This window comes from Podarcis filfolensis (genome assembly GCF_964270895.1).
Source record: "Podarcis filfolensis genome assembly, chromosome: 3".
NCBI lineage: Eukaryota > Metazoa > Chordata > Lepidosauria > Squamata > Lacertidae > Podarcis > Podarcis filfolensis.
In genome coordinates, this window is record NC_139606.1 from 84354431 (window position 1) to 84490157 (window position 135727).

Consider the following 135727-nt stretch of genomic DNA (forward strand, 5'->3'; position numbering starts at 1 on the left):
CTGTTCATTATTTTTTTCCAGAATCACACCATGGCTCTGTGTGTGTGTGTGTGTGTGTGTGTGTGTGTGTGTGTGTGTGTGTGTGAAACACATGGGAGCTAGGAGGTTCAAATACATGTTTGAAAACCCAGTTTGCCAGGGTTAGCAAAAGGCAGTTTGTTGCAAGAGGTGAAGGACAAGATCTGTCCATATAAGCCAACCAGCCTGGCAATTTAATACTGATTTCAACATTGGCAGTGAGTCTGTGTCCTTGACTGCCCTTGGTGGCAGTAGGCCAGTTTAGAGGGTGCAGGGCAGGCTCTGTCCTCCAGTACCACTTGCCTGAGGCACCCACCTCACTCTTACCTAATGATAGGGCTGGCCTGTTTCAAACAACATCAATAGGCTGCAACTATACATGCCTGCATGGAAAATTCCAGAGGGATTAGGTGTGTGAGACTGTTGTAGCAAAAGCAATCTCAGGACTACACATTTATGTAGCAGATGTTTACCGCCCCCCCCCCCAGAGTTGTGCACTCCAGGAATGCATCAGTCTAGAAGTAGAGAACATACATGATGCATCACATATGTGAAGTCTGGGATTCACTGCTAGTATCACTAGTTTAAAAGTATTTCTGTTTACCGGAGCAAAGACAGATCTCTTCTTGAGACTCTGGAGTGCTGCTTCTAATCATGGGTGATAACTCTAGAGTGGTGGCTGCAGCATCATCATGGGCAGGACTCTAGTTCCATAGTATAGTTTTGCAGAGCCATCATTGTGTGGCCAGTCAGTGGCTTGTGTTAGGTTTATAGAACACTAACTTCCCAGCTCTCTTGTTACCATTGTATTGCTATCCATGCTGCTTTTGGGGATTTGGGGTGGCTTTTTAAAGGATTAGACAGATTCATGGAGGATAAGGCTCTCAGTGACTACGAAGCATGCTAGCTATGCTCTCTGGTCTGGTGCACTCTGGTCCTGCTTGCAGGTTTCCCCATCAGCATGTGGTTAGCCAGTGTGAGAAGAGGATGCTGGCCTGCATTGGCCATTGACCTGATCCAGCAGGCACTTCTTTCTTTCTTTTAAAAATAGGCTTTTTCTGTTAATTTTCCAAACCTTAACAAGTGAATACAGTGACACGTAACTTGGTGGTTGTTACCACTAAGAGAGTACAAGGTGCATCAAAGGGGTATGAAAGTTTGTGCAAAAGCACAGACCATGGCAAATCATAATGGCTTCAATCTACTAAGTCTTTCCAAAGTCCTCTGTTTGATTGAGGCGGTCTCCATATCTGGCCATCCCACTGCTTCTATGTGAGGTGAATGGTTGCCAAGCTGCATAGAGGGATAATGGGTCTGATTTCCCCTTAGCATGTATTTGACGTGTCATTTTCCTCTGTTAGCACCACTGTCCAAACATAAGTATACCAAGAGTCAGCAGATAATCTATCTGCAGAACGCAAACACCTGGCAAATTCTAAACACACCACCACTATCGGAGCTATCAGCAATTCTTTATAACATGTTATCCCTAACAGCACTAATGACGTGGTCATGTTTTGTGTTTTACATTAATTCCATTTCCGCAAAGACACTGGTCCAAAAGGTGTGCGCGTTCTGAAAGTGCCACTAGAGGTGCGGAAATGCCATAGTAACACCGTAGCCGCTTCTTATGTTCTTACTGTTTAATTTAGGCCCAGGGCCTGCTTAGCAAGTGATGGTGCATTTAGGCTAGGAATCACCAAAATTTTGGAGCCCGATGACAAATTTGCAGGCACCACACACCCATCACATCCTGTTTCCTTGGCTACAACAGAATGTTTCTTTCAATCCTAATTTCAGCAGGTGGAGGGGAACTGATGGACACCAAGAAAAGGCAGGTACCATACTGACAACCCCTAATGTAAAGCCTCTGAACCAATTCTTCATGGCTGTCCATAGTATTGATTAACCTTGGAAACAAAGGGAGCCTGGCTCAGTGCTCAAGCACATGTTTCACATGCAGAAGGTACCAAGCCCATCCCCTGCCTCACAGATTAAGGAGATTAGGAGCAGGTGAGGTGAAAGAACTGGAGCCTGATACCCTTGAGAGCTGCCATTGGTCCAAGGATGAACAAACAGGCCTATACCTTTCCTTCTCTGCTGGCAGCCCTCCTAGTTTTTGCATTAAGGATATAGGAGCTTCCAGGTGAGATTCTGGCACCTCTCTTTTGAAATTCAATTGTGCTCACACCTCTTCCCTTCAGAAGCAGGGCCTCCTGCATCAGGATTTCCAGAGTGTAAGAGAGGGCAAGAGGCTACAAGCTATCTGCACCCAAACAGGAAATGAAGGTCATGAGATGGCAAGAGGAGACTCTGCACTTTGTTAACACTTTGCTGCTAGGGTTTCTCCTGCTCCGTTGACTCAGGCTGCCTCAGCCCATGCTGCTCCCCATTCAGCATCGGAGTCTCTGTTGAAGCCACTGCGTTCCAATGTACAGAGCTGGCTTCAACTAAAGCAGGCCCTTGGTCCAGCTCTAGCCTGATATCGTCCACTCCAGGTGTGGAGATCCTCTAGTTATCCTGATGTTACTACAACTGCTGTGTTTATTCTGCGTGGAAGGGAAACCATTTAAAAAAGTGTGTGGCAACATTTATCTATAAGGAGGTACAGGAAAGCTTCACCTATTGCATTTCTGCCTGCAATGCAGAGCTGTCATCAACGCCTAGGATACCCTGCCCTAGGGTGGGGGAGGCACTCTGCACCTGCTCAAGGGCACTGCTTTGATTACTGATTCACACGTGCCAGAGCAGAGTCCTGCTTTCAAATTAAAGCCTCATCTAAGAAAGGTTCGCCAAGGGCGCCAGAGGATAAAAGCAAGCACTGGGCGCGCTAGGACCTGGGGATGCTCAGCAGGCGCCCGAGCAGAAAAGTCTCGCCGGGACGAGCAAGCGAGCGAGCAGTCTGGTGGAAGGCGGCGAGTTTTCCGCGGGAGAGGCGGAGAAAGCGCTGGAGCCGGCGGCGAGGTGGCCGAGCCCTGGGCAACATGTAAGCGTGCGCGGTGGTGCCTCGGGGCTCCAGCTTGTGCTTCCTGCTTGCGTTTGGCTGAGCCGAGTTCCCCGCAGAGGGAACCTACAGGTTGTAAACACCCGGGGGTGGGGGGAGAGAGAAAGAAGCCGAGGCGGGCGCCCTTCGTCCGGGGCTCGTCCGCAGGGCCACCCGCTTCTCCCCGCGGGGCTCATTTCTGAACTGCGTCTGGGGGTGGCGGCGCCCTTTTTCCGACTCCGGCGCGCAAGGACGGATCTCGTTGGCGCACAGCCGCTGCTTCCAAAGTGGAGCCTGCTCGCGAGCCTTGGGCGCACGCCTGCTTGGCCGCGTCTGTCCCGGCACATGTCGTTCTTCTGAAAAGCAAGTCGGGCCGAGTGCTTTGGCGGGTGTGCCCGGAGGTACAGTTCCTCAGCAGCATGGAGAGGAGATTAGCTCGCCCTTTACGCACGCCCTGCTGTGTACTCGATCGCGGTGGATTTCCTACCCTTGTCACTGCTTCGGGACATCCAGGGAGAAATAAATCTCTTATGTTAGCCGGTGCAAGGTGCGCGTGTCCTCCAAAGTGTAATGGTGCGAAATCGCCCAGAGGGCATAAAGCGCTTGCTAAATTCTTAACTGGATTTGGCTGCAGAAAGCTTAGAAATTGCCCTTTGAAGCCTCCCAAAGATAAACTAGCAGATTCTCAGGAAGCTACCGGTTGACCTGATGCCGTTTGCTTGCCCGTTTGATGCAGCAGCAACAGTGCTTGATTTTACCCCTTGGGTTGGGTGGAGTGGAATAAGACTGAGCTCCAGATACAATTGTGGTGTTAGGCGTAGCAGGTCTGTGGCAGGGAACCAGAGAGCTTGCCTGGAAGTTGCATGTAAGTTGTTGACTGTGCTTCCTGCATGCAGGCTTTAATGCTGACTAAGTAGTAGGACTTTGCCACTAATGTCTAGGCTAGGCTGCTTCTTTTTCTTTTTAAAGCCTGGAGGCGTGCCTAATGTTTGCTTTATCTTAGTCTAAACAAGGTTAAGGGTGTTGGGATATTCCATCAAGCAGGTGTAGAGCAGGCATCGGTCATCGTTTTGCTATGTCCTTGGTGCTAAGTCTCCAGGGCTGGCTATGTGTACAGATCTCCAGGTTTTCAAGGTCACAGCTTTGAATACAAATCTGTGAAACACACTGCCATTTCTGTTGCACGCTAGCAGAATGTCTTCATCCATTCTAATATCCCCACCCCAATTTCCTTCTGTTGTTCTCTTTCCCCACTAGCCAGAGCTGTCCTAGGTCAATTGTGTAGGCATCTCAATGATGGAGCTGTGCCAGGTTTGGCCAATCGGCACAGGTGTTCAGAAGGGTTCCCAGGTTGCAATCCAGAGGTTGTGTAGATGATTTGTACTGTTTTTACAGGAGCAAAAGAGGAATCCGTTGTGGTTTCCCTTCTTCTGTTGCTCTCCTGATGCCTTTTGCCCATATGTTTCTGAACACCATTGCTGGAAATCACAGGAGGGGAGAGCGCTGCTTCCATCAGGTCCTTCTTATAGGCACTTGGTGGTCCACTGTGAGACCAGGATGCTGGACTGGGTGGGCCACTGGCCTGATCCAGCAGGACTCTTCTTATGTTCATATTCTTCTTCCACAAAGTTGGCAAGGTTTCCTTTTGCCCACGTGCCCCTCTTGCTCTAAAAACTGGATCCTCCCTTTGCATTTGACACCATTTTAAACAGAATGGGTCTGTCACCATCACACTGAGCTCAGCCCAGAGTTCAATATGTAAATACATGTGGGTCGCCAGCGGTAACAAGGCAAAGGGAACTGCAGTTGCCGATGTACTGTGTGACCTTGGGAGGTGGCTGATGCTCTTTGCTGAAATTTCCCTCCTTGTACCACTAGGGAGGCTACTGCCTTGCTATGCAGGCTATGAGGCTGTGTTCAGGAAATGCAGAAGGGTGATTGCTGATAGGAGTCCTGTTCCTCCTGAGCTTCCTGCCCTTCCAACTGCTATGCAGCTAATGTTGTGGGAGACCTGCCGTCCTCTCAAGCTTAAGCTTGATTTCCAACAACTGTTCAACAAATGATTGGCGGGGAGAAGAACCATGACAACAATCTCTTGTGCAAACGATGGCTGTTTTCACTCATGCAGTTTAAAGTGGCCAAAATGCCCATTTGCAGGACAAATGCCTTTCCTGTTTTTCTCTTCCGCATGAAGAGTAACGTGAAGCGTGAGCTTCTCTCATTCTCTTTTAAGCAACACGTGTGAGATGCTGCTTATTTAACTATCTAGACAGATATAGCTTAATACTGTCTGTACAAGTGGATTCAAAGTTTCTGAATTAGCTGGGAGAAATACAGTGGTGCCTCGCAAGACGAAATTAATTTGTTCTGCGAGTTTTTTCGTCTTGCGAATTTTTCGTCTTGCGAAGCATGGTCAAGTCGCAACTGCACCTCTTCAAGCGGTTTTAAGAAAAAGGAAACAAACTTGCAAGACGTTTTCGTCTTGCTAAGCAAGCCCATAGGGAAATTCGTCTTGCGAAGCAACTCAAAAACCGAAAAACTCTTTCGTCTTGCGAGTTTTTCGTCTTCCGAGGCATTCGTCTTGCGAGGTACCACTGTATAGGTGGTTTTGCTGCGTTTTGGTAGGTTGTGATGATTTGCTCAAGTGTGGAAGGCCAGATTCTCGTTAAAAGATGAAGGCTCCTTTATTTCAAGCATATTCCAGGGGACTAGTCTTGAATCCTGCGGTCAATGCACAAGCAGGAAATTCCATTTTATGGGTGGCTTTTGGAGCAAGGCATCACTGAACGGGTGAATTTGTACAAGGGTAGGCAGTCCTTCAGAGCCTCTCATGCACTGGGGCTCAGGCACAGTTGCTGTGCTCATGCAATCGTCATGGTAACGTACAGCTGTAATCTGCCCCCCCCCCCCCGCAAGTCCTTCCTCTATGAGCTTGTTCTAGCCTGGATAAAATAGCTTTTTGCATGAATACCGCAGCAAGGCAGTTCCTTGTGCTTCCAGCCCTGATCTGCTGATGATTGTGCTGGACAGCACCAGACACCTGTGGAGAAGTTAATGTTTCTTTATTGTCTAAAGCCAAATACCAAATACTGCAAATGCTGTAGCTTTGGTAGTTGTGGAAAGATCAAGCTGTCTTAATTCTCACTCTTTTAGCTACTGTTTTCTCTGTGAAATCACAGGACCCTGAGGTGTTTTTTAAAAAACACACACACACACAGGTAATGTGATTTAGAGAGAGAGAGACAAGATGACTTGGTATTGAAGCCATAATGCCTGCATTAGTCAAAAGTTTGTTTTTGTTGTACGTATAGTCTTAGACGAGGTCTGGGAACCTGACATGGGGAAGCGCCTGCACTTCAGAATTTACTACTACACACTGTTTAACTTTTACCCTTTCTTTCAGCTCTTGCCTTTCTTAACACGTCCAATAGCAGGGATGTTTCTTATCAGCCTTATCCCCTTTTTGCTTTGCTAAAGTCGCTGAAGTTCTTCTCTGTTTAATTCTCCCCATGCATCTTTCAGTGTAATTTCACTATCGTAGTAGCTTTCTGCTTTAATGTTCTCACCACATCAGTGCATCCATAACTCTGAGAACTGCCTTCAGGCATGTGACTCAGCGTGATTTTTGGCTGCTCAATCAGCTGCTATTTGAACTAGTCAAGTGATCCTTCCTTGAGGGGAGATCCCTACAGCTGAGGGTGAACAATTCCTGCCTGAGGAGAACACTACACGGCAATTAACATCTCTTCCGAATTTAAAACTCTCCCAATGAGCATGACAAACAATTATAACCTAACACTGGAAAAGTTTTGCTGTTTTGCGAGTTGTGAGAGAGATTTCTGCTGTTCCCATTTTACAGAACTCTGGCTGAGGAATCATATAGTGAACTCATGCCTGGGCTGGGATCAGAATTCAAAGAATTTACTCACAAGGCCACAAAGAATTATTGTCATGGGCCTGCAGTTATGTCAAAAGGGTCTATAGCTCTCACCCCATGCTTTTTGGAAAGAAAATGCCATCTCTAGAAATCCCTCCCACCAAAGGTTTTTCAGGGGCTTATATTGTTTTCTTTTCAGTGCCAAGCGCAAGACATTTTAAAATACATTCTTTCTGCCTTTTAAAGTTCAGATGTTAACTTGCACTATTTAAAAAAGGGTTTTATTTATATTCAAGTGAAATTCAGCAACAAATGTCAACGCAAGGTAAATAGAAAAGAAAGAGAGATGTAAAAACAATTCAAAAACACAAAGTTCCCAGGGAACAGGCACAGTGCCTTATTCATCATATTGTCTACACTGGTGTGAATAACATTTAAACCAACTTCTGCAATATCTGTTCTCTTATTGCTGTATGGCTGATTATTTAGCTTTTGTATTTTTGAAAACCATGTCTAAAGGAAAAGAAATCCACCCATGGAAACATTTTGGCAATGATACATAGAACAGCAGCAGAAATGGAAAGTGCAGAGGCCAAAGCTGGCATAAAAGCAGTTATAAAATAAATGTTTGTCCCAGTCACATTTCTCTAAAAGTGGTTGCTTTTTCTTTACTCTTTTAAGGGTCCAGTCTTCAAGTTATGTCTGGTGCAGAAGGTATGCTTTGGTCAATGGGATTACTTGGGAGATAAACTTGATTCATAATTTCTTTTTTAAAATGCTTGCCAGGACCTAAAATTACCAGCCAGTAGCAAAATCACATGCCCTCATTCTCTCCCTGGATCTGCTCTTTAAAATCCTATAGCTGTGACCCCATATGAACAGACTCCATAACCCAGCTTTGGTTATCTACATTCTGGTAGCCTCTAGGCTGAATAACTTTGATGTATTATATGTGGGGCTACCTTTGATGACGATTTGGAAACTACCGCTAGTGAAGAATTACCTAAGTGACCAGATTGCTGACTGGATGTACATAACGCCAATACTGGCCCAACTGCATTGGCTGCCAATTAGTTTCTAGGCTCAATTCAAGGTGCTGGTTTTGATAAAAGCCACTGGAGTGGGGTAGCATGTGTCTTTTTTATGCTATTCCAGGATGGACAGTTTTTGTTGTTGTTTAGTCGTTTAGTCGTGTCCAATTCTTCGTGACCCCATGGACCAGAGCACGCCAGGCACTCCTGTCTTCCACCGTCTCCCGCAGTTTGGTCAAACTCATGTTCGTAGCTTCGAGAACACCGTCCAACCATCTCGTCCTCTGTCGTCCCCTTCTCCTTGTGCCCTCCATCTTTCCCAACATCAGGGTCTTTTCCAGGGAGTCTTCTCTTCTCATGAGGTGGCCAAAGTATTGGAGCCTCAGATTCAGGATCTGTCCTTCCAATGGGCACTCAGGGCTGATTTCCTTAAGAATGGATACGTTTGATCTTCTTGCAGTCCATGGGACTCTCAAGAGTCTCCTCCAGCACCATAATTCAAAAGCATCAATTCTTCGGCCATCAGCCTTCTTTATGGTCCAGCTCTCACTTCCATACATCACTACTGGGAAAAACATAGCTTTAACCATACAGACCTTTGCCAGCAAGGTGATGTCTCTGCTTTTAAAGATGCTGTCTAGGTTTGTCATCGCTTTTCTCCCAAGAAGCAGGTGTCTTTTAATTTCATGACTGCTGTCACCATCTGCAGTGATCATGGAGCCCAAGAAAGTAAAATCTCTTGGACACTTTTAGTTAACAAATTTCTTCTATTTTCTGATATGTTTTTAATTTGGTAGTGTATGGTTCCCTCCCCTCCAAAAAAGTAAGTTACTTTGAGACAAACTTTTTTTTGTAGTAAACAGATAAATATAATAAATAACAATGATGACACAGTTGACGCTGATGTGGAAAGTACAGGCATATGGGCACTTCCCTGCGTATTTCCTCTGACAGGCCTTGCTCGTAGTTTCTCCTTGTGTGGGAGGACAAATCTGCTAAGTCATGCAAAAGGGAAATACAATGCTGTCACGTGCTGCTCCCGGGGCCATGCCAGGATTTGGCTTTGGGCACATTGTGGCAGACTCTTGGGGGGGGGGAAAGCACTGGCATGTCGATGCATGCCAGAAGTTGAATCCTGTGGGCAGCAGCAGCAGCACACGTACGTGACAAGTGTGTGGCCAGCAGAAGCAGCTTGGACATTAGGTATAGGGAATGCTTCTCTTTACGTGCAGCATGTTCAGATGAGCCACCCTAAATGGGAGCCAAAGAGAACAGGGACAACAGGCCTGTGCTGTAACGTGGATGCCGTTGCCACGAGCAGATCTTGGGAGGTTTACCTTGGTGTTTTAAAAGTTTCTCCATTCTTTCGTCAGGCTATCGGAAGCACTTAATTCTATAAGCCATTTAATCCAGCTCCTCATGTGCCTCATGTGACGCCTTGATCCTTGCTAGGGAAATAGCACAGTTCCTTTCCTTCTCCTCCATCCGCCTGTAACACCCCTTAGCAACAGAGAGTCCTGCTCTCCCATTTTAAAGGGTGGCAGAGCTTCCTAGGCTGCTCCAGCTAAGGTCAAAAAGTACTTTGTCTCTTTAACACCACCTCTCTGCTTTCCCTATGGATCAGATGTATAAACATTGCACTGCCCTCCATAAAGCTATTACACCCACTGCCTGTTTTTTGTTTTTTGTTTGGAAATGGGAAGCAACCGCAGTTTAAAGTTTCACGTATCTATCAGTTTACTTAAGCGCTGTGGCACAGCACATTTAGGATGCATGCAAAGCAGGCAAAGCGAGCTGGAGCAAAACGCTTCTCCTGTGGAAAGCATGAGTGGCTCCTGAGACAGTAAAATGACCAGATCTCTGCTCCCAGCAGTAAAGAATTAAGATGGATCTGGAAACCACTTTACTATTAAACTGAGGATGGTCACCTGTAGCCCCCTGTATGTTGGGGGCCTACAGTTCCCACCACCTCTGACCATTAGTCATGCTGGCTGGGTTTGAGGGGAGTTGGGAGTCAGATTGCATGAGAGCCAAAGGTTCTCCATTACTGGTCTTCCTCCTTGTTTTGGCACTCTGAATGTCTCAATTACTGCATCAGTTTTTCCAGCAGTAGTCCCTAGACTCTCCTTTTCATACCCATTTTTAAAGAAGATGGTAAAGGATTGTTGTTGTTTAGCCATTTAGTCGTGTCCGACTCTTCATGACCCCATAGACCAGAGCATGCCAGGCACTCCTGTCTTCTGGTAAAGTAAAAAATGGGTGGATTTTGTTTTCCCCATTACTCCACATGTGATACAAAATACAAATTTTGCTATAATCTGTCCAGCATCGACTAGCAGATGCCTTACATTTAATCCTAATTGGAGTCAAGTGCCAGCATACTAAAAAATAAACTATTGAATTTGTGCACAAAATGATTTCATCAACTGTTTCATCAAAGGCTTTCTCTTTTACTAAGAGCTTACAGAGAACCTTAAGTTCTGATTTTCCATGAGTACTGGCTTTTAACTTGCACTTGATGGAATACTGTGTAGACTTCACTCATGCACCCATTGCTAGCTCTCATGTAATATGATCAAATCAGAGGGTGGGAAATGAGCAGGGGGGGCGGATGTGTAGGTCAGAGTTCTGGAAAATCTGCAAGATCTCCATCTAGAAGATAAGCTTGTCACAAGCCATTTTACAGTTAATCAATGCTGATGTTTTGGTTGGTGGGCTGGGAACAGTGACACTGCAAGAGATTAAAACAGACCAATCAGGGAAGGCAGAGAGGCTCAAGATGTTTTGGTGCTTGTGGCAGAAGATCCAAATGATACCCACAATGGAGGTGAAAAACGCACCAGTAAATTACATAATGGATAGATTACTGTACAGTGATCTGTTGTTGTTTAGTCGTTTAGTCGTGTCCGACTCTTCGTGACCCCATGGACCAGTGATCTACTGTGCTGCAAATAATAATGTGGAAAAGGATCTCTTAATTATATTATGCTACTCTACTAGGAAGATGCATCTTGGGCCTGTTCATACCACTGACTGCTAAAGAAGGAATTACATACAGCTTGTGTGAAGGACTATGCCAGGCTTCCTCAACCTTGGCCCTCCAGATGTTTTGAGACTACAATTCCCATTATCCCTGACCACTGCTAGCTAGGGATCATGGGAGTTGTAGGCCAAAAACATCTGGAGGGCCGAGGTTGAGGAAGCCTGGACTATTCAATTCCCTACTGAGCCAACTATTTATGGTTTTACTTTACTTTTTCTTTTTTTTAAGCAGTCCTGGAAAATTACCAGGCCTGCCCAAACCTGAGGCTTAACAGCCAAAGTTTAGCTTATTGCGCCACATTTCTCCTCTCCCTGAAGAAACGGAACACTTTGTGTTAGGCAATCTGATGAAATGCAGAGTACATATTCTTAAGGACCACTTGAAATAAGAGAAGCTAATTGGTTTCTAACTTTAATGAGATAAAGAAAATGAAATGGTGCCATTTCTTAGAGGCCTGGACTTTGCTTCTTGGCTCCTTGCACATCCTATGAACAAAAGCAGGGCCAGCGTCTTTATTTCTTTATTAGTTATGTGGCTAGTTACATTTTAAAATATAAATGTAAATGCCAGCATCAACAGTTGGCACCACTGGGCTTCTGCCATTGGTCCACAGCCCAGCAGGGGACCCAATGGCAACAGCCCACCCCCTGGGGGGGGACCTCTTCCAGTTTGTTCCCTCCAGGGCTGGCCCAGGACATTTTGCAGCTACAGGCAATTCGGAAGATGCTGCCCGCAGGCGCCCCTCCCCTGTGCTGAAGGTGACTGAGAAGCAAAAGGAAGTTGAAGAGGAATGGGCAGCAGGCAGGTACAGAGGAGGTGGTGTCAGGGCTTGAGTCAGGTGTAGGTCAGCAACAAAAAAACCCATAAATCACCCGAGACCAGTGAAGTTAAATCTTCAATCAAGGAAACAAAACCACAGCTCAGGCCTAGGGGTCTCGGCAACTCTACTTGGAGGTCTTGCCCCGACAACACAGTTGTGAGGACTGAAGGTCCCTGTCTTACCACCCCTCCTTAAGGCTCTTCCTTTCCTGGGTCCCCCCCCCCCAGTCTCAAACTGCATCTGCACACAAGTAATCTGTGTTCTGGTCATTTCATTTCTCTGCCCGTTCTCAGACACCAGTGGGGAGGGGAGCTGGTTGCAGCAGGAGGGGGAGACTCCCTGGATTCTTCAGCAGCCTCTTGACCCCCACCCTCTTCAGCCTCTGCTTCTGCCTCAGAGTCTGGACTGCACTTTGCCACAGACTCTTCCTGCTCATGAAACCCTGTTGCCACGCCAGCTGCCGACACTTCCCCCCACAGTCTTTTCTTTCTCTGACCACTCATTGTCATAGAATCATAGAATCTTAGAGTTGGAAAAGACCCAAACGTCATCTAGTCCAACCCCCCAAGATGCTGGAATCTCAGATAAAGCACCCACCACCAATCCCCTGGCTCTGAGTCTTCTTCCCCTGGGGGGTTCGCTAGGGGGTTCCCCGGCTGGTGTCTCCCACCACTCCTCTGCAACCAGCCAGTCCATGACAGGTGGGTGGACATGGGAGACGAGACGAGATCCTTGGAGGCCAGATCTGCCACCTAAGGCAACTGCTTCACCTTGTCTCTGTCAGGAGCTCGTCCTACTCACGAGTAGGACCCTGGCAGGGACACATGCCCAATTGGCATGTTCCCACCCTCCTGGTCGATCGTTCGGGAGCTTCAAAAGCTTTCTTCTGCCTGAACATCACAGCGAACGATGCCAAGAGACATTGGCACACTTAGGGATCTGCAGAGTCATCGCAGCTCGCATAACAGACCTCAGCAACTCAGCGTTTTGGCTAATCTACTTTATTTACATATAAACACACACGGAACACTGCAACATAGCTCCCTCTCTCTCTAGCATCAGACAGCAAAGAGAAAGGACAAAGGACAATAGTTCCACTTCACGGAACACAGTAACACAAACATCCTGTCTCCGTCACTTCCTACTTTGTGGAGTCAAAACATACACCGTCATGTGATAGACAACAATCCCATGACTGCAATCATGGAGCAGGAATTCTAACAGTCTCATGGGCTGGCTAGCTCTGGTTCACTGCCTCTCAAGCTGACCCAGACCACAGAGGTGGTGGCAAGGAGCAATAGATGCCGCTGCCTGCTTGCTCACTGGCTCTCTGCCTGGAAAAGAAGAGTGTGGTCATGGCAATGGGGAGGAGAAGGAGCAGGTGGTGAGGATGGTAGTGAGAAGGGATTCTCACTGAGAGGGGTGGAGATGGCCTTGCCCTAGGTGGATCTCAGTAATCTGGAGCGGAGGCTGAATTAAGACAAGCCTTGCAGTGAGCCAAGTACTAGGTTGTGCTATAGTAATACTTTTCACTTGTGAGCTGCTAAGGAGCGCTCTGCAGAGGCCTGCCATGGGCACAGCTTGTCCTTTCATACCATTTCACACAGCTGCCACTGACATCTGCCAGCTGGTCCTGCAAAATCCTGGCAGCCGAGGAGAGTTTATAGAGCAGGAGGACAAATCCCTGAATCCCCATCATCGTATCCTTCCCTGGATCATCTGGTCTAAGGATATATAGTACAGACTGCATACCTGCTCCTGAAATCTCCCAGTAGAATTGGACTACCCTGTAATAGGAGCATGTGGCGGGAGTTTTTTCCCCTGTTTCTGGAAAGCTACTAATCTATTTTCAGCTGTTTTTAATTGCACCTTAATTGAAAGTGAGCTGGCTGCTTTATGTTTGACTTTAACATATTGTTGGCTGGCCTCGAGAAAGGTCAGTCTTTGAAGTGAGAGATCTGGCTTAATGCACAACTAGAGGTGAGGCTGAGTGAAGGCAGGGAGGTCAACACTAGGGGGAGCAACAGCCAATAAATACTAGTCTTCACCCCACCCCTCCATTCTGAGTTCTATACAGACAAAACTGTAACACAGGTGGAGGAAGTTGGCAGCCAGCCCTGCCCCTTGGACTAGAACACAGGCAGGTGGGGTCTGGCTGAGGTTGTGGGGGCAATGCCCCATTCACCCTCTAACTGGTGAGGGTGGCTCTGCGGCACAAGACCCTTATCCTAAGCCCAGGACTCTACATTGGCTCTTTTGCTCCCTGCTGGTCTTTGGCCTCCACTTCATTTTATGGCCTAAGAGCTTGGCTAAAGTCCAACAGTGCTCCTTCGCTGGAGTCTGGCTCCACTTGCCAGCCAAGGAGCTGCTGCTCCTGTACAACAGCTTAATAGACCCGATGACCTTGGAGCCAGGACATGCCGTTTTCCTTGTTGAGCAGGTCTGTCGGCTCCCTGCTTTGCCAACACCTCAGGGCAGGGGGCAGTAATGTAACCGGCCAAGTCTTTGATGGGCTCAAGGTGATCTAGGCTGGGGTGTCAAACTCAAATTGTTCAGAAGGCCACACTTCTATTTTTGATACCTCAAGAGAATCACATTGCTATCTTTACAATTTTAAGCCTGTATTATTATTATTATTATTATTATTATTATTATTATTATTAAAGAAAAAAGATTTTAAAATCATAATACAAGCTATAATACAAGAAAGAAAACAGAGAAGAAAATACATTATCTTATCTGTAAGTTGGAACATACCGTAAATGATATCTACTCTTCCATAGATCTCTCAATCTACATTCATAAGACAAAAGTCACACACACACACACACACACACACACACACACACACACACACACACTATAAATAAGAGGAATAGTAATATGGCTTTTGTTAATATGTAATAGAATTTGCAGTCTTCAAGCCCTCTCTGTTTGCTCTCTTAGTGATGTTTGCATTACTTTGCTTTAACTCCGTTTACTTTGTAAAACTCTCTTCTTTCTCTCTATGACTCACAGCAATGCTCCCTCTGTACCATCTTTGACTTCTCTCTGTTAGATGTCTCTTTTCCTCTCCACTCCTTAGCAGGCCCTCTCTCCTCTCTCTTTGCAGTCTATGGTGTGTGTGTCTTCTTGCGCTGCCAGAGTCTGCAGCCCTATCCCATGTTATCTCCTGTCTATCTCTGTTACCCCCTTTTCCTAGGACCACAAAGATATAGAAAGCTGCCTTTTGCAGAGTCCATCTAGCTCAGTACTGACCACACTGACTGGCAGCAGCTCTCAGGCAGATGCTCTATAATTGAACTACATCCCTTCCCGTTCTCCACCCCATTCCGTAGTTGAGTTTCCTGCATTTCAGGGGGCTGAACAAGGCAATCCTTGGGATCCCTTCTGATACTACAGTTCCATTATTAGGTATCATAACAGTTTGTTCCAGAATGGTGTAGAATGGCTCTCGCCTCATCACAGCAATTCAAAAGAACATATTCATTATGCAAAATCAATGCAGGGGGAAAAACCACCCTCCCAATGGGCTTGGGAGGTGTAGTTTCTTTCATTATGATTACAACTTGCTTGTCTTCCACATGGAATTCAAGGCAGTTGGTGCCCAAGGAGGTTCACAGGGAGTCTCCCATCCAGGCACTGGCCGGATCCAGACCAGCTTAGTGTCACGTGATGTCAGATCATGCCCTGTGCAGTCGAGCCATCCTCATCTTTGAAGGTGGCTGGTGGAGATGGTCTTGCATGCTTAAGAGAGGCATTTTGATTTCAATGGCTAGGAGGAACAGGGAAATTCCAAGGCTGAAAATGTATGTTAAATTTGAATTAATTGGAGGTTCGTTTGTTTTATAAAAAATTGAAAATCAATAAAAAAATTCATAGGCATAAAAGAGAGAAATTCTGCAGCCTCCAGAGTGGAATTCCTGCCATGGGGCTCTTTTGGAGGGTACTTGAGATGGGACATCAACCAGTTTGCCTCTTCTGTGTCATGAGAATTCAGAGGTGAGAGACAAGGTCTACTCTTTCTGCAGTAGAGATGACAAACTACATTTTGCTGCCTGTGCCAAAGGAACACAGGAAACCCAGAAATGTAGGCATCTGCCTCTTACTGAGTCAGACCACTGGTCCGTCAAACTCAGTATTGCCCATCCTGACTGACAGTGGCTCTTCAGAATTTCAGGCCATGAGTCTTTCCCAGCCCTACTTGGAAGATGCTGAGGATTGCGTCTGGGACTTCCTTCATGCATAGCAGACAGCTACAGAGCTATGGCCCTTCCTCAAAAGTGTTCCCCATCCCATATGCAAAAGCCAGCTGACCTGGCAACTGAATCTTATTTCAGCACTGATGATGGGACATTGTCCTTTATTGTAGCAGCAGGTGAGCTTATGGGGCAAGTGACATGGTGCCCAGAGCTCTCTCCTCCAACACCCCACCCCAGCATCCTTTGCCACCTTTGCCACCTTGTTCTTCCTACTGGTAGGACCGGCACCCATACTAATATTTTAGTTGTGATAACTTGTGAGTTTTCAGTTTGAAAAACTGGAACCACGATCTCGTGTCAGATTGAGGCTCCAGTATCGCACTGTTCCTACAAGCAGACTGTGAATGTGAGCAAGATTTTGTGGGAGTTCAGCTGGCAGGCAAATATCACTAAAGACACAACCTCATTGTATTGGGAAAGTGTGGAAACAACTTTTGAATCCATACAAGCTATTTATTAATCCTAGGAGGTGAACTGAAACTGTTTTAAGTGTCAGTCATCTTGGTAGTTTGAGCTCCCAGGCTATTAACTTCTGGGAAATAACGTCAGCCGTGAGAAGGAGCTGCCATGAGATCCATTTTGGCTTAATATTTACCTCATGTCTGAATATATACCACACCCCATATCCATGGTTTATGAGATTCTGGTGAGTCAGAATCTTGCAACGCAATTGTGTGGAATGTGCACAGCTGAGAGTCTGCATGCGTGATGGTGGTGCCCCCGACAGAGCTGAAGCCTGAGCTACGGACAATGCAGGTTTGTTTCTGCTTATTGAGCCAGAAAGGCAATGCTCAAATTCCTGCTTGTTCCAATATAGAGAAATGACAGCTCCCACTGGAAGCCTGCAAGACCCCATAGAGCCTCCACAGACAACAATCTCAAGATTCTATCAGCTAGAAGGTTGAAAATATCAGTAGCTTAGGGAGGGTTGAGCGTGAACTGTTATTGTCACCCCAAATGACGGGCATGCATTTGCTGAGCCAGAAAGGCTCATTTTGTGATGGTGCCACAGGATACAATTGACACCATGTCTCCTGGACTGCCTTATCTGTTGAGTAGCGAACCTGTTTTCTCCAGCAGAGGGCAGTCATTTCATGCATGTACTGTATTGGATTGGCATTTTGATAGCACCCAGGATTAAGTGGAACTTTGTGATACTGTATATGATCTCACTATCCACTATACAATTTCAGCCTGTAGCTTTCTTAATTTTACTTATGCATATACATGAAGCACAGGGATCACTCAAAATTAATTTGCCACCCAGTAACATGGCAAACTAATGACCCATTCAACATTTTAGAAACACAAAATGAGTAAGAAATTATTGCAACTGCAATATAATAATAATTGTTAACTATAATTAACTTCATTATTAACTATTGAAGAATTGCCCTTATTTAGTAGCATTCATTACTATCATCTTTTGTGTTATTTCAGTGCAGATTGCACTGCATTGGCAGAGAACAAATCAATTTTAATTCAGTCTCTCGAGGTCTGGATACATACGGTAATTCATGCCAAAATTAGGGTTATTCACTGTGATTTTATTATGAGAAATAATCCATGGGAATAAAATAAAACAAATGGATAAACTGCATCCATAAGAAGTGTACTATTTATTAAGAGCCAGGCTCCGATATATAAAATTAGGCATGGGTAGCAGCTTGATTCAAAGTATACCGGTACATAATATGGTGACAGACCACCTAATGCCATTTCCGTCCTACAATCACTTAGAGCTCACAATGAGCAAAAAAACCCACCCATCATGCATGTGATATATGTTGTATAACACATCTTTTATAATGGCAAATTATATCAGTACTCCCCTTATCCTTCTACAATATCTCACTTATGTTTTTTGGTATCACATGTGTATCACAGAGCTTAGCTTGCCTGCAATGACTGTGGATTAGAGTTGAAGTGTGCGTGTATATAGTAGTACAATCCTATTCATCTTTAAGTAAGTCTCATGGGTCTCATTTGAGCTTACTCCCAGCTGTGTATAGAGGACTGCAGCCAATTGCATCTTTGTACAATGGTGGTACTTAGGCTTTAATAACCTGGCACCTATTATTGTGTCATTTTGACAAATACATAACCTCCCAGGCTTTTTCAAATATTGGATGAGCTGATTTTTAACACTCTTTCCATTCTGTTGCTTTTGATGTGTGTGTGTCCATCGGCCTGTTGCAACGATTGTTTTTTATATTATTTTTCTTTAACAGTTTAACACTGAATATGTAACTTTATTTAAAGTTTAATATTATTAACTAAGACTTGTATATATGGCAGCCATAGGTGACAAAGAATTGCCGGAAGGCAAGCGCATAGCATGCCTTGGGGGGGGGGAACTGTCATTATACAGGAGCCTTGGATTTTGGGGAAATGTGTGCTAGGAAGGAGAAGGGGAACAGAGGGAGAACCCCATGTGGTGCTGGCAAGAGGAGGCTGCACTAGGAGCCATGATGATGGGTGCTACTTTGCACCCAAGCTTGTTGAAGAGAGGGGCAACGAGATACATTATTGAGGTACAATGTTCTGTACCTCCTCCGCTGCAGACTCCCAGGTGTAAAAATGTGGTAATAAACCATAGATCTTAAAGATACTAGCCTCCACTGCACCTCAATCTCTCCAATCCTGCGTAGCATCTAGAATTCCTGGAATCTGTAACCACTCATGGAGACTGGGGTAGTGTGCAACCATTGCAGATCTACTGGCCTGTCTCCTATAGGTCTTCTCGGTATATCCCAGTTCACTGTTGGTATGTTTTACGCTGACACTGCTGCTTCTCTTTATTTTTGCAGACAAATGAGTCATCAACAGGAGGTCATGGCCTTGTTTCTTCAGGCTTTTCCTGATGCTCCCCCGCCCCTTTGTGGATATATTGGCTCATAAGGAGCTTCTTAAAAGCAATGTTGGATGAATTAAAAACAACATTCTCCTTCTGCTTCACTTTCGCAAACCAATAAAATAACGTTTCCAACCTCTGTGTCTTCTCTCCCCAGCACTGGCCAATTGTTAAGTGAATACTTTTACAACCCATGCACCAAATTGGCCCTCATATAAGTCAAAGCGAGAGTATTTGCTGGAATTTTTGGAGTGGGGGAGAGGAGGGTATTTGCCCTTAAAGAGCAGCAGATAGTCAGTTTCTATAGTTACCACCACAGCAGTGCCTTTTTCTGCACCCTTCAATAAACCCCAAATCATGGTGCACCTCTTTTTCTCCCCTCCTCCTTCATTTCCCTTGGACAAGAGAAGGAATATAAGGATTTGCTACAATTTCAAATTTAATTTTTAAAAAACATGCTACCCAAGCCCTAGGTTCCAAGTCCTCAAGGTTGCAGGGACAATGCTGACAATATTGTCAAATGTTGTTGCAGCTACATTATCTGTGGAATAATTTTTTCTTTCCATTTAACCCTTTTCCCTCTCCACCCCTGAGCATGCACTCTCTTCTTTCTGCAAGCTCCTCTTTTACTGCTCCCTCCTTTTCACTCTCTACCATCTCAGAGATTGGGGTGGCGTGCAACAATATACAGATACATTTATAAGTATGTGTGGGGAAAGAGTTAATCACCTTGGCCCCGACTCTTTGCTGCAGCATGTATCTAACCCTCCCCAGGCTGTTTGCTGAAATTTAAGGATACATGATTGGGCCTCCAAAGTTTCAAGTCATTTGGGCCACGGATTCAGACGAGCCGTGACAGCAATCGACTAGCATCCTGATAATGCACCCAGTAGCCATTGGTGCCAAGAAGCTTAGCTTGGCCTTGCTTCCTGGATAATGGGACCCTAATGACCAGAGGGTTTGTACCTTTTTCCCTGTTCTCATAGTTGTTTAGCAGCCATGGCAGAATGAACCCTTGGCAGCAATCTAGGATTGAGGATTTTACGGGAGCAGCAGAGAAACTGGGGCAAATAGCCCTGCATGAATTGGGGCTTAACATTGCTAATGGATCTCTGCAATAGGAGCAGTTTGTTTGTGAGTGAGCCTTGAATTTTGCTTAGTATATGTGTATATTTCCCTCCTAACAATGCTAATAGCTGCTTTGGCAGATGGCATATAGGTCTGGGAAATGGTGTGTGAGACAGGCTAAACACTATGACCTCTGCTCCCCCTGTTTAATTAGGTGTTTGCAGACAACAAAGGCTGAGTCCTGAAATAATTTTCAGCAGTTAAACTCATAATCCATTTATGTTCATTTTCATTTTATTTCTATATTTGGATACTGCTTTAAAGTCGTCGTTTGCAGGAAGATGTTTATAGAGCATTTTGCACTTATTTCCTAAATCCACTGTCCTTGAAGTAAGTCCTGTTGACTTTCAAAAGGATTAACTTACAAAATGAGTGATTTAGAATTGCAGCTGTGGACAATATTGCTGCTTTGGGTTTTCATTTTACAGGATGTTGCTACAAGAACTCTGGTGTATCTCTAGAGAAAATGAATTACTTCCAAATTCTGGCACCAGCCTTTCCTCGGGATTGGGGGTGTGCTGAGTAATTACATTCGTTTCATATGATGATTCCTAGTTAGAATGAGTGAGAATTCACTTTGTGTTTATTATTTGATATTATATGCAGAACTGCATTTAACCCCCAATCCTCAGCTTTCACTGTGAGCAGGCACTAATGGAGGCAAAACTCTCCATAGAGTAGTTCCTTTTCTTGGAACTTCTTTTCTCTTGAAAGTGAAAGGACGATTTATCATGCTTTTGAGGATTAAAAGATCTTTTACGTATGCCTAAAATGATCATAATCTTCATAACCTTTTTGAGCAAATAGTGTGTTTCCTTCCCTTTGCATTCTTGATATAAAGGCTAAATAAAAGCCAGTGTGGTGTAATCGTCAGAGTTCAAATCCGGCAGTGTTCAAATCCCCCACTCAGCCATGAAGGTCACAAGGATGATCTCAGGCCACTCACTGCCTATGAGCCCAACCTTGTTATCCTGTTGTTAGGATAAAAGAGGGGTGGGGAGAACGATCTCCACTTTGAGGGTTTTTTCCCCTACATTCAAGTAGTATGTAAATTTTATGAAATAATAAATAACTATGTAGTCACCTTGAACTCCTTGGAGGAAAGGTAAGATATAAATGCAACAACAACTTTTAAAGTAAAAAAACAAGTCTTGTGGCCCCTAGTACTTAAGGCAGGCATAAGCAAACTCTGGCCCTCCAGATGTTTTGAGACTACAATTCCCATCATCCCTGACCATTGGTCCTTTTCTCTAGGGATAAAATACATGCTTTGCATGCAGAATGTCCCAGGTTCAATTCCCATCATCTCCAGTTAAGATTGGGATACTCCTGTCTGAAACCCTGGAGAGCTGCTGCTAATGAGTATAGATTGGAATCCATGGATGACCAAGATGAAGATTACATTTGCAAGCCTATCTGTGAGCTGCCCTGAGTCCCTGTCAAGCAAAAAAGGTGGGGTATCACTTAATAAATGAAAATAATAAAATTTAAATAGGTCTTGTTTCCATCCATAACCAAGGTTGAAAGGAGGACTCATAGGACCTTGATTGGTATGGTAACTACAATAACTACGTTCAGTGTAAAGACAGCGAAGAGTCTACTAACACAGCTACTTCTCTGGAAATCGCTCACTATTGATCATTAACATGGGTGGATCAATTACCCTGATAGCTGACTCTGTGACTCCATTTGGTGTCATGACCTCTGTTTTGAGAACACTACCTGTGTGATGACATTTTGAGGTTCTGTTCTGCTTAGCCTTTCCTTGTATTCCTCTTCTCATGAGGCCTCATCAGAGCATGCTAAGTGCCATCAAGCCTCTTTGTGAATTCCAGTCTGCTAACAGACTACTGTATACTGCCTTGCTACCATGGCTTGCCAGATATTATTAAAACAGTAAGTTAAGCTGGTTCTTGGCATTCAGGGAAGTCCTGGTTGCAGTAATTATCTATTTTACCAGCTTCATGATGGGCCTTGTTTTCCCATTGAAAGAAGAGGTTGACAAACTCCGGACTGCTCCCTTATTTTCTTTTTTTTCAGTGGAAACCCAGATTCATATATGGGAGGTGCATTTTGCACAGATGCAACCCTTCACCCTGTGAACAGGATTGCTGAGGCCAGTGTCTTTGGGTCTGCCTTTCTGAGCCTATCTCAGAGTAAGCCCTGACAGCCAGGGTGAACCCTGAAAGGGGAGAAAATAGTCTGTTCTGCATCTGGATTGCTCATTATAGAAGTGAGTGTTTCCTCTGAAATATGCAGTTGAACACCACCCCAATCTCTGAGCAGTGCAAGATTTCAGGGGTTCCAGGTGCTCATCCAGGGTCCGTGTTTCCTTTTGCAAATGAGGCACAGCAGAGACTGTGGTGTCTTTGTGGTATATGGTTTATTTACACTTATATGCGACCTGATCCTATGTTGAAGGGGTTCACACCATTAACACCCCCAAAAGCTCTTCTCTCATAGCCACAGCCTTGGATTCAAATACACAGCAAACACTGTGCTCTCTCCCTTCCTTTTCCAGTCTGCAACACACACACACATACCCACCACTAGGTTTCATCACAACCAACTCTCAATCCTGACTTTAGTCCTTCCCACTATCTAAGAGCTGGAGGGGGCCCCCCACTCATTTGCCATCTGGTACAGAGCCCCTCTCAATTTTCATAATGGGGTATCACTCTTCCTTTGTTTTCTTAATGGCTTATCACCCCAGGTGATTACCTCAACAGGAAACTAGCCTGGGTTATATTTTACCACTTGCTGAATGAATGTTCAGTGTCTGGCACCCAGTTTAACACTCCAAACCTTGATTAAATTCTAATACTTACTAGATCCAGGAATTATATGTGCCTGACACACACACACACACCCGAACTCAAAACAATACTGATGCCCTGAAAATCTCTGGAAAAGCACATAAACCCTGGCATCTCCTCCTACCAAGGATGCAAGGCAGAAAGTGGTTCCTTAAGCAGGGAAGAGGCTTTCTGTGTGTGGCATAAGGCTCTGGAAACTTATTCACATTCAGACCCTGTCCTGGGTGTTTGGAAATAGCAATGACCCACTTTGTCGTCTGGGCTCCTGAATGGAGAGGCTTGAAGAGAGCAAAAGACATGGAGGGTGGGTGGGAGGAAGCAGAACATTAGGGGCAGCGGCAGTGGGTGAGGGGTGGCACAGCTGCCAGCCAGAGTGAAATGTGTGCCAATTAGAAGAAAGGAAGGGGAGGTCACAAAGACCCGTTGCCAGCCAAATGATGATTGGAGAGGAGCTGGCTGGAGGCAGTGCCACGGCAAGAGAAGGGTGCTAGGGAGGAGTGTGCAGAGAGGCAATCAATTTCAACTAAGGCTGCCCTATTCAGAAACTTAGGTAAAGGGACCCCTGACCATTAGGTCCAGTCGCAGACGACTCTGGGGTTGCAGCACTCATCTCACTTTACTGGCCAAGGAAGCCGGTGTACAGCTTCTGGGTCATGTGGCCAGTGTGACTAAGCCGCTTCTGGTGAACCAGAGCAGCGCACGGAAACGCCATTTACTTTCCCACCAGAGCGGTACCTATTTATCTAATTGCACTTTGTGCTTTCAAACTGCTAGGTTGGCAGGAGCAGGGACCGAGCAACGGGAGCTCACCCCGTTGCGTGGATTCAAACCGCCAACCTTCTGATCAGCAAGTCCTAGGCTCTGTGGTTTAACGCACAGCGCCACCCGCATCCCTTTCAGAAACTTACAGTGCACTGAAATGAATGGGAGTTAAATTCCAAGAAAACATGCTTAGGATTGGGGCCATAGTCCAGGCATGGTACTAGACATGTTTACTTGAAGGCAGTAACTTACTCCAAGTGGCTGTCTTGCATTTATAACCTGCCATACCTCACAACAATCTTGTAAAGGGGGAACAGCTAAAAAGAGTGGCTGTCCCAAAGTCTCCAAGTGAGATCTATGGCCCAGTGGGGATTTCAAACCCACACCTCCCTGCTCCTATTCCAATGCTCTTTATCACTGGGGCTCTCTCCTACCCCCAAAATTAACACACATAGGAGAACTATGTCCCCACTTTCCGCCAGGCCTCAGACACTTCTTCATGCAGTACATAGTTAAAACTATGGAACTTGCCCCCACAGGAGGCAGTGATGGCCACCGAGCTAGCTGCGTTTAAAAGAAAATTAGACAAATTTATGGAGGAGAGTGCTACTGATGGCTATGCTTTGCCTCCACAGTTGGAGGCAACCATGCTTCTGAAAAACGTTGCTGGAAACGACAGGAGGGCGGGCAGAGTGCTCCTGTGCTTGGGTGCCGCTTGCTGGCATTCCGCAGGCAGCTGGTTGGCCATTGCGAGAACAGGATGCTGGCCTGATCCGGCACAGCAGTTCTGAATACGTGATACTCGGAAGATGGGCAGGCCCCTTCCTCTCCTCACGCCCCGCTTCGCACTCATACCTCATGGCGAATCTCGAACGAAGGGCTTCCAGCCGCCTCCCTCGTTTGGGAAGCGCCCTGCCAACTGGTCCAGGCCCAGGGCACAGTCACCAGGCACGGTGCCCAGCAAAGGCGGGAAAGGAGGCGGCTGCTGCAAGCCAACAGAGTCCCTGCAGCGGCGAAGCGGCGCGCGAGGAGAGGAGGAGGCGGGCCGCGGGAGAGCCTATCTTTACCACGAGGCGGGGCAGCCCCGGAGTGAGCCGGCCCCTTCGGATGGAATTGCCGCCGCGAGGACTCTGCACGCCGAGACCGGAGAGCGCGGGGCCGGAGCGGCTGAGGCAGCGCAGGTGAGTTTCGCTTGGCGTGCGTAAGGAACTGCTTCCCGCGTCCTGCCCGGGGGCCCAGGCGCTAGGCGAGAACGGAGAGACCCCCCCGAGCCGGGAGGAGCGACGTGGCTCCGCAAGCCGATGATGGATGGGCCGGGGTGGTGGCGCGTGTGCCTGGCATCGGGAGCCAACTCTCCCCGGAGCGACGAGCGCGGGGAGCGCAGTGGCAGGTGCCTGTTGCCGCTCGGAGGCGCTGCCTGGCGGAGGGCGGAGATGGGCTTCCTGCCTTGCTCGCTCCGCGGCCACGAGGCGAGCGGTGCCAGCCTGGCACCCGGCTCTGCTTCCTTTCCAGCAGGCGGCTCGAGGAGTCGCTCCGGTTTCACGGAGGCGGCAGAGCAGATCCTAAGGGCGCGAGCAACTTAGTGTCTGTATTTATATATCTCTGTCCGTCCATTCATCCCTTTTCCCACCCGCTGCCCTGAAACGTAGGTTGCCAGAGTAACGCTTATTTCTCTCAGAAGAAAGAGGCGCCCAAGCAGCGGCGGTGGTGAAATTTTTTGAAGTTGGCGGGAAGAGAAGTTGGCGGGAAGGGGGTTAGGATGCCCGCGGTCGGGGCTGGGGGGCTCTTCCCCATCTTCGTTCACCTCTTATGAGTCGTACTCTGTTCTTCTTCGACATTTAAGAGCTTGTGAGCCCTTCCCCTTTCTTTGAATAAAAGAGTAACGATTTCTTCCTACCTCGTGGTAACGGGGACCGCCCCCACTGGAATCCCTCTATTGTTTCTGACGTATCGCAGCGCCGCCGTTCGTCTTAAAAGGAATTGCTTATCTTTCCAGATGGCGATCGTGTAAGCTGTGTATCCCTTACATTTTATTGAGCTATTCCATACTGCAAGGAGGTGGTTAGCGTAGACTGTGCGAGAGAGTCCTGTGAGCTGGTCTTGGGCACACCATTTTATTTATTTTTTGCACACCTACGGATGGTTGCCAGTGCACAGGATTGTGTCAGTGGTATAACCAAAGTCTCCTATGGAGACTTCAAAATTTGTACCCACATGCAACGATTGCTGCTTTTTCTTGGATCTTGTCCGGTATTCCTGAGAGAAGTCACCCAACCTTAGTGTGCTGCCTTTTTTTTTAGCAGGGGTGGAGAACCTGGGCCATATCTTTATTTCCCCTCACAGTCAACTTTGACAGGCGGTTGAGACTACTCCCCAGTCAATCACCTGTGTGAGGAAAGATAGTGACCAAGCAGAATAACACCTCCCCGCCCCTCCCCGTGCATCAGATGATCAGGCTTCCTGCAGGCTTTGAATAGCACTTGCGGGAAACCACAGAAAGGGAGAATGCTTTTGTGCTTGGGTCCTGTTTGTGGATTTTTCACAAGCATCTGATATGGGTCACTGTGATAGCAGGATGCTGGACTAGTTAGTTAGGCCATTGGCTGGATTCAGCAGGCTCTTTCAGTGGGAGAAAGGATGCATGTGTATAAGTGGTTTTTAGTTACATGCGCCTACGGTTTTAGAGTAGGTCATGGGGTTATGTCAGCATCGGATTTTGAGGAGCAGTTTGAAGCAAACAGGAAATTAGGAAAATGCCTTGGTCTGTCTATATCATTCCAGATGTGGTGTGTCCAACATCTGGAGGGCCACAGGTTCCCTACCCCATGTCTATGCAGACTGGAAGTGGCCACAGTGGCGTAACGCTGCTTGTCGGCACCCGGGGCAGGGGTGGAGCATGCTCGCCTGGTGGTGTCGGAATGCATTCGCTGAGCCCTCACCACTGTTGGGCAGGCATGTGCCGGGCGGGCACAGAGGGTGCCCTTCACTCTCCGCTCTCACCAAGCCCCCACCACTGGAGCAAAGCAGGGCATGGGGATCTCTGCACAGTCCCCACCAGATTCGGTGCCCAGGACCTTGGCACCCCTGGCACCCCCCACGCTACTCCACTGAGTGGCCATCCAGGGTTTCAAAGTGGGGCATTTCCCCGGCCTACCAAGAGGTGGCAGGGATTGAATCTGCACAAAAACCTGTCCTGTGCTAGTAAGCTGCAACCCTTACTCAGGTAAGGCAAGTGGCTTCGCACAGGTGTCCTGAGAGGCAATTTCAAGCATAAGGGGTAGCAAGAGAGAGAGAGAGAGAGAGCGCAGAATGTTTTAAAGGAGCAGGAGACTTGGCTGTTTGAGGGTGATGGAACTAGAGAAGTGAACATTACAATTGGAGATGGATTGAGGCAGGATAGTAGGAAGATGAGGGAGAGGGCTAATTATGAAGGGAACCTTCAATTGCTCCCATTTCAAAGGCCTCATTCCAAATGCACTTTCTTCATGCACATTCAGCTCGCTTTTTCCTATTCAGTCTGCCAGTCGTTACTGTCAGGTTCCTGACCTCTTTCCCTTTAACATGGACTGAAGGGTGAGCTAGACAATAATCAGGATCTAAAAAGTTGGGGAAGTGGGAGTTTAACAGTTTCCTCACCTGCTGCAGTCCTAACAAAAATTCCTCTTCTGAAACTGCTTTTATGCATTGTGAGAAAACACCAATGCAAATAGTAGCAGAGGAGGAATTTTTGTTAGGATTAAGGCAGGGTAGCAAATGTTTAAGCTTCCCCCTCTTGCTGCTGAGATCATGATAATGATCACCCCCATAAGATGGTATTTTCATTTAAAGAAACATACAGATTAAAAGGCAAAGCCACATTTGACTATCCAGTTTAGCTTCTTGTCTTTTCTATAATCTGTGCTGCTCTTCCCACACCTGGTGCTAAATGGCAGAGAAATAGAATAGGGAAAACAAAGTATTTTATTGTACCAAAGCAACTAGTTATTCAGTGTGTCTGTATCTCAAAGCTTGGGAAAGCATTCCAGTAGCAAAGCATAAGGAGATAAGACAGTTTGGGAAGAAGAAGGAAATAAATAAATGAATATTTCATAGATTTTTAACAAGGTTATTTGGGATTGGCATAGACTTCATGCTGTTGTGAGTGGTATTGGATTATATTATAAATGTGGGGTCTTAATTAGAAACAATTTGTGTAAGTTAGGCTGCCAATAAAAGTACAGTTTTATTGAATATAATGACAATGTATTGCACTCAGTATTTATCAGGCATGATGATCATACTCTGGAGTTAAGCTATTATATACTGAGCCCTTTAAGAAAACAAGAGTAGCCTTGTTACTCTGTAAGAAAACAACTCCAATTTCCACAGTTGGGTAATACCTTTATTTGGACCGACTGAAAGATTACAAAGATGTGGCAAACTTTTGAATTCTCCAGAATTATTCAGCAAGCAAAATGTTGCACAATTAGGGGTGGTTGCACAGGGCAAAATGTAATAAAGTAATAAAAATAGACAGTTATAGGTGTGGGGTCAGTTTACAAACAAAGTCAAGCTGAATTTCATCCATTGTCTTTCTGTGGTGTGCAGAATTATTGCTAAATCTTCCAGCGGTTACAAAAATTGATTCACTCCAGATAAAGAGGCACATCCTTCAGCAATAGAGTACCTCCTTATATCCATCCATCAAAGTATAGATGAGGCTGCCTTTTGCAGAGTCAGAGCAAAAAACACACTTGCAGCAGTAGTGTGTACTTTCATGGGCAGCAGATTTCCAAACTCTCATAGTTGAGGGGAGGTAGGAAGATCTGATTGATTATTTAATTTCTATACCATTTAATACATTTAAAATATATCTAAACCGTGTATAAAAACTGAAGCAACAACTTAAAATATTACAAATATGCACAGTTACATATAAAAATGTTACATTAATACAAATATATAAAAATCAATATCAATCAATATAAATTCATTTTTCAATATCAAAATCAATTCATTTTCCTTCTGACACACCCACCCTCTCAGCTTTCAATTTGCACCCAGGGTCTGATGCGTGGATTTTTTAAAAAACAAAACAAAACCCAAGTACCCGTTATCCACTTTTACAGTGGTGAAATGCCCTTACACTTACTAAGTTAAAATGATTCCTTGCCCTCTTTTCAAGGGGCACCCCTGCTCACAAAAGTTGTACAGAGACGTGAAACACAGAACGTCATATCAGCAAAGCACCCCATCAAACCTGCTAATTTACAGGCCAGCAGCAATAAAAATAAAATAAAGCACACAATAAAATGAACCAAACCTGGGTTGGTTAGAATGTCTTTAAGATCTTCTTGAAAATTGACAATGATGGGGTCATGGGGACCCCTCCTTAGGAAGGGAGTTCCAAAGGTGCCAGTCCACCAATGAAAAGCCCTTGTCTCAGATACCTACCAATCTAACTGCTCTTACTAGCAGGCCGGAGCAGGGCCCTCTCATACAGACTACAGCTCAGGCAGTGTTAGAAAATAGATATTAAAGCTAGGAGCTAAATGGCACCTTAAACCTAGGTTATGGGTGCAACAACGCAAGGTTTAAGCACACTTTTTTATAACAAGAATACAAAGCTGAAAATGAACTGCAGCTAAAATATTATGTTCATTTTTCACATGGTCTACTCCTTCCCCTGCCCACCCCCTGATATTCTTAAGAGGGTGACGGAAGTCCAGCCGTCATTAAATGGTGCACAGCATAGAAAAAAGACACAGAGAGCCAGCTATATTTTCAGGATGGTAAGAGCAGCTCCTTCGTCCGCTCTCCCCCGATTTTATTCTCCTTTGTTCTCCCCTGTCGCATGGCCGTTTGCCAATGTCTCACGTTACCTCATCCGGTCATGGCTTTTACTACACCCATCACCATATAAGGTAATCACTGCCCAGAGGAAACACAACTCCATATAGTTTTATACACTGCCAGGCACAGAGTGCTGGTCACGAGGTCAGGAGGCACCCTGCAGTATTACAAGCCTCTGCCATGGCTTTATGACTCCCACAAGAGGGTCTCTTCTCCAGTCTTCAGAAAGTAGCTGGAAGTGGGGAGAAAAAAGGTGCTCCTTTCCTTCCACTCTGCAGTTTTAATCTGAAATGTTAGGCGCAATACTGCACCCACAGAGCTCAGAAACTGCTCGCTCTAATGAAACTCCCTGTCTTAAAATGCGCCTAGAACAATGGGAGTTTTGAGCACTTGAGCTCAGGCAGTTGTATTTGATCACAGGCCGGGGTAATAATTGTTCATTAAAATTGTTGAGGAAAGCCTTTGTGCCAGGCACTAGTAGGAATTCCCTCCCCCCCCACCTCCCAGTTCTGCATCATTCTGACCACCTCCTGGCTATTTGCCCTGCAAGACTTGTGCCACCAGCGTGCCAAGCAAACCCTTAGCCACACTTGGGAACAACAAGCAGTGAAACTGTGGGGCCTGAGAGTTGTGAAAGAACAAGATGTTATAAAAAGATTGAGATTAATGCCTCCATGAGTCATAACACTCCTGGAACAAGCATTTCAATGCTGAGCTCTCTGATAGACTTACAACCTGCAAGTTGACTCTTAAACAACAGGGAAGGAGGATCCTTGTGTTCATTTTACACATAAAAGGACCAAAGACCATAGGTGGGGTTTCCACTTCTCTAGTAGCTCTAAAAAAAATGATGCAAAGTAAGAGAAGGTGTAAAGAAAGCAACTCCTGCCAACCTAGCAGTTCGAAAGCATGCCAGTGCAAGATAAATAGGGTTGCTTTTTTTAACCTTTACCAAAGAAAGCAACATATTTGCTGCTCACAAAGCTTAGGCCAGGGGTCAGCAAACTTTTTCAGCCGGGGGCCAGTCCACTGTCCCTCAGACCTTGTGGGGGGACCAGACTATATTTTTTTGGGGGGAAATAAATGAATTCCTATGCCCCACAAATAACCCAGAGGTGCATTTTAAATAAAAGCACACATTCTACCTATATAAAAACACGCTGATTCCCGGTCTGTCCGCGGGCCAGATTTAGAAGGCGATGGGGCAGGATCCGGCCCCCGGGCCTTAGTTTGTCTACCCATGGCTTAGGCTATGTCAGGCATAGGCACCTTGGCCTTCCAGATGTTTTGGGACCACAATTCCCACTGGTCCTGTTAGCTAGGGATCATGGGAGTTGTAGTCACAAAACATCTGGAGGGCCGAGGTTGCCTATGCCTGGGCTATGTCAACACCAGCACGTTTGAAATGTTTCATCCATTCTTTTTCATTTCTTAGTTCCAGCCCCACACTGAAATAGCCCTGGATTTGCACCACTGTTCTCATGCATGCACACATTAGGTGTAGGCCATGTTTGGATGACATGCTAGATCATAAAACATGACTTACTCATAGTTTTCTGTATACAGCTCAAGCTCTCTCACTTAGCCTTTGCATGATCAGATACAGAAAAAGTGCATACTTAGTGCAAATTTAAAGGAAACCAAACCCCTTACATGAGAGAATGGGAATCTTATGCTCTACAACGGGTGGCTAATCTTCTTTCGGCAGAGGGCTGCATTGACTCATGGTTAGTTGTCAAAGGGTGCAGGGGGGCATGTTAGAATGGGTGTGGCCAAATTTAAAAAGTAGCTGCATTAAGAACTCTAATTCTCAAAGCTGCCTTACATAAGACTTCCTGGTCAGCACCTACTATTTTTAATCGATTTTAAATCATTCATTATTAAATTATGTGACCAAAAAGTATTTTTAAACAAACATATTTTACGAAGCGACTTGGAGGGACACACACAAACACAACATTTTGCCATCACAGTAGGGGACCTACAGGAGCAGTCAATTACGGTACTTTTTAAAAGTTTTTTTAAAAAAATAAAATAAAATGACAAATGGGGGGGTGCTTTTGCCGTGCATTCTCTCCAGTATGCCTTGCCTCTTTAAGCCAGTGCAGAATCTGTACATTGATCCCTTGCTCATGCTTATTTCTTAAATGAAAGGTGCCAAAGTTCAGCTCTGCCTCAAAATCCCACCCCACTAACCTTGATGCATTTATCTCTAATTTCAGATAGGTGTGAGCAAGTTGTGTTGATACAGTCATAATAGAAACCAAGGCACTCTAGACATGCTCTGTCATAGTCTAGCTGACAATGCGCTCCGTTTATTTGTTTCCACCCTGACCCTCTCTTTGTTGCTGAGATTATCTGCTCATTCATGTTACATGTGCTGCAAGTGGCGCAGACAGTAGGAGTTTGTTGCACTCCTGCACTTGGATAAAGCCTGGTGTTGCACAGCTCTCCATTCCCTAATTTGTGGCAAAACCACATTACAGCACAGTACAGTGGTACCTCTAGTTAGAAACTTAATTCGTTCCGGAGGTCCGTTCTTAACATGAAACTGTTCTTAACTAGAGGTGTGCTTTCGCTAATGGAGCCTTTTGCTGCTGCTGCTGCGCCGCCGGCACACAATTTCCGTTCTCACCCTGGGGCAAAGTTCTCAACTCGAGGTACCTCTTCCAGGTTAGCGGAGTTTGTAACCTAAAGCATTTGTAACCTGAGGCGTTTGTAACTCGAGGTACCACTGTATTTATTATATTATATCATTATTATTAATTGATACTGTGGTGTACACCAGAGGAACTCAGTCTTCTACTTGGTTGTACGCTTGCCAAAAAGGTTGTTGGTTGCTGATCTAGATACTATGTCAGTTGGGGACCTGATACTTTATACCTTCAAAAGTTCTATTTAGGCCTTAACAGCTGCATCCAAACCCAAAGGCCTCTTAACTTCATTTAGTAGCAATGGAGATCTCCATTTTTCCAGATGTGCCCCGAAGCAAAGTGCTGGACCCTCTTCCTTAACCTGAATGGACCCCTACTAAGTACTCACTGACCTCTTTACAGGGTCCAGGAGAAAAGGGGCAAAAGCTTCTTCTTTTCCAGCTGCTACAGAAAGTTGGTTCTGTTGGGCGTGGCTGGCCCACATTGCCTTCTCATAACAGGGTGGGGGTAGAGCTTAGCCCTGGGGCCAGGAGAGGCAGAAAAGGATGGGCTGTTAGGAAGGGAAGGGCTTTCTTGGGTTTTAAATGTACGGATCCTCTCCTGTGCTCTTTGGGGCTTGGTGCGTCAGCAGAAAGCTTTGATTTTAGGGATAAAAAAGCTACGTGAAGAATGACTGTGTCAGCTGGGGCATATACTGTTGCCTCCCCCTGTCTCCCTCTTAAATTCAAAGGTTGCACCCTGTACCTTAACCAAGGCAGAGGTTCCCACCTTCTGATGGAAGGGTGGGTGGAAACCATCAGTGAGCTTTGCATGCAGAAGGTCCTAGGTTCAATCCCAGGCATCTCCAGGACCATCAGTGAGGCAGGTGGTCCTTCCCCTTCACGCACCCTTCATTATTGGACAAACCATCAAGCCCTGGTAAATACAAGCCCAGTAACTACAGGCTGCTGTTATTGCAGACACTCAAGTTAATCACAACTAAACTAGCATTAAGATCAAACCTAGAACACAGATGGCACAGATGTTGCAGGGAGGGGCTGGTTTTTAAAGATGGAGCAGTAAACTCCTGATTCATCAAGACTTTCTATCCTTTTGGGTTCTTTGAATGGAGAGCTGTTCTTTAATCTTGGATGACCCGATAAAGAGGGGAAGTCCATCTATCACACAGGAAATGTTGACAGTTGTGTGAGTCTACTCCTTTTAACAGATATCTGAGATTAGTTTTTGGAAAACATCATTCGAAGACTGTGCTGACTTGGTTGCCTTCCAAACCACCTGATCTAGCTCTCGTGTACTATGCTACAAGTCCATAAAAACTTATGCAATAATACATTTGTTGATCTTTAAGGTGCCGCAAGACTCTCTGTTGTTGTTTTCCTGCAAGAGATTAGCACTCTGGAACTGGCTGACATAAGAAGTGGCAGAAACTTATTGCATTTCTGTCTCTTGCAACATAAATTAAGTCTAGGCTTGGCACACTTGTTGTTGCAACCAACCAAAGTAGCCACTTTTCCTTGTAAATTATATGGAAACTTTCTTTGGAAAGTTACTCCTGCTGACTCTTCATTTCCTGGTAAGCATCTGTAATTGTTTTCCTGTGGTTTCTCATCTGAGCAGACAAATATTGGGAGAAGAAGCAGTGGATGTACAAGAATGTCAGGTTGTTTCGGGAGGTGGATTAAGAAACTTGTTAAGGTTGCAGTTCCTCCCTCACTGACCTGAGAGTAAATCCCATTGACTTCGGTTGGGTGTGCTTCTGAGTAGACATAGGATTGAACTACTAAGATCAGGCACCCCCAACCTGCAGCCCTCCAGATGTTTTGCCTACAACTCCCATGATCCCTAGCTAACAGGATCAATGGTCAGGTATGATGGGAATTGTAGTCCAAAACATCTGGAGGGCCGAAGGTTGGGGATGCCTGACTAAGATGGTATGGAATATTTTGCAATATATTATTTTGGGAAGACCATACTACAGTGATAATGGAAATGCTTCTCAGATAAAGATTGCTGGGGCAAGAAGCCCAGCTACTTAACGCTCGCGGAGAATGCCAGGGTATTCTAGCTAATCTGAAAATACTGCTTTGCTTATCTGAAAAGTCCCTTTTGCTGTTGGCAGTGGAAACTGAATTATGCTTTTTAGTCTGCTGTTTGGTCATTGCTTGCGCACTGTTTAAAGGGCAGCCAGGAACATTTTCAAGAGGTGTCAGCAAATCAAGAGATAGTGCCAGTTCTGTTGTACAAAGTATGTGTTTACGTAAAGCCTTCCACTCTTTCTGGAACCTTAGTTTATAGCCCCAATGGCCTTTCAACTATCATGCAAATATTTCTGGAACAGGATACCAGATGGTTGGCTAGCTCCAGCCCTCTCCCATGGTGGTACTTGATGGAAAGTCCCTTAACCAGTAATGCTTTCTGCAGAATCTAGTTTATAGTTTGTTTATAAAATCATTTATATACCTCTATATCATAAAGTATCACAGGGATGGCTGTTAGTATCACCCCTTTGGAACTTAGCAGAGGCTGTCAAGGCCGCTTGTTGGACCACTGTGCTCCAGATAATTTCAGTGATTGAGTTAGGTTCAGGTGGTCCTTAAAAGTATCCTGGGCCAAGTTGTTCAGGGCTTTGTATAAACACAACACCCTTGAACCTGGCCCGGTAGCATATGGGCAGCCAATACAGGTGTTTCACCTGAGGTTCATATCCTGTCATTCGTCTGCCCCACACTGCTTTCTGCACTAACTGGAGTTTCTGGACCAGGCCCGAGGGCAGCCCCACAAGGAGTACATCGTAGTAATCTAGTCTCAAGGTTACCCATGTATGGACTACTCTGGACAAATTCTCCTGATCCAGATACAGCTGTACCGGGCATACCACATGAAACTGGTAAAAGGTAGACTTGGCCACAAGAGAGAGGAAAGTATTTTGGTTATTATAGACTGCAATATCCCTTAGCAAGGTTTTATTAGTTGTGGTTGTTATGTGCTGACCATAGCTGTCAACGTTTCCTTTTTTTTAAGGGAAATTCCCTTATTCCGAATACACAAGAAAAGGGAAAAGTTGACAGCTATGGTGCTGACATATTGTCGTTTTGCTGACATATGCTACTACACCCTTAAAGTACATATGCAGCGCAAATGTAAACTAGTTTAATTGCAGGACCTGTCGTGTTCTCTTGTTCTATCCCTCCTACCCTGAACATAATAGTTGGGAAGGAAGGATTTTGCTTCCTTTGGGGCTTTAGATGAAACAATTGTGACTTGCAGCAAAGTGTTGCAGCATAGCCTCAGCTCTGAGGAGCTGTTTTCTTCTTCATAGTGCCTGTTAGCCCTTCTCGAGGATACTTCATTTTATTCTCTCTTTTTCAGGTTTCCCCCCAAGCTGAAACTCAACGTTCCCTGGCTGAGCATATGCATTTGTGTGGGGAGGTTGTGGGGAAGGTGCCCCCTTTGGTTTTTCCTTGTACCACTGGAAACCTTGGAATTCAGCTGAGCATGGTGATAGCTTCCTGTTGTTTCATTTTGGCTCCAATCCTGTCAGCACTCGACCAGCTGAGTTTGCTATTAAAGGGAATTGTTTGTGGTGCGGGAGTGCCTTTAGGCCATGCCTGAACCATGAATATAAACCAGTTTAGCTCTCCTGGATCCTTCCAACTGAACTGTGGCACTACAAATTATGAGCATTTTGCCCTCTATTCCTGCAGTTCCCTCAGAAATGGATATGTAGCTTAACTTTGAGAGATGCCCTTCCTGGGGCCTATCCTAAACCTATGGAATAACTAAAGGGAGTTTATATTCACTAAGAGAATTGAAAGCAGCTTTCATAATGAGGTGAGAATAACATTTCCCCCCACCACCTTGTTTGAGTTCAAGCGGTCTAGGGTCTCAGCAAAGTTGATTTCACCAGCACTACCCTGATGCTGCATAGCCAACATTTTGGGTTGGTTCCCCCAGATTTCACTGCTAAGTGTCAAAAGAACTAACATTTCTGTTTATCCAACCATATGATTAAAGAATACACCCAATTCAGCACTTGGCTCTCCCTGCCTCTTGTCACGTTCAAACTGACCACACCTTCAGCAACTTGGCACAGAAACTGGTATGAGTAGGATTTGCCTGCTGGGTCACATGCAGAGAGGATTGCTGGCATGTTGGCCTCAGCGCTTGCTTTCCCAACCAAGATGCTCAGTGTAAATAAAGGTAAAATAGGGGTTGCATCATAAACAAGCTATGCACGTGAAATATTTTTGGTTCTTTTTAAAAATGAGGCAATGAACTCAAAGTAGATGTCATGAGACTGAAGTAATCATGGAAGCAAAATATCCAAAGAATGTAAGATGAGCCCTATTGGATCATATCAATGGTCCATCTTTTATGTCTTTTTAGCTGTGATTTTAGTCATCTTTTGAGTGCTTTCAGATGCCTTTTTTAAACTTTTTCTTTATTTTTGTAAACTACTTAAGCCGATTTTTTTTACAGTCAAGTGGTTTGTAAATATTGCAAAATAAATAAATAGGCAGGAGAACAGAAGACAGCTGGGGGCCATGAGAGCACTCTTCAAATACTCAAAAGGGTTCTCATATAGAAGAGAGCAACGAATTGTTCTCTGCTTCTTCAGAGAGTAGAACTACATCCAATGGGGTTAAAATACAGGAGCACAGATTTCAGTTGAACATTAGGAGAAACTGCTTTGTGGTAAGAGCATCCAACCAAAGAACTGATTACTTTGTTGGAGTGGTGGGGCTCTCGTTTGACGTGGGGAGGTATATTCAAACAGAGGCTGAGCAGCTGCCTGTGGTGAATGCTGTACTCTCAACCCCACCCCAAGAGCATTTGAAAATTGCTGAGGTTCCGGGTGCACTACTTAATGATTTTTCTGTCTGTTGTTTAGCAACTGCAATATTCTGTGCTAGGAACTAATATATGTAATAAAAAATGGAATTCAAATGTTAATACAATAAGAAAAAGAAGCAATAAATATACAATTAAAAATCAATATTGGTGTCTTAATGCAATGGATGGGCCTGTTGTGTTAAATGAAATTCTCAAAGTTTAGTGTAACTCTGAGTCATTCCTGACTGTGGGTAGAACTCTACATTTGGCCCTATTGAAATGCATTCTGTCAGTTTGGGCCCAGTTCTCCAATCTGTTAAGGTCATCTTGAATCCCAATTCTGTCTTCTGCAGAATTTGCTACTCCTCGTCTGGCCTACATTTTGCCAGCTTTTCTGCAATAATGTCATGGGAGACTTTGTCAAAAGCTTTACTGTATTTAAGATATACTATGCCCACAGCATTTCCCTGATCCACCAAGCTTGTAACTCCATCAAAGAAAGAAATGAGATTTATCTGGCATCACTAGTTTTGGAGAAAGCCATGCTTGGTCTTAGTAATCACAGCATCCTCTTTTATGTGCTCACAAACCAACGGTTTAATTATTTGTTTTAGGGCCTTTCCTGGTATTGACATCAAGCTGACCAGTCAGTAGTTACCTTGGTCTTCTTTTCCCTTCTTTTTGAAGAAGAAGACAACATTTGCCCACCTCCAGTCTGCAGGAACCTCACCCATTCTCCAAGAATTCTCAAAGATTATAGACAGAGGCTCTGAAATTACCGTATTTTTCGCCCTATAGGACGCACCATCCCATAAGGCGCACCTAGTTTTTTGGGGGGGAAATAAAGGGAAAAAAAATATTTCCCCCCCAGGCGCGGGGCTGGGGCGGGGGAAGCCCGAGCTTCCCCTGACCCCAGCCCCCAAACAGGCAGCTCTCTGCAAGCCATGGGAGCCCAGCGCTGGCTCCCGCTGCTTGCGGAGAGGTCCGCGAAGCCTGGACGCGCTGAGCTCAGCGTGCGCGGGCTTCAGCATGCAGGCAACTCTCCGCAAGCAGCGGGAGCGCTCCTGCTGCTTGCGGAGAGGTCCGTGAAGCCTGCATTTGCCCCATAGGACGCACACACATTTCCCCTTCATTTTTGGAGGGGGAAAATGCGTCCTATAGGGCGAAAAATACGGTACACCTGCAAATTCTTTAGTACCCTTGGGTACAGCTCATCAGGCCCTGGAGATCTGAACTCATTTAAAGTAGCTAGGGGCTCCTTTACCACCTCTTTTCTTGAGCTTCCTCCTTGCATCATTTGTTGTGTTATCACCAGGTTGGGCACTGCTCTGCTCTATTTCCTACAGTTAATTAAGCTAGATTGCCTCTATAAAGCCCCCTTCAAAGTCTATCGGCTCATCAACACTTTCACATGACCTGTAATTTGATTGCATTGTGTACCAATTAATTTCCCTGGGTCCAAGAGCCTTTCTCGTGGTTATGCGGCTGTGCCTTGCAAAAATCCATTCTTACCGCCTGAATTGGATCTTATCAGATGTTTAGAAAATCTGAAGAGAGTTTACTTAGCTGAGCTCTTGGAGCAGGGGGACTTAACCAGTACACAAAACGATCAAAATATGGGTCAAGTAAAAGGTTGGATGAGCCCCAAGATTCTATGAAGTACTTCCTTTCCTCTGTCCCAAATCTTGATTTGATGAGCCTGAGTTCTAGTATTATGAGGGAAGGAGGAAAACTTCAATCAACACAATGTGTAATTTTACAAACCTCCCTTAGTCACCTTTCGTCAAGACATTACGTTGCCTCCTTCCCCCAAACCAGAAGTCCTACTTTCCAGTTCTCTCTGGCAGGGAGGGAGTGAATTACAAACAGCAAGAGGATGTGTGGCAACCAGCAGTTCATTTTTAATGAGTAAATGTTTAGGTCTATACCTTTTACAGCCTAAAAATAGAGATTGGGAGTGTGTGTGATTTTATATTTCCTTTTTTGCCTTTCCAAAGAAAATAATTGGGGGGGGGGGAGGATTTCAGTGTTGAGCAGGGATTTAGTCTCCACGAGTCCTAACCTCACATTCTACTCACTATATACCACAGGAAGGGTCCCTGAGGATCATCTAGTCAAACCCCCTGCAATGCAGGAATATGCAGCTGTCCCATCAGGGGATCACACCTGGAACCTTGGCTTTATCAGCACCCTGCTCTGACCAAGAGGGTGTGGGGTGTCATTAAACACCTTTGTTGGGGGTAGATAAGGCCTGTGGTGCTGTGGTCTAAACCATTGAGCCTCTTGGGCTTGCCGATCAGAAGGTTGGCGGTTCGAATCCCCGCGACAGGGTGAGCTCCCATTGCTCGGTCCCAGCTCCTGTCAACCTAGCAGTTCAAAAGCACGCCAAAAGTGCAAGTAGATAAATAGGTACCACTCTGGCAGGAAGGTAAACGCCATTTCCTTGCGCTGCTCTGGTTTCGGTGTTCTGTTGTGCCAGAAGTGGCTTAGTCATGCTGGCCACATGACCCGGAAAAACTGTCTGCGGACAAATACCGGCTCCCTCGGCCTGTAAAGCGAGATGAGCACCACAACCCCAGAGTCGTCTGCGACTGGACGTAACCATCAAGGGTCCTTTACCTTTTTAAGGCCTGTGGGCTGGCTACCCATGGAACTGATTGTTAGTTTCATCCAGCAAGGCTCTTATTTCCAGAGCCAGGTATGTTCAGGTTAAAAGAATAATCAATTTTCTGCTGGTGTCATGCATAGCTCCAACTGCTATCGAAGCTAAAATTCAAAGTCTGTTTGCAGCTGCCCAACTTGCTAAGACTTCTGGTGATTACAACCTTTTGGGAACATGTAGTGAGCCAGCCTTGTTGACCTGAATGGAGGGTGTGCCAAATGTGTTGGAAGGCAGCCAGTATTTATAAATGGCTGATAAAGCTGGAAATGGTACACATACGCAGCAATCAGTGCTAAATAGCAGGTTTGGTAAGGACAAAGAGATTGTACACCTTGAATGAAGCAAGTGGATGTGCAGAGGGTTTTTTGCTGTCAATTCAGTTCCCTGGGAAAAGGGATTTGATTGTGGGAATTGTAGTTCTGTGAGGGGAATAGGGGTCTCCTAGCGACTCTCAGCACCCTTAACAAACTACAGTGTCCAGAGTTATTTGGTGGAAGCTATGACTATTTAAAATGATATATTTGTGCTTTAAATGTGAATGTAGCCTATGTCAGGTCATTGGTCTGCCAGCAGTTGGACTGCAAGTCACTTTGACCATCTGGAGAGGTGGGATAAGAATTGTCTAAACAGCCCAGTGTTTTTGCCTATGACGGTGGCTCTCTAAGGTCCAAAGCAAGCGCCTTTCCCAGCCCTGCTTCGTGAGACACTTTGAAGATGCTAGGAATACAACCGTAGGCCTTTTCAGACAGGGCATATGTTCCACCAACAAGCTGTGCTATTTATCCCATTTTATGTGACACTTTTGGACCAGATGGTCTTCAAAGCGTCCAGTGATGCAGAATAAAATCTTCTGCACAGCAGTTTAAGGTTGTTTGCAAAAGGTCATCTGTCATAATACAGCCCACCAGTGGCGGACATGTGTGTGTGTTTGGAATAAACCACCAGCATGGGCCAAACACATGTACAGTGGTACCTCAGGTTACATACGCATCAGGTTACATACGCTTCAAGTTACATACTCTGCTAACCCAGAAATAGTGCTTCAGGTTAAGAACTTTGCTTCAGGATGAGAACAGAAACCGTGCTCTGGCGGCGCGGTGGCGGCGGCAGGAGGCCCCATTAGCTAAAGTGGTGCTGCAGGTTAAGAACAGTTTCAGGTTAAGAACGGACCTCACTGTAATGACTTGCCTTCATTTTGGGTTCAAATTCTACATACAGAGGTATAACAGCAAAGGCAGCATTTCTAGTAGTTAATTTCCGACGGTGGTTGTACCTGTAGGAGGGCCTCCAAGCTTGTATCTCAGTAATTGCGTGAGAGTGAATGAAGAGAGGGGAGAAGAAGCCTCCTCAAAAGAGGGAGGGAGGATACAGGAAAACAAGGTATTTCCTCGTGGCTTCAGAAGGGGCCTGGAGAAGTCATAAAAGGCAACTTTTCCCAACAGAGAAAGCCTGGACATACTGATTTTCTAACTGCTGCTTTAAAAATATGAGGGTTTGTTTTATTTTAGTAGCCATGGTCCTCCTCTCTGGGTGATACTCAGAGTCTCTTACAGCACAGATAGGTCCCCAACTGAGGCTGGTTCCCATAATAGCTGCTTACGATGCCTATGCTTCCTTCTCTCCCACTCCTGCTTCCCTGCTTGGAAGAGCTTCCCTTCTCTCTTTTAAGAGCCTCTGTGACCCACTTGAGCAATGGCTTTCCTGACCACACCACCCCCAACCTCACTGTACCTGCTATTCCACCCTCATCACCACCATCGCAACAGGGCTACTCCACCCTGTTTGAGTTCCCATTCGATAGCCTCTCCCACAACCCTTTCTTGCTTGCCTCTTAAGGCACACAATGTGCCTCTGGGCAATAATTGCACCACTTTTCCATTTAGTGCAGTGGCTCGTTTCTCACGGGTGCATGAGCCGCATCACTAGAACGATGGTTCCCCAACCTTTGTTCATGGGAAAAACACGCTTGCACAATCTATTCTCTGGCCCCGGGTGACTCCATGGTATGTATTACACTTAGCTATGATCTACTGTGGTCAACCAGCCTTTCTCTGTGTTGTCACACAAGGAAGCTGTTGACGCTGCAAGAAGGTCCACTCAGGAGCATGGGGCCAAGAGACACTCTAATCTTCCTACCCTTTTCCCCATTTTAATTGTTCTATGGAATTGTAAATTTTATATGATGATATCCTTCTAATAATAATAATAATAATAATAATAATAATAATAATAATAAATTTTATTTATATCCCGCCCTCCCCAGCCGAAGCTGGGCTCAGGGCGGCTAACAACAATCAAAATAATCCAACATTCTAAAAACATTCATTATAAAATTAATTAAAATCAAATTAAAATCAAATTGATGGCAACCATTAAGCAAAATTCTGTGCAGATTGCCAGAGGAGGGGGTCAGGCTGTGCCCTGACCAAAGGCCTGGTGGAACAGCTCTGTCTTGCAGGCGCTGCGGAAAGATGTCAGGTCCCGCAGGGCCCTAGTCTCTTGTGACAGAGCGTTCCACCAGATTGGAGCCGCGGCCGAGAAAGCCCTGGCTCTAGTTGAGGCCAGCCTAACCTCTCTGTGGCCTGGGATCTTCAGGATGTTTTTATTTGCAGACCGTAAATTTCTCTGTGGGACATACCAGGAGAGGCGGTCCCGTAGGTACGAGGGTCCTAGGCCGTATAGGGCTTTAAAGGTTAAAACCAGCACCTTAAACCTGATCCTGTACTCCACCGGGAGCCAGTGCAGCTGGTATAGTACCGGATGAATATGATCTCGCAGCGAAGACCCCATAAGGAGTCTCGCCGCGGCATTCTGCACCTGCTGGAGTTTCTCATTCCGGCAGTGTGAAACAATACATGCATGAATGATCAAATTATTTATTAATTATTTTGTTTAGGAATCATTTGCAATATAATAACACATATAAAACAAAAATATAAAAACAGTTTAAAACAACAAAAGCACATACATGGGATCAATTCAAATCCAAAACACATTCCAACTGGATTAAAGATTTTAGAAGGCTCATTGAAAGACAAATGTCTTTAGCAAGTGCTGAAAATTCAACAGATGGCGCCTGCCTGACATGCAATGGGAAGAAATTTAGGCCTGATTCTGACACTGTAAAGAAAGGACCTCATGGTATCTGCAGGATGCCCTCTCCTGCAGAATGCAGTGATCATTTGGGGATGTAGGTTATGAGGCAGCCTTCTAGGTATCCTGGCCCCAAGCTGTGTAGGGCTTTGCACACCAATACCTTAAACGCAGCTCAGTAGCTAACTGGCAGTCAGTGCGCTTTTTCAGTAGCAGTGCAGAGAGAAGAAACACCCTGGTGCATCTACAGCAGCACAACCGAATGTCTTCATCTGCCCCAGCTGCAACAAAATATGTCTCTCCTGTATCAGTCTCTACAGCCACAGCAGGTGCTGCAACCTTCCAACAGCTTGACCTCATCTCCCCCTCCAAAAGGTTCACTCCTCCATTGTCTCCAAAGACAGCCGATGCCCATGAGTGTAATATGATAGTGATATTCCATGCCACTTAGAAGTTCAGCCTCCACATTGACTACGACTTCCTGTTATCTGCGATATTCTTGCTGTCTTTCAAATAGTTGTGAAATTCCCAACCACCTCCTAACCATCTGATGACCATTTAGCCCATAATCTGCATAACAAAGGAATGATAAGCCAGAAGCCTAACACATTACTTCCTGACCTTAGGCTATCTCTTCCTAGCTCCTCACCTCCCTCCCTCTTCTGGTCAGGTGTCTTGTTTGCTTATGCCCTGCTTAGGCCACCACCAAACAAAATCCAGCTTGGTCATCTTAACTGTTGGTATGATCTGTGTCAATTCCTGCTTCTGAAGAGTTGCCTTGTGACACCTGAAGGCTGTTTTATGGCATAAGCTTTCATGGACTAGAGTCCACTTCATTGGATGCATGGAATGTTATCTTAAATTCGTAGGGTGTGTGTGTGTGTGTGCATATATCCCATTCACATGTGTGGCATGGAGGCATTAGCAGCAAGGTCTAATAATAATAATAATAATAATAATAATAATAATAATTTTATTATTAATACCCCACACATCTGGCTGGGTTTCCCCAGCCACTCTGGGCAGCTCCCAGCAGAACACTAAAAACAGAATAAAACTTCAAACATTAAAAACTTCTATAAACAGGGCTGCCTTCAGATGTCTTCTCAAAGTCAAATAGTTATTTATTTCCTTGACATCTGGTGGGAGGGCGTTCCACAGGGCAGGTGCCACTACCGAGAAGGCCCCCTGCCTGCTTCCCTGTAACCTCACTTCTCGCAGTGAGGGAACCACCAGAAGGCCCTTGGCGCTGGACCTCAGTGTCCGGGCTGAACTCCCATACAGGGAAACCCATTGTTTTGATTCAGGCCACATGTGATAGAACATAACTTTATAAGTGTTCATTTAACAATTTCATGCTAATTTCTCTCTGAACTTCCTTCTTTCCACTGAACAGTTCAGTTTATGGTCTCATAGTGATTTTGAAATACACCTGCTTTTTATGTCATACACTTTTGTGTTGTGACTGAATTGTTTGTCTTATACATAGAATATAGATAGGTATTACTGGCAGATGATAGCATATACTGTATTGGAAGATAATCAGGTTTGATTAATTTGGTGTTGTGGCTGACATTATTAGGCCCTATAGCAGTACTGGTTGAGTGGGGTTGATATCTTGGCTTGTGGCAGGATCTGGTCCCTCAGTTTGTATTTTGTGTTATGTGCAAATAACAGAACTTAGTTTGGGTGGAGTAAGAAAGATGATAGTTTTCAGGTCTCAGGATGACAGTAATGATATTTTTGTCTGACTTGCAGCAGTGGCGCTAGTCATTATTTAAACCATTCTGTAAATCAGCCTTCCCTGGAGGTCTCTCCTCTGTTGCTGAAAAAAGCTTTTGCCAAGATAGAATCCAGTCCACTAAATTTATCTGTTGCCTAAACAAAGCAGAATGCTTTGTCTGTTCCAGGGAACTATAAATTAGACAGGACACAGCAGGCTCTTCTTCAGCCCCCCTAATGCATAAACATTCAAGCATATTCTTCAACTGGAGGGTGGATGGCCTGCTTTGAGTTCTTTGTTGGTGCTGACCTTTAAAGTCCTAAACGGCCTCAGCCCGGTATAGCTGAAGGAGCATCTCCACCCCTATCGTTCTGCCCGGACATTGAGGTCCAGCACCGAGGGCCTTCTGGTGGCTCCCTCACTGCCAAAAATGAGGTTACAGGGAAGCAGGCAGAGGGCCTTCTTGGTAGTGGCGCCCACCCTGTGGAACGCCCTCCCATCAGATGTCAAAGAGATAAACAATTCCCAGACATTTAGAAGACATCTGAAGGCAGCCCTGTTTAGGGAAGTTTTTAATGTGTGACATTTTAATGTATTTTTAATCTTTGTTGGAAGCCACCCAGAGTGGCTGGGGAAACCCAGCCAGATGGGTGGGGTATAAATAATAAATTATTATTATTATTATTATTATTATTATTATTATTATTATTATTATTACTTGATAATTGGATGCAGGACTGCACCGGTGAGATAATATTGGGGTACTTAAGCGAACTGCCATTTTGCTGGTCATGCTGGGGCAAGCTTGTTCCTTTTCCCCCCTTTCTTTTTTTGCAAAGTGTTACTTCGTAAGTCACAGCTAAAAGTTATTTCTCTCTTGGCACATTATCTCCTACCTCTACAAATTCAGGAATCAGCTCTTGCTGCTACTAAAACCTACCTAACCTGACTCAGTCCATCTCTTGCAAACAGGTACACATGAGCAGTGGAATGCATGCACCATTCACAGCAGGGCACCTTCATCACGGCTGTGTAACAAAAGTGCTCTGGGTGCCTGTCATTCTACATGGCCATGATTTAAAGGGCCAAGTTCATAGCACTCTTTGCAGCTGAGATAGGGGGCGGGGGGGGGTCAATGCACAGAGGAGCTGCTTGCTTTTCATGTTATTAACATTCCTCAAAGTTTCCCACAATCAGGATACTTTATTATGAAGAATACTTCATTATTATTTTATTGCTGCTTCCTATATAGAATCTCCATGGGGATAGGAAATCCTACTTTCCTGCCATTGTGTCATTTCCCAATTTTGCCCATAGGGAGTAATTCTCTTCCATTCTTGTGGTAACCTCCCCCTCCATCATTGTTTGCTCATTGTCTTGCTGTTCTAAGGAGGGTTTATGCATCTCATTCACCAATGCGCCTTGACCACTGTTTCAAAGCTGAAACTCTTTGACTTGGCTTGCCTAGCGATTTAATCCATCGATTGTGACTGTAGCAAGTACTTCAACAAGCTGGCCGCCAATTCACTTCCTGGCTAAGTTCAAGGTACTGATACTGGTGTATAAAGACATATACAGCTTGGGACCAGGATACCTGAAAAAGTGTCTTTTATATACCCAATTAATCACTGCACTCTGCATTGCAGCTGGTTATTCCTGCCTAAGAAGAAACATTGTGCAGCACGTAGCAACCCCTGCTGGCGCCTGGGGCAGACCAAAGTTGTTGAGCTTCTTATGGGAAATCAAAATTGTTGAGAAAGCTCCCCTGCTGCCCAGAAACAAAACTCCTGACGCACAGCAGGGAACATAAGACAGACCCCTGTGCCGTCCTATAGACCGCCCCTGCCAATGGCTACCTATGCTACTGCATTGTGAGTGCAGAATAACTTTCCCATGTGACCAACCTCATGGCCTTACTTTGCCTCAAAGAGCATCCTTTGCTGCAATGGGAAGCTCTGTGAACTAGGGGCAAGTCCCCAACCTGGGTCCCCATCAAGTTCCTTCCTCTCCTCCACCCTTGGGACAAAAGGGGTCTTGTTTGCTTTTATTCTTTGATTAGCACACAGCCATCAGAGCCTGAGACTGACCCTGGGAAAATGTCCTTAAGATGAGCCAAGGGAGCCTTACAACTTCCATTTGCAAACTTAATTCACTGCTCTGGGGGAGATGGAAATGTTACTGCCACTCCTTGAAATGCAGGCGGGTAGCTTTCCTTCTTGGACAACTTTTTGACTTCCGGTTAGCGCCGGCGCTTAATGGCGGATCTCAACCGGAGCTCCGGGAGAGATCTGCTTCGTGGGTTCGGGTCCTGTCAGCTACGGCGAAGCGGGGACCCCTAAAAATCACAGGCGCGTTGCCTGTGAACTGGAGACTCGGCGGGCACCTTTGCGCCCCCCCGACGCTGCGAAATAGCCTTTTTAAAGGCTCCGGAGGAGCGGAGGGGTCTTGGAGCGGTGCTGAGAGTCGTCTTCACCCAGCCTGCGAAGCGAAGCCGCGTCGCCATTAGCGGAGAGCGCTGACTTCTTCCCGGGAAATTGGATTAAAAGAACAACTATCCGTGAGTAGGATTGACCGCTAAAATATAATTGGACACTAAAAGTAAAGAAATTGGGCACCGAGACGGACAAGCACTAAAAAGGAAGTCTGCTTTCCGTTCTGTAGCAAGATCAAAGCGAAAGGCACTCTAGCTGTAACTGCTTGAGAGGAAACTTGCGGGATTTAAGAAATCCACCACCAAAGCAAAGAACTCCCCCCCCCCGAAGGCAGGAGGGGGGGGAAGAAGATTTTAAAAGTGTTTTCCCTGCCAATTTAAAAGAATTGGATTAAGTATCGCTGCTCTTTAACCTGGGATCGGACTGCCGGAGAAAAGGAACCGGCTAAGGACTGTTGCTATAAGAAGCTAAAAAGTATCTCAAATTGACTTTGGTTACTTCCAATTTGAAACATTGTTTCTGTGGTATTACAAAGTTACTTACAGGACACTATTGACTGGGATCCCCTTGAAAAAGGAAAGAAAAATTGAAAGGGACTAGGAAACTTTTATTCCTTCTTTTTTGAAGAGTGTGGGATTACTTTGAGAAGCATAGAACTGACTCTACGCCCCCTAGAGGACCTACAAATTGTTTCAGCAACAAGTGGAGTTTAAAATTTGAGAACTTTGTTTGTGAGTTTCAAAGTCTGGGAATGACCTTGACTAAAAGACTTTGTTATGGCAGATGGTAAAGAGAAAGGGGAGTTACAAGAAACAACCTTGAGATCTGGCAGACAATACAAAATTGACACTTACATGCAAAGAAGGGCTTCTGTAACAGGAGCCTCTGGAACTATAGTGGCTGCAAAGCCAAAAGCGAAAGCAATGTCTACAGAAGAATCATTTGCTAAGGTATTGGAGAAGATAAATGACTCTTTGGAGGAACTAAAAAAGCAAGGTGCGGAGACTAAATTGCAAGTTGCTGAAACTAAAGTACAAGTTGCTGAAACAAATAAAAAAATTGAAGAAATCTCTGGGAAAATTGACCTAAATACTAAAAGTATAACTGACCTAGGGAATAAAGTGAACTCAAATGCAGAAGCAATTGGGAAATTATTGGAAGATTCATCTATAACACGAAAGATAGCCGAGGAAGCTAAGGAAATTGCAACTGCTGCGGAGGAAAAATTTCCACCAGTTTACAAGAAATTGGATGAATATGAACTGGCACTCTCTATGCAGGATATGCAACGCAAGGAGAGGAACCTGAGGATTAGACTTGTGCCGGAAAAGGAAGGAGAGAACTTGGTGGATGATTTGACAAAAGAATTTTCTGATTTTTGGAAGCAGGAGCTGAAGAAAGAAGATTTTAAGATAGAAAGTGCATTTAGATTGGGAATAAGACAGAAGAGAAATCGACCCAGAGATTGTCTTATTACCTTAAGATCAAAGGAGGAGCGAGATAAAATATTGAACCTGCACTACCAAACAGCCCTTCGAATTGAAGATTTTTTTATTGAGATCTTTAAAGACATCCCTAAGAGTATCTTGGACGCAAGAGGACATTATAAGGACCTGGTGACACTGCTGAAGAAGAACTACATACCATTCAGGTGGGAATTTCCCCAAGGCTTGTCTTTTAAATATAAGGGAAAGAAGAGAAGAATAAAGACTGTAAGTGATAAAGACAAGTTCTTGGGAGAACACGAAGAAGACCTACAGAAAGAGACATTTCCAGGACAAGGGCATCCATCACTGGACACGAACACGGTACCACCGACAGACGAGGAACAAAAACAGGGAGCTGTAGGAGGAAGGAGTAAATAATCCCATCATGGCTCTGCAACTTCTAACCTGGAATTGTAATGGCTTAAATATTCCCAGGAAGAGAAAAAGTATATTTCATGCCTTAAAGAAAGACCAATTGGACTTGATTTGCCTACAAGAGACCCACGTGACAAGAGCACACAGAAAATTATTAATAAATAAAAGACTGGGACAGGAATTTATATCTTCAGACAGAGTAAAAAAGAGAGGAGTGGTGATCTATGCAAAAGAAAAATTGCAACCGAAACAAATCTTTAAAGATGATCAAGGAAGATATTTGGCAATTGAAATTCAATCTCAAGGAGAGAAGTATTTGATAGTGGGAATCTATGCACCAAACGAAGGGAAAGCTGAATTTTTTAAGAAGTTGCATGAAATTTTGATGGACCATATGGATTACAACTTAATTTTGATGGGAGATATGAATGGAGTGGTTTCAACAAATATGGACAAGGCACAAAGACAGGTAATAACAAAAGATGGAAGACTACCAAAGACTTTTTTTGAAATGACTGACAATATGGACTTGATTGATATTTGGAGAACAAAACACCCATTAGAAAGAGAGGGAACCTTCTTTTCTGAAGCCAAAATGACATGGACAAGGATTGACCAAATCTGGGTGACTAGCAGTATGGCTCCGAATATAAAAAAAGTAGAAATCTGCCCAAAAACTTTCTCCGACCATAATGCTGTAAAGATGGTGATGAGGCAAACAACAACTGGTTCCTTCAGATGGAGAATGAATGACACCTTATTTAGAGACGAGGAGATCTGCAAGAAGGCCCAAAAAACCTTGAAAGACTACTTTGAAATCAACTTAAGGTCTAAAGTAGAAAAAAGAATAGTATGGGACGCAAGCAAAGCCGTGATGAGAGGGTTTTTGATTCAGCAAAATACTTTAAAGAAGAGAAAGCAAAATGAGAAAAAGGAGAGAATTTTGGAAAAGATAAAAGAAGGGGAAAAACAATTAAGATCGAAGCCAAAATCCCAAGAGATTCTAAGAGAAATCAAATTTCACCAAACACAATATATGGAACTGATGAATCAAGAATTAGAGTGGAAAATTAAACAAATGAGACAAAAGACTTTTGAATCTGCTGATAAATGTGGCAAGTTACTGGCTTGGCAAATAAAGAAGAGACAAAAACTCAACACGGTAACAAATATAGAAGTGGAAGGAAAAAACATAAGCAACCCAGCGGAAATTAGGAATTGTTTTCAGAACTACTTTAGACAACTTTACACACAAGGGCCGCAAAAAGAAATGGACATACAACAGTTCCTCGAGGAAAATGGGCTGAAAAAGGTTTCGCATGAAAGTAAGATAATATTGAACCAGGAGATATCAGCACAAGAAATAGAAGATGCCATTCAAGGCATGACGCTGGGCAAATCCCCTGGACCGGATGGACTGACTTCCAAATACTACAAAGTTTTGAAGGAAGGGTTGATACAACCTTTGAAGGAAGTCTGCAATGAGATTATGGAGGGGAAAAGGGCACCCGATACGTGGAGAGAGGCCTACATTACACTTATACCAAAGACAGAGACTGAAAAGACCCAACTTAAAAACTACCGACCCATCTCGTTATTGAATGTGGATTACAAAATCTTTGCTGATATTTTGGCAAAAAGACTGAAGAGAGTTTTGATGGAGGAGATTCACGGGGACCAAGCGGGCTTTCTCCCAAAAAGGCACTTGTCGAACAATGTAAGGAATATAATTGACATTTTGGAAAAGCTGGAAGTGAACATAAACACTAAAGCTGTTTTGATATTTGTGGATGCCGAGAAAGCCTTTGACAATATTTCTTGGAGTTTTATGTTGAAGAACCTCCGGGGGATGGGGGTAGGCCAAGGGTTTGAAAATGGTATAGGTGCAATATACTCTGAACAGAAAGCCAAACTAATTGTAAATAATGTGGTTACAGAAGAGTTCAAGATTGAAAAAGGGACACGCCAGGGGTGCCCTATCTCCCCATTACTTTTTATATCGGTCCTGGAGGTTTTGCTTAATATGATTAGGAGGGACCAGTTGGTTAAAGGGATTCAGGTCGGAGCTAAACAATATAAACTGAGAGCATTTGCAGATGACTTAGTACTTACATTGCAAGAGCCAGAAGCTAGCACGAAAAGAGTTTTGGAAATAATTCAAGAGTTTGGTCAAATGGCAGGATTTAAATTGAATAAGTCTAAGACAAAGGTTTTGGAGAAAAATTTGACACAGATAGAAAAGGAAAGGTTCCAGAATGAGACAGGGTTGACTGTGGTTAAAAAAGTGAAATATTTGGGTATAAATATGACAGCTAAAAATGTGAATTTGTTTAAAGATAATTATGAAAAAACTTGGAGAGAAGTGAAAAAAGATTTGGAGATTTGGTCCAACTTGAAGCTTTCCTTGTTAGGCCGTATTGCAGCTATAAAGATGAATGTATTGCCAAGAATGTTGTTTTTGTTCCAAGCATTGCAAATAATTGATAAAATGGATTGTTTCAAGAGGTGGCAAAAAGACATATCTAAATTTGTCTGGCAGGGCAAAAAGCCCAGAATTAAATTTAAGATACTAACGGATTCAAAGGAAAGAGGGGGGTTTGCCCTGCCAGACTTTAAACTTTACTATGAAGCGGCAGCTTTCTGCTGGCTGAAAGAATGGCTACTTCTTGAAAACACAGACATTTTGGATTTGGAAGGTTTTAATAACATTTTTGGGTGGCATGCATATTTGTGGTATGACAAGGTTAAAGCACATAAAAGTTTTAAAAATCATATTGTCAGAAAAGCACTACTAAATGTCTGGGACAGATATAAAGACTTGCTGGAAAATAAAACTCCAAGGTGGCTGTCGCCAATGGAAGCTAAGGCAGTTAAAAAGTTAAATATGGAGTCCAAGTGGCCAAGATACTGGGAAATTTTGGAAAAGGAAGGGGACAAATTGAGATTGCAGAGTTTTGAGAAATTAAAAGGGAAGGTGAGAGACTGGTTCCACTACCATCAAATTAATGAAGCGTTTAAACTGGACAGTAAAATTGGCTTCCAGGTGGAAAAATCAAAATTGGAGACAGAACTGTTAGAACCCAGTACTAAGAATTTGTCCAAAATGTACAATTTGCTGCTGAAATGGAATACACAAGATGAAACGGTTAAATCGGTCATGATTAAATGGGCTCAGGACATTGGTCATAATATTTTGTTTGCTGATTGGGAAAAGTTGTGGACCACCGGGATAAAATTTACGGCATGTAATGCCTTAAGAGAAAACATTATGAAAATGATATATAGGTGGTACATAACCCCAGTCAAGCTTGCAAAGATTTACCATGTGCCTGACAACAAATGTTGGAAATGTAAAGAAACTGAAGGTACATTTTTTCATCTTTGGTGGACCTGCCCGAAGATTAAGGCATTCTGGGAAATGATCTATAATGAACTTAAAAAGGTATTTAAATATACTTTCCCCAAGAAACCAGAGGCCTTTCTCTTGGGTATTGTCGGCCAAGGGGTGTTAAAGACGGATATAACTTTCTTTATGTATGCTACAACAGCAGCTAGAATACTCATTGCGAAGTACTGGAAGACGCAAGAACTACCCACACTGGAAGAATGGCAGATGAAGGTGATAGACTATATGGGCTTGGCAGAAATGACGAGCAGAATCCGAAACCAGGGAAGAGAAGCAGCGCAAGAAGAATGGAAAAAATTCAAGGACTATTTAAAGAAATATCACAAAGTTAATGAAAATTAGAATGATGTTGGACTGGAAAGTAAATGGTTACTATTAGCAATGGTTAAGACAAGGAAAATAAGGAAGAATAGTCTAAATTTAAATTAAAATAAGGGAAGATTTGCTGAACAATCGATAAGAATTTGGAATACAGAAAGGGGAGGCATGAGGAAGTCGGGGAAGATAGGATATGAAATTAGGATATGAAATGATACATGTTTTTTGTTTTGTTTTTGTTTTTGTATGTTCATGTTTGTTGTATTGTGTTTATATGGAAAAATAAAAATATTTAAAAAAAAAAAAAAAAAAAACAACTGGAGGGTGGATGGCCTGCTTTGAGGAAAGTTTGGAATAATTATCTGGTGCCCAAGACAATAGGCGGAAGAAAAGAATCTGTGCAATATATAGCCTGGCTCACTTGCTTGAGTCGCTTCCACTATTTGCTTCACCCAATTGCATATGTTGATATCTGGGGTACTAGTGGGTGGGAGTTGGATGAAAAAGCCTTTAAGTCTTTTTCATACCTGGAGAGGGCAAGAACGGGAAACCTGTGACCTTCCAGATTTTACTGGATTCCAACTCTCAAAATCTCTTGACCATTAACCATGCTGACTGGGGCTAATGGGAGATGGAGATATGGAGGGCTGCCCTTGCAACAAATGGCTTGTTTGAGTTTTCTAGCCTGAATTTGAAAGGCATTCTGCAGACTTGTGGCATGCTGCATCCTTTTCTGTTCCATTGATGATGGTGCTGGGAGCCAATGTGGGTTTCTGCCAGATTTTTGGCAGTGTTTTTGCATCCCTCTCTCAGGGGTGTCCATACTTGATCCTATGCCTTCCCCCCTCACTTTGATAATTGATATGTTCATCCATGGACTTGGCATTAGGATGAACGCTGCTAAGAAAACTAATCTTTTAGTTTTGCATCTGTTCCATCCCCTCTTAAGGTTTTGGCTGCTAGTTTAGTGCTGTGTGAATGGATGGTGGGTTGCTCAGCCTGAAATAGACCCGGTATTTTAGTCCTGTGTGTGTCATGAACTAGGTGGGGAGAAAAGCCATGAATCCCAGCCATTATGTTGGCTGGCATTCCTCCAAGAATAATTATTGGTCAAATTCAGTGTCAATCATGGCCACAAACAGCTCTGCCTTGGTATTTTACTTTTAATTGGTGGAAGTGATGGTATTTTAGCACATAGAACGTTTTGTCCTGCGTTTTGGCTTCAACCACACTCCCTCTAAATTGGGACCAGCTGCAATGCTGTAAGTCTTGCATTGGCCTCTAGGCTGAATAAGAGAAGGACAGATGTCTCCGAAATATAGATGAAAGGGAGCAGATGGCAACTGAAAATAGATCAGTGGGAAGCTGTGCCTTTGTAAAAATGGATGAGTGCTGTGTCTATATGAGGCCGCCAAAGTTTCTGTGCATCAGACATTCAGAATAATTTTGTGCTATATTGTATGCACACACAAGTCCTCCAATCATGCTCTTGTGGGCTGAGAGTGAACCAGCTTCACAGTTGTGTTGGAAGTAAAAGAGCAGAATGCATGTATCACTCCACTCGTGTAAGACCAAGTATCTCATACTCTGCAAACTGTAGAATTTTGCAAGAGTGTACCTGCATCACCATGATTGCTACACGTTCTGATTGCAATGATAATGAGTAAGATAATAGGTGACTTTGAAGGAGAGCCACAGGATGGTACAAAGAACTCTTCCCTGCCAACATGGTGGCTGTAGTAAATCCGGATTCAGAGAATGAGAATTGCCCAAGCTGCTTTGTTCTACCTGAAATGATTACTATGAATTACCTGTGGGTGGAATTCAACTAATGAATACCATCAACAGAAGCCCACACAAAGACTTCCACTTGCACATGGCAGGGGCAATCATTCCATATGACAAACTGAAATGGCCAACAGAAGATTGAATTATTCTGCAATGGCACTATATTGCACATGGTCTAAATGCTTGCTTGGGATCCATGGAACTTGCAGATATGGAAAAGGAAAAAAGGATAATAAATTGTTGGAGGCTTAGGCTTCACTTGCATACTCACATTCCTTGAAGTAAGCACCACTGAATGAGTAAACATGAGTAGGATTATGCTGTTGGGCTGGAGACAGACAATAGGATTTTTGAGAGTCGAAATCTGTTTGCTAGAAGGACCACTGTGTTGTTTACTATCTTCCCACTTTGGTTTCTGGCAAACAGGTTAGGCATTTTTTTGGTATTGTTTCAAAAGCCTGCAAAATCCATTTGACCAGAAGCAAGAATTGGACTCAACCACACACACAAAAAAACCCTGTGTGAGCACTATGGGGAGTAATGCCTCTCTTAGCTCACCTTCTGCAACTGTCTTAAAATGTTTACAAACTTAGTTTGATTTATTACTGTTAATGTGTGACTCATGGCTATTTATGTGTGATTCATCACTGTTTGGCCATTATTCCATCATCCCTTCAGAGGAGCAGCCAAAGAGCAACCACAGTCACTCTAAATTTGCTTGTCAGTGGTCATGCAGTTCCTTATGTTTTCTTTCTAGCTTTTTAAAGAGCTGTTGACATGCAAGGGTTAAGATGTAGATGCAGGTTAGAAGTTGGTGCACTGTCTTCCTTTCTGGGAGGTAGTAGCACTGGAAAAGCCAGCCTGATGCAGTGAATAAAGTGTTAGGCTTGGATTGGAAGGCCTGAGTTCATATCTCATTCCCCACGTAGCTCAAAGGCGGCCTTTGGTGGCCTTAGCTGCCACAGCCGAACCTTGTTGTGAAGATAAAATGAGAGATCTCATTGGAGGAAGGGCAGGACAAATAAAGCAAAACTGCCTCCAGTATCTGGGAGTAGCACCTCCCTGCACACTGTGCCACCACTGGATTGATTAAATGCTTGCTTTTGCCAGTATGTTTGTTACTGAAAGACCTACATTGGCTCCCAGTACGTTTCTGAGCACAATTCAAAGTGTTGGTGCTGACCTTTAAAGTCCTAAACGGCCTCAGCCCGGTATAGCTGAAGGAGCGTCTCCACCCCCATCGTTCTGCCCAGACATTGAGGTCCAGCACCGAGGGCCTTCTGGTGGCTCCCTCACTGCCAAAAATGAGGTTACAGGGAAGCAGGCAGAGGGCCTTCTCGGTAGTGGCGCCCGCCCTGTGGAACGCCCTCCCATCAGATGTCAAAGAGATAAACAATTCCCAGACATTTAGAAGACATCTGAAGGGAGCCCTGTTTAGGGAAATTTTTAATGTGTGACATTTCAATGTATTTTTAATCTTTGTTGGAAGCCACCCAGAGTGGCTGGGGAAACCCAGCCAGATGGGTGGGGTATAAATAATAAATTATTATTATTATTATTATTATTATTATTATTATTATTATTACTTGATAATTGGATGCAGGACTGCACCGGTGAGATAATATTGGGGTACTTAAGCGAACTGCCATTTTGCTGGTCATGCTGGGGCAAGCTTGTTCCTTTTCCCCCCTTTCTTTTTTTGCAAAGTGTTACTTCGTAAGTCACAGCTAAAAGTTATTTCTCTCTTGGCACATTATCTCCTACCTCTACAAATTCAGGAATCAACTCTTGCTGCTACTAAAACCTACCTAACCTGACTCAGTCCATCTCTTGCAAACAGGTACACATGAGCAGTGGAATGCATGCACCATTCACAGCAGGGCACCTTCATCACGGCTATTTAACAAAAGTGCTCTGGGTGCCTGTCATTCTACATGGCCATGATTTAAAGGGCCCAGTTCATAGCACTCTTTGCAGCTGAGATAGGGGGCGGGGGGGTCAATGCACAGAGGAGCTGCTTGCTTTTCATGTTATTAACATTCCTCAAAGTTTCCCACAATCAGGATACTTTATTATGAAGAATACTTCATTATTATTTTATTGCTGCTTCCTATATAGAATCTCCATGGGGATAGGAAATCCTACTTTCCTGCCATTGTGTCATTTCCCAATTTTGCCCATAGGGAGTAATTCTCTTCCATTCCTGTGGTAACCTCCCCCTCCATCATTGTTTGCTCATTGTCTTGCTGTTCTAAGGAGGGTTTATGCATCTCATTCACCAATGCGCCTTGACCACTGTTTCAAAGCTGAAACTCTTTGACTTGGCTTGCCTAGCGATTTAATCCATCGATTGTGACTGTAGCAAGTACTTCAACAAGCTGGCCGCCAATTCACTTCCTGGCTAAGTTCAAGGTACTGATACTGGTGTATAAAGACATATACAGCTTGGGACCAGGATACCTGAAAAAGTGTCTTTTATATACCCAATTAATCACTGCACTCTGCATTGCAGCTGGTTATTCCTGCCTAAGAAGAAACATTGTGCAGCACGTAGCAACCCCTGCTGGCGCCTGGGGCAGACCAAAGTTGTTGAGCTTCTTATGGGAAATCAAAATTGTTGAGAAAGCTCCCCTGCTGCCCAGAAACAAAACTCCTGACGCACAGCAGGGAACATAAGACAGACCCCTGTGCCGTCCTATAGACCGCCCCTGCCCATGGCTACCTATGCTACTGCATTGTGAGTGCAGAATAACTTTCCCATGTGACCAACCTCATGGCCTTACTTTGCCTCAAAGAACATCCTTTGCTGCAGTGGGAAGCTCTGTGAACTAGGGGCAAGTCCCCAACCTGGGTCCCCATCAAGTTCCTTCCTCTCCTCCACCCTTGGGACAAAAGGGGTCTTGTTTGCTTTTATTCTTTGATTAGCACACAGCCATCAGAGCCTGAGACTGACCCTGGGAAAATGTCCTTAAGATGAGCCAAGGGAGCCTTACAACTTCCATTTGCAAACTTAATTCACTGCTCTGGGGGAGATGGAAATGTTACTGCCACTCCACTCCTTGAAATGCAGGCGGGTAGCTTTCCTTCTTGGACAACTTTTTGGGTGAGTTCCCACCCCTGTTATAGAGCTTTGTAGGTCAAAATGGACACCCTAAACTGTGTCCAGAAGGCAGTCTGGAGCTAGTGCAAATCCTAAAGCTGCAGTCCATATTGTTTTATTTAAATAGCAATGTTTTTCACCATCCAAATAGTAGCGGAGTTCTAAGAGCCATATTGAAAAAAATGAAACTTCATACAGTTGCTAGCCAGCCTTTGCCCCATCTCTCTTCTCTCTCACAAGCATTCTCTTTCTTTGTAGTTTCTTTTCCTCTTCACCTCAACAAAGTTCCTTATTCCTCCTGCCTCCTTTCAAAGCCTCTTGTTGTATTTCCTTTCCCTTTGATTCTGCAAACAATATGATTACATTCTCACCATCACCTGTTCATATTATGTTTCCTTTGAATTGCAATGAATGGGGTGAAATGACAATGTAATTTATGTAATTTTGCCACAGCAGCCAGAGAGATGTAGGGTTTAGTGGAAGCTGAACTGCAAGAGGATGGAGATAGCATTGCATGCAGTCAATACAGGGTGGGATGGAAAATGATGCCTTCAGACATCCCTTGTCCTCCACCACTGTCCTCTTAGCTTTCAGCCCACAGTTCTTTGGAACATCAAATGCCACAGTTCTTCCATACTGAGCCTTCCTTGCTGGAACTTTGCTAGGGAAAGGTGGGTGTGATCCAAGACATTTAACAGTTCCATGAAGGAATTCAGTCATTTTTCCTCACCAGTAATTCCAAAAGCTCCTGTTAAATGTCTGCATGCTACGTAACTATTAAAAACACAGATGTACTCCTGGAGGGGGGAAATATTGCAACTCTACAGCAACTCCCTCTTTCCAAGCACTTGACTGTCAGACAGATGGGAGGGAGAATAAAGTCTTGAACTGCTTTTGAATTCTGTACATTCCACCTTTTGGGCATCTCTGGTGTGGAGTGTAATTTAAAACAAAAACAAAAAAACACGCCGGTAAGATCATGATGCACTGTGCCAGTTATTGCTGAAATAATTCCTGAAATAAACACCTTGTTTATGAATACATACTCTTTATCACGGTGAACATGATTTCTCCTTTCAAAATTTACTAATCCAGCTCATCAGAGTGGATTAAAGAAGGAATGAAAATGAAATCTCTTCTCAAAATATCGTTGACCATCTTCAGCAATTTGGAGGAGTAGGAGGATAGTTAGTTAAAATCATCCCTGTTGGCATTGTCTTTCCAGCCTGATGATATTGGTTATAACAGGGGCAGCCAATGTGGTGCCCTCCAGGTGTTGTTGGAGTCCAATGCCCATCTGCTTCTGCAAGGATACCAGTTGTCAGGGATGATGGGAGTTGTAGACTAACATCTGGAGGGCACCACATTGGCTTACCCCAGTGGTTTAACATGTTTTTTTTTACCATTTTCACGACTCTGCAAAACATACTTTTAACGCACTTCTCAGTGCCTTGGAGCCAAGCAGTGGTTTGACAACACACAGCAAGTCTGTCTTAACTTTTCAACACAGCAAGACATAGACCCCCTATTTCTCCCTGGAGTTGAAAGAGGGTGTTTTGTGTGTTCGGATTACAGCAGTAGGCTTGGACTGTATCTATGACGTACTTAAATTAGAATCAAATTCTCCCCAAGGAAAGCAGTATCTGTGTTCAGAATGAACTTTGAACTTCTTTTTCCTTGAGCAAAATATTTTTGCAGTATTTTGGAATATTTTGGCAGGAATTGGGGCAATTCAGGCCAAGGAAGGGGAACTTAGGTCAGGGTGGTTGGTGAAATGGAATTGGGAGGAGTCATGGCTTCTTCTGTATTATCGTTTTAATAAAACATTTATAGCCAGGTCCTAAGCACATTTTTGCTTGAGAATTTAAGACACATTGATTTCAGTGTAGTTCGTGTCTAGATTGTGTGTGTTTAGGATTGCAGCTTTAATTTGCAAAGTGCTGTGCCTGCTTAACACATTTAAGACATGTGTCTCCCTTCCTCAAATAATTTTGGGAACTGTAGTTTGCTAAGGGTGCTAGCTCTGTGGGGGGGGGACTACTGTTCCCAAGATTATCTGGGGGTAGCAATGTGCTTTAAGTGTATAGTGTATGTGTGCAGCCTTTGTTAAAAAAGAGAAAGAGTTTACTAAAGCTCTGCCATGGGTTTATGGAAGGAATGGAACCACACTGGCTCTCAGATGGAACAGGGATGTCTGTATGTCTGAAGCCTTTCCCTAATGTGGGAGGGAGGACAAAGCTTTTTTTCTGTCAAGGCCTGTATTCCTTTGGGGGCTGCATGCTGGTGGAACTGGTAGCAGGTGGGGCCAGTGCCAAAAATGGGCAACACTGCCCCTTTTCTCTCTTTCTGTTCTCTCCACCCTCCCAGCAAGCTGCTTTGCATTTCAGTTTCCAGCTTTCCCCTTATCCTCCCTCTTGGTTCCCCCACCCACATGACATTTAGCCAGGGGCCTCATATCACCCTTAGACTGCAAGTTCCTAACCCCTGCCCGAAACACCCCTTCCCCTTTGCGGTCGCATTACTCAGATACTTTGAGATCTTTAAAAAAAAACCAGCATGCCAATGGAAAGGGCAGCAATTGATAAAAGAAGAAGTGAAAAAGTGAACAGTTTTTGTATTTCTTCTGCCAGCTCCTAAATGTCAGCAAAAGGGGGAGGGAGTGGCAAAAAGATAAAAGAGAGGGGTATTGATAAATTTCATTAGAAAGCTTACTTTGTAGTTTCAGGGCTGTTGGTCCTCCTCTGGCCAGCCATAGTTCTAATGCAACCTTTCTTGCACGCTCTCTAAAGTTCTGAAGTGTTGTGGAGGGCAGTCACCTTACAAGGGGACGGGGCATAGTTCATTGGTAGAACACATGAGATTAGCATGCAGAAAGCTTCAGATTTAACCCCTGGCTTCCTCAATTTTAAAGAAGAATGTCTGTTAGCACAGCTGCCACCTGGAAAGCCAGGTTGGGAAGACACCGACTAACTCTAGTGGCCAGATTTAGTATATGGCAGCTTAGTCAACCCAGAATAGCTACTTCCACCTTTACCTGTTAGCATACTTACATTCACCAGCAGTGCTTGGAATCCCATACACACCAATTCCATCCATTTTACAAGCTGGTTAAAGAGTGCCTAATCTGCGATAAGCAAGCTTGATCTGCATTAAGTAAGCTTGAGTGACTATCCTTACGTTCAGTCTCATGGTGATTCCTCTTGGCAACTCAGTAGAAAAGATGTTGTGTAACACCCAGCCTTATCGCTGTTTTCACTAGGTTGCCTTCTTAGAAAGAGGCCCTTGCTGATGGCAAACTGCTAATCAGCAGGTGGTTTGGCTTAGATACGGCACATGTGCGTGTGTTTGACTCATTCCTGGACCACTGATAGTCTACTGGAACTCTTTATCACATGAGCGTTAAAGGATTTATAGAACTGATGAACTAGCCTGTGCTCTAAGTAAGTCTCTTTTCAACGTTACCTTAAGATTTGTAGGGGGCAAGGGCACGTATGCCTAAACCTGCCTATTCTTTCCAGCTGAAGGATCTGGAACTTGAAGTGTCGATTTGGCCAACTGGTCTGTTTCCATAATGCTGAAAAGAAGCAGGACTGGGGACTTGGCTGCAGCTTCTGCTGGGTGGAGGCCCCAGGGTTTGCTTGGATGCTGAGAAGGTATAATTACTGATGTAATTAATTACAGCCACTGAGCTGCTCTGTGCAGATATTCCCTGTGATGGATGTCCGTGTATATATATGCTAGAGGCTTGGGAGAAAGGCACAAACAGCCCATTAGTCTTGTGGATATTGGCAACACATTGGCTGGTGCAGTTCCAAGGGAGTCTGGCATTTTGCTGAGATGGGGCCCTTTGGAGGATCTGCAGGGTGGAATCCTAACTGGGCTTTTGCTTTGAATGCTGCCTTGGGGGTGGGGAGTGTATAACTGAGAGTTTGGCTTTGCTGTCCTTTAGAGGAGCGTAATCTCCAGCGAGCCTTAGGTTTACAACATTATTATAGAGAAATAAATTTAGATTCCTAAAAGATCAACCTAGCAAGGGCAGCATCCTCAATTAGTGTTTATAAATGGGCCTGGAGGTAATTAGTCATGCAAACTAGCCCAGTTCTGCCATCAAAAGATATAACCTAATGGGGGCAGCAGGTGTGATAATTATATTTTATCTAGTGCCATCACTGTGTGTACATAACCCAAAGAGGCAAATGTTTTCCCTATTGAGTTTGCAATGTAAATTCATTTCTTTTTTTTAAATTAAGATAGGTCCTAACTATTCCACATTTTCTTGTACAGTGCAGGTTTTGACATGAACATATTTAACCCTGGATAGTGTAGTATGGACCATCTAGTCGCAATACTCCATCCTGGATTTTATTTCCAAGACTTGATCCTTATTGCCCTTTTGTTCATTCTCTTGTGGCCGGTGTCAAAGCCAGACTGGATCCAGCAAATGCAGTGCTATTGAATGAAAACTGGGGCTTCGTAGCACTTGTATTCTTGCCTTTAGCTCCCTGTATTGCAATCTCAACATCTACGGGGGCAGGAGGGTAAGGGTGGAAGATGAGCACAACAGTGCTTATTAAAGACACCTACAATTTGACCCAATTTCACCACCTTTTCTGGTGAACAATGACAAACAGAAGGAAACTTCCTCCATACTCCTTTGGGGTGGTGGGAAAAGCTCAAGGCACATCCGAACCTTTGGGGAACTTGCACCACAGCTTTTCAACAAGGCCAGATGGCAACTGTGAGATAAGACAGTGGTTAGGTGAATCCGGATGCATTTTGAACTGGAGCAGTCATCATCAGGGGAGTATGAGAAACAAATGTTGATACAGCCATTTGGTAGAGTGGTGAATGCTTATGTCTCTTTGAACTTTGAGCACGGGAAACTAGGGAAGTTTGTGGTGTACACAGAATAAGTCTGATTTTCATGAAATGTGGGAGAGTGGGCAGCCTTCAGTGTGAAATAGAAAAATATATACGTTTGTTTACAAACTACAGTGCACCTGGAGTAAAGTACTTCCAGTCCATCCCTTTTTCACTCCTACTGTGTTTATTCTAAGGAACTGGGGGATGTTACGTATACTCCAATCTTGTGGTCCCCTGCTTGCTTACACAGGGACATCAAAGGAGGAAGATGTGCCTGACCTCTGGAGCAGAGAAAAGCTTATCAGCTTAAAAACAGGGGGAAGGAAGGAAGGGGGAAGAGATTTCGGCATCCTTTTGAACTCCAAACAAAGCATTTGCCATTCAGAATGTGTAAAAAATTATGGGTATTGTGTAGTCACGTAAAGGAGGGCTGAATAGCAGAAATAATTGACTCAAGTTAAATATCTGCTGGATCTGCTCTGAGCTGACAATGAAATAAGAGAGCAGTCGCTGTGTTTGTGCATGGTACTGGGTCCCCCCAAAATGCGGCCTCCCTGTTAGAAGGTTAACTGCAGAATTAGCCTTAACAGCACAATCCTAGGCATGTCTGCTCAGATGTAAGTCTCAATGGTCTCATGTGCGCTTACTACCAGGTAAGTGTGCATGGGATTGCAGCCTAAAGCTGTGAGACCAGGTATAAGGTTGTTGTGTGGATATACTGAGCCCTGAACAACTTTGGCCCAGGATACCTAAAGGACCACCTGAGCCCTTATATCACAGTTTGATCTTCGGAAGGAGCACTGCTAGTTGTCCTTTGTTGGGCATTTAGCATCACTGGTCCTACCCAAGCTGTGGAACACTCTTCCAGCAGAGATTTGGCAGGCATCCTTGTTTTGGACTTCCAGGCATCTCTTAAAGGCTTTTTATGCCAACAGGCCTATGTAGTTGCATAAAGCACATCATTTAGCCAAATCCTGTAATGATAATCCTGTACTGGTTTTAATGGTGTTTTATGTTTTATCAACGTGCACTGCCTTGATATGGTAATAGTGGTATAAGACCACTTCAATAAGTAAATAAGATAAAATAAAACTATACTATACTATATGAATCAAATCCTTCTTAGATTTACCGGGTACCTGCAGTTTTCTGGCAGTAATTCCTGTTTAGTGTTTTTCAGTCACTACATTCACAGGAGCTGCCACAGGTTTGTTGACTTCGGGGAAAGGAGAAGACAATAACTTCCTTTTGGGGTGTAACAAAGACTGCCACAAAGCAAATTCTAACTCTCAGAATGAAGAATAAAATTTAGAACTTATCTGCTGTGCACAATTACAGGGTTTTGCGGGTTTTCTTTAGAAAGCACGTCCATGGAAACTGGCCACAGCAAACGGATATAGTTCATATTGCCATTCTGATTCCTTTTACCACATCCCTAAATTCATTCCAAAGAAAGCAGTGTTGTGTTGATTTGGAGGTGATGTCAGAACAAGGGCAAAAATTGAAAGGAAGCAATGTTGAAACAAGGAAAATATTACTTCGGCACTCTTCTCTTACCAGCAATGCTGCAGAGAACAAGTAAGTCATTGAGCACAGATTAGTACTGTATAGGAAAAAGCTCACCTGCTCTCAGTACCCTCTGTTTATTTCCCTCTAATTCCTTTGGCCCCTTCCCTTGCTTGGAGCAGTCATCCCCCGTCCCTCTTCCGTCAAGTCCCTCCTTTTAACAAATTCTATTGCAAACCTTTCCCTGTTGACTAAATCTAATTTTGCCAGCCATGTCTGCTAAACCATTTCTTCATCTCTGCTAATATTTTTCTCTAATTTCTGGTTCCCCCACCTCCACTGTCTTACTGAAGTTTTGCTACATGTTACACATGGATGAGTAAACCTCCAAGAGATGCTTTCATAAAGAAAAGTAGCAGGGCCAGTCCTACCGTTAGGCAGAATGAAGTGGGAGATGCTGGAAGGCACAGAGTGGCTGCAAAGAGCTGGAGAACAGAACTGTGTGCGCCCCATATGACCAGCCCTGCACCCACCAAGCTAGCTTGCTGCTCTCAGGTGAGGCATGGTTGGTTCTGTGGTCTAAACCACTGAGCCTCTTGGGCTTGCAGATCAGAAGGTTGGCAGTTCGAATCCACGCAACGGGGTGAGCTGTTGCTCTGTCCCAGCTTCTGCCAACCTAGCAGTTCTAAAGCACACCAGTGCAAGTAGATAAATAGGTACACCGTGGCAGGAAGGTAAACGGCGTTTCCTTGCACTTTGGTTTCCACCACGGTGTTCCATTGCACCAGAAGTGGTTTAATCATGCTGGCCACATGACCCGGAAAGCTGGACAAACGCCGGCTCCCTCGGCCTGAAAAACGAGATGAGCACCACACCCCAAAGTCACCTTGACTAGACTTAACCATCCAGGGGTCCTTTACATTTTAGCTTTACCAGAGGATGCCAGTGTTGACATAAGAGTCCCTGAAAAGTAGCTTCTGGAAGGTGAGATAGAGAAAGAGAGGCAGAGGTGGGGGAGGGAAAATATATAATGCTTTCCTTGCTACCCATGTTTTAACTCAATACTACTCATGTATCCAGTGCTTTTGCCTTTGTGGAATTCTAGGTGTGTCCTTGCTGGGCTTTTTTTCAGCCAGAACTCACCAGAACTCACTTCTGGCACCTCTCAGGTGGGCGCCATTGCCATTATAAGTGAACAAAGGAGGTGTTCATTGTGAGTTCCGGCAGATCTTTTTCTAGAAGTACAGCACTGTAATAGGGCAAACACACAGCTGAAATCCCACTGGGGATCGGGTGGGGTTTGGAGGAGAAAAATTGGTGGTGGGGAATTAATTCTGTAGAGAAATATACAAAAGTTTCTCTGCTTAAAATTGCCTTACCCACAAGCCACTTTTCTTTCCTGAAGGTTTGCCTTCAGGGATTTGTTATTCATGTTACTATATGCATATTTAGACCCTTCAAATGTAGCACACACACACCCTACCACCACCATCACCCCCACACAAAAGTTGTGCCTATCAGTGGCTATTAGATTGCCAGGTGTTGGGGACAAATGCCAGGAGGAGTTTGTCGCTATGAAACCCTGCTTCTTCTGAGCTTCCTTGGGATTGTGTTTTCTGCCTTTCCTCTTTTAATTCCTGGTCAGGAGAGAACCTGGACAGCTTTGTGGCACTTTGAAAAATATCCAGGCGATAACATTACATAGTCAGTTCTAGGAAAGATATATGGACTGTCCTTCAGAAAGGAAAATGCCCTCTTTTATTTTTTGATAGTCTATTTTCCTAAAGGCCATTACCTTTGAAGCGCCCCATTACACTTTGCTGTGACAGTGCTGTGAACATTTGTAATGTCCTCCACATGTACCAGCAATTGGCTCTAGGCTAACAGCTGCAGAATTGTGCAAGAAAGCTATGTTTGCTGACTGACCATTCCAAGAGGCTTGCTTGTTGTTATAAACCTTATCAAATTACTTGGTTATCATGTAGGAGTGCCCAAACATTTAAGTTGCCCTAACTTACTTTGCTTACTTTGTTCCCCAAGCTGGTTCTATCCATATGTTTTGGACTACTAATCCCCCCACCATGCTGGCCACAGCTGATTGGAGTTTGTAGTGCAAGACATCAAGGGCAGCAGGCTGGGGAAGATTGCATTAGTCTGTGATGGCTGAATTACTCTTGTGGTAGGGAAGTTAGTACCATCAGGGCACCTTCCCACCCACTCCATCCCTAGTTGTTTAGCACTGCCTCATTTCTCAGAAACAAAACACAGCTTTCTTTGGAAAGGATTTGGAGGCATGTGGCGAAAGCAACCAGGAAGACCACGATGAGCCATGTCCGTTGTGGCTTTTTCCCCCATGCACATCCTTTCCAAAGGGTTCTGGGTTTATGCCCACAGAACTGTGTCCCTAGCATGGATGACGGATTCATTTCCTATTTTCCAGGCCATGAGTTAAATTCCCATTCATAGCTTTGTGGGCACCTGCAAAAGTAAAAGAGGTAATCTGAGTAAGATGTGAGCAATGAAACCTTCCTGAGAAGCTGCTGGACTTTGCTGTGTCTGAACAACACACATCCTGTAGTAGGGAATTGAAATTCAAGTAAGGCTTTTAACAAAGTGCCCCATAATATTGCAGAGAAGCTGGTAAAATGTAAGCCAGATGAGGAGTGGTGAAGACAGAATCAGGATTCAATTTGACCTTAACAGATGGGAGAACTGGGCCAAAACTAACAAAATGATAGTTCGACTATGTTCTGCACATAGTCAGGAATAACCAGCTGCACAAATGTAAGTTGGGGGACACCTGGATTGCCCATAGTACCTGTGAAAATGATATAGGGTCTTAGTACAGTAGACCACAAGCTGAACGTGAGTCAACAGTGTGATGTAGCAGCAAAAAAACCTAATGCTGTTCTAGGCTGCATCAACAGAAATCAAGTGTCCAAATCAAGGGAAGTAATAGTACCTCTCTAGTCTGTTTTGGTCAGACCCCACCTGGAATACTGTGTCCAGTTCTAGGCGCCACAATTTAAGAAGGATGTTGACAAGCTGGAGAGTGTTCAGAAGAGGGCGACCAAGATGATCAAGGGGCTGGAAACCAAGCCTTATGAGCAATGGTTGAGGGAATTGGTTATGTTTAGCCTGGAAAAGAGGAGACTGAGAGGAGATATGATAGCCATCTTCAAATATCTAAAGGGCTGTCACATGGAAGATGGAGAAAGCTTGCTTTCTCCTGCTCTGGAGGGTAGACCCAATTCAGTGGCTTCAAATTACAAGGAAGGAGATTCTGGCTAAACATGAGGAAGAACTTTCTGACAGAGCTGTTTAACAGTGAGGGGAATGGACTCCCTTGGGAGGTGGTGGACTCTGCTTCACTGGAGATTGGGTGGCCATCTGTCATGAATGTGTTCAACTAAAGCACCGCTCTGCATTGCAGGGGGTTGGACTAGATGGCCTTTGGTGTCCCTTCCGATTCTACAGTTCTATGATTCTATGAAATGCAACTCCTGCCCTTCCTGATATGAAGAGAGCAGAGGGGAGTTGGGTGTTAGTGACAAACGCAGACTAGCTCGACCCAGCAGATACTGCAGACCTACTTAGCATTCCTCACAGAGACAAGCATCCTCCATCCGCACCATAATCCCAGAGTTGGCAGCCGCAGCTGCTCCTACCCATTATGTGTTTACTTAAGCCGTGACTCAAGCGACGGACCAGATGTAGTGCCAGACACTGATCTGACCGCAAGTCAGATCCAGCCCATGATTCTGACATGGTCTTTGCCCCATTTCAGTCTCAAAAACAGTGGAAAGCAAAACACATATCCACTCCTTTCAAATACACGGCACCCAGCACAGGACTAGGCTCAGCAAACTTGAGACACGGTAAGTGCCAGTTTCCATTCCATCTGGCTTAAATTCTCTCTTGTTTCCAAGGCAGGAGAGCTGTGTTTCTCCTCACTCTTGGACTTGTATTTGGAACCTCTTTCTGTGGTGGAAGCAGGGACTGTGCTGGAGAGAGAGAGAGAGAGGAGAAGCTTTGTTAGTAGTGGTACCCTGGTGAGGGTCATGGAGTGACAGGTTGGCCAGGTTGCCGTGAGGGCAGATTGATCCCCAGCTGAAGTATCGAGTAGCAAATAATCTTAAGAGGACTCAGGAACACAAAGACAAATTTCAAACTGTATGGCACATGCTTGTTTCCAGTACATTAGAAAGGACAGTGTTGCCTTTTCACCCATGGCTCACTTTAGGACAATCTGCTAAGAGAAGAGAGTAGAAGACACCTAACTAGTGTAATCGGTTCTAAACTATGTGTAAACTTTATTTTGACTTTATATTTACATTGTATGAGCGTGGAATGTTTCTTGGAGGGTGAGGGTATATGGGGATTGTTCGTTATACAGTAGTACCTCGGGTTACAGATGCTTCAGGTTACAAACTCTGCTAACCCAGAAATAGTACCTTGGATCAAGAACTTTGGTTGAGAATGAGAACAGAAATTGTGTGGCAGCAGCAGAGGGAGGCCCCATTAGCTAAAGTGGTACCTCAGGTTAAGAACAGTTTCAGGTTAAGAACGGACCTCCAGAACAAATTACGGTAAGTTCCTAACCCGAGGTACCACTGTATATATATTTGTATAGAAACTTAAAAGAGAGGTATAGGCTGAAGCCATGTTCAGGAAAGAATATAGATGAGAGATAGTTCGTAAGATACAGAGTGGCCTACAAGTAGCAAAGGGCTCTACACAGTGCACCCCAACTGTCTGGGGCTGCTTTTGCATGCAAAAGTATAGCCTGACCCATCACAGATCCAGCTGAAATTTCCTGGCAGTAATGAACATGGCAGCACATTTCTCAGCTGCTGCACTGATTGGACTTGTCACAGGGATGCTGGATGTCTGGAGGACTTGGTTCTCACAACGTGGTTTTCCATGCCAGTTCATAGACAGAAACACATGTGCCGAGCCTTGTCTTGTCCTGTAATGCTAACACTCAGATGTAAAATACTTGAGTCTTTGAAAAAAAAAATTTTTTTTAAATCATTGTGAGCTTTTACCAGAAAAGAGAAAAGAAAAATCTCTGTGTACCCTTTTACTTTTCCCTGAAAGGCAATGCTGTTCCAAACTTCTCTTTGAAACCACCATGGTTAGAAATGTATTTTTAAATGAAAGTTGTGACGCTCTAGATCATAGTGGCAATCTCTACCTTTTACAGAAGTGCCTGAGGGCTTGGGTGTGATTCATGGTATGTGTGTTGCTTGCACCTGGCTAAAAGCATGAAGAAAAAATCCTGCAGCTGCCGGGGAACCTGGTGTTTTTGCATGATGCCCTTTAGGATTATGGGCTTTCAAAGCATTTTGCAATTCCGAGACCAGGGCATTTCCTCCGCTTGAAATTAAAGTCCAGCTTCAGCCCCAAATTCGGCACCAGTGGGGTGATATCCTACTATATCTCTGCACTGCAGGGGGGGGTGTCACCTGTGGGAATGGTTCTGTTTTTGGAACAGAATGCAATTTGTGATTTGTACCATCCTTTATCCTTATGGTTCCTTATTGGTTGTTACTTGCTCTTTTTGTGTGTAATACTGTAGTTAAAACATTACAGATAGATATAAAAAAATATTGTGGGCTTTGTGGAGAGAAAGAGAATGTAAGAGAGAAAGAGAATGTAATGAAGAACCTGGAATGATAATTCATATGTGATGAGGTTGCAAGGAAATAAAGAAGTTTTGGGGAATGATACATGAGAAACTTAAGAAAATGCTAAAAAAAAAACCTTGATAAAAAATAAAAAATCCCAAAGCTTATCTATTAGGGCAAAGACATACCACATATGAAAAAAACCATCTTTTTATATGCAACAACAGCTGCCAGGGTAGTGATTGCCACTAAATGGAAATCTCAGGACACACCAACAAAGGAAGAGTGGATTTGTAAATTAAGTGAGTATATAGAATTGGCAAAATTAACTTCAATTATAAGATATCAATCAAATCAAAATGTAAGAAATAACAAAAACCAATAAAGAAAGAAGGAAAAATCAGAATTTAACAAAAATAATTTATTATAGAATGCAAGGGGGAAAAGGTAGAAAGAAATATAAAGAAGTCAAATTGCTGTGGAGGGAAGTAGAGGGTGGGTGGTGGGTTTTATAATTAAGTGTATAATTATGCAGCTGTTGTAATTTAGATACTATATTTTATGTTAGGGAATCATTGGGAATTTTGGTTATTATGTATATATGTTAAGTTTCAATAAAGATCTTTGGGGAGGGGGGAGAGAGAAGTATGTCTTTGTAAGACCAGTGGTGTCATGGGCACTAGCCAATAGGTACCTGTGGCATGTGCGCAACTGAACTTACTGTATTCCAAACTGCAGCTGCTTTTTGCAGATAAATTGCATTTTCCCATCAACGTAAGTACTACAGTGGGAAGGAAATCTGGATTACCCAAACAATGTGAGTAACAGCTCTATGTTCATGGTGCATTAAAACAATAGTCTTGAAATACCTAGTGGTATAACAGGCCATTATTGCAAGCCTTGGGGAGAAAAGACCAAGGGGAAACTCTGGTCTCCTCTGATTCCAAGAAAGGCTGGAAAGGTATTGCAGCAGAAGGAAGGGAGAAGTGATTATGTGCCCTTTGTCAAATGGGGCCATATAAATGTGATAAGAATGAGATGGATAAAGACTGTAAATCAATTTGTACACTAATTATGCTGTAAAAAGTATTTATTTATTGTGCATGCATTAGCAGAATCACAGAGATTCAGTGTATGTGCAGTGCAGACAAGTAAGAGAGTTTTGGGGGGAAATCTCAGGACCTGGCACAAATAGATGTCAAACAGCTTTTAAATATAAAAAAATTTTTTCCTTCCAGTAGCACCTTAAAGACCAACTACGGTAAGTTAGTTCTTGGTATGAGCTTTCGTGTGCATGCACACTTCTTCAGATACAGATCTGTGTATCTGAAGAAGTGTGTATGCACACGAAAGCTCACACCAAGAACTAACTTAGTTGGTCTTTAAGGTGCTACTGGAAGGAAAAAAATTTTTTGTTTTGACTATGGCAGACCAACACGGCTACCTATCTGTAACTGGAGCTTTTAAATATAACCAGCTAAGCTCCATTCTTATGCAACTGGAATTTGCATATTTGCTGTAGCCTGTACTTAAGTCACCACAGGAGCTGTGGTTTTGACCTCTTCATTTCATGTATGAAAGCTGCTCAGCTTTAGTGGGAAAGCGAGAAATGTTGTAAAGGCAGGAATCCGTCTCTTCAATCTGCGTAAAAAGAACAAGTTGGCAAACCACGCGGAAGACTTTTTGTTTTAACGATTTCACGATATGTTGAAGTATTAAGTGATATGGAAGTGCTTTAAAATAAATAAATGTCACATGCACACAGGAGCGAAATCCCAGTTCAAAGAGATGATGTTTGGGTAGCACCTTCCCATTAAAAGTTATTTCATTTTGTAGCATCTAATCTGAAGATCACTTTCTCCATGTCATGGTATAAGGCAGATAAGTCCCCATCCCCAAATGCACTTAACCAGGGGGGAATCAAGTTCGATGGGAAATTGCCGTATCTTGTTAGGAGCAGGGAGCAAAAACTTTATAAAGTATCCCAGAATGATGCTCTTTCTTTGCATCCTATTATGCTTGTGTATGGAAGGCTTTGGAAGGCGGCTGTGATGTGCCCAGGCTGTGGATGCCGTGCAGTTATGGGCAATAATGGGAGAGGACAAGGAGGGCTCACAAGTTCAGACTTACGTGTAGATCAGATTGGAACCACTCTATCTGCTCTCTATCCAAGAAATATTGCATATTGCTATGATTGTGCCTGTGTAGCTGTATTGTCAGTTGTATTGTGTCTTAATATATGTTGGAAAATTAATAAAAATTTATATATATAAAAAAAGATTGTGCCTGTGTAGCAACATGGTCTTGTTTGCTCTCCTAGTCCTTTATCATGTCAGATGTTGGTTTCTCTTCACTTTGTCCCTCAACTTCTACTTGTTGTATGTTCTGTCTTTTGATTGCTTGAGCACCTAAGATCTTTTATGTTGGCTGCTCTACCTCTGACCTTTTCCACTGTTGTTTCTGCTTACTCATATTTCCATCACTGTATTTGTGTGTAGATTTCTGGACGGTATTCATCCCCATTTTTCCATTACTGATTCAGTTCTCAGCCTTTGGTAAATAGAACATTGTGTGTGGAAGGTGGGAGAGCTAGGAGTGAAGTGGGGAATATATAATTATGGCAAATCAGTAACAGCCCAGTAGTAACCTGTTGTGCGCAATTTCTGAAAGGGCAGAAGGATTACTTCCAGGTCTTGTAATGAGATGGACCTGTGTGTGAGTTAAAGGGATGGATCCACAACAAATCCCTGCTGAGAGCATTTCCCCAGTATTCACAAGCAAGATTTCCTTTTTAAAATGCCACTGCTAAATGTGTTTTTGCATGTATTTTCTAGAGAGGTCAACAAGGGCACTGTGTATTAAATTTCCTATTTGTGTTCCTGAGGACTAGAAACTTTAAAAAAAAAAAATGGAGACAAGCTTGTCTATAAGCCAGCACATTCTATTCTAGAAATCCACGTGCATCCTTGTTCTGTTCAGCTGCTTCAGTGCTGGTGTCTAGAACCACCAGTGTTTCTAGATCCTTTCAGTTTCTTTGGATTCTATGAACAATTTCATTGGACTCCATTGTTCTGACTTCTCATTAACTGTTTTTTCTTTCCTTTTAAAAAAAAATCTATTACTTTTATTTGAGCATAACGAACAACCAAATATTTTCAATGAAGCTCTGCGGTCTTGTCAATATATGGTGCAAGATGTATAATATATTCATAGCAATCTAATGCAGCAAAATTAATCAGTAACTAACCTTTTTCTTTTCTTTCGACCCTCCAGGGGGCCAGCTGTGAAGTGAAACAGTGAGAATTTGCTACACGCAAGAAACACCTGCAAAGTGCCAAAATGACAGGCAACAGCCCTCAGGACAGGTATGGTTGGGGCGCAATGGAACAGAAAGGGAACTGCCTGTGTATATGGGCAAATGCAAACACACACACACACACACACACACACACACACACACACACTTGTGTTTATTTCGCACCAGGCCCACCATTAACACACAACACAGATGCTGGAGTCCTACTACCTTATCAGGGATCACTGCTCACAGCTACTTTAGACCACCTTTAAAATAATGTTTTTGGTGGTCCAGTTTGTGCCCATGCAACTTGGTCTGGGAGTCACTGTGATTTTAGTGTCCTACAATACCCTGGATTGATGCTATCTCAGGGGCATTGTGGGTAATTTTAAAGGTGCAAACTTCTAGACTGAGCTGCCTGCTCATCAGAGCATAGCTGCTGCCTACTATGGTCACTAGGTAAGTCTGCTACTTACCTAGCAGACTTACCTAGTGACCATGGTAGACCAAGCACTAGGGCACTTTAACAAAGACACCCCACTAAAGCCTGGAGCCAGCTTTGCTAGCACTGTACGAAACAGCCCCTTCTTTTCCTACACCTTGATTTTGATGTCACATGAGACATTTCCCCACATGGAAATAGGAAGCTGCTTTTATATAGATTCAAGCCAAGGAGCCATCTAACTCAGTACTGTCGACACTGACTGGCAACAGGTCTCCAGAGTTTCAGGCAAGAGTCTTTCTCAGCCCTGCTTGGACCTGAATTGAACCCAGGACCTTTTGTCTGACTTATTGTATGGGAAACGTAGTGTGAGTGTTTTGGATGACTGGATTTATGTTCCGATGACTGCACTGATGTCTCTTAAGAGACTTCCTTGTTCCGAGGCAGGAGCAACAACAAACAGAATCAATTGGCAGTGGGAAAGCTGTGGCAGTCCCTTTTAGAAAATGAGCTCTGTCTCTTTGCCTGCTTCTGAATCTCTTTCTTCCTAGCTTTGTTCACCACGAACTTCTCACTTTTTGACATAAGGCAACATGCTTAGCGCTGAGGGCCCCCGGCACGAGCTTAGGATGAGCCACAGAAAGCCATTCCATAGCTTGAACAAAGCCTCTGTGCTCTTTCTTCCTAAATGGAAGCCATGGCAATGCTGCTTGCCAGGAGACCATGCGTAAAATAAATCACATTTTTACACCATTCCCCTTGCTGTACGTACCTTGCCTCATTTTAGCCACCACCCAAAACCTCCTTTGCCACAAATCTAGTACTTTATCCTCTGCTGAACGTGTGAGCATTGTTGTATGAATGATCCTAAGAGACTGGGCAAGTATTCTCCCACTCAACGCTTCTGTGACTGTCATAAAAGATAGCAAAGAAGGGACCCCCCCCCCTCTGTGTTTCCATGCTTGGTGCCTGAGTGCTTTGGAAGATCACATATTTACTCAATTAAAAAAAAAAATTTGGTCAAGCACACTTACTCATTCATTAGCCCAGGCAAACACATGCTTAAATTTATCTTGCCGAAATCAACAGGACTCTTAACTGTAGCTGCATCGTACACTCATTTGTTTGTTTAGAGCTACAGATGGTCCATCCCAAGTCTCAAGATGAGAATTATTTGTATACGAGATGGATCCATGTCCCTAACAAGCTCACATGTTAAGTTTGAAGGACGGGGAGGAATGAAATGAGAATAGTACTGAAGTTACTTCACAGAGTCTGGCGAGAACTAGCAGAGCAAAGGATCTTGAAAGGATTTATATAGAACCTTCCCTGGCCTTGTGCCCTCTGGATGTTTTGGACTCGACTCCCATGATCCCTGACCATTGGCCATGGTGTCCAGGGCTGATGGGAATTGTAGTCCCAAGCATCTGGAGGCTGGGAAAGGCTGATTTATATTGTACTCAAGAGATTCTAATAAGAATCTCCAAGTTGCCCCTTACTGGCTCTGGGGCTATATATAGCCTGAAGGGCATGTTTATAAAAACGGTTGCTCAATTTCCCACCGCTGCAGCCTCAATACCAACATATAAACATCTTGTGGAAAGATGAAGGTCTTTCAGTAGGCTCTCAAAATCAACAGAGATGGCACCTTTTTAACATGCAAGTAGAGGGGGTTCCAATGGGTAGGTGCTGCAACCCTAAAAACCCTAGATTGTGTGGAATGGACCTCCTGATGTGATGTAATCTGCAGCAGGCACTCAACTGCAGAGTGCAGCTGTTTTGTGTTGGCGTCAACCCAGATCAGCCTACTGGTCCCCTTTGGTTACTAGCGTTCCAGCATGGGATAGTGGGATTCTCCAGGTGAGGAAGGAGCAAAATGTGACTGCCCTGCTGGTTGCTGCAACAGTATAGCTTACTCTAGCTCAATCAGTACTTAATCTCAAGGTCTTGGGTTCGAGCCCTACGTTGGGCAAAAGGGATTTGGACTGAAATGACCCTCATGGTGCCTTTCAATTCTACAGTTCTATGATTATTTATTTATTTATTTGGTAGAAAATTAATTTATTTTCTTTACTCCAAGGGTTCTCAGCCTCCCCCTTTTATCCTTGCAACATCCCTGTGAGGTGGGTTAGATTGAGAAATGGTGGGCTTCGTGGCTGAGTCACCATTTGAATCCTGGTCCAACAGTCTCTTAGTCGTTGCACCACACGCAATGACTGGCAAGTTTAGCACCTTTTGCACTTACAGCGTTTCTAACGTTTATTTAATCCTCGAGCGGTATGCAACGTTTTGAATGGCAATATAGAAATGTCTTAAATGGCCTGGCTGTCCCTTGCCCAGGAGCTCCCACTTAGTCCCCGTTGGTTGTTCTTGTTTCTTGCAGGTATAAGGCTGTCTGGCTGATCTTTTTCATTCTTGGCCTTGGGACGCTTTTGCCATGGAATTTTTTCATGACTGCTACGGGGGTAAGTTCAAGGGAGGTGGGAGCCACTTGTGTATATATCGTTGATGTGTTTGGTACTAGACGCCTTCACCAGGGCTGGCCTAGATCAGGGATTCCCAAGCTGTGTGTCAGGGTACCCGAGTGTGATGCTAGAGGGACTGAAATGCACCTTGAGGAATCAGATTGTTTCTTGGATTCATCCCCCACAGCACATTGCTCCACAAGACCAGATTAAGAGGCGTGGTGGCTCTGTGTTAGTCCGTGTCCAAGACACTGTAGTCATTTTTACTTCAGTGGGACTTCATTACAGCCACTTCCTGTGGCTTGCACCCATACATAGGAGGTGCCTTTTGATGAGGATTGCTTGATGAATATGAGCAGCGATAAGGGCAACTGTTCTGCCCAAACCCCTTCTATCCCAGGGGTAGCACCCAAGGCGATCCAGCCTGGACCTTCCCATTGGAAAGGTGTTTTATCTTTCCAAGATGAATCTCTTCAAGGCATTTATGAGGATCCATCCCCCCGCAAAAAACACACACAAAACAGCTCTTTGGTTTGCCGTCATAAACATGGCTTAGCATGATTTAGAGTTGATTGTTTTAACAGGTGACAGAAAGCCCTGCTCAGTGAAGAACTTAGCAATTACTTAGCAGGGAAGCTTCTTTTCTTCATGCTCTCCTCTGTCCACTCTCTGCAGTACTTTACTAGCCGCCTGAATGAGGATACTTACAACAATGTGTCCTCCATTGATCTCCATATGAACATGAATGACACAGAGACTGAGAAACCTCCTGCCACACACTTGCAGTCCATATTCAACAATGTGATGACACTCTGCGCCATGTTGCCTCTACTCATCTTTACCTGCCTCAACTCTTTCATCCACCAAAGGTGAGATCTTTGTAGTTTTCTTCCTCAAAGGAAGCCCCATGCTTCCTGCTTCGTCCCTCTTCTCCTTTTGGCCCAACAGTTGCATCGAGGGCAAGACAGCCTTGACATTTCCAATGGAAAGGAGACTCTTTTTGATAGAGTTATAATCATGGTGGATCATGTCCTTTTTGCATCTTTGTTGGGCTTTTTAGTTTTCGACAATGCTTTGTTAATCATGTAATATGGCTTATTCTGTAACTGTGATGCTCTATTAATGTCATGGTTATTTATTGTTTGTAAGCACTTTTGGGATTCATTTGAATGCATATCAAACAACCAGTCAATTTTCTCTTGCTCCCTCTGTCAATGTCAACTTGTTAGGATCCCTCAGCAAGTTCGGATCCTATGCAGCCTGGTAGCTATCCTGTTGGTCTTCCTAGTAACAGCCATCATAGTCAAGATCTCCATGGACCCTTTGTCGTTCTTCACTATCACCATGGTCAAGATAGTCTTCATCAATTGTAAGTGTGGGTCACTTGTAGACTGGCCTTGATATTGACAGAATGGAATATAGACATTTCTCACATGCAACCCTTCACCAACGGAGAGAGAGAGAGAGAGAGAGAGAGAGAGAGAGAGAGAGAGAGAGCGCTTGTCTGAATGCAGGAAGGCAAATCCTGATTGCCTTTGGAGGAATGGGAATGTCAGAATTCAGAGCTATGACTCTCATAGCAGAAGATATTGTAGGGACTTGGGTAAAGGATTACTTATTTATTTACAAAATTTTATAAAATAGATAGATAGATAGACGGACGGACAGACAGACAGAGGTACTTGGTGTTGAAGTGAGAAAGTAGCTTCTTCATCTCTGTAAAACCTGCATATGGAAACTTAAGGTCATCTAGGTATTGTTGGACTTAGGGCTTCCATCACTCCTGGCAATTGGCAGTGGAGGCTGTAGAAGGAGTAGTCCTTCCCCAGCAAGGCTGAGTGCAGCATGTTTACCCTTGAGAGTGCATATTCAGGCTGCCTTCTCCTCAGCACTGGGTGGTGTCACAATATCCCCTCTGCACCAGACCTCTCCGCCACTCACCTCTCTGCCTTTTCTCCCTACAGCCTTTGGCGCCATTCTCCAGGGCAGCCTTTTTGGACTGGCAGGACTCCTGCCTGCCAGTTACACAGCGCCTATTATGAGCGGGCAGGGCCTTGCAGGGACATTTGCAGCTCTGGCCATGATCTGCGCTCTCGCCAGTGAGTATTGCTACACAACCACCCATCTCCTTTCAGCATAACAGCCTGGACTACTTGGGTGGATGAAATCTCAGATCAGAAGAAGCCTTTAGTGTACATTCTTGAAAGGGCCTTCTCTCCACTGGGGTCTAGCTTCTGTGGTCCCTAATCTTCATGTCCCTTCTCAGTCACAAACTGCAAGGCTTGTCCTTTTCAAATCCCTGTGAAGGACAAACCTTGAGGTTTTGGTATCTTCAAAACCCTTGGCTCTGTGGTCATTATCACTGGTGACCTGCATTGTGTGTGTTGGTTTGTGACTGGACCTCCATGCAAAGGGTTGCATTAGATGACTCCCTGGTTTGAAGCAGGAACCCCAAGGTTCCTAGAAACATAATTTTCAGGTGGCTGCCTCTGCTTTACCCTCAGGTGGGCAGGAAAGTTTCCCCAGTCACCGTATCTTTCCAAATCTTTCAGGTGGCTCTAAACTGGAAGACAGTGCCTTTGGTTACTTCATCACCGCCTGTGTTGTGATCCTAATGGCCATTGGCGCCTATATTATGTTGCCTCGTCTGGTAAGGATTCTCTTTTCTCTTAAGGTGGCCCTGAAATAGTGGGCAAGTGGGCAGCTCCTTGTATTCCTGGCCAATGGGCACCATTTTGCAGGGTGGTGGGAGCAGGATCTGTGTCCCATTCTCAGTTATACAATAGGTCTGTGGAGCCACAAGGAGTCTCAGTTTTTTGCTTCAGAAGAGTTCCCAAGATCACCCAAGAACAGCCTCCCACCAGATGTCAAAGAGAAAAACAACTACCAGACTTTTAGAAGACATCTGAAGGCAGCCCTGTTTAGGGAAGCTTTTAATGTTTAATAGGTTATTGTATTTTAATATTCTGTTGGAAGCCACCCAGAGTGGCTGGGGAAACCCAGCCAGATAGGCGGGGTATAAATAATAAATTATTTATTATTATTATTATTATTATTATTATTATCATCATCATCATCATCATCATCATCATCATCATCATCATCTTTCCCTTTGCCACCACTACGTTATAGTTGTTTTTACCTTCCACACCAACACATGTTCTATGCTACGCTCTGGTTTTCTCAACAGGACTTCTTCCGCTACTACTCCATGAAGGATAAGACAGAATATCGGACCCATGAGGCCTACTCTGAGGTGGAAACCAAGATGGACCTCATCAAGAAAGGTAAAAGAAGGAAGAGATGATGGGCTGGGAAGTGTGCTTCCAATTCAGTTATGGGGTTGGGGGTCCCCACCAGCACTTAGTAACAGTCAAAACATGCTTTAGTACAGGGCTGAGGAATCTGTGGCCCTCAAATTGTTGTTGGGCTGCAACAGAATGGCCAATGGTCAAGGATGATGGCAGATTTTATCCAACATCTGGAAAGCCACATATTCCTCATTCCTGTTACAGAATATATGCAGCAAATGATAATCCTCTGACACACCAGTGGCCCGCTTTATTTGGGCAATTCCCCAAGGTAAGATTAAGAGTACCTTTTGCCATCTATGACAGGTCTGCCAATTATATGGCCACCATGGTGCAGGAATAGCCTGGCTACAATGATTCATGCACTGTAACCACAAGACGCAATTATTGCAGTGCGCTCGGTGTGGGGCTATCCTCGCACATCGCCTGGCGCAAAATGCTGTGGCTGCATCGCTGAGAGGGAGAGGCCAGCCCATAAATCGTTGCAGTGGCTGCCCATATGTTGCAGGACCAGGTTCAAGGTTCTTGTATTAATTTACCAGGCCCATAACAACTCGGCTCCAGGATATCATAAGGGGCCATCTGATCTCTTATATCCTGGCTCAAACACTGAAATCTTGAGTGGAGCCCCTGTTGGTGGTTCCCCACAGTTCAAATGCACCCCTTGTAACTATTAGGACCCACAACACTGGATACATAGCTTCTATCTATGGAACTCCACACACACACACACACACAGAGAGAGAGAGATTGAGAGAGAGAGATTAGACTCTCCTTGTTGAACTTCAGGCACATGGCAAAGACTTTCTTACTACAGAAGGAATTGTAGGGGAGTGTTTTGGATTTATGACACATTTTTACTTTTTTATTTTCTGCATGGTTATTCTCCGTATGATTTATCTGTATAAATAAATAAATTTCATAAGCCATAAGGATGCTCAACTTGCATCCTATTCCCTGTTTTTTTTGCAATGGTCTTCATTGATGTGCACTGTTATAATCTCTCTTCTACCAACCAACCCAGCATTTCTTGCTTGAACATTGGCCGATAATGTAAACATCTGAATATCCCTAGCACGGGGGGTGGGGAAATTTGTGGCCCTCCAGATGTTGCTGGACTCCAGCTCCTGTGATTCCCGGGAAGCATGGTCAATAGTTGGGGTAATGAGAGTTTTAGTACAATGTTGTCTAGAGATCCACAGGGTCCCCACCCCAGATCTGTTAGGATTTTCTTTATTATTGCTTTTACTTTCGTGGGCCAGTTATTAACAACTCCTATGAAAACTCATAATAAAAACAAGTTGAAAGGAAGTTCGCAGGTGCGTCCAGCAAATACTCAGGCATAGTGTACTTTATCAGAAATGATCCTAATAATTATTATTTTAAAAAGCGTGAGAAATCATTCTAAACATTGTCTTTTTCTGCAGATGACCTCAATGGTGTGGAACCCCCACATGCTGCAAATGGGGCCTCCCGTGAACCAGACCACAACCCTTCAGTGCTGAGCATTTTCAAAAAGGTATTGGAACTTAAAATGGGCCTTGGAATAGTTGGCTCTTCAGAGGTTGGGCCTTGAAATGGGCCTGTCCCACACCCACGTTTCTAGGGTTTTCTTGTCCTGAATTTGTCTTCATGTGTACCTATTCCATTTTCTTCACCAGATCTGGGTCATGGCCGCTTGTGTCTGCTTTGTCTTTACTGTCACTATTGGGGTCTTCCCAGCTGTCACTGCTGATGTAAAACCAACCATTGCAGGAAAGACACTTTGGGGTAAGTGAAAGTGCACTCCATTGTAAGTGGCTGGGGCCAGAACTATTGATGGCCAAACCCTGGGAGATTTGGGCAGACTAATAAATAAATAAATACATGAATAGCCCACCCTTCATTTGGGGAGCTCAGAGCTCCTTACATGGGGACTCCTGGGCAGCCTTTTATCCAGGAACTGGCCTGGCTGGCGCCTGCTTAGCTTGAATAAAGTTACACCGCCATCATGCCATCATCAGCTGTAACCCCATAAAGCAGCCTTCCCCAACCTTCTTCTCTCCAGATGTTTTGGACTACAACTCCCATCATACCCATCCAGCATGGCTAGGGCTGATGGAAGTTGTAGTCCAAAACTTGTGAAGTGCATTAAGTTTGAGAAGGCTGCCATCAACTGTGGGTAAGAGCAGGAGGGCATTAAGTGTGGGCTGGGCAGGTTTAGCCTGGAGAGCTGGAAGACTTTGAAGGGAGGATTATCTGTTGGAAAAAGAATATTTGATCACCAACAATGACTAGGGTGGAAACGGGTCTGAAAATTAAATGCATCCTTCCTGGTCTAAGTTTCTACATCCTGCTTGGACAAAACATGCACATTTTCTTATTTCTTCTTACTATACCTCTCTGCATTTACACCATGCATGCATGCTACAACAGACTCTGTACAATTATCAACGACATTCTTTGTTGGGAAAGGAATAGCAGAGGGCTGTGACAGCCCATGTGTATTATATAGATAAGTTCTCATGAGCAGTGTGCATGAAAAGTATGCTAAAGAAGAGAGTATGATTTCACAGTGGATAACAGAGAAGATTTCAGAGGGTGTCTTATCGGGGTAGGAGGAAGCTATGCCCACCTCCTCGGCTGCCTGAATTCAACTCTCTTCGAAGATGGAGCAAACCTTTTGCTGCTTTGATAAGACAGAACAGTATCAAAAGGGAAAGAATGAAGGAAATTTCTACAACCACCAAGTCCTGGATGCGGGATGCTCTTCCCCCAGCCCTTAACCTACTATTTTGGGAGGGGTTGTGGGGTTTTTTGCATGTATCTCAAAGGGCTGAGTTTTCTTCACCAGTTTGACACCACTCACTAGTGCTCCCATAGTGACTGGGTACAGGAACAGGCTGACCCACAGCTGCAGGGCTCCTTTCATCAGCAGCATGTTCCATGTTCAAAGAAGGCGGAAGTGTGTGGCTTACATGCACCTCAAGCATTCCGTACCATTTGCCTGGGCCTAGCCCTGGGGCTTGCTGTCACTCTGTTTGACTATAGCAGGGGACTGAGGTCCTGGAACTGATTCCTCCTCTCCACTTCTCTCTTTCCTCAGCTGATTACTTTATCGCAGTCTGTTGTTTCCTGACGTTTAATGTCTTCGACTGGGCAGGTCGGAGCCTTACAGCTGTCTGCATGTGGGTGAGTATCCACTAGAAAGGCCATTGGTATTGGCTTAACCAGACAGAGCCTACCCTTCCTAAAGCTCATTAAACAAGTTAGCACAACAGCCAGTAATGTTTCTGAATACCAGTTGCTAGAAACCTTTATATTTCATTTTTTGGGTCAGGCTCCGTTGGCTTTTTAGAAACTTCCTGTCTTTCCATCTGAGATATGCGGGTATTATTTCTTCCGGGTTTTTTTGCCTCTGAATGAGGGCAGATGGATTCACAGTTTTGTATATTTTGTAGAGAATAGTTAGAGCTGAAAATAAGTATCTATAGAGAGAATGTGCCACAAATGGAGTTGAAGAAATAGCCCTCACAGCACACTTTCTCTTGCTTCTTGAAGTTATGGTTCATATTAAGATGCCCCTCTGACTGGATTGAGCATAGTCAGTTTCACCTCATGGTCCTCTGCGGAACATGCAACCTATTGGCCTGGCATCAAGGGTTGACATGGGTTGGGCATCTGCCAAGGGGTCACTGCCCACAGTCTCACTGCCGCTTTCTATCATTACAACCAGCTTTATTGTTCAGCTATGTCTCGCTCTGGCCCTGTAGTTCTTATGTTTTAAGGTTAAGGAGAGGCAAGTTGAGCTGAGCTGCCTGACTGTCGTAGAGCAGGAGATGCCAGGCAGTGACAGAGGGGTGAGTCAGTGTGTGTTGTGTAATCTTTAAGGTACCACAGAAGGCCACAGTTGCTGTGGAGAGGAATAAAGTGTCTGGGAATAATGAAGGAAGGGGAAAGGGGTGTAAAGGAAGAGACTTCAAAAACAGCAGGGAAAGTGGGAGGCAAAGTTGATGCCTGGCTAACCAGAGACATGAGCAACTGTGGAAAGAATAAGAAGTGCAGAGGTGGAGAGGGAAGAGTCAAAGACAGCTCATGGTTTTGCTTGGCACATGAAAGAGGCACACCTCTGTGTCCCCCGCCCCCATGTATGCGGCTTGGAGAAAAACACCTCACCAATTGCAGACTCTAGTAAACAAGCCCACGCTTGCAGTCTCTCAATGAGCAGGCTGTCTGGTACAGCACAGAGGCGGCGTGCTGGGGGCCAGGCAACAGAGAAAGGGCTCTGGCAGCCCAGACCAAGATCTGTGGATGGAGGGTACAGAGAACCCAAAGATCAACCACCTTCTTCTCAAGGGTTGTGAGAAACAGGTTTCCTCTTGGGCCCATCTGCAAGATGAGCACCTGCACTACAGCTCACCACTTTGGCCCAGGCCCCTGCAGTTCAGATAAATATATTGGTGCACACCAGTAAGAGACCCCATCCTGGTCTGAGTCAATAGACCTCTGTGGGAAGTCCGAGCCCAACTTGACCTTTTGCTTCTCTCTGTCTGTTGGCTGCTCTCCCGTTTGCCCATGCAAAGAGATGGATGTACAAATAATGCTTGCAAAACAGCAGTGTGGGAAGTCTGATGCCACAGACTGCCTCTTTGTACGTGGTTTGAGCCTCATGATCCACCCAGGCCCCTCATTTCCTCTGGCAGATCCATTTTCCTGCTGCCTCCTCTTTTGCCAGAAATAATAGTTGTGTTCGTTCGCCACAGCATAGTCAACACTGAGGTAGATAGAGGGCTGCTCGCCCCACTGTTCTTGAAGTGCCTGGATATAGGCCCATCCAGCTTCTCATGTTTTGATAAGGGACCAGTGCTAATTTGGCATACCGGGACTAGTTAAACCCCCAGGAAGTCTAATTCTGGTCTTTATAATGTCATGACCCATTTGGTGGAAAGTTCTCCAGTAAATCAGGACTAAGAATTTGACCTCTGCTATGGTATATAATTCTGCCTTTGTGGGTGATTCCCCCCCCCCCCATTTTTGGAAAAGTTGGGACATTCTGTTGAAGTTATAAGGAAAGCTGTACTGAATCAAGCCACTATGGTAAACCCTACAGATGGGGAGAGCGAATACCAAAAGACCTCTTAGCAGTTGTGCACACTAAGCCATTTTGTCAACGTAGGCAGTATTTTCTGGCTCTTATTAATATTGTACATGGAAAAATAATGGAAATAGTTCATAAGAACTCTGTCTCTCTCTATATATATATGTGTGTGTATATAGCAATGTGTGTAACAGTTCAACAACATTTTGGGTGACTGCCAGTAGCTCTGTGTGTGTGACGCTTTCTTGAGGATTATGCAGTCTTACAGCTAGCTGTATCCATTTAATGTGGGGATTATGCAGGAGAAGGGGAGAGAAATGATGGCAAAAGAAGGCAATTTGAAGGTCCTCGCAGTCCTGAGCTATGGAGAACCCAGTTTAAAGTACTGTCCTGAACTCTTATCTGTATAACAAGAAGAAGGGAATTAAAGGATCACCTGACCTGTTTCAATCAGGAGTCATGCTTATAGCTATGAGGCAAATTACAGGCCTCATGTTGTCATTGGAAGCCGCCTTATATGGAATCAGACCATCTAGCTCAGTGTGGCCTACTCTGACAGGCTTTGGGTAGGGGTTTTACACAGCCCTGGTACTAGGATTTTAAGCACACAGTTTTCCTGCTTTGCAGCTGAGCTATCGCCTTTCCCCAAAGGCTCAGTCAAGAGAGCTAGGCTGCAAAACATCTCAAATTTAGATTGTGGATATGCTGTTGTCAGCCAATACTAAGGACATTCTCTTGGGAGGCTTTTGAACTAGCTGGCCTTTGTGCATGGGGTAAGGATCTAGAAAGTCTTTTGGAGACTAATGTGAGCATTGCAACACGCAGGCACTTATCGAGGTTTTGCCAGGTCCCCTTGCCAAAGCTCAGGGAAGGGTGAGCTGTTCCATAGTGCATTAATGTTTGTGTGAGTGGCTTTTCCAGCTGCTTTCTTTGCCACGTATTGCATCTGTGGTATTATTGTGCAGCGCTTTGCCATTGCCAGCGACCCAAGCAACCCAGGGCAGAAGCACCCAGCGGCTCTTTCGATCATTTTCCTTTGCTCTCCCTTTGCTTGGGCACAGAGGAGTGTGGCTGTGGAGATCTGCACAAGTTTTCCCACTCTGGTGGGAGGAAGTGCCCAATGAGAGGGGAAAGTGGGAAAACCCTCAACTTCCAGATGTCCTTTGTGACCTCTGTGGAGTCACTTCTCCCCGTGATTTGGCCGACAGACTGCAACTACACAGCCTAAGGATGCGTGCGAGGAACAGACTGTTCTCTCTGGTGTGTAATTTCAGTGGGAAGATAACAGCAGTTCACGAAACAGAACCCACAAGGGTATGTTGGTAGACTAGACTGAACATACATGAGATTTGCTGAGCAAATCTGTACCCTCATGGAAACGAATAGACCGAAGCCTCCATGGGGCAGGGACTCATTTTGTATGTATGGGTTGTTGTTTTCCTGATAGTTGCTTTTGGCTCAGGCACGACTTTGTTCTCTTTTCCCTTAGGATCTTATTGTTTTCCATTTATTATAATCATTTCCCACAAAATAGCTCCTTACTGATGTTTGCAATAAAAACAATTGCGCAATTTCATATATAAAAAAACAATTGTAACAAGAACACTTTTATATGTAAAAACAGTTTCAAATCTAGTACAGGTACAAACTAGGATAAAGATGTTCAAAATAAGAAATAGTTTTGTTAGTTGCTTTGGTCAACTAAATCACAACTAAACAAGTGCTGTTTTAAATACAGAATAATATTGGGAGCCCACCTCCCTATTTAACAATTGCAGAATTACGAGCACGGAGCTGCAGTTTGTACTGTTGTATATTCTCAGTCAACCAAGAGAACAATATGTCTTCCAGTGAGCAGGGAGAATGAGCAGGGAGATTCTATAACATGGAGCCAAACATGATGTGACATAAAATGTGTTTGATGTTAAATGTAACATGCATACTCTGAAATATACCTATCTATCTGCTGAGGCATCTGATGAATACCAGGATTTCAGTAGAAAGGAAGGGGAGTTTTGCCCTTACAACCCAGTTGCAAAACTGACCAAAATTGCTCCTCTGAAGCTACTTGCATTGGGAGGAAATACCAGCAGCTTACTGCTGTCAGGGACTGGACTGAAGGGGATGAGCTTGATGAGGAATGGTGGAGATCTCCACACACCCCCTTCCTGAAGCTTCCATAGAAGAGGAAGGCAGTATTGAATTACAGCAGTGGTTTGGGGAAGGTCACAGCTCAGAGACAGGTGAACAGAAGAGTTGGGAGAAGAGAAGGAGGAGACAGAGACAGAGCAGCCAGGTGACACGTTATCACTGGAGAGTATTTCTGACCCTGCTTCTTCCAGAATTTGGCATTCATTGAGAGTGCAAGAGCAATTAGCCCCTGGCGGCCACTGTAAGGGGAAGTGCTGTTGCTAGGAAGGGAGAGGGGAGGAGATCAGTTGGAGCAATGCCATTAACGGGATACAGACTGCATTACTTTGTCTCTCACGTGATGATTGAATAAACTCATTAGTAAGAACTCTTCCTTGTTTTCTCTGCTTCTTGCTGCCACCAGGGGAGGGATAGAATTCCCCCAAGCCTGACAACTACTAATTTTCTTCTCCCCCATTTCATACAGCCTGGGAAGGACAGCCGCCTACTGCCCATCATGGTGGTTGCCCGTGTGGTCTTCATCCCCCTCTTCATGCTGTGTAATGTGGGCCCACGCAGACACCTGCCTGTCCTCTTTGCCCATGATGCCTGGTACATCGTCTTCATGTTCTTCTTCTCCATCTCCAATGGCTACCTGGCCAGTCTCTGCATGTGCTTTGGACCCAAGTGAGTAATCACCTGAGAGGAAGGCAGGCCTGAGCAAAAAGGCCAAACTTGAACTCTTGCCAGACTCTGCTTCTCCTGCTCTATGGGAACTGGCATGGAGTTTGCCTGAGGGGCTATCATTGCAGCCCAAATTGCACTTGATGACTAGTAATCGTCTACCACAGAGGTTTTCAACCTTTTCAAGTCCACAGCTCCCTTGACCAGCTACATTCTTTCTGTGGCACCCCTGTGGGGCTCAGGAGCCCAGTTGTGGCACCCCTTGCCTGCAGAGCTGGCAACCCCTCACCCCTTTTCGAACACCCTCCCTTGTGGAGTGTTCCCTCAGCCTTTTGTCCTCTCTCCTTGGGAGTCCTCTGGTCTCTGAGCTGCACCCCCTGCCCCAAAGAGAGGTGCCTCCTCACACCACCCCTCAAGGGCCTGGGAAGAGGATGCCCCCAGCCTTAGCAGCCTGACGGAGACTGGCCAGAGGTGAATGTGAGGCCAGCACCTTACTCACCTTGGTAGCCAGCAGCGGGCACTGCTGGGCTTGCATGGCAGAAAGGCTCCTGCCTTCAGCATCAGGCACTCAGCTCCCAAGCAGGTCTTGCACACAGCAAGCCCAAGAAAGGCCAGCACACTGCCTGCTTGGCCTCCTACCAGTCTGAAAACTCCCAGCAGCAAGGGTTGGTGGACTGACTGGCTGGGCTTCCTCACCTGTTTGCTTGCTTCCTCCTTCCACCTCTGGAGCTTGTAGCCAGGGCTGCTGCAACAAACAGCTGTGCAAGCCTTTGGGAGTCAGAGATGCGAGAGGAAAAGAGGGACAGAGGCCTGTGTTGCCATCATTCAAGGCACCACAGGGTGCCACGGCACACTGGTTGAAAACCACTGGTCTACCACATTGGTCCCCAGCAATTTCCTTGGGTTCATGGAATTTTTCGCAGCAGGAGACTGCCTCCAACCATGTGGTGAAGCACAGCATTGCCTCCATCTGAAACCACTTCAAAATCTAGGGCATTGAAGATAGACAAAGATTCTATTTGTATCTGCCTCACATTGCTTCATGTTTCGGTCAACCTGTGTGCATCCCAATTTTCCACACTCTGCAAAACACTAGATCAGTGGTGGGGAGTTTCTGTCGTGTGGGGCTAATTAGGTCTTCCATGGCTTCTCATTTGGTCTGTGAGGCCACTGCAGCCAAGCCACACCAACCCACCCTACTGAGCTGAAGGGGGGGGGCGGTTGTAGGCACTGAAGAGCCCTGTGCAAAGTGCTGATCCACCCACCTGTCAGACACCTGATGTCACTGTTTCCAGGTGACCTGTATTTTTGCCTGCCCTTGAAATCAAAATGTGCAGGTAAAGGCACAGCTTGCAAAGCACCATCAGCTGATTATTGGGCTTTGTGAGGCATTGTTTGGGTGTTTCAATGATAGCCTACATAATAATAATAACAAAAATAATAGTATGATATTTTATTATGATGTAATGATCTCAATAATAGCCAAAATATATACAAAATGCTTTTGTTTTGTTTTGGGCAACCCTAAAATAAGCACACCCTGAAATAAGCTTTCAGCCTCCACCACAAATGATGAATATCAATACCTCCCGACTTCCACTAGATGGTGCTGCCATGTCATTAACAGTCAAAATATGTAGCCAATCAAACACAATCCCATCCAAGCAAGCAAGAGGCTTTATCAGAGCTCAAGGACACATTACAGTCATGCAAACAAACAAGTTGATGAGGGTGTGGGAGAGGAACAGTGATGTGGCACGGCTGGGGATGGGTGTGGCCTGGTGAGAAGCCCTAGGGCCAGATAGAGAGGACTCAACATTTGTCCCCTGGACCTAAGATTCTTCACCCCTGAGGTAGTGGCGCAGCAATAAAACTGCTAGCACATTTGCAAAGCTAAGCAGGGTCTGGTCTGGTTTAAAATTGGATGGGGCACCCTGTGTTGAGATTCCTGCATTGCAGGGGGTTGGACTGGATGATCCTCGGGGTCCCTTCCAACTTTACAGTTCTATGATTCTAGTTAATCTTAACCATCAATAATAATTGCCAGCTCCTTTCTAGTGCTGGAGGCCCCAGCTTCAGTCCATCAACCAGATATGCCAAGGTGGGAGCTGCATGCAGGGTTTGTGCTTCCCTTGAGCTCCCTTGGCAGCATAATGTTGGGCCACCTCTGCATTTCTGGTTTGGGATTAGCAAGCTATTGCCTGGGTTTTCTGCACAGCGCTGCCCATGCACTTGGCGCACTGGTGCCTACAGAGTGATGGAAACAAACGAAACCTTAAAGGCAGGCCTCTGCCCCAAGGTGCTTACACTCTTAAATGGGAGAGGCGAAGGGAAGAATATAAGCAAGCCCAGCTACATGCCCCTGGCATCTCTGGGCAGAGCTGGCACGCCTGCTGTCTGAAACCCTTTGTTGGGCTGACTCACTGAAAGGACTGTGTGCAAGCAGTTGGTGGCTTGGGTAACAGGGTGCCGGCCCTGAACTGACCAGGTTTTCTCCTTCCTTCCCCCACTAGGAAAGTGCTGTCCCACGAAGCAGAGACGGCTGGGACCATCATGGCATTCTTCCTCTCGTTGGGCCTGGCCTTGGGGGCTATCCTTTCCTTCCCAATCCGACTAGCCATCTAACAGACACACTCTGAGTGCTTTGCGGGCAGAGGATCAGCTCAGAGAGGCCACGGTGCCAGGGAAGATGTTTTGCCTGCTGCCTGGGAATTCACTGCCTTAGCTGACTCAAGCACTTCTTGGCCTGCAGTGGGGCTGCGCTAGCGGCCTGGCTCTTCTTCTGTGCAATACGCCCAGCCTGCCCATCTTTTCTACTGCCAGCTGTGAATGACCTCCACTTCCAAGGACTGTGCCAACCCTCTGCGCTCCCGTTGACATCGGGATGTTTGTCTGTCCTGCCTCCCAAACCCAGGACCATTTACCATGTTTCCTTATGCAGGGACTGGCTTAAGAATGTCTGCCCTGCTTCTATTTTTTTGAACACCATTGCAGTCTCTGCTGCTCCGTTAAAGGGATTCTTCCCCTGCACCTCACTGCCACTTCAGTCTCCCACCCCTGCTTTGGTTGGAAGGACTTGCTCCTAAGTGTCCAAGCTTCTCTGGCATCTGCTTTGCTATCTGATGGGGGAAATCCCAATGTTTTGGCAATAATTACAGGTTACACCCAGAGTTCTGTCAATCGGGTGTCATGTCCTGCCTCTGGAAGGCAACCCTTCTCTTGAGGTGGACTTCTGGCACTCCCAAGCCACATTTCCCCAAGGCATAGCTGGTTTCTGTCTATGGAAAGAGCATGGTAAGAGTGCCAAGTCCGAAGAGGAGGACCTTGGCTACTCCTGACCCATAACTGGCGGAAGTGTGTGTGTGAATATATATATATATATAGAATAAGACTGAGCAAGCCAATGATGGAGAGCTTTGCTTTCTCGAATTACTCCCTATTACTTTGCCTTTGTAAATATGTGTGTGCTTTTGCCATTTTGTATACAAACAGAACATGCCCCGGTTTTAAAACTGCCTCCATGTCTTTGACAACTTTCTACTCACATGGTCACCAGATGGCAGCACCGAAGGAGTGCATTTTAATGCATGGAATTCAGGAAATACCATCGTGGATGGCAGACCGCATCCCATACTCTCCCCTGCCCTGGTTGTGTAGAGCAAAGGCCCAAGGCACTTGCAATCCATTCTCAGCTTGTCTCCTGCCCTCCTTGGATTTATAAAGCTCAGGATTGTAGTTGTTTTGTTTGTACTCTGTTTAAAAAAAGGCAATGCTTGTGATATATATTTTTTATTTTTTTTGGGGGGGGGGGAAGCTCGTAGTCCTCTAGTGTGTGGAAGAGATTTGTATTATTAAATTAGGAGATGCATTAAAAATAGGACTGCTTTTTTATAATTAAAAAACATGCCTGGAACTTTATCTTGTGAAAGGTGTGGAGTAAAGTGTAGGTAAAGGTTCGCAATGAACAGCACATTCCATATATGCCTGCAGAGAAGTTCTGTTGTAAGTGTGTATAAAGTAAAGATAAAGGGACCCCAGACCATTAGGTCCAGTTGTGGCCGACTCTGGGGTTGCAGCGCTTATCTCGCTTTACTGGCCGAGGGAGCCGGCGTACAGCTTCCGGGTCATGTGGCCAGCATGACTAAGCCGCTTCTAGTGAACCAGAGCAGCGCACGGGAACGCTGTTTACCTTCCCGCCGGAGTGGTACCTATTTATCTACTTGCACTTTGACGTGCTTTCGAACTGCTAGGTTGGCAGGAGCAGGGACCGAACAACGGGAGCTCACCCCATCACGGGGATTCAAACCGCCGGCCTTCTGATTGGCAAGTCCTAGGCTCTGTGGTTTAACCCACAGCGTGTGTATAGGACTGCAGAATTGTTAATTATTAGAATGGTTAAATATGAAGAGGGAAATTAGGGGAAGAGCACTTGGATGAGATTGCATCCAGCACTTGGGTGAGAGCACAGCCAAACACTACTAGAAGAAATGAACAGACCTGTTAAAAGGTTGATGGCGTGTTAGCACTGAACGAACTACAAGGACTGAGTTATGTTAAATGCTCTGCAGGCAGTTTGCATTTTGAAACTCCCTCCACCCGTTTCCCACCACAAAGAACAATGGGTGGAGAGAAGTTCGAGGCAGAATGTCTTGCCTGCTCAGCTCCACTCCAGAAAATAATGCTTTCACAATTTTTCCACTAGTTACTGCAATTTTGTATCTGGAAACTTCAGCTGGTGGGCGGGGGCTGGAGGTGGTACAATATTAAAGGGAGGAGGGGGAGAAGTGTTAAGTATAAGTAGACAAATGTCAACTACAAGAGGTAAAGCTTTCCAGACATTGCTTGTTATTGGCTTTGGCTTCTGAAGGCAATGGTAGAACTAGAACACCACCTGTTGGCCATATTTGTATACTGCAAGGCAAAAGTTGGTTTTTTAAAAAAACTCATTCTCAAAATATATTTCCCTGAAATTTTATATCCGAGCAAACATTTGAGTCCCATTTTAAGACAGCTCTACGATACCCTTGTTGAAATGTAGTGACCAAAACTGTACACAGTATTCAAAGTTTGGTACCTCGGGTTAAGTACTTAATTCATTCCAGAGGTCCGTACTTAACCTGAAACTGTTCTTAACCTGAAGCACCACTTTAGCTAATGGGGCCTCCTGCTGCTGTCACACCGCCGGAGCACAATTTCTGTTCTCATCCTGAAGCAAAGTTCTTAACCTGAAGCACTATTTCTGGGTTAGCGGAGTCTGTAACCTGAAGCGTATGTAACCCGAGGTACCACTGAATAGATGTTTGTATATTGGCATTATGATATGGACAGTTTTGTTGTTGTTCCCCTTCTTAGAGATCCTAGCATGAGATTCACCCGTTCAACATTTTCATGGAGCTATCTACTATGCACCACAGATCTTTTTCCTGGACAGTGACTGTCTGTTCCAATCCCATAATAAGCATCTAGGTAAAGTGAGGATTTTTTGCCCCAGCTTTACTTTCTTACACAGAACTGCATTTTTCACATTAATAGTGATTCACTCGGTTTGAAGAGATCCTTTTGGAGCAGAGCAGTTTAACATTCAATCTCTCTTCCCAGGGAACTCTGGGAGTTGTAGCTTTCTGATGGGACTAGGCGCCTCCTAAGAACTCTCAGCATCCTTAACGTGCTACATTTCCCAGGATTCTTTGGGGGGAAGCCATGAATTTAAAGTGGTATGATGCTACTTTAAATGTAAAGTGCAGATAGGGCCATTGTTAGTGGGCAGGAGATGCCGGTTCAAATTCCTACTAAGATATATAAAGCTTAGGGGGCAGCAGCAGAGTGACAGTTTCCCCTTGTATCTACCGTATTTTGTCTCTCACATTTATATCCCCCGCCTCTTCCTCCAGGGATTCCAGAGTGGTGGGCACATGATAGCACAAGGATGAAGTTACCCCATTTTATCATTCTCACAAGCAGGCCTGTGAAGCAGGCTAGGCTGAGAGGTCACCCACAGTGAACTTTGGGGCCACTTTTGAACCCTCTCATGGCTTGCTGGGCACCTGGCCAAGGCAGCCCCTCTTGCTTTTGCAGCACCAGTTACACCAGGGTTGTCAACCTGGTCCCTACCGCCCACTAGTAGGCGTTTCAGGATTCTAGGTGGGCGGTAGGGGGTTTTACGGCACTTGCTGAATCCTCCTTCCATCAAGCGCTGGTGGGCGGTAAGGAAATTTTACTATCAAGAAAGATGCATTAGTGGGCAGTAGGTATAAAAAGGATGACTACCCCTGAGTTACACAAACAAAAATAAATACAATTACAGTGGTACCTCAGGTTACGTACGCTTCAGGTTACATACACTTCAGGTTACAGACTCCGCTAACCCAGAAATATTACCTCGGCTTAAGAACTTTGCTTCAGGATGAGAATAGAAATCGTGCTCTGGCGGCAGCAGGAGGCCCCATTAGCCAAAGTGGTGCTTCAGGTTAAGAACAGTTTCAGGTTAAGAATGGCCCTCCGGAACGAATTAAATTCTTAACCTGAGGTACCACTGTACTATCTGGCCTATACAGAGGTAGGCTAGGCAGAAAGCAGATCAGGATTTATTGGTAAGATTCTGGATGATTTTTAGTAATGGCCAAAATGTGTCCCTCCCCCACACCAAACGGCACTGTTGAAATCAAGAAAAATTATTGGGGGTGGGGAGGAGAGAATGCTAGCTGGGTTCAATTCTGGTCCTCACACACACACAAAATCCTAGATTTCAGAACTATTTATTGGTATTTGCATGGCACTCTGATTGCTGGATCTTATGGGGGAGCACACGACGCATTTAAAGCACACCACAACCATAAAAGAATCCCGGGAAATGTAGTTTAAGGGTGCTGGGAATTGTAGTTCTGTGTAGAGCTAAGCTACAGTTCCCAGCATTCTTGGGGGTCTGGGTGGTTTAAATGCACGGCTTGTGTGGCAGAGGCCTGAGTTAAGGCTCCCCCTGGTGGCCACGCAATGAGCCCGCCGCTGCGTCAGAAGCATTCCCGCAAGGCGGGAAAGCGGGCGCGAGGTAAAAGAAAGCCACAAGCCGAACAGGGAGGGAGGGAGGGAGCGAGGAGCCTCGCGAAGAAACTACTGGAAGGAGGTCGCAGCACAGCCAACCGTCTCCCTACGCCACCCATGAAGAGTACCTCAAGAAAAATAGTCCCCGCACAACCTCGCCGTCGCACGCCAATCAAAGCCGGCGGCCGCGGCTCCGCCTCGCACCTCGAGGGAGTGCGACTGCGCATGCGTACACCGGGAGGGTTCTCGCAAAGCAAATCTGCGTCTGGGAGCCGTGATTCCGTTCGGGAGCAGCGATTGTCTATAGTGCCCATTTGGTCCTTGCTCTCCGCGGGCGTTTATAAGCAAACCAGCCCTTAGGAAGCATTCAGGTGCCCGAGTTGAGAACGGGAACGCACACAGCAATGACGAGAGCGCCTCTGGGCATGTACAGAGTGCTTTGTCCACAGACACAAGGCGGGGGGGGGGGCGGGAAGCGGAGTCAGGGCTTTGAACGAAAAGCGTGTAGGGCCCCATTGCCCTGCCTTGGGCTTTCGAACGCAAGGGCTCTCCTTCGATTACAGGAAATGTGTAGTAATCGGGCTATTAAAAGATCTGGGGGAGGCGGGAGAACTGAATCGGCCCCAGAGCCGCTGCGTTTCCTCCCACAGCTTTCTCTTTCACTTAAGAGGGAAAGATCTTGTGGGTCCCACAATGTCAGCTCCTGCCCGAGAGACGAAGCTGTAACAGGTCAAGGACATTCCTCCTCCAGCGTGTGGGGAGAGGAGCGCAACTCACAAACGAGCACATCTCTGTTTTCATTCGTGCATTTCAGCTATTAATTAGCTGCTTTTCAGGGCCAAGGCCCCACAAAGGCCCCACATGCGGAGAGAAAATGTAGACACATGGATAGTTATGTATACCTAAGTGCGTATGGTCATTTCACATGACTAGTTTTTAAAAGTTTTCCAGCAGATTTCTATTCCTCCAGCTAATCTAATGACACTTGGGTCATTTAAAGCAGTAATCCTGGTAATGTTTCAGTTTGTGCCCTCCAGCATTCAGTTCATCAAGCCCTGAAAAGCATTTGAAAGGCCAGTTGAACCTGGTGGATCCTGAGTTGGGATTTCTTTTCCCTGATCCAAATAGAAAGTACTGTAATAGGAGAAGCATTTATACACAGGGCCTTAGCTACTGGGGGGTGAGGGGGATAGCCAGATTTTTTTGCCCTGGGTTAAGCCTCCAGATAGGCGCCATTGAGGCTCCCAGCCTTTGTATGTCTGGACGCAATTGTGCACCCTGGGTGTGCCAAATTAGGTCTTTAACCGGGTGAAATAAAGCCTAGTTTCGGCCCTGTTTCTACACTTGATGTTTAAATTGGGTTTGGGCATTTTCTGTGTTTGTAAAAGTAATATTTACATGCATCTGACTTTGAACTGGCTGGCTTCAGCTCTTTGTCCTAGTTTAACAGCATTCCATTCCACAAATATACATTATTATTATTTTATTATTAGTGAGAGAAGCTCTTCTACATGAGTCTGAGCACTGAAATAAAAGCTCTTCTGCAACTCTCTGAAAGTAGGGTCTTTTATCCTGAAGCCTGTTGGTCACAGCATGCTGGAAAGCCAATACCAATTTAATGAAATACTAATTTTGTGTTGTTTAGGGCAGGTTACAATAAAGTAAATACTGTTTCTAAAAACCTGTGCATTCTGGTCGGGGACTCAAAACCAATAGGCCCCCCAGACTCTTGTGGCACCTTAAAACCACAAAGATTTCATAGACTGAATGGAATTCACTTTGTCAAATTGCCCAGCTGAAACCCATTTTCCAGGGATGTGGAACCAGATGTTGTTGAACTACAACTCCCATCACTCCTGGCCATTAGTCATGGTGGCTGGTGCTACTGGGAGTTGGAGTCCAACAACAGTTTGAAAGGCTACAGATTCTCCACCTCTTCGGTAGTCTGTAGAAACTGATCCCACAATAAACGGTCCCAGAGCAACTACTGTTTGTGCTACAACAGAGTTAGCTTTTTGAATTAGGGTTAACAAGGTTATAAATCTGGCAGAACTGCAACACTTTCAGTGGATCAATCTGTTAGATTAACCAGTTACACACATTACCTTTTATTTTAGCCAAAAAGCCAAGATGGAATCATTTAAAAGCTTTTGAGGCAATAAAATTGCTGGGTATACAGTATTTGGTATAGAGAAGAGATTAAGAGTTTAATGGGAGGAATAATAGCAGTCCTCCAATATCTGTCACAGAAGGCAGGAGTAGGATCGATGGGTGGGAATTGCAGGGAAGCAATTTCCAGTTAAATATTGGGGTGAGAGCTATGTGACCTGCAAAAAGACTGCCTTGAGAGGCATTGGGCTCTCCTTTGCTGGAGACTGGGCTGCCATTTTTTTAAAGCATCCTATATTTGCATCCGGAACGCGGGTGGCGCTGTGGGTTAAACCACTGAGCCTAGGACTTGCCGATCAGAAGGTCGGCGGTTCGAATCCCCGCGACGGGGTGAGCTCCCGTTGCTCAGTCCCTGCTCCTGCCAACCTAGCAGTTCAAAAGCACGTCAAAGTGCAAGTAGATAAATAGGTATCACTCCGGTGGGAAGGTAAATGGCGTTTCCGTGTGCTGCCCTGGTTCACCAGAAGCGGCTTAGTCATGCTGGCCACATGACCTGGAAGCTGTACTCCGGCTCCCTCGGCCAATAAAGCGAGATGAGTGCCGCAACCCCAGAGTTGGTCACAACTGGATCTAATGGTCAGGGGTCCCTTTACCTTTATATTTGCATCCAGCATCAAAGATCCTGCATAGAGATCTACCTGCATAGATCTACCTCCAAGGTAACTTCCACCTCTAATATTCCGGGATTCCAATGAAAATAAAAGTATTTTTTTATTTAAAAAAAAAACCCTGTAACTGGACTATCTTAAAGTAAGCGTTCTTCCTCACATAAGGAATTCCTCTTCTGAAAATGTTGACTGAGGGTACACGCATCCCTCGTCACAAAACGAAATATCTGTTTACAGTACTTGATTCTGAACTCTACACTTCCCATACAAATTAATGCACAATTGATGGGTTAACCGGCGAGCGTTCGCACAGCTAATCGACGTCTTTAACAGACCACATTTATAATCTGCACGTCGTTCGTTATTCCTAGCCATTCCTTTCGAAACGGCACAGGGAGAAGAAGCAGGACCCGGGAGTCCCTGAGCTTCAGAACCAAGCGAGAAGAAGAGCCGTCGAAGTGCGAAGGGGAGGGAGGAGGCTGTCGGAGCCGAGCCGAGCACCAGGCCCTTTTAAGGCGGAGGGAGCAAAGGGACGCGAGGCTCCGGACTCAGCCGCTATATAGGTCTGCAAGAGGCGGTCCGCGCTCCTCTCCTGGCTGTGCCGCGATCTCTGTCGTCAAGACCAGGCCGTGCTCCAGGCTTATCTCCCGCCGTCGATCAAAGTAAGCGGGGGGGGCTCTGATTCCCCCCACCCACCCCATTCCCAAAAGAGGGGCGCCGCGTGAGGCGACGACGGTGTCCCGAGGGATGCTGCGGGTAGAAGGGCAGAGGAGCGGCGCCGCACCTGCTTCCTCCGGGGAGCCATGTGCCCGCCGCCGCCTCTTCCTCGGCTAGGTCGGGCCCCAGACCCCGCGAAGGGTTTCCTCAGAGGCGCCGCTGACAGGATCCGCCGCGCAGACACGCGCGCGGGTGGGTGGGGGAGGGGGCCCAGCGCCACCCGGCCGAGGAGAGGCGGGCGCGCGCACTCGTGGGCCTAGCCAGGCCCGGTGCCCGAGCGCGTCATTCTCAGGGCCCGGAGCCCTGGCGCCTACCGCAGCCCCTGCCTCCCTCTCCCTCCCTCGAGGCCTTGCGGTTTCTCTTCCCCGCGCTCGGCTTCTCTTCTTAACCGGCCTTGGCTGAGCGCAGTTCATCGCGGGGGAGAAGGTGTGAAAGAAAAGCAAAACCACCCGCTCACCGATCATGGTGGATGGTGGCGGTTGCTGCTGCTGCTGCCGCCGCCGCCCTAATGGCGCTCATCTTCTAACGGCTTAAGTGGCCGGTTCAACAATGGCTCGCCTGGTCTCGGGTATCGCCTTGTGCCGAAAGGGAATCGGTTTAGCCTCGGCATCCCCAGGCAGCCGGCTTTTATCCCAGATGCAGCTAAGAAAACAGGAGAACTTGGACGGGAGGGGGCTTAGATCTAGGAATTCCCATTGTTTCAACTTAGGTTTAAATCTTGCTAATTGGGTTTTTACAAATGGCGGGCCAGTGAATGAAAACGTAGGGGAAGTTAAGCCTGCTGGCCCCCTGCTCTACTGCAAAACATGTGATGCAAGAAGATGCCTGCCGGTGGCCTTGATCTAGTTCAGCCTTGCACTAATCCTAGCAGGAGATAAGTCCTTTTCGTTCGCAGGAGCCGAGGAAGAAAGATAGTGGTGTCCCAGGAAACGTTCAGTGAATCTTTCTTTCACTCTAGCGAGCTGAAGTTCAGGACTCCATCATGCAGTGTCAGACTAACAGGGATGGGGAACCTATCAGCCTCCTGGTGCTGTAAGGCTCCTGCTCCTGCCAACATGACCACTGGTCAAGGATGATGGAAGTTGCAGTCCAACAGAAACTGGAGGACCATAGCTTCTCGTTCTTGCTGTGTAGACATAGCATGTGTAGCTGAGCTACACACAGTGTCTCTGCTTCACATCTTTCCTCTTGCAAACTGGACTAGCTAGCTTTCAGGAGGTCACTATTGCTGCCCAGTGTTTGTAGGAGGACAACAATGTGAGGATATGCCTTTCAAGGTGGTCGTAAGGATTACTGAGTTAATTTATACTAACCGCACTGAACACAAAGGTTCCAGGGTGGATCACATCAATGTAAAATACAACACTAAAAACAGTTTAAAAAACAAATTACAATCACAACTAGAGTGGGTCCTAGAATATATTTAAGTGTCAACAGTTAGGATAAAGAGATGTGTCTTCAGCATAAGACAAAAGCAGGATGGTGTCAGATGCACCACTAGAAAGGGAACGCCACAATTTAAGGCCCACCACACTTGAACTTCTGAGGGTGCCACAGCTACCAAGAAGACCCCCTCTGCTTATCTGAGCACCTAAGAGGATCTGTAGAGCAAGGAGGTGGTCTTTCAGGTAGTTGGGGCCTAGTTTGGGGCTTTTAACAGCAGTGTGAGCTCCATAAATTAAACCTGGAAACAAATTAGCAACTGATGAAGTTGTGGTAAATGTTAGTACTGTATCTCTGTATGAACCCTGTATGACAAAGATATTGACTTCTTGGTTTGTATTCCAGATGCCTGAAGAAATCCAAACCCAGCATGGCGAAGAGGAGGTGGAAACCTTTGCCTTCCAGGCAGAGATTGCCCAGCTTATGTCCCTGATAATCAACACCTTTTACTCCAACAAGGAAATCTTTATGCGGGAGATCATTTCCAACGCCTCTGATGTGAGTATGTTGACCTAGAGTTGGGAGGAAGGAGAAGAGCTGTCCGGAAGAAGGAATAATACTTAAATCTAGAATTTAAATAATTTATTTAAATTGAGTTTCCCATTGGAACTTCATATATTTCCCAAACAGTGGTGCACGCTCATTAGTTGAGCTATCCATAAACATTTAATTAAATAGAGCATTTATACTGTCTAGGAGGCTACACTACTTGCCAGCCATTTCTTCTAGTTGCAGAACACACCTGTTCTGTCCTGATCCCAAAAACAAAAAGTAAAAGACAATCCAAAAACTCCATTGCAGCATGCCTCCATTGCAGCACATTTTTTGTTTATTTAGAGATTAAGTGCCCAGAGCTTTCTAGAAGCAAGGCTTGGGCAGAGCAAGCTGTTAGGACATTTACTTTCTTTCTTTCTTCATATTCATAATGTCAGTTATGGAGTAGGTTGCAGAGTTCAAGAAGTTAAAGAATATGGCAGGCTTCAAAAGTACTGATCTGTGGACAAAATGAAGCCTGCCGGGGTCCTACTTTGCCTTGCAAGGCCCACCTGCCATAACATGGCATAAGGTGTGGGGCCTAGAAAGCCACAGAGCAATAATGAATAAATGTTTTCCTGGTTATTTCTCTGCAAGGGGGGCTTGCCATGGGTGTCTTTAAAACTTTGCCTCAAAGGCAAGCCCTGGGCACAATGGTATAGGTCTCCCAGTGATCCACAGAATGGCATTTCCTGGACCCAGACTCTAGATCCTGGCGCATTTCATCACTTGCTAGAGTCTAGCCCCCAGTATCAATCCCATAACAACAGTATAATATGGTATCTATTGCACAGTCCCAAACCGTTAGTAACAACATAGTACATAACCTTTGTGCCATTTGGTAATGATTGATCTTGAAAAATGTATTTTTACAGTGGTTCTTTATTTTTGAAGAAATGCAGCCTTTCCCTCAGTGTATTTGAGTTTTCACATAATTTTATTCAGATTTAATTGTCCTATCTTTTTAGAAAGGTAAACTTGGGATTTTTTCTTCTTCAAATCAGATTAAATGATTTCCCCTCATCTTGGCAATACTGAAAAAAAAGGCTTAGCAGTAGGTACAAACAGATTTATTTGATCAAGCCAACTGCTGGTATTAACTAGAAGTGAGCACTCACTTTCCATCTTTTACTAGGTAAAGCATGGACTGGTTACCTTAGAAGTTCAGACAGGGACAACCTTCCCAACCTGTTGCCCTTTAGATGTTGTTGGACTCCAGCGCCCATCAGCCCCAGCCAGTGTGGCTAGTGGTCAGAGATGATGGGAGCTGTGGTCTAATAACATTGGAGGACCACAGGTTGGGGAAGCCTGCATTATAGCATGCAATCTGTTTAGTGTGTTAGGGAGGTGGACAGTGTGGACAGGTTCCTACATTTAAAAAGCCTTCTGGAACAAACCAAAGATGCATTTAGTCTGGCATATTGTTTTTGTCAATGGATAGCTAGAGGCTCTCAAGATGCCCAAAAGAAGGGCATGAAGACATGTCGCCATTGTTTGCCGGTTGCTACAGAGCAGCTGTTTGTGGTTATAATGGCTGATTATATTCTCCTTTTAAATCCTCTAAGCCAGTGGCAATTGCCACACCTTATGACGACAAATTCTATAATTCTGCATTGTGTGCTGAAATACTTACTTGGTCCTAAATCTGCTACCCAAATTTTGTTGGGTCTAATATTATATATATGAGAGAGAGAGCTCACACACAATTTCCTGTTATCTATTTTTTAGCATCATGAATAATTTTATAAATCTCCCTCCTATTCTCCCTTCAGGAGTAGCTTGGCCAGCAGCAATGTTGGTTGCCACTTCCTGGGAAGGACAAGGCTGGGTGCAGTGGTAGGAGTGCTGGATTGGTTCTGCTGTGTAGCCCCAACCTCCTCACTGCCTAGCGCCTCTCCTTTCCCATCAACGGCAACCACTGGGGGGCTCTTGCTGTTGGTGTGCCTCACCAGTTGAGCCGCTCCTACCTTCCTTAGTTTATGAATAAGAGAGAGAGGGAGGTCTTCATGCTCTTCCTTCCAGGAGAGCAACAACCCTGTGTCAGGTTTGCTTCTGGGACTTCGTTTAAGCAGAACCTTCTCATGCAGAAGCAGTGTTCTGACATGGATTGATCACATTGGCTCAATTTCTTCCTCTCACCCTCAGAAGCAGCTTTGCAGTAGGCATGTGCTAACAAGTGCTGGGGGAACTGGTTCACCTCTCCTTCATACTGCTCTGAGATTTTACTCATCCCTTTCTGAACGGGCTTTGTTCCTTCTTAAGCCTCCGGCAGAGTTTTGTTTTGACGGTATAGCTGGCTCTAGTGGGCCCCTTTAAAGTCCTACCTGGAAACAATGATTGGAATGGATTTCAGCATGGCTCCAGTTCTAGGGTGTGGGCAAGTGTTGGCATCATATTTCAAAATAGTCTAATAAACAGATGAGAATCCAAAACAAACAAAAAAATGCCTGTGAAATACTCATAGTAAAAAAAGGGGGGTCCAATTTGTTCCAGTAGCCTAATAGGTTTTAAAAAGTAGAAATAAGAAATCACTGTTGCAAGTTTGCTTTATGAGAGTGTTAACTTATGTGTCATGATAAAGTCATATTTGAGCAGAATGAACTTCTTAGGATAAGTGTTATTCCTGAGGTCCAGTGGTTACCCTGTAGTCCTAGGTAATGGTTTTTTAAAAAACAACAAGGAAACAAAAAAATACTCCATTGTTTTTAAAAGTCGTATAACAACATTAAAATGGAATTGGTGATACAAGTAAAATGCTAACATTTTCTCTGCCCTATTTTGAGAAGTTGTCAAGAATTAAATGGATTTATGTTAGCTTTGGTGTTCAGAAATTTCTCTTCCTCATTCATTTCAGTAACAACAAATTGGATCCCCAAGCTTTGTAAATTCCATGTAATTTAACAGCAAACAAAGTGAAAGTTGGGCGGTGGGGCTTAAACATCACAGGACAACTGTTTGCTGTCATCATTGGATATGTGGAATATAAAGTGACTGAGATTTGTATTTTTATATAGCAAATTTCAAACGGCTACTTAGCGTCACAACAATGCCGTTAACTTTGACAACGGTTTGTAAATCTGAAAACTGATAGCATCATGAAACATTTTGTTTGCTTACATGCAGTTCTGTGGAAGTGGTACAGATTCTGAAATTGAGATTGTTCGATCGTCCCATCCTTACCTATTTTTTCTTGTCTCATAGGCACTGGACAAGATCCGCTATGAGAGTCTGACAGATCCCTCAAAGCTGGAAAGTGGCAAAGAGCTGAAGATAGATATCATTCCCAATCCCCATGATCGCACCCTCACCTTGGTGGACACCGGTATTGGCATGACAAAGGCAGACCTTATCAACAATCTGGGCACCATTGCGAAGTCTGGCACCAAAGCCTTCATGGAAGCCTTGCAGGTGGGTGGCTGGTGGATGAGATTTTTGGAAAGGATGGAGAGCAACAACTTTAGTTTGTTGACTTAAATAAGCAGAGAGACAAGGGATCTGGCATATAGAGGAATGCTTGAATTTCACATTCAAAGAAACGGATTCTTTAGCAGGAAACCTGAATCTCTTACTTAACATCTATATTAGAAATTAAAATAATTACATGCAAAGTAGGCAAATTGGTGCTTATTTAACAACATTCTACTGGAGAGGAACAGAACTGTACAGGTATCTAATCCCCTTGATATGTGGAAATTATGTCTCATGCGCTCTTCTGAGAATTTCATCAGCCACTATCCATGCACTTTATATATAATCTTATGGTAGGGAACCTGTGCTCCTCCTGATGCCACCTGATTTAAATTCCTACCATCCCTGGCCATTGGCCATGTTCTCTGGGGCTGAGGAGAGTTGGTTTCCAGTAAATTAGGGCCACAGGTCCCTCTCCCTGATTTTAAGAGGAAGAAGGCTGCTTTTAATATAATCAAAATTGAGGCTTTCAGGATGTTGAATCCTTTGCCTATGAATTTTCATTTTTTTCACAAAATACAGCACCTCGCTCATAAGCTGCTTCACTGTTTTGCACCATTCCTATTTTTAAAATAAACAAAAAAAAATCTAAATTCATTATAAAGGTGCATCTAACCTGGGTGTTGCCTTATTTCCTGCCAGCTCTTCATGTCTAGAACATAGCTTTCTGGTTATTTAGAAACTGTGTGTATGCATATGTATGTTAGGTTTCCTTTCCAGGCATCTAGTCTCTCTTCTTCCATCTACAGGCTGGTGCAGACATCTCCATGATTGGACAGTTCGGTGTGGGCTTTTACTCTGCTTACCTTGTGGCTGAGAAGGTTGTGGTTATCACCAAGCACAACGATGATGAACAGTATGCCTGGGAGTCATCTGCAGGCGGCTCCTTCACTGTCAAAACTGACCATGGTATGTGATGGCGGATGCCCCCAATAGCAAGTGATCAAGGGGTTCTCAAATGCTGTCTTGAATTAGAAGTAGAAGGGGGACTATGGCAGTCTCATACATGACCCAGAAGTAGGAACAATAGTACAATGGTACCTCTGGTTACAAACACCTCAGGTTACAAACACTTGGGGTTACAGACTCAGCTAACCCAGAAGTAGTACCTCAGGTTAAGAACTTTACCTCAGGATGAGAACAGAAATCGCGGCGGGGGGAGGCCCCATTAGCTAAAGTGGTACCTCAGGTTAAGAACAGACCTCAGGAACAAATTAAGTACGTAACCAGAGGTACCACTGTAATCCTTCCTCTTCTCTTCTTTTCTGCCCTCTGCTGGTGAGGTTGAGCAGTAACCAGCAAAAAAGACTTGTTACCCAGGAGACCTTTCAGTCATTTCCAAAAGAGCATGGAGGTCATTCATGGTGCATCAGCACATTGTGTGCTGGTCCCAGAATCCCTCTGATATGTTGCTGGGACTTCCCACATCATTTACAGTGCATTTGGGATCTCTGTTTTTCTGGTTTCGTGAGGCAGATTGAGCATGAAGTGACATTTTTCACTTTTAAATAATATTTTATTAAGCAGGATGTATAAATAAAATCTCTTCTCCACCACAGAATTCTCAAAAGCATTCCATAAGGAAATAAAAAAGAAACCATAATTATCTGTTGATGCAAGAGATACAAAATAAATGTATTATCTGCGTCACCTCATGCTTTTCATATTTCTGAGGCAGCTATAAATAGGTGTCCTTGCATATTGTCATTAGGTGCATAGCTTGAGTTTGCAGGGGAGGAAATGGCAACACTAGTTGTCAATCAAGATGTCGACCCAGTGTGTGACAGCTGTAAAAAAGACAAATTCCATACTAGGATCATTAGGAAATGAATTGAAAATAAAACTGCCAATATCACAAGTGTCATTATAAAAATCTGGACTGCATCTGAAACACGGAGGGAAAATTGCGGCATTTAGGACTTTTTAATTTAGAGAAAAGGCAAGTAAGAGGTGACATGATAGAAGTTTGAAAAATTAAGCATGGCATGGAGAAAGTGGATAGAGAAATGTTTTTCTCCCTCATAACACTAGAACTCCTGGGCATCTAATGAAACTGAATGATGGAGGTTTTGGGACAGGAAGAAAGGCATTCATTCACATAGCACAAAGATAAACTTTGGAATTTGCTCCCACCAAAGCAGTGATAGCCACCAACTTGGATGGCTTTAAAAGAAGATTAGAGAAGTTTGTGGAGGATAAGGCTCTCAATGGCTTAGGGAGAGCACTCCTGTTTGTGAATTTGACACAGGAATCCAGTTAGCCACTCTATGAACAGGATGCTGGACTAGATAAATCATTTGCCTGATCCAGCAGGCTCTTACCTTCTTTCTAGTAGCCTCATAAAAGGGACGTGGGTGGCGCTGTGGGTTAAACCACAGGGCCTAGGGCTTGCCAATCAGAAGGTTAGCAGTTTGAATCCTCGTGACGTAGTGAGCTCCCGTTGCTTGGTCCCTGCTCCTGCCAACCTAGCAGTTGGAAGGCACGTCAAAATGCAAGTAGATAAATAGGTACCGCTCCGGCCAGAAGGTAAACGGCGTTTCCGTGTGCTGCTCTGGTTCGCCAGAAGCGGCTTAGTCATACTGGCCACATGACCCAGAAGCTGTACACCGGCTCCCTCGGCCAATAAAGCGAGATGAGCGCCACAACCCCAGAGTCGTCCGCGACTGGACCCAGTGGTCAGGGGTCCCTTTACCTTTACCTTTAGTAGCCTCATAGGTTTCCTCTGAACAATCTTAGGCTGCATATGTACACTTAAGAAAGAGTTCTTACCAATTATAAGACCTACAACTTGCTCTTAGAAGACAAAAACTAAGTTTTTTATATCAGCCTCTCCAAAACAAGGACTACCTCCCCCAATAATGGCCAGTCTTCTACCTGCTGGAGATGTTGGCTCTGACCAGGAACACTTTCTAAGGAACCGCAGACCTGACATGGCCTTCTGGAGTCTCCCACCAGCCTTCACCAACCTAGTGCTCCCCAGATGTTTTGGACTGCAGCTCCACAACCCAGGCTTAGTTCCTCTTGTTGTTTGTTTTAGGCGAACCCATTGGCCGTGGTACCAAAGTGATCTTGCACCTGAAGGAAGATCAGACTGAATACCTGGAGGAACGTCGCATCAAGGAAGTGGTGAAGAAGCACTCTCAGTTCATCGGCTACCCTATCACTCTCTATGTAGGTATACGAGAGGAGCTGCTCCAGGGGGGGGTCAAATGAGTTTCATTTCCACAGCCACTTTTAGGTGTATGGTGGAAACTGTTCCACATTGTGCTGCTGTTGGAGTGCTAAAGTCTCTCCATGAAGGAGAGCCCAGGCATGGTATGTGCAGGAGGGAGAGCTGGACTATTCATATACCGCCTATACTTGTAGAGCAGTCCTGCAGCTTTTGAAATGGATTTTATAGGAGCATTGTACTTGCCTGTGGCTTAGACTGCTATTGATTTTATTTATTGAATTTCATTTCAGACCCATCTTCAACACAAAAATGAATTTGGGAATCCGTTTCTTAATTGTTGTTATATGTATCTATTGCGGTAGTGCTGCTGTTAATGAGCCACCTTAAATCAGACCATGACCCAATATTGGGTCCCGACACACCAGTTGATGGGTGAAGTCTTGCATGCTTTAAAGTGTTTAGGGTGCTAAAGTGAAGTGGCTCTTGCAATTTCAAGTGTGGCTTCACTTGGGAAGCATTCTCATCTGTTGCAGTGGAGAGCAGCTCCATCCCGTGGTGGGCTTTTTAAAAAGTTCTGCCACATCTTGGGTTGTGGCCTGGTCACAGACCTGAGAAAGCAGTGGGCACACTGGATGGTAGCGGTGTTTTGAAACTCTGCTCCCTTGACTAGCGTGAGAAGCAGACCGGCTATACTCTTCCTGGTGGAAGTATAGGTGTGAAGTTGGCAAGAGAAAGGGTGCCTATCTGTGTGTGCATGCTTCATACATGGTACAATAATCCCCCATTCTCTGAATATGGCTCACGCCCAGGTTTGACCCTTTTAACTTTAACCTTCTTGATAAACCTGCAGTACAGTAACAAGGTTCTCTTCTTGCAGCTGGAGAAGGAGCGTGAGAAGGAAATCAGCGACGATGAGGCGGAGGAGGAAAAAGTGGAGAAGGAGGATGAAGAGGCAGCCCCCAAAGATGAAGAGGAGAAGCCCAAGATTGAAGATGTGGGCTCAGATGAAGAGGAGGAAGGTGGCAAGAGCAAGAAGAAGACCAAGAAGATCAAGGAAAAGTACATCGACCAGGAGGAACTGAACAAGACCAAGCCCATCTGGACCCGAAACCCTGATGACATCACTCAGGAGGAGTATGGCGAGTTCTACAAGAGCTTGACTAATGATTGGGAAGACCATCTGGCTGTTAAGGTGAGAGTGGTAGATATCTCTGCTGATATCTACTGTACTTGGTTCTCTGTATCGAGCAAAGGCCCAGAGAAAGTAGCAGACAAGATGGCAATACAGGGCAGCAGCGTCTGCTAACTAAGAAGCTGAGTACTTAAATAGGGTTGCCATACATCTGGAATTTCCTGGACATACCCAGAATACTGTGGTTGGCAGCAGTGCCCAGGCAGCAATTGGCAAAATGTCTGAAAAAATTCAGATGTATGGCAGCCCATGCTGGCAGTGTGGTTTTTCCATTTAAAAAAAGCTCAACAACTTTGCCACTGCCAAGCAACCTTTTATGTCCAGATTTTTGAAATATGGCAACCCTAACTGAAGAGTGTATGCATTATTATGTGAAGGGGATAGAAGAGACAGCTTCATGGAGGAAGAAGCTTGCAGTTCTTCACTGCGATATATTTTCTAAGTGTCGCTAGGTTTCATTAGAGTTGTCTGCACCCATTCATAGTTGCCCAGTGGGTAAAAGTATAGCTATGTTTTAAAGTATTAACTGAGGTATCATTGAAAAGTTTAAAAAACAAACAAACACACCCCCTCAGGCTAGAGGAGAGAAGGGTCTCTTGAGTGAAATAATTGGAACTAGGTGTATGGCTGCCAGATTCCATGCTGGGGCAAGTTTTTGTCCATTTCCAGCTGTGTTCTGGGTTGCAAATGAACAGGTGCAACTTCTCTTGTCCGTATAGCACTAATGGAATAAGTGGCACCTGTTGAACTCTACTGGGGTGCAAGAAATTCTAGCACAGTGGAGTCTCTGAAGTTTCCTCTTGCCTAGCAAGTTTTGCCAGGATATCTAACAAGTCCAGTCCACACAGAAGTCTTTCTATGGTATTTTTGCTGCCAGTGTGTGTTTTCCCCAAAGGGCTGCTCACTAGCTCATCTGATGTTCCCAAACTTCACAGCACTTCTCTGTGGAGGGGCAGTTGGAATTCCGGGCGCTTCTCTTCATCCCACGCCGGGCCCCGTTTGACCTCTTTGAGAACAAGAAGAAAAAGAACAACATCAAGCTCTATGTGAGGCGCGTCTTCATTATGGACAGCTGTGATGAACTCATCCCAGAGTACCTGAGTAAGCTCCCTCTTTCTGTTCCTGCTTTACCTCACTTAGAATATTGGGCTGTTTTTTATCGCCCTTGTTTGACCCATCTCTGCAATGCCAGTATTGAACTATCATTTTATTCTGGTTTTTCAAACTCCCAAAACAAGGTGGCATCGCTAGATGCTTATGGACTACAAGTCCCATCATCCTTAACCATTGGTCATGCTAGGTGGAGCTGATGGGAATTGGAGTGACGCATGTTCCCCATCGCTGATCTCTAGCAAAGCTGTATCTCCCACCCCAGCTAGCCTGGCTTAGTGTACTCATTATCTTCCTCTGCTATTTGTAGAACTGTGGCGGGGCAGGGGGGAATTAGTGCAAGGGGGTCATGACATAGGTTAGCTCCCTCTGTGCAAGTTCTCTTTGCGCTGTTCCTCCCAAACACCTGAGGCTTGCATTTCCAATTGGGCACTGTTTTGCTTATAAAATGCTTTCGTAGGCTGGGATGAAGTACCACCTGGCCTAACCTGCCACCCACCCATTCATCCTCTCCTTAAAAAATAATAATAATACTGCACAATATTGGTCCAAGGAAGAGAATCAAACCATACAGCAATTCTATGGAAAACCAAACCATATGAAAATCTGCAGGGTGGAGACTCTGAAAATGAGCAAAGCCCTTCTGCTGAGTTCTGCAAAGGGCACTTTTGGGGAAGGCTGAATTGCCATGTATGTACACACTTTCTTGTCCCTTCTCCCTGGATCACTTATGTAGAACAAAGAAATGGTACTCCCTTACTCAGATTACCTATCAGTTGTCATGGCTCGTTTAGTCTCTGATTTTATTTCTTCCTTTCTTTTGTTAAATCAGACTTCATCCGGGGTGTAGTAGATTCCGAGGATCTGCCCCTGAACATCTCCCGTGAGATGTTGCAACAAAGCAAGATTCTCAAAGTGATTCGCAAGAACATCGTCAAGAAATGCCTGGAGCTTTTTGCAGAGCTGGCAGAGGACAAAGAAAACTACAAGAAGTTCTACGAGGCCTTCTCCAAAAATCTCAAGGTGAGAGCTGACCAGCCCACTGCCTCAGACTGGATTGAGCACAGTAACTTGGGCAGCAAAACAATCTGTTGCAGTAGAATTTTTTGCTCCTGACTTCTACTACCCTGTGTTTTGTTTTGTTTTGTTTTTAATTATGGGAAGTGTTCTTTAAAAAAACCAGTTCTAGTCCTCATAATTGTGAAAAGGCCGGGAAATCTTCAGGCCATAAGCATCTGCTCAGAAAAGTGGAGAGTGAAGCTAAGCAGTAATTTTAATTACCAGAAAGCTTAACTCTAGCCTGAACACCTGTTGCCCTGCATGTCCATTTATTAGCCTGGCCAGTTGGGTACCTATTTATTTAGAGCCCAATTCTTCTCTCCCCAACCACCCTGGGTTCGGCTGCCCATCTGTCAATAGTGACATTTTTTTGCCTACACTATTTGGAATCTGTAAATCCAAATAAATGCATCTAAAACATCTTTTGCCCATAGCTGGGGATCCATGAGGACTCTACCAACAGGAAACGCCTGTCAGAACTGTTGCGGTACCACACTTCCCACTCCGGCGACGAGATGAATTCCCTCTCTGAATATGTGTCCCGTATGAAGGAAAACCAGAAAAGCATCTATTACATCACAGGTAAATAATACCTGCTGTCAGGACAAAGCTGATCAAACCTTGTCTCCTCACAGTGGAATGATGATTCCTTTGAGCAGGAATCTTTGGTTATAGTGGAACCTGGGAATTTTATTTCCACTGAACTCGCCTTGGCTGCTCTGGCATCAATTTCTGAGTTATTTGTGCCTTTGGTCAATTCTCCTTAATAGATTACCTTCCTTGGATCTTCTGGGGGTGGTGGCTCTTTTCTTTAATTGAAGAGAGATTGAAAACCCAACTCTAATCTTCATGATTCCAGAGACATGAGCTAAAAACCTCCAAGTTTTAATTAAACGTTGTGAAACCAGTAAGAGTTAATTCAGAAGGACTTCCAAATATCTGTCAATTCTTTTACACATCTTTGCCCCCCATTTCAAAATTTTAGAGTTCCAGTCTAATTTCTCAGTGCATGATAAAAAATGGGAAAACACACCTTGCAAGGTCCTAAATTGCACAATCCACATAATGTGTGCTGATTAAATTGCGCAAAAGGGAGGCACATTTATAATAGGAACTGAAGTTTAGAATCAGCAAATGTAGACCCAAAATACAGCTTGATTTGCTCTGTACTAGAATATTGGTCTCTATTAGAAGATAAACTTGGTGCCCTCTGTTTTGAGTGTTGGGTGCAAAAATCTCCTGCTTTGATACCTTCCTAGTCTTGCCAGGTTTGGGGGCCCCATCCACAAGGCTTAGCAAAGTGCAAGACCAGCTGAAACATGCTTGTTAGAGCAACATTACTCTTTAAAAATGGAGCTTTGTTGGAGCCCATGATGTGCAGCCTGATGTTAGCTCCTCTAATCTCTTGTGCTGCAGGTGAGAGCAAGGAGCAGGTGGCTAACTCTGCCTTTGTGGAGCGAGTGAGGAAACGTGGTTTTGAGGTGGTGTACATGACAGAGCCCATCGATGAGTATAGCGTCCAGCAGCTGAAGGAATTTGATGGCAAGACCTTGGTGTCCGTCACCAAAGAAGGGCTGGAGCTGCCAGAGGATGAGGACGAGAAGAAGAAGATGGAGGAGAGCAAAGCCAAGTTTGAGAACCTTTGCAAACTCATGAAGGAAATCCTGGAGAAGAAAGTTGAAAAGGTGAGTGTGCTTTGTCCCTTTATCTGCCTGACCGCACACATGTGCCAAGAAGGCAGAGGGCCTTCTTGGTAGTGGTGCCCTCCCTTCAGATGTCAAGGAGATAAAGAATTACACAACTTTTAGAAGACATCTGAAGGCAGCCCTGTATCAGGAGGTTTTTAAAGCTTGTTTTTATTATATTTTTAGATATGCTGTAAGCCACCCAGAGTGGCTGGGGAAACTTAGCCAGATGGGTTAAGAATAATAAGAATAATAAACATTTTTTGATGAAGGCTCATGATTTGGCATCTGGTGTCTTATCTAGGTGACGGTCTCAAACAGGCTGGTCTCCTCGCCCTGCTGTATTGTCACCAGCACCTATGGCTGGACCGCCAACATGGAACGTATCATGAAGGCCCAGGCCTTGCGAGACAACTCCACCATGGGCTACATGATGGCCAAGAAGCACCTGGAGATCAATCCTGACCACCCCATTGTAGAGACACTGCGTCAGAAGGCGGAGGCAGACAAGAACGACAAGGCCGTCAAGGACCTTGTGGTGCTGCTCTTTGAGACAGCACTGCTTTCCTCTGGCTTCTCCTTGGAGGATCCACAGACTCACTCCAACCGTATCTATAGGATGATCAAGCTGGGGCTCGGTAAGTTGCTGGGAGATGGGGAGCAGCAAAGCCTATTTCTTCTGCCATTGAGGAGATGGAATGTGGCCAGTTAAGAGAGGTTTATAGCCTTTTTGTGACCCTGATGCATTCAATCCAGGGCTTGTCAAACAACTTGGGTTTTTTGGCCTCAGGAAGGTCCAGTTTACTTGGTTACTCTATCCACAAATCCACACTCATTCTTCTCTAGCCTTGGGGAAAACTGTGTTGTGGAAGTGGTGGTGGGAACATGAATGTGGGTTAGTCACATAGAATTGTGACGTTGTGAAAAGGGCAGGAGAGGTATAGCAGTGGGGAGTGTTTTTATAAGTGAGGCCTGGTGAGCAGAAGGATGTGAAATTGCCTGTAGCTGGTGTGGAAAGCAGACTTGGAACCTAAATGTCAATTAATTTTGGGAGTACCAAGAAAGAATTCCAGCCTGTAACACAGGGTGGTGGGTGTGAAGGTATGAGAGCCCAAGCGAAGATTGGACCTTTTCCATGACTTTGTTACTGATGGAAGTGTCTGTTCTCTCAGTACCTGCCCCCCAGCATCTACAACATGGAGATAACTTTGCCGCACCTTTCCAGGCTGTTGTAAACATTACTGAGATTGCGATGGATATTGGCAAATGTTCTTTAGTCTGCCCACTTTTTCTAAAAATTGTAGATACATACCTAAGGAGCTTCTACGAAGGGCATTCTGTAGTACTGTAGCATAAGGCTGACAAGTCTTTGCTTTGTTACTTCTACATGTGTGGCCTTATTAAAGACCTGTTAGGGCACTGAATCTCCTTGTATGTAAACAAACCTGCAGGGAAAAGCTCTGCAGGGTCATGGCTCTGAGCTCTCCACACGCTTGAGGACAAAGGCCTAAAGTGAGGCCCCTCACTTCAGGCCCTCCTGCTTTTGGAGGGCTCCAAACTGAGTACAACCAATGTGCCACAGGGGGCAGGATACTTGCTTGCAAATGAGAAAGGAATGCAAGTCTGGCTCTTAAAGTGACCCTTTCTAGCCTTGAACGGCCTAAAAATGATTTTCTATTGCACACTTACTATTTCAGGGATTGATGAAGATGAGGTTGCTGCTGAAGAGCCTAGTGCCGCTGTCTCTGAAGATATTCCCCCTCTGGAAGGAGACGAGGATGCCTCACGCATGGAGGAGGTGGATTAAAGAGAGGGCGCTGACCTCCCCCTCTGTCTTGCCCCCATCCATTCCCTGCACCATCGCCTTGCTCAGGAAGACTGGCTCCGGCAGTGCTCTGGCATGCCTTCGTAAGCAGTCTCTCACTACCTTCCTGTATAATTGGTAGCCAGTGTGACAAGGGGTCTTCACACCTATCTGATCTGTCTTTCTGCTTGTTTAGAAAAAAATGCTGCTTTAGGGGAAAGGGACCGGCCCACTGGTTTTAGGTTTTCCCTCCCCCCATGCGGGTTTTATCCTTTTTCTGCTGGGCCACCAAGCATCCATCCTACCATAGCTGAGGTGAACACAGTGAATGTCCTCCCCACTAATAGAGCAGTGAGTTGACTCCTTGCCTCCCTCCCTCACTGCTGCCCTTTGTCCTCAGAGAGCAGGGACTTGTACTCTTGTTGGCTGTTTGTATTTGGTTTTGTTTTACTGGAATTAAAATAACAAAGAATGTGGTTTACAATGAAGTGGTATTGTGATGGATTTCTTTTCTTGTGGAGCACATGGACCTTGTCACAAACAGGTGCAGAGAGCCATACCCCCTCCCAATTCAAGAGTGGAAACTGTTCCTAGTTCAGGTGTCGTGTGCCAGAACACCCCGACCTCCTTGAGCTTGTGTGTACATGTGGAATTCTGAGAAAGTGTTGTGGGCACTCCAGCCTCAAAATGGCTCCTCTTGCATTTGCATGATATTTACATGGAGTATTCCCCTAAGCCAATATCAAACTACAGATCTGACATCTAAAAATCCTAGATCCAGCAATTGTCAGTACAAATATTGGATTCTCAAAACAAATCCTTAGGGTTTTTACAAGGGTTCTTCTGCAAATTATAAATGAATTAAAGCCGCATGGCATTGGTTTTTACACTGGGCAGAAACATGCCATGGAACAAAACTGTAGACCTCAAATGTGATCTGTTGTTTTTAGGGGATTTCTTGTGGGCACACCTTACAAAAACAATGAGTATACGTGCCAGAGTAAAAATGTTCCTCATGGTGCCCCAAAGCCCCCACCCTGGAACCCACATTGCTGCTTCCATTGCCATATTCATGCTGGTTAGAGGGCATACGGAGATAACGGGGTGTGGAGGAACGGCTCTGGACAAGAACAAACCTCCAGCAATTCAATCTGTTTCAATGGGTTCAGGTTCTCATGGGTTCCAGGTCTCTCTTGGCCTTGGTGGGTGCATGTGCTTTATGGGACCATGTTGGGGACTCCCAACTGCGGGTTGTTAGGGGAAGCATCTTTGGGTGCCTCCATATGAAGTGCGTTGAGCAAAATGGTATGGTATCACAGTCACTTTTGGAAACACACTTGGTCTGTTGGCCATAAGTTACCCATCCCTGCTCCCCGTTGTCATTGTGCAACAAGATGACTTATTTTCAAGTCAATTCTCTTGTAAAAAAACCCCACCTGCTTAGTTTCGCTTCCTGAAGGTGGTAGGACTATTTTGGCATGTTCAGAAACTGTCTCTTAAGTAGTCATGTTTCTTACATGCTTCTCTTTACTGGCGTCTGCTCTGCAGCAGGGGTTGACAACTGCTTTGGGCTTGTGGGCAAGGCACACCCTGCAGCCATGCATAGTTGCATATGCATACAATACAATCCTGCTGCCAAGCCTGCTTCCAGCAGGGGGTGCTGATGGTTCAGTCTCGTGTAGGAAGAGTCCAGAGCATTCCCTTCACTGGCTTTGCTCCTGGCCCTTTGGATGCTTTTTCCTAGCCAGAATCTGTTCCTGAACTGTGAATCTTGCTTGCCTGGATGTACATGGGGGTTGTAGAAACATCTCACAGCTGCAGATTCCTGCATTGCAAGGGGTTGGACTAGATGATCCTCAGGGTCCCTTCCAACTCTTATGATTCTACAAAATATACTTTGGCATAGCTGGAATATAGCCAAGGGTACAAAAGTTAAATTGTTTTGCCCACTTTTGCCTCCAGCCCTGCCCACCACTGGCAGACAGTCTCTGGAAGGTTACCCATGGCCCTGTGTCCCAGTCCTGCTATAAAGGATAGACTACACAAGGCATCATCTCCTGCAAGAGCAGGGATGTAGCAGCCATCTATATAAAGCTGTTATTCTAACATGTACAATTCCTTGTAGGCTAGAGAAGATTGCTGAACCCATCTTCCTCCCCCGGCAAAACCCGGTACAATGATACCTTGGGTTACAGACGCTTCAGGTTACAGACTCTGCTAACCCAGAAATAGTACCTCTGGTTAAGAAAGTTGCTTCAGGATGAGAACAGAAATCACGCGGCAGCAGCAGGAGGCCCCAGTAGCTAAAGTGGTACCTCAGGTTAAGAACAGACCTCCAGAACAAATTATGTTCTTAACCCGAGGTACCACTGTACAATGATCAACTGATCGATGGGCAGAGTGGCTTCAAAGAGCTCTTCAAAACCAGCTTGCCTTCATTGTAACATCATGCAACGCCCACCTAACTGCCCAATTTGGCCCTTGGGATAATGTGTTCCCCACCCCTGCTAATAAACGCTTACAACAGAGCAAGCTTCATTGAACAAAGGGACTTGTAAGTAAACATGCATTGGATTACTCAAATTTGCCTTCCTGATAGCTAATTAAGGAAGTACCTTGTGCTTCTTGCTGTCAAGATTTTATGCTTTATTACAGGCACCTACCTGTAAGTGATGTCCAGGACAAACTACAATTTGGAAAGTTACACTGAACCCTATGACCAGAATCCAACAAGCGTTTGGGCAGTTCAGATAGGACTTAAATGGGTTGAATTGTGTATACCTTCCCTTTCTACAATTAACAATACAGATCTCTTTTCAGTCTTCATTTATGCAAGTTTATAACAGTGGATTTCACAGGTTGATCAGCCAAGGGTGGGGATATTTTTAGACTGCAACAACATTGGCAGAACAAGGCTAAGACACCATATACTGAATTTCCTACCCATTGGAATTTTCTCTTAATGTGGAGCATGGCTGTCAAGTGTAACCTTTGACCTGGAACGTCTTCTGTGTCCTAAGCAGCCTTTTAATGCTTTTTTAATCCTCTGCAGTCCACTGCCATAGTGACAGAGATATTTAAGTCTTGGGGGAGTTAAGTTTTGATTTGAAGTCAAGTTAAGAATCTAGGCCTCATGGTGCACAAGAGCTACTAAAGCTGAACTTCTGTGTGAAGTTACTACTTCTGTCCACATCCCTTCTTGCCCATCATTACTTCCTCATACCATGCCACTCCTTGAAATAAAATCGGAAAGCCTGGAACATTTTGAATTGTGAATTTACACATCATACTTTGTAGCCAAATACGAGGATTTTTGTGTCTCATTGGTACCTTTGCCCTTCAATTTACTTATTATGTGCTCATTTGAGGAAATTAACAAATGGGGCTTTTTCAGTCACAAGACATCTCTTCCCCCTTACATGTATTTATATCAATTTTTTCACATACTTGCCTACCTGTTACCAGAGACTCAATCTGGCTGGTCCATTAAAGCAAATGTAGCACTGCTCCACAATAACTTGTCAGCCCTCACCTAGTATCCACATGCCTGCCTTCTGTCTTATAACCAGTCAGGCTCTGACTCTGCCTGTCATTGGTTCTGGCTGCACCTACTGTTGATCTCTTAGCCTTGAGCCCCAACGGACACCAGTCATCACTGCAGAGACTGAATGGCACTTCAGCTACCTCATTTTGGCTCTATTTAAAATAACGTGTGTTTTTCCTGCCAGAAACCTCTATCCTCATGCAAAGAGTACTAAAACTAAGCTGACACAGGAATAAACTTTTGGCAGTATTTCTACCTGTGAGAAGACTTTTGTGGCAGCAGAGATAGGGAAGGAAAGATAACTAGCTTTCCACAAATAATTGATCTCAAGCCTCCAAAATTGTTCCCCATCTACAAGGTAAAGTATCAAGTTCACCTGGCTCAATGGCAAGAGATACAGCAACTTCTTTCTGCTTAATGTAATGGAACTCCCATTTTTGCCACTTAGATCCATATTTGGCACATCAGATTAAACCATACTGGATAAATCAACTGGATGAGATTTGAGACACTTGTTTGTTTTCACCCCTGGAGGGGGGGGGTGGCCCACAATGAAGCAGCAACTCCTTTAGATTATCCCTCCTGGACACACTTTAAAGGCTATAAAACATGTCCTGGCCACTTATTTGCAGCATAGTTTAAATTTAATAAAATAAAACAGTTGTGTGTCGAGTACCAAAAAATGTTTCCCCTGCCCAATGTCAGCTTGGCAACAAAAGGGTTAATGGGTAAAACTCTAGACTTTTGGGGCAGAGCCAGCAACTCCAGTCCCGCATCCACTTTTGAGAGCATGTGGAGAAAAGGGTAAAAAGATCCAGCCTCTGGGCACCAAACTATCCTGCACCGTACATCTCAGAATTGTTATCTCCTGGCTCAAAAATGAAAATGGCACAGCGAGCTAGACAATACAGTGCAGTTCAGTGCCCCCACCACACCTTGCAGCTTCCAGAACGGCCTACGTGCCACATAGTAAAATGGGAACATGGCACAAAAGAGACTGCAAGGCTCAAGAGGGTCAGAGCCCAGAGCTCAGCCCTGCTGGAAGCAGCACACAAGCCCAGACTCAGGCTGCTTCCTTATGGGTGGCTCTCAGCTTGAACCACGTCTTTTCCACCAACCTTTGCAAAAATCACTGGGGAGTGGGGGGTGGAGAAAAGGACTGGGGTGCACATTCTTTTACTATGAGGATACCCTCTCCCTCACCACCTTGCCTAGAGCAGCAAAGAAACTTGGTTCCAAAGAGAGGTGTTTCAAAAAGGCAATATTTGTGCTTTTCTAAGTTTGCAGCAACAGTAAACCCAAAGAAAGCACCCCAAGAGGGGTTCTGGGACTGTAGTTCATGGCAGTGAGAGGAGGGGATGGTCAAAGAAAAACTAAGCAAAAAGCAAAAACCCAAATGACGCTGGCAAAGGGGGCACCGTCTGAAAGGTCCGACAGTGGGGCAAAAGTACAGGTGGGTATACTGAGCCAGAAAGCAAAAGGGCTGTGATTTAAGAGAGGCTGTTGCCCAGCAGGGCAAGTTCAAAACCTCCACAGTCGGGACTGGTTTTCTGTCGAAGCTGCCAGCTTTCCATTCCAACCATGAAGTTTTGAGGGTGTAGTTCTCTTTTCTTTCTTTTTAATGGAAACTGTAAAAGTCTTGGCCTTGCTATTCCCTTATACGCAGCTCCAGGGTGGTGAGCAGAAGGCAAACCATAGCAAAACAAAAACAAGCTCCAATTTGACTTGATCATAAAGCCTTCTCTCCCCCACAAGCTGTCAGTCAGGGCAGGCATTAGGGACACCTGTACCCTTATCTTGGAAAGGAGTCTCAAGAGCCCCTTGCAAGTCTCCTTCAGCAGAAAGCCTCAGCAGACTTAAAATACTCAGACATTAGGACAGGAGGAAGCTGCCCCTTGCTTCCTCCAAGCCAATCCCAGCAGTGTTTAAGAATCAGCTGGGGTGGGAGGTGTAGAGGATGGGAATTGACGTTTCCCAAATCGACCAGCTCTTTGCTGGGTTCGTGAAATGAGAGAGAGATTCAGCAAGTGCTTGGGGGCGGGGAGGAGCTCAGGGCGTGTCGCTTGCCTGGTGGCCCCTAAACCTTCTGCACGGTGCCCTCGACGGGCACTTTCTTTGCCCGCTTCTTCATGCGGCTGCGGGCATAGACGCGGAGAAAGAGCGCCGTGAAGACCACCGCCACTCCCAGCCCGCCCACCACGGTGACAGCGTGGCCGTAGATGAGACACGACAGGAGGATGGCAAAGGCTTGCCGCAAAGTCATGATGATGGTGAAGACGGCGGCTCCAAACTGGTTGATGGTGTAGAAGATGAAGAGCTGCCCGAAGGCCGAGCAGACCGACAGCAGCACGGCGTGGGCGGCAAACTCCGAGTGGCGGGCCATGAAGCGCACCGACTCCAGCAGGGCGCCCTGCTCCAGCAGCGAGCCCACCGTGAAGAGGCACGAGAAGACGTTGACGCCAAACATCATCTGCACCGAGGACATCTTGTAGGTGAAGAGGGCGTCCTGCCAGTTGGACGTGAAGCTGTCAAAGACAATGTAGCCAGCCAGGAGGACCACGCCGGAGAAGGTGGTGACCGTGGAGAGGTGCTTGTCGTGGGAGCTGGAGAGCAGGAACATGCTGACTCCGACCGAGATGAGGGCTGCTGTCAGGTACTCCCAGTACTCATAGCTCTTGCGGGACACCAGCTTGCCCATCAGCATGACCGGAATCACCTTGGAGGCTTTGGCCAGCACCTGCGTGGGGAAGCTGATGTACTTGAGGGCCTCATACTGGCACCAGCTGCTGAGGATGTTGGAGAGGGAGGCAAAGGAATACTTGTACATGGGAGCGCCGTGACGGGGCTGCTTGATCAGGGCGCAGTAGAGGCCGGCCACGGTGCACGCTAGGATCCGGTTCATGAAGACCAGGAACTGAGAATCCTTGAACTTCTCGCCAGGGTCGGACTCGGTTGCGCCATACGTTCGGGTCATCACCCTCTCCTGGAGGACACCCCATGTCAGGTAGGAGATCTGCAAAGGAAGAGGAAGAAAGGGGGAAATGGAGGGCAACTGCCACAACAAACAGTAAGATAGCATCTTGGAGAATCGGGCGAGCAGGAAGCATGACACTCTTTGGATGCCGCTGACCCAAGCAGCTCATAAAGACGCCCACTTTTGCTATACTGTCAACCTATGCAACAGGAAGCTGAGGGCCAGATCTGACTGAGATTCTCTTTCCACTCCCAAGCAGGATCTAACCAGATCGGTATTGCACTTCATCCCACAGGGACTATTTTCTATGCCGGGCTATGTTAAGACACCACCTACAAAAATTACAGCAGTAAAATGCTAGCTGAGCCACAAGATGCAATGTTTGCCTTGGCATTTCCTATCAGTGCAAACAATCTGAACACCATCTGGTTTATGCTTTGTGAAATGACCATGATGCTATACAGGATTAAATATTTCAGGCACTGAAAAAAGTACATAGCTGGACAGCAGCTGCCACAGAGCACCTGCTTCTGCAGACAGCAGCTTTTAGTGTCCCATCAGGCCTGCAGAATCAACCGTTTTCCTTCTTTGTTTTCTCGGTTGCTTGTAAATGCAGAAGCAGTAATCCAAACACCCTCACCTCAGTAATACGAAAAGTATCATTACTTATGTCCTGTAAATTTGGAATGATCTGAACCAAAGAGAGTTCATGACTTGCCTATGGCCATTCAGCAGGCTTGGTACATAACTAAATCCGCATTAGTTCAGTGCATTAAGAAAATTTCCTTCTCTCTCTCTTTCTTTCAATGTCATTCAAGGACATGCAGCATTTCCTATGTATTTCTTTTATAGGTAGCTATGGGCATAACGCAAGGATGCCAAATAAAGTTCTGCACTTGCTAAACTATGTCACTCTAGGCCCTGTAGCTCATCGTTATTTTGGACTTACAGTTGCTCAAAGAGCCAAATTAACTACAAAATGCCTCTTATCTATCTTCCGTAGAATGAGTGAGATAAGACAAACAAAATTCTAATCCACCTGATACTGACTGAGGAGAAGTTTTTATCTTTCTAAAATAACAGAAATCCCCTAACTGAACCCAGTGTTCTTACTCCAGTTCAAAAATAACTGGGTGATATTCTGACCTCATTATTGCATGAAGGGTACAAACCATGCAATTCTGAAAGCATCATTTAGGTTTTATTTATTATTTTATTAAATTTATATCACACCCTTCCTCCCAAATGAACCCAGGTTCCAATTTAATAACAACCTGCATGCAAGTCTCATGAGAACTGAGATAGTAGCATTGCTTAATGGAAGTTATAGGTCAGGAAGGCTGCATATGTCCCAGTGCACATAAAGCCAGTGCAATGGGTGGGATATTTTAACCTTGCTTGGAAACTTTGCTCAGCTGTGAACTAACCTTTGAGCCAATCCTACTCTCGGTGTAATGCTACCTCTAAACGAGAAGCTCCCAGTCACCACCCCAGACAAGCCAAATCAAAGTGGAGTACTAGCTCTCAGTTCTTTACCTGTAGGCCAGTTGCACAAAACAGCAGCTTAAAGAACTGCCGGGCTGTGGAGGACTCGACAGTCTCGTTCCGAGCTGCTAGCAAGGTATCGTCCTGGTGTACAGATTTGGCCTCGTTGCCAAAGACACATGATTTGATAACTGGAAAGCAAATACCACGACCTAAGAGGGAAAGGAGCAAAAGCACATTAGCCACAACACTGAATCACACCATTTGGGGGCATGGGGGAGGGAGGGAGGGAAGCCACACACATTACAGCTGCCAATGTTGTCCCCACAATCACCACCACATAAAAACTAAGAAGAGCCCTGCTGAATTAGGCCAAAGGCCCAGGATAGTCCCGCATCTTGTTCTCAGAGTGGCCGACCAAGTGCCTGTGGAAAGAATGGCTGTGAGCAGAACTTGAGAGCAGCAGCATTCTTTTCACTTGCGATTCCCATAAACTGGTTCTTGGAAACATACTGCCTCCAACAGTGCCACCATATGTGGTTTCTTGATGGCACTTCCAAACAGATTTACTTGCCTCTTCTCTAGGCCAGTCCTACTCTACTCTGCTCACAGTGCTTGCCCCAGCTAAGAGAAGCCAGACTAACTGAGCTGCAGAAAATCAGAGAGATAGTGATGCAGATCTTATACCCACATTGCCATGGCTATTCCTTGCAAATCTCCCAATTTCCTCAACAGGTAATGGCTACAGATTCTGTGCTTTCTAGCATGATAACACTGACGGAGTGGACACAGTGTTTGAAATTTGCCAGGCGTCGGGAACATTTTGCACCTGGCTATCGGCCACTTGCGACCAAGTGAAGATGCCCGGGCACCAGGATGGCACCTGACGTCTCCGCCATCTCGAGGTGCCTGCCTGGGGATCCTTGTATTGTGACTGTTTTCACACACTAGCAACATACCCCGTAGAATTCTATCCATTGTATTTTATCTGCACAATCAGAATGAATTTCAGGAACCAGAAAGTTGCATTGAAATGTAAATGTAAATAAATAGAAGGCACCTTTTATCATATGTGGTGGACTTGTAAAGTAGTAAAAGAATTATGGGAGATTATATATAATGAACTGAAAAAATTCTTTAAAATAACTTTTTATTTAAAAAAACCCTAAAGCTTTTCTTCTAGGAATTCTAGGCACCGAAATATCAACGGATCAGAAAAGAGTATTAATGTACATGACTACTGCTGCTCGGATGTTACTAGCCCAGAGAAGAATGGCAGATTAAGTTGAAGGACTATGCCAAAATGGCAAAAATGACTGGAAGAATCAGGAAGACCAAAACTTTAATAAGGAAAGGGGAAAATATATAAGTTACCTTAAAAATCATTATAAACAAAATTATTGGTAGAATTGGAATAATACTTGTAGTTTAATGTTGAATTATGGTTCAAATGGAGATTTAATAGATTTGAATTAGTAGAGAAGATGCAGGAGAAAAAAAGTTAACTAAGGATCCACAAAAGGGAAAAGGGAAGTCCAGGGGAATCTATGGAATTCTCTTTTTATTTGGGTTGTTTGACAATTGTTTGTAAATTTCAAAATTTGAAAAACTAAATAAATTTATAAAGAAATACAACTTTTGAGCCATCAGGCCCCAAAATGGCAATGAGGCATTCCGTTTTGGCGACTGCAACCCTGCTTTAAGGAGCCATTTGACACCTAGCTTATATATCTGAGTTTCTAACACTGAGTGAACATACTGATTGCGCACCTAGAAGCTGACGATGATTGCACTCTGGGCAGTTTCAAGTCCAGGATAGCACAGCTGAGGGGCTGCAGAAGATACGATGGGCTCAGAAAGAGCTATCTCAGCTGCAACATCAGGAAACCACTCTGTGTGCATATTCCTACCACTTACCTGTTTCAAGGTAATTTTTCCTCTTAAAGTATTGTATAAGCAAGAAGCCTGGCACCACAATACTTGCATAGCCTGCGGCATTGACCAAAAAGCGAAACAGCCAGAAGTCTCCCCAGGAGTCCTGGTGGACAGCAGGTACCTCTTCATTCGCAGTCACTATGGGGAGAGCAGCCAGCGCAAGAGCCAGGCAGAACCTGCCAAGAAAAAGAGCAGGCCGTAAGCCAAAGGGAATCCCTGGATCCGGCGAAAAGTTTATACAGGCAAGTCTCTCATCACACATGGGCAGCATTCAAGATTCCACCCGTCACGTCCTTCCTCTAGCAACAGGCGAAACCAAGAACCCCAGAAACAAAACGGCTACATCTGTCTTGTACAGGATTCTCACAGCAAATGCTGCAGACGTGCTTGAAGCTTCAAAGCTGAGTGAAGAAATTCTACACATGCAATCCCTATGCCCGTCTGAGGAACTATTGCCTCTCACTTAATCTGGCACGACACCAAGGCAGAGGCCTGTGAGAGCTCCCATTTGTCAGACCTTTGGTCTTTTCAAACACCCTTCCTTGGAGTCAGGGAGAGAGATAAAAGAAATGAAATAAAACAGTAAGGCTGGGATGCAATAGACACAGGCAAACAGAGAACACTCTAAACACCCTCCTTTTGGGATCTCAGACAAGCTGTGCACATTAACATGCACAAACACAGATCTTGGAACAGGCGGATCCTCATGTCCCCTGAGCAGCAAAGTCAGACTGAGGGCTCTGTTGGTACTTACCATGCAGACATTCTATGGGGCAGGAGCGTCCTTGGAATATGGCAGTACATAACTCCCAGACATGTCACAGAACAAGCCTATTAAAAACTATATTCTTACTCAGCATGGGAAGCAGACAACTGGGCTGCTCACTCAAATCTATTACAGAGGAATCGAGCGTATTTTCAGACTTCAGGGCGAGAGCCATTGAGCAGCTGTGTAGTTGTGCAGAAATTCACCACAGACACGTGAAAGAAGGAGCTAATGTCTCCCTGGAGTAGCCACAGTGCAGTTGCGCCACAAAGAGATAACACTCCAAAGAGGAGGCAGATTAATGACCGTGCTGTCAAGCGCCTTTTCATCCCATTAGCGGCAAACAAACCCACAGGGTCTCAACAGGCCTTTTAGCCAGTGACCCTGAATCTGTCAAACTCAAGTTATGCACATTTGGAGGGAGCGTTGTTTTCCGAAACAAGATGGCGAGCTAGAGGTGGGCAGAGAAACTCGGAAGAATAGGTAGCGAGATCAAAGGAGAATATCTGTTACAAACAAGAAGCTATGCAGAGAGAGCACGCTTTAGAAGGCATGAAGAAGACGATCGGTGGCTGCAAACCATGATGGCTATGCTCTGCCTCCATGCAGGCAGGCAGTAATGTTCCTCAGAACTAGTTGCTGGAATCCTCTTCTGCTCGAATCCTGCTTGTTGGTTTCCCACAAGCATCTGGCTGGCCATTGTGAGAACAGGAAACTGGACGAGATGGGCCACTGGCCTGATCCAGCAGGCTCTTCTTCTGTTCTTATGCAGGCCCCGCCCCCCCACTGCCACCGTGATTCCCGAGCCTAAAAGGCACCGCTGACACATTTCTAAGTTGTCCCCCTGCAACTGCGAGAGACAGAAGCCCTGTTTGTTAATTTACCTCACATGGTTAGAATCGTGTGAGGGAGAGTGGGGTCAAGCACAATAGCTCTGCTGAGTCACCACCCCCACAGCTGAACATTTCTCGGAGGGCAAATGTCTGCAGCGAGGAGCCGGAGCCACCGATGTAGACGTGAAACTCGCACAAAGGCAGCAGGTTCCCTGCAGCAGATGTCTGCGCTCCAACATGTGAAGGGTGACAGGGACCAGCACTGTGATGTGATGCAGCTAGCACATGCATCCCTATTCTTCCCTTCGCTGTTCGAGGAGCATACTGCCCGAAGGCTAGTCCTTCCATCTCCAGCTGAAGGCAGAATAGTAAATTCTTCACTTGTGCCACCTTTTTCTGGACACCATGGAATCACAACTATCATAGATGCATGCTTATTCAGAAGCAAGTCTCAATATGTTGTGCAGAGCTTCCTTCCATAGGATTCCAGCCTAATGAAAGGTTGAGCCGTTACTCAAATCTAGTAAAGCTTCCAAGGCAGAATTAATACCCTCTTGCTGACAACTTCAACCCTCTAACTCAAAGAGTTTCTCAAACTGAGGTCCTCAGCTGCTGTTGGACTAGAACCCCCACCATCTCTGACCACTGGTTCTGCTAGCTAGGGATGATGGGAGTCGTGGTCCAACAACAGCTGAGGAGCCCAGTTTGAATAATTCTGTTAACTGTTTCCCCATCCTCTCTCTTTCTACCCACCAACTGCCTTGGACAGGCATGGGCCAGCGCAAGATCTTTTGCAAGATATGAAACCACAGAAAACCGGTTTTGAGTAAGTTCAAAGAGGCTCTGAAACAGCCCTCTGAGGTCAGTTTCAAAGCATTGCCCTCTTGCATCGTTTGTTCATGCTGTGGCAAGCACTACCCAAATTACAGAAATAATTGTTAGAAAAATTTCCACACCTCGTTGCATCAAACTGTAGTCCAGGCACCCAGGAATTTCAAATATCTTTTTTTTCCCAAGCCATGAATATATTATACTCTGGTGGTTTCCAGATAAATGTAAAAAACTACAGCCATTTTTGGACAAGGACAGCCTGGCTATGATGATTCATTCATTGGTAACCACAAGACTCAATTATTGCAATGTCCCCTGTCTGAAGGCTCCAGCTGGCACAAAATGTTGCAGTTAGATGGTTGGTGGGGTCATATTACCACCAGCACATCACCCCCGTGCTTAATGGTTGCACTAGCTGCCCACGTGCTACCAGGGCACATTCAGGGTTCCTAGACAACTTTACTTAAGGACCATTTGACACCAAACCCGGAGGTCTTCAGGGGAGTCTCTGTTAGTGATCCCTCATGGCTCAGACACATCACCAGGAGCCATGTATTCTGTGGATTCCCCTCCCACCCAGCTGAACTCAGACAATACCCTTCTTTATTGAACTTCACACACCTGATCACTGAAGAAGAAAATCAGCAGGCATTTTAAATAATTTTATGGAGAATTTATGACACAGTACTAGCTTTTGAAAATACTATTCCCTTGTGTGGTCAGGACTCTCAGGCCGTAGACTTTTCAGCAAGGAGGCAAGAGATTGCTTATGTTTGATTTGCCTATTTCACTCCCAAGTAAGTCATAATCCCTAAATATATCACTGGTCCTGGTATCCCCTGTGTGATTAGCCACTTAGAGGGAAACTGGTTCAAATCAATTTCAGCCTGGCTTAATTCAACTGCTTTGGGCCAGGGCAGGAGTGCTGTTATTACTGGCTCTCAGAGAAAAAGGAATAAACCAGCCAAGGAACAGTTCTCTTTCCTGCTTTGGTTCACAGCTCCCTGGCCCGTGAGCAGGGCCAGATTTAGGTTTGATGAAGCCCTAAGCTACTGAAGGTAATGGGGCCCTTTATATGTCCAGCTGTCCTTCGTCAACAACAAATTGTCGCTGTTTTTTGTGTTGAATATATGCTATATGGTAATTTATGGACCTAATAGGTATCTAAAGCCATTTGCACATAAAAAATATGTATTTTGTCAAAGTAATTGTTGATCTGAAATACAATTAAGAAGTATATTAATAGTAAAATAAATATTCAAGGTCAAGGTCAAGGTACCCCTGCCCGTACGGGCCAGTCTTGACAGACTCTAGGGTTGTGCGCCCATCTCACTTAAGAGGCCGGGGGCCAGCGCTGTCCGCAGACACTTCCGGGTCACGTGGCCAGCGTGACGAAGCTGCTCTGGCGAGCCAGAGCCGCACACGGAAACGCCGTTAAAATAAATATTAAGCTCTAACTGTATGTACCGTATTTTTCGCTCTATAACTCGCACATAGTTTTTAGAGGAGGAAAATCTGTAGGCATGCCACCCGTAGGCATTTCCTCCATAACACGCACAGACATTTCCCCTTACTTTCTAGGAGGAAAAAAGTGAGTGCTATGGTGCAAAAAATACGGTAGGTTTTATTTTATTTGTTTTATACCTTATATTTTGGAAATGTACATCCAGGGTTTTTTCCCTTTAAATTGTTTTGGGGCCCCCAAGAGAGTGGGGCCCCAAGCTATAGCTTGTTTAGCTTATATGTAAATCTGGCACTGCCTGTGAGGCACTTCCACCCTGTGTTTCTCCCTCCCAGCTTCAGACAAGGCAGCTAGTGTTACAGGTGAGCTCTCACTTCTGCCAGGCAAGCAAAACCAGCACCAGTGCTAGGAATGAAAGAAGCTTTCATAGCTTCAAACCCACAAAGAAACCAGGAAGTCGGAGCTCATATATACCTCTACTGTTCCCTTTCACATTGGACAGACGTGCTTTTGACACGCACCCCACCCCCACGGATAGGCGGCTCTCTACTAGGGCAAGAGCGGTCTGGGACAAAGCCCCCTTTGGCAGACCTTTCCATTTCAGTTCCTCCAGCAAAATGGTTCTAAAGCAGGAGTACAAATCCCCACAGACCTCTGTTCTCAATGCTAGTGACAAGAAAGCCACAAGAAAGTGGAGCACAAAAAGATCATGGGAGCAAATGCCCTTCACCCTTCAATTGCATTTCTCCTGCAGCTACAGTTCTGTGGGCCTTAAGAGATTCCTCCCTTCTTTGGATCCACAGTCAGAATTACTTGGCAAGTATTTGCATCTATTAGGCTTCTATGACATACTGTCTCACAATTAGGGTGGTTAGGGAGTGGCAAAAGGGCACATTTACGGCCAACCTATTTAGAGGAAAGGCCATAGCTTAGAGAACCTGCTGCTCAGCATCTCCAGGTAGGACAGGAGAAATGTGCCATCTGACATTCTGGAGAGCCACTGCCAGTCAGTGTAGACAATACTGATCTAGACAGAAAAATGATCCGACTTGGTATAGGGCAGCTTCCAATGTTCTTTTGTTCCACATGTATACCGTATTGGCTCAAATATAAGCCACACTTTTTTTCCAAATTCTGACTGTGAAAAGTTAAAGTGCATCCTATATTCGGAACCAAGTGCTGTGCGCCCGGCTCCCAGCACTACGCCCTGAAGGGGGGGCGGGGGGGCGGTGGTGGCTTGAGGAGGAAGTGCCGTGAAGCAGGCATGCAGCATGCTCAGAACCGAGCCCCCGCCCTCTGCTCAGGGCAACAGTGTCGGGAGGCGGGCTGCACCCACAAAGAAGCCTTGGATTTTAAAGGTGCGGCTTATTTGCGGATGCAGCTTGTATTCAGACCAATAAAGTGCATGGACTGAAATTTGCTTTAGCGAGTGCAAGTGTGGAACCAGGGGAATATTGCACAGATTGCATTACACTATTTATCAGCTTTCAAATCAAGCTTGAGGAGGCAGGCATTCACCTCCCTTAACATAACTGCCAATGCTTGCCTTGGACCCAGGAGCTCCTGATTCCAGGGTGAGGGACATTCACTGTGCATGGTTTTTTTCCCCCTGCAGAGGAAACTTTAGGGACCAGCTCCCACCCACAGCTTATGTCTCGCTTGAGGGCTCCCACTTCTAAGTATTTGGTCTCTGCAGGTGATATAGTGATGTGCATGCAGACAACACAAAAATTTAGTGCAGCATCTCATTCTTGCTCTCACTTCTGCGTTCAAGGGCCAGAAGTAAAGCATCCAGGAGCCTAGTACATGGTGCTGAATCACATTTCTGACACTTATCAGTCAATCCTAGTTACCAGGAGGCAATCACTACTTGACACTGCTGATCTAACAGTTAGAAAATTACAAGCTGGTATTTGTTAGCTCTCTTAACCAGCAAATAATAAAAACAATTTGAAAACCAAAGGAAAGCTAAAGGCAAATCTCAGCCACAGCGACAAGAAAATGTTATGAAAAATAAAGCTCTTCCTATGACTGGCATATCTAGCCTAAGGGCTTCCCAGAACACAGAAGCAAGAATAGCAGAGGCTGCTGATCAGCCAGTCTTCGGAGTTCACTAGGAGAACAAACAAGTCACATTTGCCTGTCAAGCAATCATTAAATTTGCAGAGCAGCACACTTCTGGGCAGCGTCACCACAAGACACTGAAGCTCGCTTATGAACCATGAACTGGAATTTAATCACATATAAATGCCCCCAAATAGTTTATTACTCTTATTTCATATTACAATGTAAAATGCCCCCAAATAGTGACTGATTTAGATAATAGACACTTTTCATTGTTTAAACATATTCTAAATATTTCTACTGGATCCCAAGAAATCCAGAGCTCAGAAAGCACTATTTGCAAGCCTCAGAGAAACTCACAGGGCTACTTGCTATGTAGAGCAGTCAGGGTAAGGATCCTGGTGCAAAAAGATCCACAGGGATTGTTTGGGCAGTTGTCAGCTTAGAACTCTGGAAGCTGAAGGAATGTCATAATTATAGTGAAGGCTGAATTTCTAGGCTTGCCTACATCTAACTAAACTTCTTTAACATATCAAACTGTTAATGATTCACCCACTAAAATGAAATTTACAACAACAACAAAAGGCACCCTAGTTTCAGGGCATTTTAAACTACTGGCCATGAAGTATTGTTGGACCAGTTAAGCAGAGTGGAAGAAATACAAATTGTTATTGCCCTTTGGCGGCTTTTTCTTTCAATATAACAATATCAGAGAATGGCGATGGGGAGATTTTCATTTGCTACTTAATTTTTTTTTGTGGGAATCTATTTAATATTCAATGAAACATTGGGATAACCTGCAGATTTGGATTGTGGTATCATCTCTAAATTGACAACACAGCACTATCTTTCATATCTATCTAATCTAATAGCAATGGTCTTAGTGTTTACACCCATGCTTAGAGGCTATTTTGGCATAGATTCACCCATTACAAGGTGAATCCAGACAAGATGATTACAGCAAGTGGGCGATGTGATTTGGGGATGTGTTTTTGGATGGTGTCTCAATGTCCCTCAAAGAACAAATATTCTGCTTCGGAGTACTCCTGGACCTGGCTTTGCTGATAGATGCACATTTGTGGTCCAGCTCAAAAAGAGGACAGGACACCTGCAACATTACTAGTGTGTAGAAGAGAAAATGTCAGGTGTCAAGCTACTCCTTCTGAGATTCCCTACTCCACAACTATTAAAAGTATAAGAGCTGTGGTCTCTTTTACACATGGCTGCTCTAAGCTTCGGCCAGAGACTTTTTTCATTAATAACCAATATGTGAACTGCATCCCTTCCTGGAAAACAAGGCCCTAGCAACCATCATTCGTGTATTTTTTAAACTCTGAAGTTTGACTACTGCAAATAAACTACAAATGAGGCTGCCTTTTAAGACTGGAAATGTCAGCTTGTACAAAATGCAAAAGTCTATGATCTAATTGGAGTCAAAAATTGAGAGCATACGGCACCTGCGTTCTGCAATACTGATTATCAGGTTCTGGGCACAATTCAAACTGAATGTGATAACTGAACAAGTCCTATGTAGCTTGTGTCCTCCACAAGCCTTTTTTACTCAAGATTTTTAGGTGTAGCTCTGCTCCATATTCCATAAAACTGTGACTGGGGTTGTTGTTGTTTAGTCATTTAGTCGTGTCCGACTCTTCGTGACCCCATGGACCAGAGCACAGAGAACTGTGACTGTGGTAAGGAGCAAGATTGTTCTTAGGAAGAACATCCACTTGAAGTAATTTATCCTAAAAGACACCTGCCTAAGCCTGTGCAGCTCCACATTTTTTTAAGGAAAAGAGGTAATATTTTTGTTTAGCTAAGCTTTGGCAGATTTTTTTTCCCAACTTCAGTTTTGAATGTTTTTAATTTTTTATTGTATATTTGTACAGCCAACCACCTGATAGCTCCATGTGTTTACAAACTGCAGCAAGAACCCCAGTCAGCAAATTAAGGAAACTGTTAATCTCAGTTTCCAATTCAAGATGCTGATACTGACCTTTAACATCAGTCAGCAACACTGTGCCCACGGGTGCCAGTGTGCCCGCCAATACCTGCTATGGTTCCTGTGAAGGGTCTCAGTATATACCAGTAAATCCTCATAAATCCACAATGCAAGAGAGACTGTTAGTTCTTTGTGCTCCATCCTTGTTTACACTGGCTCCGCTTCTTAGTCATTGAACTTGCTCTCTTAAACATGCTCATGTTTCACTAGATACTAGGAGTTGACCCTCCTATCCATTCTGAACAGAGGAGAGGTACAAAGAGTTCCATTTGTGAATAAGCATGGCAGTGGCTGAAGTAGGCTCCTTTTTCAATTGATGAGGCAACTGATTCTGTGGTCTGTCAAATCCCATTACGAACTGACTGGCCTTCATAAAGTGGCACTCTGTAGAGCAAGGATGGAGAGGCTGTAGTCCCCTAAGTATCACTGGACTCCAGCTTCCAGGCAACGGTCATGGATGATGGGAGTTACAGCCCAGAACCACCTTGAAGGCCATGGGTTCCCCATCCCTGCAGTGGATAACTTCATAAGATGTGTTATAAGTACTAATGAAATTGTCACCTTTGAGCTTTGAATTTTTTAGTTATTTCAGATGCACTTACCATTTGCACACTCAAGCTGATACAAACAGAGCAAAATGCTTCCCTTACACTTTAAATCTGGATTCTTAACTATACTGACTACTATTCTCACACAAATGATCACATCCTGTTACTCTAGCGTCATAATCCTCAAACAACTCCCACCATAAATTCCTTACACAAAACTGCCACTGCGGATAGAATTCCCATTTTACCTGTTAAGTGTGAATGAAGAAAGCGAAATGAGGACAAGCATCCTTACCATTTACTGTGATTATGGTAAGGTAAAAAAAAAAAGCATTAAAGAATTATTGACTTGCATTAAAATTGGATACACGCCATTAAAACATAGAGCCCGTGAGTTACTTCAGATTAATCCATTCAGATTTTAGCTATGAAATCATCCACACAATGATTTTCACTTACTGCATCGTATGAAGCATCAAATTTCCTGGTAAGCAGAGTTGGACTGGAGCCTTAGTTTTAAAAGACACCCAATTAAGTAGGTATAGATTGAAGCCCAATGCCTCTATGTAATCTACTAGGCTACTAAGGCAACCTTGATACCAATTCGATGTCAACATGAAACCAACTACGTGGCCTTGGATAAATCATGATTTCAAAGTCAAGTTGCTCAGCGGGTGGAGCTAGCACTGGCCTGCCTCGCAGGGTTGTCCTGCGGCCGATCCAGGAAAAAAGGTACTTTGCTACTAAGAAGTAAAAAATCCCATTGATATAAATGGGACTAACTCCCCTAGTAAAGGGATAAAGACGTCCACCTGGAAACATACCAGGCATTTATAACCTCCCACAGCTGCTTCAAACCCAGGATCAGATCGTACTGTATATCGAGTCTTGCTGGATCCCCCCCTCCCCCCAGATTTCATTTCTATCCGACTCCTCGGTCTCCGCCTGAACCCGGACGAGGCAAGCGAGACAAATCCGCCTTTCCGAGAGCTTGGAAGGGGAAACCGAGCTCTTCCCGAGAGCCAGCCCCATCTTTGATTCCCGTTTCCTCCAGAGGCACCCAAGACTAGCGAGGGGCTCTTCTGCCCGCTCCTCCATGCATCTCTCCCGCCTGACCCACAGCATCCTCCCCGCCCCAGCCCGGAGCCTCCGAAGATGCCGGTAGGCGCCTCCCGCCTTCCCCCCGCTGGTCGCGGGCCCGACAGCGCGGGAGGGGACGGCCGCCTCATCCCCGGCGCAGAGAAGCGTCTCCCGTCCCGGAAGCCTCTTCCCCCCGCCCCGCGCTCCGGGGTTAGCCCACCTGCGGCCCATGATGCCGGCCGGGCCGGTGCGCTCCGCTCCCCCGCCACTTCGCTGCTCCGAGCCCGGCCGCGCCTCCCTCCCGGCGCCACAGGGCCAGGAACCGGCCGCTCGCCCCAGCCGAGCAGGGACTCCGGGGCTCCCACAGCGCCGCCTGCCGGTCTGGAGGCCCCGTCTCCGCGCGGCAATGGATTCCCTTCCGAAGAAGGGGGGGAAGCCTACAAGTTCCCGCCCATGTTTGACTAAGGGGAGGAAGCCGGCGACAGGCGAAAAGGACCCATAAATCCGTTTGAGAGCTAGGCCGCCGGCCCAGAACCTGGAGGGCAACGTTTCTTGGAAGAGTGACCGTGAAGTTTGCAAAAAGGTGCGAAGGGCTTCCCCTCCACCCTGAGGAGCCACGTGAGGTGAAAGGAAGAACTTCAATTTCAGGAATTATTCTCTTTTCACTAGCAAATATACGCTCCTGCGGAGAGCTGTGGGCTCCTTTCGGACAGGACAATGCCCTGTGGAAAAGCAAGTGAACGTGGAAGCCACCCCTAAAAAGCCTCATTCACTACGGTTTCAGCCACACGTCTCCAAGCCACAGGATTTGCTCTCCGTATATGGCCGGAAGCACTGTTCTTCAGGCAGTCTGCGTGCTTCATCTCTAGATTAACAGTCAATGAAGCATGGCATTCCTCCACTCTTACTTCCCGATTTTTTTAAAAGGACACTTCTATGTTTTTCAAATAGTTACTTTTTTCTTCAGGTTTTTCAACCAGAGAAAACTCAGATGCCTTCATACTCTCAGCTGCTACATTTGCCAGTATCAGGGTCCAACAACAAAACTTGGGGCGACAGTTGTGGGTAACTTGTGGTCTTCTGAGACTGCATCATTCCTGTACATTTGCTACGCTGCCTGAGGCTAGTTGGAGAGTTGAACTACTAGAGAACAAGTTACCCAACTGGCACAAACCCAAAAGTGAAGGAAACAATTTGCTTCTCTTGAGTTCACCTGTCACCTTCCCTGCCAGCTATGTGGAAAAACAGATACAGTACATATTTGAACCTGGTGATGGCACTCCCTTGCCCCATATACCCATTCTAGGTAACAAAACTGCCTGCCTTAGGGTGAACTAAGAGTTTCCAAACTCTATGATTAATTTAGGTCATGGTTAGGCAAACTAAGGCCTGGGGGCTGGATCCGGCCCAATTGCCTTCTAAATCCAGCCTGTGGATGGTCCAGGAATCAGTGTGTTTTTACATGAGTAGAATGTGTCCTTTTATTTAAAATGCATCTCTGGGCTATTTGTGGGGCATAGGAATTCATTTCTTTATTTCTTTCTTTTCAAAATATAGTCTGCCTCCCCCCACAAGGTCTGAGGGACAGTGAACTGGCCCCCTGCTGAATAAGTTTGCTGACCCCTGCACAAAGCTATCCATCTCAGACAGTGTGTGAGCCCAGTTCTCCAGAACGAAAATTCTCTTTGCTAGACTGGAATGTCTTATTGCGTAATCTGTGTCCAAAAAGTCTTTTGCAAATGTTCTACCACTTCCTAAGAATGCATTTTCATTCATAACATCTTGCCATTTGTTTTCTAACCACAAACAATAAATAAGACGCCTGCCTGTATTTTAGACATGTCCAGTTTTATTTGTCTTTTATCCTGTTAACTTGCTTTGCAACTTCTGTTTAAAGTGATTTAACAAATGCAAGTAAAGACAACCAATTAATATTATCCATAAATTTGGTAGACTTGAATTACAAAACTCTTCACTTTATAACTGAAAGGTAGCCTTACATCCCATATGAAAATGAAAATATTTCCTGCGTGGTTTTATTACTTTTCAATGACTAGTTATATTTATAAAGCATCCTGCTTTATAGGAGCTCAAGTTAGTGTGCATGTAGACTTACTCCGTTTTGTTGTACAAAGTTTGTGTTTCTGGTATTAATTATCTTGAGATGGTTAAAGCAAAATTTCATATCAAAGGAAGACTTCAGAGCACAATCCTGCACGTGTTTACTTGGAAGCAAGTTCTACCAGGTTCAATGGAACTTATGTTCTAGAGCAGGGGTAGGCAACCTAAGGCCCGGGGGCCCAATTGTGGCTCAATCGCCTTCTCAATCCGGTCCGTGGATGGTCTGGGAATCAGCGTGTTTTTACATGAGTGTGCCCTTTTATTTAAAATGCATCTCTGGGTTATTTGTGGGGCCTGCCTGGTGTTTTTACATGAGTAGAATGTGTTCTTTTATTTAAAATGCATCTCTGGGTTATCTGTGGGGCATAGGAATTCATTTATTTATTTTTTCAAAATATAGTCCAGCCCACCACATGGTCAGAGGGATGGTGAACCAGCCCACAGCTGAAAAAGGTTGCTGACCCCTGATTTAGGTCCACGAAGGAGAAGATAGCCATAATACAGCTACATTGAGCCTTTGGGATCAGACAGCAACTTCTGAAAGCAGAAGCAGGCCTGCTTGTAGGTTTCCAAGGATGCATCAAGCTGTTGGAAATACAATATAGAAAGACAGCTCTAATTTTCCTATTGAATGTTGGAAGCTGTGTCTTCCACTTTGTGAACTGTTTTCAACATACTCCTCCTGTTCCATGCTAACAGCTGCCAATCGCCAGCAGGGTGCAAATGGCTTAAAGTTCCACTAAAGCATCTCAGGAAAGGCAGGAAAACTTTTCTTAAAAAACCAAAACAAAAAACCCAAATCAAATTCTTGAAAGCATTCCTGCCCTAATAGTTCCTGTGTAAGGAGCTACTATGTTTGCTGACACTTCTTTGGTAAGGTTCAGTGGACAGCTTTATATTTGCACCAATTGTAATGCTTTTGGTACAGAACAAAGTCCCCCGTCGTCATCGTCCTGGAACTGAAAGCTTCTCCATAGTAGCCAGCCAAAGATTTCCGTACCTTGTAAATGGCACAGTAGCTTGATTAGATTTGAAGAGTCAAGAGTCCTCTATTGTCAGAAACCTTAAATACACAACTTTCTATATAAGCCTCCTCCAGCTTTGATTCTGTAATAACCAGAACTGCACGAACTGTTGCATTGGGCCTAAAGCCAGAAGACAACCCATGTGATCTCAGCCTTTCTCTGCTTCAGCAGCTGACTGGTGCTTTCCCAAGCAATTTGTTGCTGTGGGTGAAAGGATATCTCCATCCGCTGCTTTTGGTTATCTAGCTGGGGCAGAAAAACAGGCAGATTGGCTGCTCTCACTGCTTAAGCGTGACATGTGTATCTTCTTCCTGCAGCAGATGTGTAGACCTGTGAAAATGTGTGGGACGTTATATCT

At 45.0% G+C, this 135727-nt stretch overlaps 3 protein-coding genes and 1 long non-coding RNA gene across 13 annotated transcripts; 2 read left to right on the forward strand and 2 right to left on the reverse strand.

Annotated features, from left to right (window-relative positions):
* The first annotated feature begins 2827 nt into the window (after window positions 1-2827).
* Window positions 2828-90621, forward strand: SLC29A1 (solute carrier family 29 member 1 (Augustine blood group)). Of its 8 annotated transcripts, none has more exons than XM_083604566.1 (14): window positions 24668-24760; window positions 60816-60950; window positions 72570-72661; window positions 75420-75501; window positions 76177-76370; window positions 76731-76870; window positions 77466-77600; window positions 78054-78151; window positions 78692-78788; window positions 80240-80331; window positions 80474-80582; window positions 81898-81983; window positions 86507-86706; window positions 89217-90621. In XM_083604566.1, the coding sequence occupies exons 3-14, from the start codon at window positions 72636-72638 to the stop codon at window positions 89326-89328; spliced, it is 1371 nt and encodes a 456-aa protein (XP_083460692.1). In that variant the 5' UTR covers window positions 24668-24760; window positions 60816-60950; window positions 72570-72635; the 3' UTR covers window positions 89329-90621. The 8 variants fall into 8 exon arrangements, with proteins under 8 accessions (XP_083460689.1, XP_083460690.1, XP_083460692.1 ...); XM_083604565.1 differs by lacking the exon at window positions 24668-24760 and adding an exon at window positions 60479-60737; XM_083604570.1 differs by lacking the exons at window positions 24668-24760; window positions 60816-60950 and adding exons at window positions 69529-69598; window positions 70035-70113.
* Window positions 57392-60502, reverse strand: LOC310758416. Its single transcript, XR_014545761.1, has 2 exons — window positions 60348-60502; window positions 57392-57958 (listed from the first exon to the last, which is right to left on the reverse strand). It is a non-coding gene; the product is annotated as an uncharacterized lncRNA (long non-coding RNA).
* Window positions 90622-96893: 6272 nt separating the features above from the next.
* Window positions 96894-113190, forward strand: HSP90AB1 (heat shock protein 90 alpha family class B member 1). The gene is made up of 12 exons (XM_083604517.1): window positions 96894-97180; window positions 99024-99176; window positions 102414-102620; window positions 103430-103589; window positions 105718-105851; window positions 106730-107044; window positions 107980-108145; window positions 108987-109177; window positions 109648-109795; window positions 110630-110898; window positions 111203-111536; window positions 112596-113190. Exons 2-12 carry the CDS (start codon window positions 99024-99026, stop codon window positions 112703-112705), a joined length of 2187 nt encoding a protein of 728 aa, XP_083460643.1. The 5' UTR covers window positions 96894-97180; the 3' UTR covers window positions 112706-113190.
* A 3678-nt stretch (window positions 113191-116868) lies between these two features.
* On the reverse strand, window positions 116869-133473 carry SLC35B2 (solute carrier family 35 member B2). 3 transcript variants are annotated; one of them, XM_083604562.1, is made up of 4 exons: window positions 132444-133473; window positions 122623-122816; window positions 120757-120917; window positions 116869-119259 (listed from the first exon to the last, which is right to left on the reverse strand). In XM_083604562.1, exons 1-4 carry the CDS (start codon window positions 132452-132454, stop codon window positions 118324-118326), a joined length of 1302 nt encoding a protein of 433 aa, XP_083460688.1. In that variant the 5' UTR covers window positions 132455-133473; the 3' UTR covers window positions 116869-118323. The 3 variants fall into 3 exon arrangements, with proteins under 3 accessions (XP_083460688.1, XP_083460686.1, XP_083460687.1); XM_083604560.1 differs by lacking the exon at window positions 132444-133473 and adding an exon at window positions 130645-131597; XM_083604561.1 differs by lacking the exon at window positions 132444-133473 and adding an exon at window positions 123395-123941.
* Window positions 133474-135727: the final 2254 nt, after the last annotated feature.

Bases quoted from the DNA above. Each gene is read 5' to 3' on its own strand.
- SLC29A1 (XM_083604563.1), top strand. From the start codon at position 72,636: ATGACAGGCAACAGCCCTCAGGACAG. The intron at 80,583-81,897 runs GTAAGTGAAAGT...CTCTTTCCTCAG, and splicing joins TGCAGGAAAGACACTTTGGG to CTGATTACTTTATCGCAGTC. The intron at 86,707-89,216 runs GTGAGTAATCAC...TTCCCCCACTAG, and splicing joins TGCATGTGCTTTGGACCCAA to GAAAGTGCTGTCCCACGAAG.
- HSP90AB1 (XM_083604517.1), top strand. From the start codon at position 99,024: ATGCCTGAAGAAATCCAAACCCAGCATGGCGAAGAGGAGGTGGAAACC. The intron at 107,045-107,979 runs GTGAGAGTGGTA...CAAACTTCACAG, and splicing joins AAGACCATCTGGCTGTTAAG to CACTTCTCTGTGGAGGGGCA. The intron at 110,899-111,202 runs GTGAGTGTGCTT...TGTCTTATCTAG, and splicing joins TGGAGAAGAAAGTTGAAAAG to GTGACGGTCTCAAACAGGCT.
- SLC35B2 (XM_083604560.1), bottom strand. From the start codon at position 130,736: ATGGAGCACAAAGAACTAACAGTCTCTCTTGCATTGTGGATTTATGAG. The intron at 120,918-122,622 runs GTAAGTGGTAGG...TTTCCCTCTTAG, and splicing joins GAAAAATTACCTTGAAACAG to GTCGTGGTATTTGCTTTCCA. The intron at 119,260-120,756 runs GTAAAGAACTGA...CTTCCTTTGCAG, and splicing joins TTTGTGCAACTGGCCTACAG to ATCTCCTACCTGACATGGGG.